This window comes from Adiantum capillus-veneris, chromosome 24 (assembly GCF_014529385.1).
Source record: "Adiantum capillus-veneris isolate H3 chromosome 24, ASM1452938v2, whole genome shotgun sequence".
Classification (NCBI taxonomy): domain Eukaryota; kingdom Viridiplantae; phylum Streptophyta; class Polypodiopsida; order Polypodiales; family Pteridaceae; genus Adiantum; species Adiantum capillus-veneris.
In genome coordinates, this window is record NC_140954.1 from 140934559 (window position 1) to 141078737 (window position 144179).

The following is a 144179-nucleotide window of genomic DNA, read 5'->3' on the forward strand; positions in this document are numbered from 1 at the left end:
TGTTAGTCCAGGGGGTGTTGAAAAAAGAGGCGGTGCTTGGGAGTGTCAAGATCTACATGTTTGTCAAGTGTGGTGTCCTTCAAAAAGCAAAGAAAGTGCTTCAGGAGCTTTCGATCTCGGAGGTCATCTCTTCGGAATGCACTGATTGTGGCGTTTGCCCAACTAAGGCAGATGCAATCACATATGCTTGAGGAGCTCCGTGTCCAGAATGACATCCCTTCAAACACATTGATTGTGGCATATGCACAAAAGGCGTAGGGCAAGGAAGCTAGGGGTTGTTTTCAGCGGATGCAAAATGAGGTTGTTTCTCATGATGCAAACATCTATGCTTGCAGCTTCAAGGCATGGGGGACCATGTAAGATGATGGAATGGGGAAAAGAATTCATGATGATATTATTTGTCAGGGGCTGCTGAAAAGGACGTCGTGCTTGAGAATGCCTTGGTCGACATGTACGCAAAATGTGGTGCTTAAAGGAGCTTTCTTTCCAGAATGTCTTCTCTTGGATTGCAGTCACTTGCCTAGGAGGGGTAGGCTAAGGAAGCTGTGGCTAATTTCAGTGAATGTGAAGCAAGGACATCCCTACGGATGCAATTACCTACACTTGAGAATCTCTATGCGTTGATTGTCGAGATATGCCCAAGAGCCATAGGGTGAGGAAGTTATGGGTTGTTTTCAGCAGATGTGAAGCGAGGGTGTCTCTCCATATGCAATCGCCTATGGTTGGATCTTGAAGGTATGTGGCCTTGATTGGGGGAAAAGAAATCACAATGAGATTGTTAGTCAGGGGCTGTTGAGAAAAAGAGGCGGTACCTGGGAATGCGGAGATTGACATGTATGTCAAGTGTGGTGTCCTTCACAAAGCAAAGAAAGTGCCTGGGAGCTTTCTACCTGGGAAATCATCTCTTGGGAATGCACTGATTGTTGCATTTGCCCCGCCCAATGCACAAAAGGGGTAGGGCAAGGAAGCTAGGGGTTGTTTTCAGTGGATGCAAAGCAAGGTTGTCTCTCCAAATGAAAACATATATGCTTGGAGCTTCAAAGACATGGGGGACTATGCAAGATGCTGACATGGCGAAAAGAATTCACAATGGTATGGTTGGTTAGGGCCAGTTGAAAGAGGACGTCGTGCTTCGGAATGCCTTGGTCGACATGTACGCAAAATGTGGTGCTTAAAGGAGCTTCCTATCTAGAATGTCTTCTCTTGGAGAGCTTCCTATCTAGGAGGTTGTCTACTGGAATGCACTAATTGCAAGATATGTCAACAAAGGCAGAACCAGGAAGATCTGGTTTGTTTGTAGCAGATGCACAGTGAGGGCATCTCTCCATATGCAATCACCTACGCTTGGATCTTGAAGGCACGTAACGCCATGATTAGTGAGGGGCTATTGAAAAAGATGTCGTTCTTGGGAATTGCTCGGTATTGTTGGTCAGGGGCATTCAAAAGAGGACGTCGTGCTTCGGAATGCCTTGGTCGACATGTATGCAAAATGTGGTGCTTTTTAGTAGCTTCCTCTCTAGAATGTCTTCTCTTGGAGAGCTTCCTATTTGGGAGGTTGCTATTCGAATGCACTGATTGCAAGATATGTCAACAAAGGCATGAGCAGGAAGATCTGGGTTCTTTGTAGAAGATGCAAAGTGAGGGCATCTCTCCATATGCAATGACCTATGCTTGGATCTTGAAGGCATGTGGTGCTGATTTGGGCAAAAGAATTCACAATGAGATTGTTAGTCCAGGGGGTGTTGAAAAAAGAGGCGGTGCTTGGGAGTGTCAAGATCTACATGTTTGTCAAGTGTGGTGTCCTTCAAAAAGCAAAGAAAGTGCTGCAGGAGCTTTCGATCTCGGAGGTCATCTCTTCGGAATGCACTGATTGTGGCGTTTGCCCAACTAAGGCAGATGCAATCACATATGCTTGAGGAGCTCCGTGTTCGGAATGACATCCCTTCAAACACATTGATTATGGCATATGCACAAAGGCGTAGGGCAAGGAAGCTAGGGGTTGTTTTCAGCGGATGCAAAGTGAGGTTGTTTCTCATGATGCAAACATCTATGCTTGCAGCTTCAAGGCATGGGGGACCATGCAAGATGTTGGAATGGGGAAAAGAATTCATGATGATATTGTTTGTCAGGGGCTGCTGAAAAGAGCGTCGTGCTTGAGAATGCCTTCGTCGACATGTACGCAAAATGTGGTGCTTAAAGGAGCTTCCTTTCCAGAATGTCTTCTCTTGGATTGCAGTCACTTGCCTAGGAGGGGTAGGCTGAGGAAGCTGTGGCTAATTTCAGTGAATGTGAAGTGAGGACATCCCTACGGATGCAATTACCTACACTAGAGTATCTCTATGCGTTGATTGTCGAGATATGCCCAAGAGCCATAGGGTGAGGAAGTTATGGGCTGTTTTCCACTTCAGAATGTCATCTCTTGGAGTAGTGCATCCATTGTGGCATATGCTGAGGAGGGGAAGGGTGACAAACCTGTGGGCTGTTTTCAACAAATGCGAAATGAGGGCATCTCTCCATATACAAATGAATACGCTTGAGGGGCTCCCTGTCTGGGGCGTCATCTCTTACAATGCATTTATTGCTGGATATGCCCAAGAGGGGCATGGAAAGGAACCTCTGGGCTATTTTCAGTGGGTGCAAAGCGAGGAGTGCTTGAGGAGCTTTCTATCTGGGAGGTCATCTCTTTGGAATGCACTGATTGTGGCATTTGCCCAACTGAGGCAGATGAAATCACGTATGCTTGAGGTACTCCATGTCCCAAATGCCATCCCTTCGAACACATTGATTGTGGAATATGCACAAAAGTGGTAGGGCGAGGAAGCTAGGGGTTGTTTTTAGCAGATCAAAGCGAGGTTGTTTCTCCATATGAAAACATCTATGCTTGCAGCTTCAAGGCATAGGGGACTATGCAAGATACTGACACGTCGTGCTTGAGAATGCCTTGGTCAACATGTACACAAGATGTGGTGCTTAAAGGAGCTTCCTATCTGGAATTTCTTCTCTTGGATTTCATTCATTTGCCTAGGAGGGGTACGGTGAGGAAGTTGTGGCTAATTTCAGTGAATGTGAAGCGAGGACATCCCTAGGATGCAATTACCTACACTTGAGAATCTCTATGCGTTGATTGTCGAGATATGCCCAAGAGCCATAGGGTGAGGAAGTTGTGGGTTGTTTTCAACAGATGTGAAGCGAGGGTTTCTTTCCACATGCAATCACCTATGCTTGCATCTTCAAGGCATATGGGACTATGCAAGATGCTGATACCGGAAAAGAATTCATGATGATATTGTTAGTCAGGACCTAAGAAGCTTCCTCTTCGGAATGTCATCTCTTGGAGTAGTGCATCCATTGTTGGAATATGCTGAGGAGGGGTAGGGTGACGAACCTGCAAAGAATTCATGATGATATTGTTAGTCGGGGGTTGTTGAAAAAAAATGTCTTGCTTGGGAATTCCTTGGTTGACTATGCAAGATGTTGATACCGGCAAGGAATTCATGATGATATTGTTAGTCAGGGATTGGCATGTATGCCGATTGTGGTGTACTTCAGAAGCACAAAAAGCGATTAGAGAGCTTCCTATCTAAAGGGTTGTCTAACAAGGGCACGACCAGGACGATCTGGGTTGTTTGTAGGAGATGCGAATTGAGGTTGTATCTCCAGATGCAAACACCTATGCTTGAAGCTTCAAGGCATGGGGGGATTATGCAAGATTCTGAAATGGGGAAAGGCATTCAAGATGATATTGTTAGTCAGGCGCTATTAAAAAAGGACGTCGTCTTGGGAATGCCTTGGTCAACATGTACACAAAATATGGTGCTTAAAGGAGCTTCCTGACTAGAGTTTCTTCCCTTGGATTGCATTCATTTGCCTAGGAGGGGTAGGGTGAGGAAGCTATGGCTAATTTCAACGAATGTGAAGCGATGACATCCCTACGGATGCAATTACCTGCACTTGAGGATCTCCATGCTTTGATTGTCGTGATATGTCCAAGAGCTGTAGGGTGAGGAAGATGTGGGTTGTTTTTAGTAGATGTGAAGCGAGGGTGTCTCTCCACATGCAATCACCTATGCTTGCATCTTCAAGGCATGTAGGACTATGCAAGATGTTGATACAGGCAAAGAATTCACGATGATATCGTTAGTCGAGGGTTGTTGAAAAAAAATGTCATGCTTGGGAATTCCTTGGTCGACATGTATGCAATATTTTGGTGCACCTAAGAAGCTTCCTCTGCGGAATGTCACCTCTTGGAGTAGTGCATTCATTGCGGCATACGGTGAGGAGGGGTAGGGTGACGAACCTGTGGAGTATTTTCAGCAGATGTGAAATGAGGGCATCTCTCTGTGTGCAATCACCTACGTTTGAGGGGTTCCCTTTCCGGAACATCATCTCTTACAATGCATTTGTTGCTGGATATGCCCAAGAGGGGCATGGACAGGAAGCTCTGGGCTATATTCAGTGGGTGCAAAGCGAGGGTGTCTCTCTAGATGCAATCATCAATGCTTGCATATCCCAAGGCATGTGAGCAAAAGGTCTATTGAAAAAGGACATCCAACTTGGGAATTCCTTTGTCGACATGTACGCAAAATGTGGTCTGCTTAAGGAGCTTCATGTCCAGATTGTTCTCTCTTGGAGTGCATTGATTACTACATATGCCTCCAGAGCTATTTTGAGTGGATGAGAAGGGAGGGTGTGCCTCCAGATGCAACCCTATCCAGAACATGTCTTTGAATGCATTGATTTTGGGGTATGCCCAAGAAGGGTAGGGCCAAGAAGATTTGGGTTGTTTGTAGCAGATGCAAAGCGAGGGCATCGTGCTTAGCACTGCCTTGGTTGACATGTATCCCAAATGTAGTGTACTTCATAGAGCACTAATTGCAAGATATGTCCAAGCTCTGTGGTATTTTTGGCAGATGCAATCACATTCTCTTGAATCTTAAAGGAAAACATGACAAGGTGAAGGGGGGGTCTATGACGAGACGTCTAAAGCTCGGGCTCTACAATGGGAGAAGGAAAGGCAAGGGTTAGGGTCACGAAGCTCCGGGCTATTTTTGAGCAGATGTAGAGAGAGGGCACAATCACGTACACTTGCACCTTGGAGGCATGTGGCATTACACATGAATTCACGATGATAATGTTAGACTCAGGTTCTTCAAAGAACAAGTCGTGCTTAGCACCACCTTGGTCCACATGTACCAATAAGTCTGGTGCACCACATAAAGCACAAAAAGTGCGCAAGGAGCCTCCTAACCAGGATGTCATCTCTTGGAATGCACTAATTGGGGGATATGTCCAGTTGGGCAGGGCCAAGAAGCTTTGTGCTATTTTCGACAGATATGAAGCGAGGGTGTCTCTCCAGATGCAATCACATTCGCTTGCATCTTGAAGGAAAGAAAATGGCATGGAGAAAGGGTGTCACAAGCAGCTTGATCCAGTCGTGTTCCCTGCAAGCCGGTACAGGCGGATAGCACGCGCAGAGAGAGAGAGAGAGAGAGACAGAGAGAGTCGAATGTAGTCGGCCATGCCGCCGCCAGAGGCGGCGCCGTTTTACTAGTGTAGCTAAAAATTGTTGGATTAGTTATTATAACACGAAAAGAAAAGGCTGTGTTCATTTCCACGCTCAAAGTGATGGCCCAAAACTACCCAATATCTTTTTTTTTTTTAACTACCCAATATCTTCCCTTAACTCTATGTCTTCTCAAGTTCGTCACATTTTGCTCCATGTATTGACACTTCGACACCTACAAAATCAGAAAATTAATGGTTCCAAATAAGAAAGTAGTGCTCTAAAGAAGTCTTCACCACAATAGGTTGAGGTTGCAGAGGCTATTATTGTTGCAATTTTGCCATCTCTTATTAAACAAAAGCTAGCCATGCAAACGAAGTTGATACTGGTGTTTGGTTTCAGAGGGAGGATCCCGAATAGATATGAGCCGATACAATGGATACAACGATCGCAAGTCCTTGGGCATGGGGGAGCAATTGAAAGTAAGCCAAGGGATTTTTCTTAGCTAGAGTCAAGGAGGTAGCCAACATTGCAAAGATCCTAGACAAATATCACCTTATATTCAATAGGACTACAGTCTGTGTTGTACCATGGGAGCCAGTGTTTGACTCAACGGAGTCCCTCGAGGGGATTCATTGTGTTTGGGTTGAGTTTGTGGGCTTGCCTGGGTGGATTTGGAACAATAGCAAGATGCTTGCCAGCCAGCTGAGCACCCCCTTGTTTATTCCTAACAAGAGGGGTCTAGGTAGGTCCTCTAATCGGGTTTGTATACCCAGAAACCACCAAAAAGCATGGTGATCAATGTTGGAGCTGGACTTATTACTAGGTCGCTCAATTTCGGAACTTACTTTGGGCCGTGCTTTGAGTGCAACAAATTTGGGCACTTCGCCAAGAATTGCCCCATGAGGATGAAAGCGAACTCCGAGCCCACATCTTAGGCCTCTAGTTTAGGGGAATTCAATCATGTCCCTGTCAAGGAAAAAACAATGGAAGAGGGTGAGAAACAAGTGAAGAGCTGCGAAGGGACAAGAATAGGGGAGGAAAAAGGGGCTATGATTTGGGACAAGGAAGTCACCAAATTGCAAGAGAAAACTGAAGAGGTGCAGATTTTCACACTACAAATCCCCAAATGCCCTCGAAAATAAAATGCATTTGTTTGTCAAGTATCGACACCTAAGCTTCTGAGAAGAACAACTGCATCAGCTGTGACAATTCCATGACTAAAGAGGGCCAAAAGAGTGATGTGGTGGCAAGAGAATCCATATCACGGGAGGCCAATGGACCTCTAAAAGAGATTGGATCCTCTACACCCCCCGCCCAAATAAAAGGGGTAAAAGGTGTCATCCTACTTCCCAATCCCTTTGAAGTGCTACAAGAAAAGAAATCGCTAGACCATAAAGTGCCTCCAAATTCTCCTGAGACCACAAAAATGGAGGTCGAGCAGGAGTCAGATGTTGAAGAGTTTGTTCCCCTCTCCCAACGATGGAAACCCTAGCTATCTAATCATGGAAGGTGAAAGGATTAAAGACCCGAAAGAAGCACGCCCTCTTCTGGGAGGCAGTTAGAAATGGTAAGGAAGTTAATTCTTGGGTCATCCAAAAACATCCTCTGGATGCTCGCAACAAATGAAAACAGGCATTGGGGAAGAAGTTGGTGTTCTATGGAGAGGGAGAGGACAAGTTCAGTGGTGTCCTCACTATTGTTGACAATGACTTGGAGCCCAAAATGGTCCTTAATCACCCCTTTGGGAGAATCCTAGGGGAGAGAGTCAGGTGGGCAGATCAACCTATCACCATAGTAAACATATATGGCCCCTGTAATGCCAAGGATATGGCCTGGGATGCACCTTAGGGACTTCCCTATTGAAGGAGAATGGTTGTTGATAGGTGATTTGAATATGGTGAGAAGAGCAAGGACAGAACAAGCTCTGGCAGTCTGTTGGCAACGTTCAAAAAAGTTAAATTGCTAGGTCTCTGTGAGAAATGGGCTATGATGGACATGTGGGAGGTGGTTCCATGGAACAACGCGCCAAACTTCACGTACACAAGACTTCAATATGCCCGCACGACTTCTCAACTTGAAGGTGCTACTTTTCTCACCAAGCTGACTAGATCCCGTCGCTACTCAAGATGAAGGTATTACAAATGAAGAGCATATTGTACCATATGCCTTTACATTTGAAACTCAAGAAATCCAATGGGCAGGGGCAAGACCCAGAGGGAGTAACAAGTTGCTTGTTACTAGGGCACACATGTTCAAAGACCCTCTGTTTAGAAGTCTTACCAAAAAAGCTTTGAGTAAACTCAATAAAGATATTAATCTTGAAAAGCCTAAATCTTGGGACCTCTTTGCTCGGAGGATACAGAAAGCGATCAAAAGCTTGGGCCCTCGGATGAGAAAGGCCCGAGAAGAGCATTGGAAGCACCGCAAAGAGGAGGTTGCTAGTCTAACTTCCAAAAAAGCTTTTGGGCTGGCCTTCGAAGAAGAGCACAAAAAATGGCTGGAAGTTAAAACCAACCTGGTTGAACAATAGCTTGAGGATGTCAAAAGGGCGAGGTTGATTTCTAGGGAGACCTTCCTCCAGCCAGAGGCCGCTAATCAAGCACACTTTTTTAGGGCCTTGAAAATCAAGAAGAGTCGAGGCTCCATACAATTGCTCGCAATGAGTATACTACACAAGACCAAGACGTAATGTCTAGAATGATGTTTGATCATTTGATCCAAATCATTGGCCAGCCAAAGACCCACTCTCAATAAGTGGATGAAGCCAGAGCGATCTTGCTCCAAAGTGTCGGAAAGTTCCCCAATCTGAAGCCAATTGTCTTGATATGGCCTTTTATGAAGATGAATGCTTGCTTGCATTGCAAGCTCTTGGGAACAAGAAATCCCCTAGCTGGGATGGTCTGACCACTAAATTCTTGAGGGAGTTCTGGGATGACATCAAGGTCCTAGTCACGTGTATGACTAACCTTGCTTTTGTCAAGGGGTTGTTGGATCCTAGTGTGAAAAGAGGCTTATCAAGCCTATCTTGAAACAGATATGTTGCTCACATCTTAAGCATTGGAATCACATTACCATGATGTATCCGGCATACAAAATCATTGCCACGGAAACCGATCTTAGACTTGCCCCCTCTTGGACAAAGTCATTTCCCCTCATCAGCACATTTTTATCAAACGAAGGTCAATATATGACAATAACAATGGTTGGCATTGAGTTCATGGCCTTCAAAAAACAGGAGTGCATTTTGCTTCAACTAGATTTGAACAAGGCCTACGATAGGATTATTTGGTCCTTCATTGAAGATATGAAAGCACTAGGCTTTGGGCCTCGCCTTTGTTGACTTATACACACTCTGGGTGTAGGCAGTCAATCTGAGCTCTTATTGAATGATAGAATTGTGGGATCCTCTAAAGCCAAAAGATCTATCAAACAAGGATGCCCCTTGGCCCCTCTTCTTTTTTCCATTGGATTGCATCATCTAATAACGATGTTCGAAGCTGCTACTACATGGGGGGAAATAAAAGGTTTAACTCTACTTGGGAATGACCACCTCTTGGCCAAGATGTTTACACATGACTCCCTCCTAATTTTGAAAGCCTGCCCGCGGGTTCTCACAAAGGCCCTAGAGATTGTGTAGACATGTGTTGTGGCTTTGAGGTCAAAGTGTAGTATTAAAAAGTCTAGACTGATTTCCTTGATGGAAAGTGACTCATATGACCCATAACTCTGGTAAGGGGAGATTGTGTCTAAAGGAAGGATTTTTTGACATTTGGGCGCCCCGTTGGGGATGGACATTACACAGAAGCAGAGGTTCTAGTGGGTCTTAGAGAAGATCCAGAGAAAGCTGAGAAGGTGGGAGTACGTGTTGCTTCCCTTCCAGAGTCGGGTCAAAGTGATCAACTCATTCATGCTTCCCTATATTGCCTTCACTAGCCCACTCCTCAAAATAGCCAAATGTAACTGGAAGGAGTTTTTGAAACTTGTTAAAAGATTTCTATGGAGAAACAACACTAAAGCCTTGTTGCCATTGCAATGGGCAAAGTGGGAAGGTGTCGCTAGACCATTGGTACAAGGTGGCCTCGGAATTCTCGACCTTGTTGTTCATGTTGAAGCCCTATGCGCCAAGTTTGTGGTCTCGATCGTAAAAATGGACCAGGCTTGGGCTATAATGACTAGGGATATGATAGACAAGAAAAAACTTGAAGCTAGTGAGTGGAAAGGTATCAAGGTGCAAGACAAACTACTAGCCCCGTGGTGGTCTAGCCTGAGGTTGGGGGCATCATTGGAGAGCTGGTGCGAAAGTTCAATAGAGCTACAAGGGTATTGGAATGAGGGGAATTAACCAGATACTTCCAAAACTCAATCTTGCAATGGTTCCCTTGGTTGTCTACTGTTGGTGTTATCATGAACCCTTATTGAAGGGAAACTGCAAGAAGGATTAACAATAAAGGACTCCAACGGTTGAGCCACTTCTAGGAAGAAATAGCAAGGGTTGAAAATTCTCTAACCAGGTGGCCCCCCAATTTCAACTCAATGGCACGAGAAAAGCTACTTGTTAATAGAGTTGTAGAAGTCCTGGACAATATTTTGATGTCAATCTGTGAATCTACTTTTGAGTGGAAAGCTTGGAAATGGCCTATGAGTAGCCAATTCTTCAAACCTCATACCAAGAGCATCTATGAGGCATCTACCAAGCGTTAATTCACAAAGATGATTGGTTTGGCCCTTTGAATAAGCAATGTAAGAAACAATGGTCGGAGGCTCAGGGTACACCTCACCCACCTTTTCATGGAATGCCCGACAATTAGAGGTCTAGTAGGAAAGGTGTGAAAATGGAAACAAAGAACATGGCAGATAGGGTTCTTCAAGAAGGATCTATGCCTTGGTGGGAAACAATTTCAAAGTTCTACGCTTTTAATTTGTACTCGAACTGTTAGATATTGTTTCTTCAGTAATATCTGGAATGCCAAGAAATTGTCGTGTCTTTGATAGAGACCTCTCTATGGCTAGCTTCTCAGAGATTGTAAAAGAAAGTTAGGAGTATATCTATGTAGTCGGTAAAAGGCAGGACTTGGATGATTGGCTTAGGGCGACCCTCGCCATCCGATCATGCCTTGTTGGATAAAGGATTGGACTTTGGGTAATAGTGCGCTTCTAGGTACTGTTAGCTATGTTGTCATGGAACCTTCTGTCCGTCGAGGCTCGGCTTGAATGTATAAATCTTGTCTCACTAATGTATAAACATGGTTCAAACATTATTAGGTATAATAAGATTAGGAAAAGCTAGAAAGATACCTTCCCATTTGTCAACCTTTCTACGAAATGCTCAAAATTTTATGTCCAAATCTTTTTCCTAGACATATTTTTATCTTTACAAATTATGTTCTACCTTTCAAAAAATCACAAAACATTGACCAATAGTTCGTAAGTTCCAAAATCCACACATGCTTTAGTCATCATTTGAAGCATATCAAGGTACGTTGGGCTCTCTCTCTCTCTCTCTCTCTCTCTCTCTCTCTCTCTCTCTAATTATGTGTAAATCAAGCTTTTAAGGGTACAACCGATGGCCATGAAACTTTGCAGGGGTGGTTATTGCATCTACATTCTACTCCTTTCCTTACAAAGTTTCATGAATATCTCTCACCGTCTCAACGATTAGGGATTGTTCAAACACCGATTTTTTACCATAGGCCCTTATCGAGTTCTATGGCAAAAAAATGGAGATTGTGGAGTTCCACACCAATGAGAAAATAACCTAAGGCTATAAAACATTGTAGAGGCAAGTAATGCACCCTACTCTTTGCCCTACAAAGTTTCATGGCCGTCTCTCACCGTCTCGATAGTTGGGGACTGCATAAGCGCTATATTTTTGCCATAGGATCGTTAACAAGTCCTATGGCAAAAAATTGGCAATTGTGTAGTGCCACATGGACGATGCGGTAATTGAAGGCCATGGAACTTTGCAGAGATAGGCAATGCACCCTATTATCCACACTTGCAAAGTTTCATGGTCTTCGTTAACCATCTCAACGGTTAGAGATTGCACAAACGGCAATTTTTTTACTATTGAGCTCTTAGTGAGCCCTATGGCAAAAAATTGGTGATTGTGCAATGTCACATCGATGAGATGGTAACTAAATGCCATGAAACTTTGTAGGGGCGGTAATGACAATAGATGAATGCTAAACTTGAATAACAACAAATGAATGTTAAACTTATAATTGAACCACAAATGAATGAGAGAAGGTACAACACCGTAATATACAAGATCCATGAACAAGAGTATACAAGAATCAAAATAAGTGAAGGAAAAAATAAAGTGGAATGATAAAGAAAACCAATGAGATCATCAACACTAGGACTCATCATCACAGTTGTCATCTCCAAAATGAGCACCAATGTCATTGACAAGATTTGTAGCTCCTACTCTACTTCACACTACCTCCATGATGCTCTCGTGATCATCCAGATGCAGATAATTTTTATAAAGCTATTATTTATAATCACCTATATAATGAGGCGACCATGCTTGTCATACTAACATTGAAGCAAAATTTTCAACTCTTCATGTAGGTTTTAACCATCTTTTGAATAGTGGGATGTCAAATTGTGAGTGAAGTTATGGAGCCCTAGAGCTTCCTTGATTCCTGCTACAATTATAACCACTCCAATTTTGATGCATAATGTAACTAAAAATTGTGGGAGTATGTCCCCACGATTTCATAAAATTGTCAAAAAGCGGAATCCTGTACAGATGCCTTTGTGAAGATTAAGGTGCAGCTTGCTCTTAGCTGCTCATGCATGGTCCACGTGTGCAGTTTAGCAGTCTTCTCTCTCTCTCTCTCTCTCTCTCTCTCTCTCTCTCTCTCTCTCTCTCTCTCTCTCTCTCTCTCTCTCTCTCTCTCTCTCTCTCACACACACACACACACACACACACACACACACACACACACACACACACAAAAGAAAAAATGGTCGATGCTCATCCTATAAGCGTGATTGTTATCATGCACAAAGAGCGACGGCAAATCCACAAAAAAATCCTTTGATCGGCTCTCTCTCTCTCTCTCTCTCTCTCTCTCTCTCTCTCTCTCTCTCTCTCTCTCTCTCTCTCTCTCTCTCTCTCTCTCTCTCTCTCTCTCTCTCTCTCCCTCCCTCCCCCGATGTACGCAACATATCCTCTAAGCGTCACTGATTGGGAGGGAAGAAGCAATATGCCTTTCTCTAGATCGAGTCTGCCTTTTCTCTCACCACCTTCCCCGGTCACCTACGGTCTCACCTGAAGCCCCGGAGGATGCTTGTTCTACCCATTTCTGCACACGTGCGCAGGGAAGAGATGGGGGTGGGCACTGTAGGGGTAGGGGTAGGGGAGGAGATGGGCGGGGAGGAGATGCAGAAGGCGGGCATAGGTAGGGCCTCGATAGGGCGGCGCTAAGGCAGCTGTAGGGGAGAGAGAATCTTGCATACTATTGATTTTATTTCAATGTACACCAGTTGTGGGAGTAGGTGTCCTCAATTTTTGTTTGAGGTGCTTCATTAAGCGGCATCTCACAAGATGCTTTTATCCCTTCTAGGTGAAACTAAGACGTTGTGGCACGTGGAGGAGAATGAGAGAGAGGCTCAAAGGGATGCCATCTGCGAGGTGGAAAGCAAAGAAATAGAGCAGAGAGTTTTTCATCTGCATCGAGAGTGCGACAAAGCAGGGCGCGCGCAATCACTGCTAAAGAAATGGGGCAAATTTGCATATTAGAGCATGGAGATCGTTGTCAGTGTTGCTACCTGCCACATAACTGCGCATGCAAAGTTTTGCCTTCTTAGCTCAGTTAGCAGAGCGACAAGAAGAGAGAGACATGGGCAGTTAGCAACTCTTTTAAGCCTTAAATCACTTCACTAATTACCTAGCTTGTGGGATAATTGGTGCTTAAATATGGCGTTAGGAAAGGCCATAGCTGCACCCTTGCTAATTCTCACACTCTTAATGTACCTCGTTATCCTTGGCATTGCTGGTTGGGCCTTCAATCGAATTCTTGACAATGGAAGTAAGTTCAATTGATCATTCTGTATACAAAAAAGGCACTTCAAAAATCACTTTCAAGCTACATTAATTATGCCATCTTTTGCTAGTTTTTTATAATTGCATAAGTAATCAATCGAATTGTCAAAATTCGAAGTAACAGGCACTTCCGCTTCCTCAACTCAATTTAATTACTCAGTAAATTTAAATGGATAACAGTCATTGGAAATTCATGAACTTGATGCATTTCCTCAGCTTAGGAAACATATAATGAGCTTCATTGCTAAGAAATTGAACCCATAAAAGATAAGGCTGCGTTCATTGCCATGCTCAATGTGATGGACCAAAACTACCCAGAATCTTTCCTTAACTCTATGTCTTCTCAAGTTCATCACATTTTGCTCCATTATTGGCATTTCAACACCTATAAAATGAGAAAATAAATGGTTCCAAATAAGAAAGTAGTGCAAATTTGCAAGAACATTACAAATGATAAAACATGGCCACATATTCATATGATATTCTACTGGCTCTCCCTACTACTACTGGCTCTATCTTTAAAATATTCAATATTAACTAAGATACCCCCTCCCCCCTCTTTTGCAACCCGATACCTTCCCGCCCCCTTCCCCTCTGGCCGTCGTCTGCTCTCCCTGCCTAGCAGTGGAATTCTCCCTCATCTTGCTGCATAAATTTGTGTTGCATCCTCTCACCGCCATGTTTTGTCCCTCGGAAGCTCTGCATCTCCTCGCCAAGCTCTGCATATCCTGCCTTTGCCTCCTAGCCCTATAGGTATGAACAAGGTCACCATGTGTATCTGCTAGGACACCTTCTCTTGCACCTCTGCACTTCCTTGCGGTCGTGAAACAAGCTGTGGCTCCATCTTCACCTCCTTGCGGCTCGCACCTTTGAGGCTCTCCCTATAGAAAGAGGGCAGGTATGAATTGCAATATCGTAATCGTACCCAATAAGCATGAGTCACCAACCAGCGCATGCAATTCCTGTTGCCCACCACTCGTTCAACAGAGCACCCTTTTCATACATCATTGTTTTTTTCCTTTTCTAAATCGTTTTCCTTTCCCCTGCCAAGATTCCGCTTCTTTTCTTTTTCAAAATGGGTAGCACCTACTCACATTTTTATATAGTTAGTTAATGATTCAATCTTCTTTCCTATCACGATCTGATGATTTAAGTCCAATGATTAGTGTTATGTTCAACTTTATTAGTTAGATCGGATGATAGAGGGAGATGAGGTGTTGGAGGAAGTCCCAAACCTCCAAATTCTCACTTTGTATGCAGTGGTGGTGGATGATCGTCACTTTTTGTTCGTTGAGGACATTGCCAAAACATTAGGACTTAGAGAAGAGGAGTCGCTCGCAGTACTTGCTATCTATACGGGCATGAAGGATCCCAGTGGTGGAAAGGAAGAGAAAGTCAAATTTCAAATTAAAATGACTTTGAAGACCAAGGTCTAGTAGCAAGTCTCTCTTTCCTCCGCAATGAAAACAAACAGAATTTGGTGCAAACAATAGAAAGTACACTTGTGGAAATCAAATCATGTGCCTCATTTTACAAAATCGTCTCAGAAAACGCTTTTCATCCACACAAACCACTAATCACGATGGGTAGAGATTATCGATCTAGCATCGATCTTACAAAGAAAAATCTTGAAGACAAGGATGAAGAAACTGAGGTAAACATATCTTAACCTGCTCGATTATGGATTGTTCCTTACAACAAGTGTTAAAGTCATTTAAAATTCTTTTCAGACGGCATACCGTGTTGATAAGTTTGCCAATGCGTACTGGAGGTTCACACAATGGGCCCATGGGTATGGATAGCTCGCTTTGGTACTACGTGAGCCACTTGGGGCCATCGGTTCTTCAAGTTGCTCACAGAGGGTTCTCCAAGAATGGTTCTACGGAGCTGCTCAAGTGCAAAGCATTAAGTGTCATACTTGCTAAAGATTCCCTCACCCTAAATGCTCACAAATGTATAATGGTGGATCGAGAAGCGGCATTGTATGCCTTTACAGGCAAGCACCCAAGTTCAGTCCTCTCCCACTTCGTCTTGAGCCTAGGTCAAGGGTTGACAAACCCAAAGGAAATTGTAAAATCCCTTGGCATCAAGTCAATCATTCGCCCCATACTAATCTGTGGTAAATCTAATCAACCATGATGCAATATCCAAATCAATACATAATAATTATTTTTGTTAACAATTCTTGTCAACATTATGTACTTGTTTTTTTCCTCATTCATATTGTCCAATAAATTCAATCTCCGCAACACATGCACAGAACCTCGAACATGCACCGACCCGTTGGCGAGGGACACATCTCGGTGATTTTTTTACAAAATTGGGCGATTGGGGGGGCGGGGGGGGGGGGGGGGGGGGTACGGGGCCAACGGGACCACCACGGTGCAGTGTGATTTTTCTTTGCGGTCTAACCCCGTTGAGCACCGTCATGCTCCGTGGTAGTCCTATTGACCCCGTATGCCCCCCTCATCGCTCGGTTTCGTAAAAAAATCACCGAGATGTGTCTCCTAGCCTACGGGTCGCTGCATGGCTTTTTTTGTGCCTTCCAACCCCGTCGCGCTCGTTATGTGCCGTAGTGGTCATTTTAAATTAACATCTTGAACAATTCAAATACTTAAAAAAAACAATGTACAAAATCAAGTTCAACAACTGCACTGAATGGTCGAAATTCGACATTTGATAATATATGAAAAGATTACAAATCTCATCAAGAGAGAGTACATGGGATAAACTATTTCTTATGAAGACATCCTTCATTTCGCAAATTGATTCCTATAGTTAAATCCGTATTTTCCAACGTTATGCACTTAGCATGCACCATACAGTAAACGCCATTCTGAAACAGCTGCACCAAAATATCTTTGGTAGCATCCTGTAGGGCCACTAAGGCTACGTGTTGTATGCGTGTATTGGAATCACTATATTCATCCATTATCTCGCTACCACCCGAGAGAAGGCCGCTTTGCTATGATGGACTCAGTGCTCTTCTGATATTTTTGAATCTCCCTCAAAGCAATTGTGTCTGGCTTCCATCTCCGCTTTTTCTGTGTTGTTGGCAATGGTGGAGGAGCCGCCTCCCTAGCCCATTGAGGAGGATCATTTTTGTAATTTTTCCCCCTCTCCTCGTGGGCATGTTGTTTTTCAGGCATCACCTTGTCCTTCTTCTGCTTTGTACATTGCTTGGCTCTTTGAGGTATTTTTGAAGGTCTAGAGCTCCCAGTCTTTGCTTCTTGAGTGTCTTGAGCTCTATCCTTTGCCGCCTTCCTCTCTGCCTCTGCTCATGCTTGTAAGTTTGCCAAGTGAGCTCTTTCGGCCTTGACTCTCTGCCATTCCTCTTGTTCCCTCTGTCTTCTTTGTTATTCTTGGATTCTTTTTGCTTCCTTCTTAGTTGCCTCTTTCTTTAACATCTCTTTCATTCTTTTCCTCCTCTTGGCCTCTCTTGCTTTAGAAATCGGGTCACCTGGTATTACTTTGATTACTCTTTGTTTGACTCACGGTCCAAATCTTCGCGGCGTGGTTTTCACGGTGGCTTGAACACCAGGTGTTGTGACAGAATACGAGGGCTCCGAGTTTTGAAGCGGACCTTGGTATTTTTCATTGGTTGCTCTTGTTTCTTGTGTGGCTCTATGTAGAGATGAAATTGGTGGGGGATTTAACAGAGGTGTGCGGTTGGCATGGTTTAGTGGTCCGAGATCACCAAAAATATGTCACATGGTGGTTTGATCATTAGGATTCGATGGTTGGGGAGATTGTTGGGTGTCTGGAGTGGGCTAACAATATGGATTTGAAGCCGTAGATTTTGCATGGGGTGCTAGCTGCAGATTTTCAGTGGTATGAGTGGCTGTGGTGGTATTGATGTGCATAGTAGTCTGCTCGTGTGAATCGTCCATGTGGAGCAAGATATAAGTGCGTGCTCGTTTGTGCTCGAGAGAATCTTCTAGAATGTGAAAACAAGAAATGTACTTGAAGTTGTGAGTTTTGACTTATATAGTTCTTAATTTTTTTTTAAGGATTAAAAACTCAATAATACTAATAAAAATTTTAAAAAACTCCAAAATGGACGAAACTTGACCCACGGAACCACTGATTGGGACGTCAACAAATCACGTGGCATTTCAATGTATGTTTACAATAAAAGTGGTTACTATTAGAAATTTATTGATTTTTCACCCAACGCCTGCCATTTCGTCGCCTTGTCTCCAACCATCTTCGAAATTGATATTTTTTACTCGAAGCATGATATGATTGCGATCGCCTCACGCTAATCACTTTCTCTATTCTGCGTTTCAAACTTCTTTGCACTTTAGTCTTCTTCATTTCTTTCCTCGCTAAAACTTTGTAGAACCAATGAACATTTCATGTAGGGCATTGCTCTTTTTCCTCCCACCTCCATGCCGTGTATTTTTAAAATACACTACTTTTGCTTGATAGTGTGAGCGTTCCATTCCTTGGCTTCTCCAGATTCCCAATTAACCGTATGTGTCGAGAAAAAGTGAGCTATGAGCAAAAGGAATGTGCTGAAAAAACAATAAACTTTAGTTCAAATACTGATGTTTTTTTATTGCAAAGACAAAGTATTTAACCCACCATGTAATGTGTTATGTGTGTCTCCCCTCAGGTATCCACCATTTGCGTTGTGAAACTATTGATTGCAAACTTTAAGATGGATATCTCAGCACAAGTTAGCTTTGCCTTTTTAAGAAAACAAAAAATATCATCTACAGACTGCTACGAGCACGCTTAACTTCCTAGGGCTGCTTCGTTACCTCCGTAGGTGGTAATGTCACACACCTTTCTCCACAATTGAAACTCATTGGGACTTTGTGAGTCAGAATAGTCTAAAAGCAAATGCCTAGCTTTACTACCACCATACATATTTTATTAGGATGATTCCTGTGTACTTCCAGATGGCTTCTTGTCCTTTGATAACTCAATTGCACACCCATGTAGACCAACACTTGATAGAATAGATTCGAGTTCTCTTATGCACTCTTCTCTTCTTTCTGTAGGCTCCATATTTCAAGCATAATTAATATGGAGCATAAGCAACTTGTCAAGAATTCATGGACGGGCATGAAGAGTGCACACATGCATATTTATCAAAGGAATCGGTAGAATAGAATCCCAATTTGGATCGTCCATGTCTCAATTAGGGGATACACTCTGGTTACAAATTAGGATACCTTAAAACCATTGTTGTAGTGCTTTACCCACTGTTTGTGTAGTGGGCACACCTTTCGCAGAGTTGACTACAACTTTTTACACCCTTACCCTTAATGCCCTTTGTCATTGCACCTTTCTTGCAGCCTAAAATACACTTGAGAGTTTTCAAGTCTCCTGCCAAATGTCACTCCACTTGGAACGTACCCAGACCTGAAACCTGCAATCGTTGTCCTTCTTGTTGTTGTCGAATGACATCAACGATTGGGGTGTGATTAAAATACCATTTGAGGGACTCATGTGTATTGTGTGGGAGATAAAAAGCTGCCAGCCACCAAATATTCTTCTCTGACTGAACACCTCAACATGTGTTTCCCTTCGGCTCTTTCATAAGAGTAACGCTTACCCTTTCTAGTCGTTGATCTTTGACAATCTGGCACTCATCAAGCTTATTCACAATTATAACTTCGATTTCTGGCTAGGAAAGTCAAAAAACTTTTCCTCCCCTCCTTTCATGAGTAGCTTAGCTCTCACATGTTCTTTTTCTGACCCCGAATCTTCTAAGGTAGCTGAGTGTTCTTCTAACTCATCTGTACCATCGTAGTAGAGGTCTGAAAGGACTTGTTGAGCTTTCATCAAGTCCTTGGGTTCCTCATTTTCATCTTCAATGTAACGGGTTGAAATCATTTGGATGGAAATTATGTCATAGCCGTTCTCATTGCAAAATTGAGTAGGCATTGACGTATTCACACATACATCCATTGTCGCTAAAATTTGAGTTCAGTCAAATGGCTCAAACAAATATTCTAGAAAGGGTTCAGGTACATAGGCTTCGTCTGTGAAATCCATTTCTAAGATACATTCTTCCCGTTTTAAGCTCCCATTTTTTGAAGCTCCACACATCCAAATAGGAGTGTCTTTGTTTAACCATGATGAAAGCTTAATTTCAGCCGAAGAGACTGAATCAACCTCTTGTATGGGCATTTTCATGACATCTATAGAAGTGTGATCTTTTAGATTAACCCTTGTTATAGATCCCACTTGCTTCAAGTACAGATAATTGTTTCCTTAATCTTGGATAAGTTGTACCTGTCGCATGAAAGGTCTTCCCAATATGATTTCGTAATTGAGTTTCTTCCCAAAGTCTACTATGGCAAAAGTGTGTTGATATTCAATCCCACATGAATTAACTATCACTTTTTCAAGCAGTCCTAAGGGTCTTTCAATGTGTCCATCAGCCAATTGCAATTTCATTCAAGTTTGTCTAATGGCTCGTTGTCCCTAGGATTCCCATATTGCTTTTGTGGCTATGGCTATGCCTGCCCCACTATCCAGTATTGCCATGGTTTCAATGTCATTATATTTCACTGGAAGGGTGGTGTTTCCTTCTTTCCCTTCGTAATATTCTCCAACTTTGTTCATTGGGACAGATTGAATCTCTTTGTTATCCATTTCATGTTAAAATCTTCCCAAAAAAAAATTTATTAGCCCCGTTATCCCCACCTTCTCAAGCATTTTCTGTAGATCATTCCATAAATATGGTTTGATTTTTAACATTTCTCCCAAAGTAAGAGTGCATTGGATGGGTGTAGACATGATTGAATGAATGTTCTCTACTTCTAGGGTCTGTTTCGCTCTTTTTACCTGAGTGGTCTTACACACTATGGATTCATCTTCATTATCTCCCAATTAAGGGAGTAATGTTTTCAAGGTCAATGATTTAGACATTCCTGAAGCTTCAGATCTGCAATCCCCATACAAGGATTGTACATCCATGTCCATATCAGGAGGTAGGTTGTCTAACCAAAATTCCTCTATAGGAGCTGACTTTAGAGTTAGGCTCCCATCATTGATCTCTCTGAGTTTTTCCCATATGTGTCCTGGCCAGTCTTCCTCTAGGAATGGAATTCCGTCTAAGGCATCTTCGTTGTCCGGCACTATAAGTTGTGGCTCTTTTGGTTCAAAGTGGGGTTCTATCACCACTTCGGATTTTTGTTGACTGTCTCTTACCACAAGCTCCTCAGGTTTTGCCATACTTCCAAGCTTGGGTTTTTGTTTTTCCAGTATTTCTTGCGTGATTCTTACCAAATTTTGATAAGTTTCAAACTTAGCTGCTTCCATGTCTGGAGAACGATAGTTTTTCCATTTGTTTTCCATGTTTTGGCATGCTTTAAGTCCTGCTTGGTAGGCTTCCAAGGCTGCATTAATAGGCTCAAAAATTTTATCAACTAGAATTGATCCTCCAGATTTCACGGTTGTTTCTTTGATTTCGCTTCCAGTTTCTTTCACCTTTTCCTGGAATAGCTGTTTTGCTTTCTCCTCGATTTCAGCTCGTTGTTTCTGTTTTCTCATCTCATACCTTTTGCTTCTGCTTCTTTTGGTCTTTTGAGAGGCAATTTTTGTATTCTTTGAATCATCAGAGGAGTTATGTTTCTTTTTCTTAGCTTGGGCTCTAGTGATTACCTTGATTGGAACAATCGGTTCACTCTCAGATGAGCTATTAGGTATCACTTAGACTACGTTTACTAATGTTTTACCCTTGTTTAAAGGATTTTTAGGACAATCTTCTGGTAAGTGTCCTCCCTTTTTGCAACATTGTATGCAATAAGCTTCAACTAGCTTGAGGTTCTTGTCAGGCTCTGGGCATTCGTTCTTCCAATGATCATCTACACCACAGTTATGATAGTTTTCCGTTCTTGGCTTAATCATGGGTCTTACCATAGGAGGTCTAACACCTTGATTATCTACATAATACATTGGTGCAAGCTCTGGTGGAGCATAAGTCACAGGTTCTTCCATTGGTGGTGGATGTGCATTATACCAATCTCCTTCTACCATGATTGTAGATGGACTAAGCTAAGCATAGGGTGTAATAGGCACTAGTGCTTGTTCATCTATAACTCCTTCTGAATGCATATACTTTACAGGCACTGCATTATGTCCTGGATATGGAGGTTGTTGACCCAACACGGGTTGATGTCTTTCCATACCCATCGGTGGTCTTTGAGCTGGTGCCATGTTAAGTTGGTATCTGTACATGGGTTATCCTTGTGGCCTCATGGACACATACTGAACATTCCCATCATACTTTGGTCGATAGTAGGACTCATTGGTCTCATGGTTGGTCCATTTATCCTCGATTGCACACCATTTCTACGGTCTAATTGGTTGTCCCTGTTGAGGTATCCCTTGTCCTGATCCCCTCATAGGTGCTTTTTGCATGTTATTCATCATGTCATTCATCCTTTTGAGCATGTCTTCTATGGCTGAAAGTGGTGCTGCAGCAGCTGTTCCCACTTGTGTTGGTTTATTGGATGTTGTTTTCTCATTTGGTTATCCTTAGGGACATCTTCTTCGTTGAAAATATCACAATTGTCTCCTAAGTCAATAGCATCCGACACGCACTCTTCTAGGGTTGTATGCTTCTTGCTATATAGTATAGCATGAAGTTCTTTGTTTAGCAGTCCCTCTAGAAACAATAATACTAGTCGTTCTTCTGCAAGTATCTTTAGCTCTGGGCATCTAACAATGTATTGTTTCATTCGAGTTGCACAATCCCTAACAGACTCACCTTGTTTCTATTTAAAGTTGTAGATTTGAGCTACAGTATTGTGTTTGATCCCCGTTTTGGAACAAACAGCTACAAATCCTTGAGCTAATGTGTTCAAGTCCATGATTGACCTTGGTGGAATGTTTTGGAACCATGTCAATGCTTTTTCCTTCTAATGTCATTCCAAACCCCTCGAATTGAGTATGGAAATCGAATATGCGTTCTGCTCTTAGCACTTGCTTAAAGCTTGCTAAGTGGTCGTATGGATCCCCTGATCCACTGTATTTTCTGACCCATTTCTGAAAATTAGATGGTTTGACGCGTCTATTTGGTTCAACTCTCTGTCTCCTCATAGTTGGTCATGTTCCGAGTCCTTCAAAACAGTCTGTTGGAATAGTGACTCATGGAGCCCTGGATTGGCCTTAGTGTCACCAGATTTTCTGCGTGATGAGGTATTTCTGGTTTCTTAACATTACTCTCAGAAGATCTCTCACGGTGTTCATCTCTTGAAATAGTTTCTGGTCCTTGGTCCAATATCCAATCCCTTATTGAATATCCTTGATATTTGGTTTGTTCCACCTCCTCAGGAGTTATCATAACAAAGTTGTTGTTATAACAATCCCCAAACACGTAGGCTAGTAAATCTGTTGATCCCTTTTCCTTGATCTTGAAGATATAGATGATCTTCATGGGCGTTAGTTACCCTCATTTGGCATGCGAAGTCCACAGAAGATCCTTAATGTTTCTATCCTCCCAACAATAGACTCCGATCCTAGGATTATCAGTACTAAGCATTTTCAAAGGCTTCAAATCAACTTGATCGTATCCCTCGAATTCTAACGTTGGTGTGGTCCTTCTTTTGCGGCCATATTTGGAATTATGGTATTTACTTCTAACCCCCATTTGTCTATCACGTCAGGATTTTTGACTTGTAAATATTGAGTTCTATTTCTATCTATGTACATTTTTCCTTGTTTATTTGCCCTGATTTCCTCTTCAAACTCAATATTATGGTCATCAATACGAAGAGTGTACTCTTCGTTAGGATCCATGTAAACCTGAGCTCCATGGCGATTAGTCTTATAAAAAGAGAGTATATGCTTTTAGCGCATTGTCATTCCGGTTTTCGAGTGAGTCGAATAAGAAGATATTTCGGACGTTGAATCAGAAAAAGTATCTGAGACTTCTTCAAGGATATTGTGCAAAGAATTGCCTTGATTCACACCTTCTTCGGGGGATATTCTAATGGAGGTTTCTCCAAATATGCCCCGATTTTCTAGTACACGACCAGATCTAAGGTTCATAAAGACTTGTGAAGCCCTGGATAGAGTACTTACCTTGGATTGACTTGTTGTCAATTTCTTCCACTTGACTGAATTGCACTTCTGTCAAGCTATTGATTCCTTGTCTGCAACCTGATTCTTGTACAATTTTGATCAAGTTAGCTATTCTTTTACAAAGACCGTGTAATTTTTGCTAGCTATTATAATTGGTCTATGTGTATTACTGCAAATCGAGCTAATTGAGTCAGCAGTTGAGATTTTCAGATTCAACTTTGCAAAAAAAAGGATTAATCTGCAACTTGGAAACTGAGTGAACATGTACCAATTTGAATCCGATTGAAGTTGAAATTGCCCGGTGGCTTTGTATTATGCTGGTCTAACACTGTACAAGTTCAAAAATCAAAATTGGTGGCTCTGTGTAGCAGTAGTAAATAACCACGATTATTTACTTTTGTCAGTTTCTTGTAATTTTTGGCTTGATTTGCCAAGTATACAACCTATTAAGCTCCTTGGACAAGTTTCAACAATTTTGGACAAAATCTATTCAAGTTTATCAATTGTTTCGTGTCCGCAGACTCTGATTTCAAGAATCTGGCTTAAGTCTCACTTTTGTGATCCAAATTTCACCAAAATTGATTTGTGGGGTCTACTTGATATGCTTGACCTTGTGGTATACTCATGTATGTAAGATGTCAATTTTTCAAGAAGATGTAAATAATCGCGATTTACTCTAGCTAAATTTTTACAAGTTTTTCTCCCAATCTTGACACAGATCTGTTAAGCACCTCAACTTGAGTCTTTAGCCAAGTTTCATCAAGTTTGGACAATTTTTGGTCAAATGGTCATCAATTTTCTATTCACAGACTAACTTTGAACATTTGGTCACAATTTTCAATTCAATGATCCAAATCAACAAATTTTGTTTGTGGGTTTATTACAACATGGTAAAACTAGTGGTATGCTAACTTGGTCAAAAATTTTGAAAAATGGGACAGATGTAAATAATCACGATTATTTACAACTGGCAAATTTTTGTATCTTTTTGGTCAACTGAGCATGTACACATGTCTATCACATCAATAAAAGCCCATGAATCAATTTTCATCAAGTTTGGACTATTTTTTTCCCAATTTACACTCAAGTTCTCGAAAGTCGGTAGAAACTTGAGTTTTTATCCAATTTTTTACTAATTTGGTGATCCAAATCCAATGTGCCTTTACAAAAGTTGTGTGTACACATGCAATGAGTCACTGGTATAAACCTTGATCAATTTTGAGCTGAAAGTAAATAATCACAATTATTTACTTCAGGCTTAAAATGAACCATTTTTTGCACTATTTTCATGGATAGTCTTTTCATGGGTTATTTTAAGCCTAGGAAACAAGTCAAAACTTAATTTGGCCTAAAATGTCAAGGAAAAATAAATAATCTCAGTTTTCGCAAACTCTTGAAAACCTCAAAGTGTCCTTGAGCTTACCCACTGGTTCATACAACTTCTAAGCAGTCGGATTGAGTGGTTTGGAGTCTTTTCGTGCTATCTCTAGCCGTAGACCTGCAACTTCAAATACAACTCACAATGATTCTTTCGGAGAGAGCAATGTTTTGAAATCCACCTCGGATCCTACTTACCCTACTCTTAGGTTCTCATGCAATGGGGTTGTGGAAAGTGTTCACAAACACTCATTTTCTTGTTTTTTTACGGTTTTTTGAGCGTTAATCTTAAGACTTGTCTCGTCTATCAATCATTCTCCAAATTCTAATCTAGTTCTACAATCGTACAATCCTAAAGGCACTCGACAAGTACAATTACTCCCAAGCTACCTCTACACAACAAAAGACGACAATCTTAAGCTATGCGGTTTCTAAAAGAAAGTTTATACTCTAGGAGATCCTAGAGGAAGTTAAAAGCTAACTTTACAAGATGCTCGTGCTTTTCCCTTGTTTAGGTCTCTTCGATCCCCGGCAGCAGTGCCAAATGTGGGACGTGTGTCTAACCTCACTATCCTATCTCACTGCAGTTTTAGCGAGAACCATGATTAAATTGTCAATCCATGGGATGAAGCTGACTCGACTAGTGCATAGAGGATACAAGAGGTTGTCAATCTCTCGGAAAAAAACAAACAACTCGGATCTAACTCAAGCTACACTCAAGTCACTGAAATCACCAAAAGCCAATCGCTCATCAGCAAACAAATCACATCCGTTACAGTATCAAATGACATCCAAACGTAACGAAACTTCTAGGACATGTTTATAAGACCTAAGCACATATGCTTATGTTCTCAAATCCCACTTTAGGTCAAGTGCCAAAATCGCAATTATTAACAGCAATGGATTTTCGACCTAGTCGTTTTCGATCCAAAATGCACCTAAATGCTTAGCAATGATGCCCCAATACTCCGCCTATGCTTAGTTTTTGATTTTGAAGTGTAAATTCCTACTTATGATGAAAGTAAGCCGTGGGTCGACGACGCGAAAAGCTACGAATTACTGTGATGTGTTTACAACAATGCGTAGAGCTCTTACTTGCGGTTGCAATGCAACAAACGCGACTGCAATGTGACAACCGCAGAGGGAGTAGGAAGCGCTAGAAGGAGAGAAGTGAGCGCCGTTAGCTCACGCTGTGTATTTCATTATCCAAAACTTACAAATAACTTACAAAAATTCGCTTTTATACCTTAACCAAGGTTTTTGGTGGTCAAAACTGATAATTTGGAAGCTCTAACTAAAGATAGGTAATGACAGGTTGATACAATCTGGAAGCTTGTAGCTTCTGATCATCAATTACAAGGTTTATCTGAAAAATAGGAGTCACAATATTTCCGAATTATCAAAATAATAAGTGTTTTTACAATAAGAGCTCCGAAAAATGGTATTTGAGTTAGCTTGTTGCTAACAGCTTCCTAGGTACTCTCTCGTCATGGTGGGGAGCTTGGAGAATCCCATGAGGACGAAGCTGCCGTTGCACTTCACTTTGGAGGGATGGATTGCCCATGGCTTGTTGAAGCTTAGAAACACGATAGTTAACAAGCATAGGGGCATCATTAGTAGCCTGCTCATTAGCAAAATCAAAGCTATCAACATTAATTTCACTCTCTTTATTATTGTCAGCCATTCTAACGACTTTTAGGTGTAAACTTGTTTAAGTGTACTATGGTACTTCAAGCCTTAGTTGCTACTCCTCTTTACCCCTTTAGAAAAAGCACTCAAAATACTGTACCCGTGGCTCAAATACCATTAATTGCAAGGAATAGAAGAGAGGGTCTTTCAACACCAAAACAACACTAGCTCCTGTCAAGCTTCTAATAGCTCAATAGTGGTTAAGCCGTAGGCAAGCCCCGTAGGACTCCACTATTAAGACCATAGCTCTCGACGGTGATGCCCCGTTATTTGCAGGAAGGCAGGCGCACTGCAAGGCTGAAAAATCCCTATTCTACTTACTCAATTGCAATTAATAATAACAACCATTTATAGCTAGCTTGAGGACCTCCTTTCTTGAGCAAGAATAGAGAAACCTTGTACTTTGATACCAATGTAACATTTAATGGCCTAGTAACTTGTGTGTAGCGGAAAATAGCATGAACATAGTGAACATTTCATTAGAACAAATTCCTAATGAGTATAACAAGAGTGCTTGGGTGGAGAGAGCAACAAAGAGCATTACACCTAGTTAGATAGGCATGAACAATACTTCAAAAGAGAGAGAAATTAAGCTATTGACGACAGTTGAGGACCGGATTTACATGGAGCCGGTTCCCCCTCCAAAAGGCTTTGTATTATAGGTTTTTGCCATCAAGGGAGAAATTTTACAATACAATTCTTTGTGTTCCTTCAAGAACTAGCTAGTGCAATGAAGATGGAAGCTTCAAGCACTAAGCAAACACTTATAAAACACAACATCAATTCCCTCATGGTCTCAGGCCCAAGACCTCTCACACCTTCGAAGATGGTGAGAGCTAGCGGGGTATGAGAGTAGATTGAGAGGAAGAAGGAATAGTCTTACGAGAAAGATGTACATCTCCTCACATAATCACTCATATTAGCATATCATAGCTTAGTAATTAGCATGGTAGAGGAGATGAGCATGCATTGAAGCTTGGCTCTTGGTTGGATTTGCATCACAAAGCCAAGAGTTGTTGGTGTAGGCCTCCCTTCTCACACGCTTGGAGTAGGTGATAAGCTTTCCATTAAAGCTTGAGAAGGAGAGAGGAAGAGAGAGTCTTCTTGCTTCACACATGAGCTAGTGTGAGTGTGTGTAGAATAATGCCTTGAGAAATTCAGCCCCCTCTCTCTCTTGGTCGACCCCTCATGCTATTTCCTCTTGTTGGCTTCCCATTGGGCACCTCCAGTCTTAGCCAATAGGATTTAAGAAGCATAAGTGATAGTCTTGTGACATGCGTCCCCCTTTCCTCTTTTGTGAGAGATTTAGGTAACTAATTAATGCAACTAAACTTTCATTGGACCCCTTTGTCTCCTGGTCAATAGGAATCAGGCAAGCCAATTAGGCTGTAGAATGCTCATTGGACCCCTTGGGAGACTGTCCAATAGTCTTCTAGAGAGCTTAATTCTTATTGGTTCTTTTATTAAGTGTTTTTAAATGAATTAAACTAGATTTACTCTAGCCTAATTCTCATTGGTCCACCTCCATGGCCATCCAATAGGATTTGAGTGCACCTTGTGGGCATCTGGGCTAGGGAGCTGACATGTGTCCCTCATTCCCTTTGTGTAAAGGACGCTTGTGAGTGTGTGTGTGTGTGTGTGTGTGTGTGTTTCTCTCTCATCCCCTACTTGCAAGGCTCGCCCCCTCCTTTGTAGGAATTTTGATGACTTTTTGGTACACACACAAAGCATCCAATTTCCCTAGTGTTTGACCTTTGGACACAACCTTTGAATTTTAGAACCTTAGCATTTTGGAAGTCTTAATGGGCTAAACCTTAGGGACTTTAAAGCCCATTGTTGCACATTGCTCTTTTGGAGACGGCCCCCCCTTTGGATCACTATTTTCCCTCCTTTGAATCCCTACTGTGGCCAGTCTGCCAGCTTAACCAATATTCTAGCTTTTTCTCCCTTGGCACTTCCCACATTAAATGATCAGTTTAACATGAGAAAATCATTTAGGAGAATTAGATATTAGTTATTATGACATCAAGCGACTTTATCAAGTCCTCCATGGTCTTCATCTCCAAAATGTTGAATGCCGCCATTGGCGCCAAGCAAAGTCGTATTGTTCCCAACACCTTTCGATCAAGGACGTTCCAAGCTTCATCTACCATTGTTGTGGGCTTCTTTGCACGGCCTCCCAAAGGCAAATAGAGAACCTTTTGGTAGAGATAATCTTCAATGTGCATCTTCCAATGTTGGTAGTTCTTGCTATTGAATTTCTCAATCTTGAATTTACGCTCTTTTGCCATCACTCCCACTCAATTCAAGGAGTACTCTCCTATATATGTATTAGCTACTAATAAACCTCATTTTGATACGACTTGTTAGTATTAATGAGTTACTAAGTAGCGATTAGAGTGGTGTACTTAATGAAAGAGATAAAGCATACACGAGAGAGAGAGAGAGAGAGAGAGAGAGAGAGAGAGAGAGAGAGATTTACGCGGTTCACCCAAGTGTGGGCTATGTCCACATGACAATAGCCACTCAATGACTTTATACTTCAAAATTGAAGCAGTCTCCTCATAATGGGGTCCTTACAAATGTGCGTTTCTAGAATACAAATTACAAGGGTAACCGAGTCTCCATACTTACTGCCCCCTCGGTTCCCCAACACACACACACACACAAACACACACACACACACACACACACACACACACACACACACACACGAAAAGAAAAGACCCCTTGGTGGTGGGATAAATGAGTGAGCTGCAAAGCGGACATTTAAAGCGAGTTTTGAGATTGAAGGCACAAAAAGGGGAGCGTAGATGCTCCTTTTGCTTGTGCCCCTTGCAGACGTTGAGCCTAGGATTTGTGGCTTTCTACACGTATGCTTCATCTTTTCACACGGGTGTTGAAAAAAGTAGGCATGTATCCCCCTCCCTACTAATTAAGGGCATGGGACAATGAATGAATTGAGGAACCCTGGCTCAAAAGCTGATTTTTGCAGGCGATCCGGACATGAGGTAAGAGCATGAGTCTCTCAAGGGGGAGCCGCTGGGCTCAAGACTAAGCGATGCATGCTCGTGGTGTCCCTCTACATTGTAGATCACAGAGCTTGGGTTCCTTAAATACCCCTTGGGATTTATTTAGTGTTCCCCTCATTCTTCCACATCACTATAACACACAATGTCCTAGGGGCATCAACGATATGAGATCAGTAAGTGACCTAGACCATCCAATCCTCCCCTACTTTACCACCCTCACATTGCACGGTGTTGAATTCGGACCTTGCAGTCCCCGGGGAAGCATGACTTATTATAATATTGAGTGTCACTTGTCTATGTGGGCATGAAAGGTTTATCCCCTATTTCACTCCCTAGAGTTTACTTGGCGATCCGACGGTGGAGATCAAGCTCGCGACAAGTCTCTAGATCAGATCCCCACGAGGGACGAGGCCTTCAAAAAGGCTTTATGATGGAGCGGTGCTTCAACTCACGAATAAGCACACGTGTGAGAAATATCCATACAAAAAGTGGGGCAGAAGATGACATGGCGCATACGTGGGGGGCTCGATTTCGAGCAGAGGAAATCTGTTTTTCTGATTTTCACAGCACACATACACGCCCAGCACCCGTGTGTGAGCGCGCGCGAGCCTACACTCACACTCCGCCTCTGTCTCTCTCCATCTCTGTGTGTTTTCCCACACACACGCGCGCGCGCGCACCCACACACACACCAAGTCAAAATTGGCGTGGCGGTCATGTGAAGAGAGAAGGCGCTTTCTCGATTGCCCAGGTTTCCTTCTGCCCTCGCATTTCCTTTTTTCTTCGATTTTTTCGGAAAGCTCTGCCTCATTTTTTACACTTATTGGCAATTTTATCAGATCCAATAGAAAAATGAGTATTAAGAAGTTTCTTTCTCCGTCTTTGTTTGATGGGTCTTTTCTGCTCTCACGAGCTTGTTATGGGTTTCCTTTCTTTCTTGTCCCTTTTTGCTTGTGGCGATTTTGGTGCTGAGCCCATGATTTCGTCGTGAATATGTTCTGTTCTTTTATCGCTCGTCTATTTTTAGCAGCTTCAGCTTTGCACATGGTAGCATAATGGAGTAGGTGGAGTTTGGAGCCGTTTCTGGTGCGCATATTCTCTGCCTTCCAGTTGTCATATTTAGTAGAAAGTTTGGATTTTCTGCTTTGCATTTCATTTTGTATTGAAATTAATTCTTTGTAAAACGATGAACTTTCTGCCGCACAATTCATGGATCCAAAACGAAAAGTGTTTTCTATAAAGGATTATGTGATGCAGTATAATTGTAGTGTTTTAAGAGAGACATTTGAGGTACGACCTTACTGGCTGAAAACTACTCTTAAACTTAAAGAGTTGCAGACACATGGGTTCTCTAAATCTACATGCTGATTTTACAAATGATGGGTGTAAGCAAATGTCAAGGTCGTTGAGTGGGATTATCATACTTCTTTGGGGTTATCTTTGGCTTGACTGTTCAGCTTTTTATTTCTGTTGATATCACATTGTTCAGAGAGATCCAATACCAAGCTCATGATGTTTAGGAGTGCTTGCAAGTCCCCTATAGCAAATCTAAAGCTGAATAAATCCAAATGGATCACATGAATGCAGATGGCAGATGTGCGATTGCAGTCAGTTCAATAAACTTTTATCTGCTACCAGGCTAGCATACTGAAGGATTTATCAGAAAGGCCTAGACCATGAAGGCTAAAGAAATATGGAATGGAGGCAAATGAGTTAGGATCGGAGGTTTTGAATATGTGTTTTGATGCATAAGTTTTTTTACACAAAGACCCTCAAACTTAAGTGAGAGGGCAAGTCTTTGATCAAAAGATGCATCTCTAAGATGTAGCGATATGTGATTTTACTTTTTTGCACAAGATAAGGATGTGTCTGACGGAAAGAGATCACTCTCTAGTGTTAATAATAGTTAAAGTGAATATATACTTTTGTATGATGAAGCGGTTTTATGAACACTCAAAAGATCACATATTGATCTGGTATTTGATAGTTCTCCATTGGACTATCTTATCTATTGAGTAAGATTGTGCAAAGACACTTTACATCACGCCTCTTATGGTTGATTTGCCGGGAGATGAAGAAAAGATAAGTCTTAGCACGGGAACAAAAGATATAAACGGAGATTTTCGGTGGGGAATATCCATAGACCGGAGTACAAATGTCAATTGTAGGTTGACACATGTATGAAAAGGATTGCTCATGTACTCCACGGACCCAACATATGTGAATCACCTGAAGCATTACCCACTTGACGAGATTCACTCTAAATGGCGAGAGGCCCTCGATTTTCCTCTCAAGTCAGTAATGAAGTAGAAAAAAAAGCCGAGTGCAGAAAAGTGGAAAATGTACTCGCAGAAAGAGTTTGACAAAGCTCTTGCAAAGAAGACAAACCAATTGATGAAAAACTTTAGAGCACTCTTGGAAGAAGAGGAAATCAGTGGATTCCACTGGTTATTTGGGTCGGAAATCGACTTTCGAGGTGGTGAGTAGATCCAAGAACCGTGTTTGTTCTGAGGATGACTCAAATTTTTCTTCGTCTCAGAGAGTTCCGTCAGTTTGTCTTTGTCTAGTTTCATTGAGGATGAGAAAAAGTGGAATCAACGAAGGAAAAGCAAGACAAGGAGATTTAAGGAAAAGTCTAGAAAGCACAGAAAGCAATCTAGCATGTCAGAGGAGGAGATCTTGTTCTCTTCTGGCTTCAGAGTCCAGAGTCCTCCAAACACTGAGAAAAAGAACAAGAAGATCGAGGATGGGGGTCAAGCAATCTGGAAACCCATCAAGTCCTCATGCAGCAGAACGCTCCAGGGTACGAAGGGTGGCGTCTTACTTCGCACAAACATGGTGGTCTACTCTGTTGTCGCACAGAGAAGCACCTAAGGTAAAATTCAAGAGAGTTTTCACTTCTGCTTGGTTAATGGAAGAATATGAAGAAGATATCATCATTGGTCTTGGGATATCTATTTGCTAGTATCCTTGTTTCAAAGGATCGTGTCACAAAGTGATGACATGGCTACCGAGAGCAGAAACCCTAATTTCTGCCAGAAACCCTAAAACCTGCAAACCCTAATTTCTGCCAGAAACCCTAAAACCTGCAAACCCTAATTTCTGCCAGAAACCCTAATCTGCAGAAACCCTAACCCTAACCCTAACTGCTGGCTGAAACCCTAATTCGGGCGGCAGAAATGCCATGTGGCAGCAGTACGGATTTCCGGGTTTTGCGGAGGATTTTGCGCTGATTTTCAGCCTTCCAGCGACGCAATTTAGCTGCTTTTGCTCTACGCACTTTGTGTGTGTGAGAGAGAGAGAGAATAGCTTTCCTTTATTTTATTAAAAGTCAACAGAAAGAGAGAGAAAGTGAGTTGCTTTTGATTTGGAAGCTTTTGGGGCTCTGCTTTTGGCAACCCTTGTAAACAAATAAATAAGTGGAGAGGGTTCTCATTCTGTAGAGCATCTGGACGCAGAGTCTGAGAGTGAAACCCTAACCGCTCTCTTGTACTTTGAACACTGATTAATACATAAAGAAATACCGAAAGGGGCGCCGATCTTTGGGGCCAATATCTCTAGGCACGGAACTTCGCCGGGCCAATGCAAATCTATCGTGATCTGTGAATTGTTTTGAAGTGGTTATTTGGTGCTGTTGTGATTGATTCTTGACTTGGAGTGTCCAAGTCTGTTACAGTGGTATCAGAGCAAGGCCAATTTCTCTTTTACGAGAAATCCGATCCCAAATTTTTTTCAGCGGCACCTATGGCTTCACGCAAGGATCAATTGACTCCCTCTGCATTCGGAGATGCGGGCAGGGATCACAACGAAGATTCCGGTAGAGAGTATGGCCCGCCTCGGCCTACTCAGCGGAGCAAAGAGAGATGAAGCGTCGTCAATTGATCGGCGATGCAACAAAGATGATGCTCAGTTTTGCAAAGGATCCGAAGTTTGCAAAATATATGAGCGAGATTTCTTTTCAGGAAGTGCATGCGCAATGGTAGAAAACCACCACATCACCCCCGAAACCCGCTCTCAAGAAACCTTCTGATCACAAACAATATTCAGAGAAGGAAGTAGAAGAGGTGGTTGATGCACGGATTGCTCAGCTGTTTGACACGCAAAAGAAAGCCAAAAAGCACGGCAAAAAGCAGAAGAAAGGCACTGACTTCCTAGGATATTTGGGTCGTCAGTCGACATTTGACAAAGCAAAGAAACAGAAGAAGCGTGTTTGCTTTGAAGGAGTACCCAGTTCTTCTTCTTCTTCTTCTGATAGTTCTTCTAGCTCCTCAGATTCTAGCGAAGAAGACAAAAAAGGCAAAAAGCGAAGCAAGAAACAACGCTTCGGAAAGGGCAAGAAAAAGGCAAAGAAGTCTAAATCTCGCCCAGTGAGTGACAGTTCTACAGAGGACTCGTCTACAGACAGTTCAGACTCTAATGATGGAAACTTTTATGCGAATAAGAAGAATTTTTATAAAGCCAACCAGTATGACTTTCTGGAAGATAAAAGCAAGAAAGTCCGAGAGTTTAAGGAAGGTGGACTGTCGATCAAATTTGACACTTTTTTAGGATACAAAGATGCTTTGAAGGCTTTGTCTTTTATACAGCAGTTTGACATTACTTTCGCGGGAGGAGGCTACTCAGAGCACTCTAAGATTCGAAGAGCTACCTCTTATGGGGAATGCTCGAACGTGGTGGTCCACGCTTCTTTTAAACAAGACTGCGCCAGTTAAATGGCTGAAATTTAAGAAGCTTTTTATTTCTTCTTGGTTGACGCAAGCATATGAACGCGATATACGAGCTGCTTGGAACCATCTTCGGATGACCAAGAGGGATACAGTGGATGCTTATTGCGAGAGATTCTGGAGCTCTTTTCTACCCGCCTCTTCATTCAAGAAGATCTCGTTCAGAGAACAGATTGAGCGGTTTACCTTGGGTCTACCTACAGAGATCCGAGATCACCGCTTGGAATAGAAGTCAGCTTCTATTCAGGAGTTGATCAGTCATGCGAAACGGGGCTTTGCTATTCACTCTGGCAGTCTGACCTACCCCACCGATGAGGTCATGACACAACGAGTTGAACAGACTTCAACGAATGGAAGTAGAAAGAGAAAGAGCAACCCAGAAAAGAAGGATGCATGACCCAAGCTTACTCCTGAGGAGAGAGCTCGCTTCATCAGGGAGGGGAAGTGCTTTAGATGCGGGGAACATGGACATATCTCCGCGAAGTGCCCTAACAAGGCACCGAATGAACAAGATGACGAAAGGCCAGAAAGTTCAAAAGCAGCTGAGAGACGTGGCAGAAAAGGCAGATAAAAAAGCAGAACTAGTACCACATGGCGTGGGACATGTATCGAATCAAATGAATGAAAGTACAGGCAGCCAAGGCCAACTTCTTTTCACTTGAAATTGCCGACTCGATTTGGAATTACGTCCGACAGATTGACGCCACAGGCGGAGGTAGTTCGACTGGCACTTGGATACGGGATGTTGCCATTACACCGAGTATTGGCAGACTTCGTTTGCAATGACAAGGGTGTTCAGGGCACGCGAGTGACGTTCTACTCGGAATCCCTTGGTACCATAAGAACTACGCCGTGGTTGACTACCGGGCCGAGAAAGCGACTTTGACAAATGAAGGGCTCAGAGATTGTACTTGATGAACTTCAGTTTCTTTACTCATTCTTTTGGGAGAGAACTGAACGATGGATAAACGTCGAATATGTTTTGAACTGAATAAAAGAACGCGAAGATTTTTCTCCACACTCATGCCGATTTCTTTTTAGAGGGCCTGAAGATCATACCATTGATCTGATACCTGGAAGCACGCCACCGAACCGGCCACCTTACCGTGTGAGCCGAGCACTGAATGAAGAGATTATGAACCAAGTGAAAGACCTCTTGAAAAAGGGTCTTGTCCAGCCTAGTACTTCACCGTATTGCTCTCCAGTGTTGTTGGTTTTGAAGAAAGACGGATCCTAGAGAATGTGCATCGATTTTAGAGCTCTCAACAAATCACCATCAAGAACAGATTTCCGATTCCTAGGATCGATGGTATAATCGACAGATTACAGGGATCCTCGTGCTTTAGCAAGATTGATCTGAAGAGTGGATATCATCAGATCAGAATCGCGCGGGGAGACGTCTACAAGACAACTTTCCGGACGACTTTTGGGTTATTTGAGTTTTTGGTGATGCCTTTTGGCTTAACCAATGCTCCTGCGACATTTAACCGGATGATGGACATGATTTTTTCGAGAGTACAGGCTATTTGTTGGCACTTTCTTTGACGATATCATTGTTTTCTTCAAGAATGAGACAGAACACAGAGATCATCTGCTTCAGGTCTTTCAGGCATTATGAGATCACAAGTTAGTGATTAATGCAAAGAAAAGTGATTTTTTCCTACCAGAGACACTTTTTGGGACACATTGTCTCAGCAGCAGGAGTGCAAATGGATCCGGCCAAGATAGAGACTATACGTGATTGGCCCGATTTGAAGAATGTCCATGAAGTTAGAAGCTTCTTGGGACTGTGTTCGTACTACAGGCGGTTCATTCGAAAGTTTGCAGAGTTTGCTTCCCCTTTGCATATCTTGACACAGAAAGGAGTCCCTTTCTCGTGGGGATCCACAGAGGTAACTGCCTTTCAGACATTGAAAGAGAAATTGACTACAGGACTAGTTTTGACTTTGCTGGACTTGCAGAAGTCATTTGAAGTATATTGTGATGCTTGTGGTCGTAGTTCTTAATGCAAGAAGGCCATGTCATTGCTTACGAAAGCCGATTGTTCTCAAGGCCGGAGATGACAGCACAGATTTATGAGAAAGAGCTTTTGGCGGTTATCCATGCTCTTACTCAGTTAAGTGGCGGCATTACCTACTCGGAGCGGATTTTACTGTCTTTACAAACCATCAGAGTTTGCGCTACTTGTCACAGAAGCAGCTTTCGGAAAAGCGGATGCACTGGGCGAACATCTTGTCACAGTTTCACTTCCAGATTGTCCATGTGCAAGGACAAAAGAATGTGTTGGCAGATGCTTCAGGTCGGAAGCCGTTGGTTCTGGCTATTTCCGCGATACATCATAGGAGCTTCGAGGATTTGGTCGACCAGTATGCCACAAATACAGATTTTGCAGACGTTTTCACACGGATACGAGATGGGGAGACAGTAGCAGGATACTCTATTCGGGAAGGCTACTTGATGAGAAAAACCATGTTGTGCGTTACACAGCCGTTGAGGGAAAAGGTTATGACTGAATGCCACTGTCCACCCTTTACGGGTCACCGCAGCATTGGCACCACCATGAAAGGGGTAGAGAGATACTTTTGGCCGAGACTCAAAAAGGATGTGGAAGAGTTTGTGTGCAGTTGCTTAGTATGCCAGAAGGTCAAGTTTGACAGGCATAAAGCACAGGGATTGTTACAGCCTTTACCCATACCCACCCGCCCCTGGGAAGCAAACAGTCAAGCCGGATCACTTAGCGAGACTGTTTGTGGCCCAGATCTTCAGATTACATGGCATGCCTCAGACGATTGTCTTTGACAGAGACCTTAGATTTACGAGTTTGTTTTGGAAGGCAATTTAGGAAAACATTGGTACACAGTTGCAGTTCTCGTCATCGTTCCACCCGCAGATTGATGGGCAATTTGAGATTGCAAATTCAGTGGTTCTAGATTTATTGAAGTCTTATATCTCGGATCAGAAGACTCAATGGGAAAAGTACCTACCTTTGGTGGAATTTGCTTACAATAACACGATACACTCTTCGACGGGGAAGGCGCCATTTGAGATTGTTGAAGGCACTGCGAAGGTTCCACCCTTCCTAAGCACGAAAGATAAGATTTTTGAAGCGGATGAATATACGCGAGACTTAGATACGGCTTTTGCCAAGGTTCGCGAGACTTTGCAGAAGTCTCAAGAACGACAGAAAAAGGTAGCGGATCCCCATCGTCGCGACTTGAAATTGAAGGAGGATGATTGGGTGCTTTTACGTTTTGAGAAGGCACGTCCGAGAAAGAAAAAGGGAAAGGAGAGGCTTTTTCCAAAGCTTAGTATGCGATACTACGGACCTTTCAAGATCACTGAAAAGATAAATGATGTCTCCTTCTGACTGAAATTGCCAGATACTTGGAGGATTCACAATGCATTTCATGCGAGTCTCTTGAAACCTTTTAAGGGTGATGTACCTGATGATGGGGAGCTTGATGAGCAACCCGAAGTGGAAGAAAACGAGGAGATCCTTGTTCCTGAACAGATTTTGGCACATAAGGATACGAAGAAAGGTAAAGTCCGAAGGCGGTTCTTGGTTAAATTCAAGAACTATCTTGCATTGGATGCGAAGTGGATGGAGGAGGAGGACCTAGCAGATACTCCTCAGATTGTGAAACTTTACCTCGATGCTTTTGGTTTAGCATAGTCTACTCCAAATGGAACCCAGAATTCAACTTGGCCGGAGATCTGGTGCAGTGGGATGCACAAGAGGGGAGTCACTCCGCTCCTTTGTCAACAAATGCCTCGATTTTGGTACTAAAGTCACTGATGTCTCTTTGAGCTTCAGGGATACTGAGAGCTGAGAGTATTCTGCTGGATGACTTTATGAAATGGAATTCTTGATTATGATATTGCTTTGTTCTTGACTTCTTTTGAGTGCAGGAACTGATAGACGAAATGACTGCAGCATTTTGGTCTGATTGATCTGGAATAGACATGGTTGCAATAGGGGTTAGTCAATCGAACATCGATGAGGTCCCGATTGGATCTAGATGCGATTGCTAGCTACATCGCCGATAAATCATGGTCTAAGATCCGAATGAACGTTGAATGTCATGTGATGTCATGTGATGTGATTGTCGATTGGTACATGTGCTAGATGTGTGTTCCTAGTACGTAGGTACTAACAGTCAGTGTTTGCTAAGACAGTTTATGGCTTCTGTCTGTTTTGCAGGCGTAATCGAGGGCGATTACAATGCTTTCAAGAGGGGGGTATGTCACAAAGTGATGACGTGGCTACCGAGAGCAAAAACCCTAATTTCTGCCAGAAACCTTAAAACTTGCAAACCCTAATTTCTGCCAGAAACCCTAATCTGCAGAAACCCTAATTCTGGAAACCCTAACCCTAACTGCTGGCTGAAACCCTAATTTGGGCGGCAAAAATGCCATGTGGCAGCAATACGGATTTCTGGGTTTTGCGGAGGATTTTGCGCTGATTTTCAGCCTTCCAACGATGCAATTTGGCTGCTTTTGCTCTGCGCACTTTGTGTGTGTGAGAGAGAGAATAGCTTTTCTTTATTTTATTAAAAGACAACAGAAAGAGAGAGAAACTGAGTTGCTTTTGAGTTGGAAGCTTTTGGGGCTCTGCTTTTGGCAACCCTTGTAAACAAATAAATAAGCGGAGAGGGTTCTCACTCTGCAGAGCATCTGGACGCAGAGTTTGAGAGTGAAACCCTACCCGCTCTCTTGCACTTTGAACATTGATTAATACATAAAGAAATACCGAAAGGGGCGCCAGTCTTTGGGGCCAATATCTCTAGGCATGGAACTCCGCCGGGCCAATGCAAATCTATTGTGATCTGTGAATTGTTTTGAAGTGGTTATTTGGTGCTTGCTGCTGTCTAGTGATTTTCAGCGTGCTCGTACGCTTCCGACAGGGTCCGGAGCGGTGCAGAGGGTGTAGGGAGGGGTGGTGAATCACTGTCACTGCCCCATATGGGCTGAAAACAGAGAAAACAGCAAGGGGTAATGGCTGAAATCTGTAGATTTGAAGAGGAACTTTACCGGCAAGGCACCGGATGCCAAGGCCGGGTAGGTGGTGGCAAGATCCGGGGTCTAGAAGCTGAGCGCTGCCCTCCTGCTGCAAAAACGCAGGTCAATTTGCAGCCCACTTTTGCTTCTGCTTAAAAAACAAAGGCTTGATGGGTACCCTAGGTCCCCAACAACTTGTGGAAGGTGTCAACGACACAAAGTGACCAATAAAAAATGGGTTGAAAACCCAAAAACGCAGATGAAGGTCAAAAACGCAAATGGATTTGGAGGGGTTTTCGCGACAAAGATGTCCAGAAATGGTAGCGCTAGTAGGGAAATCAACAGATCTGATGTTTCTTGCAAAAAACGCCAAGTTGAGGTGAGGTCCTCCGCGGGAGAAATGGCTCTTGTATTTGCGCTTGCCTGGCTGATGTAAAAACGCTGGCAGATCTGGCTCCAGTTGCAAAAACGATGGCTGATCCAGCCCTTGGGAGAAGAACCTGATGCGATGTAGCGCCTCAGAATAGGCAGAGTCTGAAGCTGCTGATACCATGTCCTTGCGACTGATACCATGTGAGAGTGAGCAGCGGAAAGAGTGAGCCATCGCGTCGAAAACACTGGAGAGAGAATGTGTATCAAGAGCATCATTTGCAAAGCACTTTTGTTTTCTCTCCCTCCAGCGTTTTCGGCGCGCGTGGCTCACACTCTTTCCGCTGCTCACTCTCACAGACACATGCTCAGTCTCCCAAGGTTGGACAGACACAGCAACACCATGTCGTCGAAGCTTCTATGGTGAATCGCGGAAATAGCCAGGACCAACGGCTTCTGGGACAAAGCATCTGCAACCAAGTTCTTCTGTCCCTGTACATGGACAATGTGGAAGTGAAACTGTGACAAGATATTAGCCCAATGCATCTGCTTTTCCGAAAGCTGCTTCTGTGACGAAAACTTTGATGATCAGTGAAGACCGTAAAATCGGCTCCTAGTAGATAATGTCGCCACTGAGTAAGAGCATGGATAACCGCCAAAAGCTCTTTCTCATAAATCTGTGCTGTCAATTCCGACCTTGAAAACAATCGGCTCTCATAGGCAATGACATGGCCTTCTTGCATTAAGACCGCACCCAGACTACGACCACAAGCATCACAATATACTTTTGAATGACTTTTGTAAATCCGGCAAAGTCAAAACTGGTCTTGTAGTCAATTTCTCTTTCAAAGTCTGAAAGGCAATCACCTCTGTGGGTCCCCACGAGAAAAGGACTCCTTTCTGTGTCAAGATATGCAAAGGGGAAGTAACCTCTGCAAACTTTCTAATGAACCGCCGGTGGTAAGAACATAAGCCCAAGAAGCTTCTAACTTCAAGGACATTCTTCAAATCGGGCCAATCACTTATAGTCTCAATCTTGGCCGGGTCCATCTGTACTCCTGCTTTTGAGACAATGTGTCCCAAAAAGTGTATCTTTGGTAAGAAAAATTCACTCTTCTTGGCATTGATCACCAACTTGTGATCTCACAATGCCTGAAAGACCTGTAGCAGATGTTGTCTTTGTTCTGCCTCATCCTTGGAGAAGACTATAATGTCATCAAAGAAAGTGCCAACAAAAGATCTGTACTCTCTAAAAATCTTGTCCATCATTCGGTTAAAAGTCGCTAAAGCATTGGTAAGGCCAAAAGACATCACCAAAAATTCATATAAACCGAAGCTCGTCCGAAAAGCTGTCTTGTAGACATCTCCCAGCGCGATTCGGATCTGATGATATCCGCTTTTCAAATCAATCTTGCTGAAACAAGAAGATCCCTGTAATCTGTCAAGAATATCATCGATCCTCGGAATCGGAAATCTGTTCTTGATGGTGATTTTATTGAGAGCTCTATAATCAATGCACATTCTCCAAGATCCGTCTTTCTTCAAAACCAACAATATCAGAGAGCAGTAGGGTGAAGTAATGTGCTAGATAAGACCCTTTTCCAAGAGGTCTTTCACTTGGTTCATAATCTCTTCATTCTGGGCTCGACTCACTCGGTAAGTGGCTAACTCGGTAAGATGGCCGATTCGGTGGTGTGCTTCGAGGTATCAGTATGATCCTCAGGACGAGATGGTGGCAACTCGCCTGCCTGGCCCTTAGAAAAGCAATCGGCATGAGTCTGGAGAAAATCTTGGTGTTCTTTATCAAGGTCAAAACATATTCGACCTGCGATCGTCATTAATTCTCTCCAGAAATTCGAGTAAAGAAATTGAATTTCATCAAGTACAATCTCTTTGCCCTTTATTTGTCATAGTCGCTTTCCCAGCCCGATAGTCGACCACGGTGTTGTTCTTGTGGTACCAAGGGATTTCTCGGAGGACATCACAACCTTCCTAAGGGCATTACGTAGAAGTCCTCGTGCCCTAAATACCCTGACATTGCAAATGAAGTTTGGCAATGATTAGTCTAATGGCAACATCCCGCGTCTAGGTGCCACTAGAACTGTCTCCGCTTGTGGCCTCAACCTGTTGCACGTAATTCCAAGTCCCAGCCGCCAATTCAAGTGAAAAGAAGTTGGCCTTGGCTCCTCCATCAGAGAATAAATGAGGGCTTCCTGATCTTTCACTTTGCCCCAAGGGTGGCAAGGTTTTGTACTTTCGTTCATCTGATTCGGTTCGGGCCCCACGCAATGTGGTACCAGTTCTCCTTTCATCCGCCCTTTCTGCCACGTTCCTCTGTTGCTCTAGAACTCTTTGGTCTGTCTTCAGTTTGTTCTTGCTGTGCCTTTTTGGGGCATTTTGCGGAGATGTGTCCAAATTCCCCGCAGCCAAAACGGTAAGTCAAATTTCCTGAATGTATCGCAAAACCCCATTTTGCATGACCCATCAATTCTTGAATAGAAATCAACTTTTGTTCCAAGCAGTAGTCTCGGATCTCTGTAGGGAGTCCGCAGCAAAACCGCTCAATCTGTTCCTTAAAAAGACCTTCGTAAACGGAGACGTTGGTAGAAAAGAGTTCCAAAGTCTCTCGCAATAAGCGTCCAAAGAATCTCCCTTGGTCATTCGAAGATGATTCCAAGCGGTTCGTATATCTCGTTCGTACTCACGAGTTAGCCAAGAAGAAAATAAAGAGCCTTTCGAATTTCAACCATGCAACTGGAGCTTCCTTCCTCAGAAGAAGAGTGGACCACCATGTCCGAGCATCTCGGAACCTAGAAAAGGATTCAAATTAATCGATTGTCCACCTTCTTTAAATTCTTTTGTTTTCTTGCTCTCGTCTTCGAGGAAGTCATATTGGTTGGCTTTGTAGAAGTGCGTCTTTTCAAGAGTGCTTGTCCATGTCTTTTTGCGAGTACAGGTTCAACTTTTCTGCACTCGTCTTTCTTTTCGGCTTTCCTCCCTACCCGAGAGGAGAAGCAATGGCCATACGCCATGTCGAGTAAATCTTATCAATTGGGTAATTCTTCATGTGTTTAGCTAACCTGGGATCCCTAGAGTACCTAATCAATCTGTTCACACATATGCCAATCTGCAGTTGACGTTTGTGCTCCTTTTTGGCAGAGATGACACCTCTCAATGGGAAGGCAAAGAAAAGTTGAAAATTCGGTGTGGAACTGAAGAAAAGAATGAAGATTTGGACAGATTCTTGGCGGAAAATTTTGCCAGAATGGCGTACAAACATCAACTGCAGGTTGACACATATGTGAAAAGATTGATCACTCCATAGACGCGAGACTTGTCCACCTTTTACAGGTCACCGCGGCAGCAGCACCACTTTGAAAGGTGTGGAGCGTTATTTCTTTTGGCCGAGACTCAAGAAGGATGTGGACGACTTTGTTTGCAGTTGTTTAGTATGCCAGAAGCTCAAGTTTGATAGGCCTAAGGCACATGGATTACACCCATTTCCACCCGCCCCTGGGAAACTATTGAAATGGATTTTATCTTTGATCTCCTGAAGACACTGAGTGGGCATGATGGCCTTTGGACGGTCATCAACAGATTCAGTAAGCTGGTCTACTGCTCTGCAGTAAAGAAGACAGTAAAGCCAGATCCTTTGGCAAAACTGTTCGAATATATGGCATGTCTGAGTCCATTGTTTCGGACAAAGATCCCCGGTCTACTAGTTGTTTTGGATGGCAATCTGGGAGAACATGGGCATGTGGTTGCAGTTCTCGTCCTCATTCCATCCACAGGCAGATGGGCAGTTTGAAATAGCCAATTCAATGGTTTTGAATTTGTTGAAGTCTTCTTCTTCGGATCAAAAGACTAAATGAGAAAAGTATTTGCCCTTGGTGGAGTTTGCCTACACCGACACACGGGGAAGGTTCCATTTGAATTGTTCAAGGGTGCTAAGAAGCTTCTTCAATTTCTAAGTACCTAAGACAAGATTCTTTTGAAGAACATTTTTGAAACAATGTAATGTTCTAGTTGCTAATCCTTCATTAATTACTTAAACTCATGATTAAGACTTAAGAAACTTGAACTGTCCTCAGAAACAAGACTTGTAAGACTTTGTGTTGATTGATTGAATGTGTGATACAAGGGCTCCTTATATAGAAGACGAAGAGAGACAAATGAAAAGACACGTCTCGTGGTGAAGAGACATGACTTTAGATGTAAAGACACATCCTTTCCGTGAAGAGTTGCAACCATTGGGCAAAGAGTCGCAACCGTAGAGCGAAGGGGTGTGCTTAGTTGTCGAAGGAGTGTGGCTTTTGGCGAAGAGGCACGTCTTTTGGGCAAAGGGGTGTAGTGAACATCCAAGCATAGGGGTCCTATCTTGGCATGGCACTTCGCGTATCTACAACTAAGAGTGTATGTAATACTGCAACATAGTCACAATCGCGACATTTCCTCCCATTGAAAATAAGAGCCCGTGTCAAAGAAATGACTTCTGATGTTGATAGAACTCTGGAAAAGCATTGAATCTTCGAAAATCTTCAATCTTTGAGTTATGGGAAACTTTTGTCTTGAACCTTTGCTTCTTGCGAAACCTTTTTGCTTTGACTGCTAAATCCCATGTAATTGCATTATTCAAAGGTATTACAACATAGTCACAATCGTGACATTTCCTCCCATTTAAAATAAGAGCCCGTGTCAAAGAAATGACTTCTGATGTTGATAGAACTCTGGAAAAGCATTGAATCTTCGAAAAGCTTCAATCTTTGAGTTATCGGAAACCTTTGTCTTGAACCTTTGCTTCTTGCGAAACCTTTTTGCTTTGACAACTTAATCCCATGTAATTGCATTATTCAAAGACTTTTTAGAGGAATCTGGCATAATCAGGTTGATTGCATCAAGAGATTGATCTTCAAAATTCTTCATGTGATATAAGACTTCTGGTTCAAAATCTTCCAATAACTGCGAAACATTTGGTGAAGAGGAAATCTTCTCAAGACATCTTCAGATGGGATAAGTTCAGATGCTTCTTTTAGTGCTAGGCTTCATTATGGCCGAGTCTGCCCTTGATCTCCGGAGTCATGACAAAAACTCAGTACGCTGAACTTTGTGTTGATGTATGCTCAGGAGGTGTATTTTTCCTGTTGCCTTCCGTAAATAAGTACTAGATATTTTTATTTATTTTTATTTTTACTTGTTTCCCCGGGACCCTTGAAAAGGTGCAATTGGACATTGCATGGCCAGTGTGAAACGGCTGCGGCCGAATAGGTTTCTCACATTGGGAGTCTGGGTCGGTCAGTCTGGGACTGGTCGGGCCAGTTAGCACTGAATTCTGATGAGTATGGAAGCCTGTGTGCGCCAAATGAAGTCTGGGCCACTCGGAAAGTCACTTATAACTTTATAAGTCAATGGTCCAATTCAAACAGCTTTTTGCGCCTGCATGGTTGACAAACACTTTTGAAGTGGATGTGATGACAGAATGGCACGAGTTGAATGCCAAACAGTGTGCGAATCTGGAAGAGTACAATAAACAGTTTTGGGCCGCACTGTTGCGAGTCACCTCTTACAGGTTTGTGCCATTGTCAGAACAGATTGAGAAGTACTGTTGCGGATTGCCCAAGAAAATCAGGGACTACTGCACAAAGACTACTGTCATGAATATGTTTCAGTTGATAGAGAATGCAAGAGTGGCCAACAATCTGTCGAAGGGAGATTCCGATGGATTTAATAGCCACAAGAAAGGGTCCCAAGGAAAACAGTTTTTAGCCAAGGGCAATGTTGCAGCAAAGCCTTCTGAGCCTCCCACCAAGAAGCCCTCCACTGAAGAAGGTGATACGTCCAAGAAGCAATCTAAGTCTTCTTCGGGACGAGGACAAGGACAAAAGAGGCATTTTTCTGGCAAAACTTTTGAAGAACGGAAAGCTCTTAGGGAGGCCAAGAAATGCTACATTTGTGAACAGGAAGGACATTTTGCGAATGAATGCCCACAGAAGAAGTCACAGGATAAGGATGACAAGTCAGACCATAAAGGGAAGAAGCCAAAGCCAAGTGCAGGACTTGTTTCAGATTTGGCTGGTCTGGATGCGGAAGAATTTCATATTATGCCACTTGAGGGTTGTGATGTGTTACTGGGTATCCCATGGTGTTACAGGTTGCATGCTATGGTGGATACTTACAACAAAAAAATTACCCTTGTACATAGAGGAAAGACTCATGTCCTTGATGTAAAGCTTAAAGGCGAGTCTGTTCCAGTTGTTTCTGCTTCTGCTATTTCATCTGTAATAAAGAATCATCTTTTTGCGTACTTGATCTTTGCAAAAGAAGTACCTCAAGTTGTATCTAATTTATCTACCTTAGATAAAGACAGGTCAACTTTTTTGAGTGGTTTAAATGATTGTTTTTCGGACTCTTTGCCAGGGGAGTTACCTCCTGAGAGACCTGAGGATCATACTATAGATCTTGTGCCAGGTTCTAGTCCACCGAATAGACCACCATACAGGGTTAGTGCAGCCCAACAGAAAGAGATTATGAGTCAGGTCAACGAGCTTTTAGAGAAGGGGCTGATTCAGCCCAGTTCATCCCCTTTTTGTTCGCCTGTACTCTTAGTGCAGAAGAAGGATGGTTCATGGCGCATGTGCATTGACTATCGCGCCTTGAATAAGAATACTATCAAGAACAGGTTCCCCATACCGAGGATAGATGACATTCTTGATCGGCTTGAGGGAGCGTCATTGTTTACAAGGATAGACCTAAAGAGTGGGTATCATCAGATACGCATTAGGCCAGAAGATGTCCATAAGACTGCGTTCAAGACAACATTTGGTCTCTATGAGTTTCTTGTTATGCCATTTTGTCTCACAAATGCTCCTGCCACGTTTAATAGAATGATGGACATAATTTTTAGACCACATAGAAACTTCGTGGGTACCTTCTTTGATGACATGATTGTCTATTCGAAGTCCGAAGAGGAGCATAGGGATCACTTGACTGCAGTTTTCAATGAGTTACGTAAGAACAGGCTACTCATTAATGCGAAGAAGAGTGAATTCTTTTTGCAAGAGATTCATTTCCTTGGGCACATTGTTTCAAAGGATGGGGTACGCATGGATCCTGCTAAAGTGGAAGCAATTAGGTCATGGCCAGACTTGAAGTCCGTACATGACATTCGAAGCTTTCTAGGCTTATGTTCCTACTACAGGAGGTTCATTCGAAATTTTGCTGAGATTGCTTCTCGACTCCATGCACTACAAGGAAAAGGAGTTACTTTCAAGTGGACAGTCAAGGAAATTTTAGCGTTCAAACACTTGAAAGAGAAGCTGACTTCAGATCCGGTAATCATTTTGCCAGATCTTTCGAAACCTTTTGTGGTTCAGTGTGATGCGTGTGGCCATAGTCTTGGTGCAGTTCTAATGCAGAATGGCCGAGTAGTCGCATATGAGAGCAGAATTCTTTTGAAGACTGAAAGGAACTTGCAAGTCTATGAGAAAGAATTGCTGGCAGTAATTCATGCTCTCACTAGTTGGAAACACTATCTGCTAGGGGCTGATTTTGTTGTCCAAACGGATCATCAAACCTTGCGATATTTTCTCACACAGACGAAGTTGTCTGAGAAGCACATGCGATGGGCAAACATCTTGTCAATGTTCCATTTTCAGATTGTGCATGTGCAAGGGAAAAAGAACGTGGTGGCTGATGCGTTGTCACGAAAGCCCCAAATTTCAGCAGTGTCAATTCCGTACCATTGTGAACTAGACGAAATGAAGACACAATATGCTGAAGATTCAGATTTTGCAAGGATCTATGACCAGCTTGTTGATGGGCAACATCATGAGCACTATATGCTTAAGAATGACTTTCTCATGATGCATGGAAAGTTATGCGTTACTAAACAGTTACGGCCAAAGATTTTGATGGAAAGTCATGCTCCACCTTATGCTGGGCATCATGGAATTGATGCGACAATGAAAGGGGTTGAGGCATTCTTCTATTGGCCAGCTTTGCGTCAAGATGTTGACACATTTGTAAGATCATGCTTAGTATGCCAAATTTGACAAATTTGACAGACAAAAGCAACCGGGATTGTTGCAGCCATTGCCGATCCCAGATAGGCCATGGGAAAGCATAGCAATGGACTTTATCTTTGATCTTCCAAGGACGCAAACATGCAATGATGGGATTTGGACTATCATTTGTAGATTCAGTAAGCAGGTCCATTTCATTCATGTGAGGAAGAAGATAAAGCCAGAACACATGGTCAAGATATTCATGAGCAATATCTTTAAATATCACGGGATGCCTTAGTCAATTGTCAGTGACAGGGATCCACGTATGACGAGTCTTTTCTGGAAGGCATTGTTTGAGAACATGGGCACTACACTAAAGTTCTCTTCTTCGTTTCATCCGCAAACTGATGGACAGTCAGAAGAGGCAAATTCTACTGTCCTGGACCTGCTCAAATGTTATGTGTCAGAGCACAAGGCAACTTGGGAACACCATCTTCCATTGGTTGAATATGCTTACAATAACACTGTGCATACGTCAACAGGTAAGGCACCATTTGAGATAGTGGAAGGAGGAAAGAAAGTCCCGCCCATTTTGCAGACTAAGGACAAGATTTTTGAGGCAGACAAGTATGTGCAAGATATGGATGAAACATACAGGAAGATAAAGATTGCTCTTGAGAAGACTCAGGCTAAGCAAAAGAAAGCTGCTGATCGTCACCGTCGTGAACTTGTATTTTCACTTGGTGATTGGGTGCTTTTGCGCTTTGAAAAGGCCAGGTTAAGGAAAAGGAAAGGCAAGGAACGCATGTTTCCTAAGCTCAGTATGCGATATTATGGTCCTTTTCAGATTTCAGAAAAGATCAGCGATGTAGCTTACAGGTTAAAGCTACCAGAAGGCTGGAAAATACATAATGCTTTTCATGCCAACCTTCTAAGACCCTTTGTTGGTAATGTGCCAGAGAATATGCTTGATGAGAAACAACCCGAAGTGGAAGAATTGGATGAAATCCTTGTTCTTGAACAGATATTGGCACATAAAGAAAGAAAGGTTAGAGGAAAGGTTGCAAGACGCTATTTGGTGAAGTTCAAGAACTATCCATCATTGGATGCCAAATGGATGGAAGAGTCTGAATTGCTTGATTCATCTCAGCTATTGCAATTGTATCTTGAAGCCTTTCAGATGGAACCCACAGTGACTTGATGTAGACTTTTTGGAGCAAGGCAAGAGCATGGTTCATGATGCTCAAGAGAGTAGTTAAGCAATTGTATCTACTCTTTCCATACAGAATTTAGCCAGAGAAGTTTGTGCTTCAGAGTACACTAGAAGGCTTCTATGCTTGATATATGTGTCGTAGCCAGGTTGGTGGGATTGTTTAATCGTCCAACACTACATTTCCGGAAGCATGTATATCTTGGATTCCCATCATAGAATATGTGTGATATCAACAGATACCGCATGTATTATTGGCATGCAAGCGAGGTTGCTTGCAGTATTTCAAGGGTGGGGTGTGTCACCAAGAGGTGTATTTTTCCTGTTGCCTTCTGTAAATAAGTACTAGATATTTTTTTTTATTTTTTATTTTTACTTGTTTCCCCGGGACCCTTGAAAAGGTGCAAGTGGACATTGCATGGCCAGTGTGAAACGGCTGTGGCCAAATAGGTTTCTCACATCGGGAGTCTGGGTTGGTCAGTCTGGGACTGGTCGGGCCAATTAGCACTGAATTCTGATGAGTATGGAAGCCTATGTGCGCCAAATGAAGTCTGTGCCACTCGGAAAGTCACTTATAACTTTATAAGTCAGTGGGAACTAGAGAATTAACTCAAAAGGGGCAAACTGGACACATGGCGGCTCCAGGCAGTTTTGCCACTTCCAGCATGAAGAGGGGGCGCCCAATTTGAGAGAGGAGGCTGAATTTTACTCTAAGGAGCTACAGTGTGTGTGTGAGTAGTGGGTGCAGGTCTACAGCTTTAATGGAAAGCTTGCCTTCTCCTCTGTCTCATGTAACGCGATGATTTGCTCTCGTGTATCTCTCTCTCCCCTTTGGCACATATGGTAATGCCGCACTAGTTGGGCTACTCAGATGAACATGTACAGTTCTGGGGGTTTATGCGCCTTTGCCAAGGCAAGAGCCTTTTGAACAGGAACCGGATTAGCTAATTGCTAATCCCCCACAGGTACGCACAGTTCCATCGCGAAAGATTGCGAGTTCGGAGAGTTTTCTCGCGTGAAAACTCGTCCAATTCACAGGGGAACTGTCCCATCATGTGCGGGAGCCCTTGGGACACGCGTAGGTGTGTTCGCTCCAATAAAAACGATCCGAAACAGCGAATTACAGCCTGCTGTGTTTTTCTGCAGGTTTAGGGTTTCGCACCTAATCTGCAAGGGAACATTGGGGGAGCCTCGTGAGAGTCTTGGGATGCGTTTACAGGCTTTTGGGCACCCGGCAGTGAAAAACAGGGAATTATAGCCCACTGAATTTCTGTGACAGCTCACCGGAAAGCTTCCAGATAGCGAGGGAATCTGTCCTAGACAGGTGCTTTTGACCTACAGGGGTTTTTGCGCCGTTATGTTGCCAAAATCAGGTCGAAAACCTGCGTTTTCAGCCCTCGCCAGGTTTGGACAGCTTTGTGAAAGCTTGTGCGAAGTGGTTGGATCGTCTACCTTAATTTGAATAAAGAAATACCGAAAGGGGCGCCAGTCTTTGGGGCCTATAGGGTGTCGGTCTCGTGTGCGCAGTGACATTCTAGTCGCTGGACGCAACTGTGTTCTCTTCCCTTCTCAGTGCTCTGTGTAAAGTTAACAGGTAATTGAAATAGTACCGCCCTCTACGTTGTACAGGCCGGTTACAGTGTGCGTGTGGTGTGTGTTGTGTTGGGGAGCATATGTTAGTACCTAGTCCTACACCCACTATTGGGCACTGATGACGTTAGTGGGGATGTCGTGGTATTTAGTCAATACTATGCATGATGGGGCTGATGGTTATATTGTCTTGTGGGTGACTACCATGGGTCTATACCTTGCACTTTCCTTCAAGGGTGAATCTGGGCTTATCCTAGATTCATCTAGGTATATAAGTTCAACTTTAGTAATCACTGGAGAGGATTTTGGCTTGAGAGTGTAATCATCATCCAATAATGAATCCCAACATTCTTCAGACTCATCTTCAGAAACTGCCATTTCATGACTTGCAATTGGCATATCATCATCCAACAAAGAATCAAAGAAAGCATAGTTGTCTTCAGACTCGGAATGTGCAACCATGCCCTTATCTTTGTTTGGTAACGAAGTATCACTTGGAAAAACTTCTTCATCAATAATAATTTCTACATCTGCATCGGAAATCATATTCGCTTCATAATCCACTGTATCATGCTGTTTGACTAGTACACGAGAGGCTTAAATCACTCCGTGTAAAATTAGTTCTCGTCCATCTTTGAACAAGTTGACAGTATGTCCTCCTAATTGCAGGATCATACTGGAATAACCAATGCTGACCAAGAATCATGTCGTAATAAGATAAAGGCATGACTTCGAAATCCAATTGATCTGCATAATTTTGAATACCGAATTGCAATTGTCGAACTGTCTGATCACAAGTTAAAATTGATCCATCTGCTAATTCCATATCATATAAGTGAGATGTCTTCTGAGTTGGTAAGCCAAGCTGTCGAACTATTTGAGTACTGACGAAATTATTCGAGCATCCGCTGTCCACCAAAATGTCGATGGAGCGACCATTGATAGTTCCAACAAGGCTCAAAACTTGCTTTGAGAGAGGCTCCAAAATTAAAGAATTGCCTTGAGCATGCTTCATAAGAATAGTCATATCCTCTGAGACACGAATCGTATTGACCACAGATTATCCTTTATCCTTAGCAGAATCAAGTTGTTCAGAATTCCATGATGTTTTTGCGTTGGAATTTCTTTTCAGATTAGACGGATTTGGTCTCTTTGGACATTGGTACCATGATACCATCTATGGTCACCACCGCAAATTGTACATAAACCATCCTTCTTTGAAGTGAAAGATGCATTTGAGGAAGAGCCTTGCTGAGTATTGGAACGCCGATCTTGAGAAAAATCACGTCCTTTACCACGATCAAGTGGAGAAACATTTGAAGAAGATCTGCTTTGAGATTGTCGATCTTGAGAATAGAACCTTGAAGTTGAATAAGGTGCTGTGGCTTGCTGTCTGAACTGAGATTGATGTTGCTGACTTGGCTTTTGCCGTCTCTGCGATCGTGCTGTGGCTTGCTGTCTGAACTGAGATTGATGTTGCTGACTTGGCTTTTGCCGTCTCTGCGATTGTGCTGTGAAAAACGAGCGCTATTTGAAGATCTGTCACCAGGGAGAAAATTCCGTGTAGGGCGTCGATTATCGCCAAGACACTCCACATAGGCAATTGCAACATCCAAGGTGGTAGGGTTGTATTTGTGCACATCGTCTTTCAGATTGGGTTCGAGTCCGTTGATAAAGCTCTGAAGTTTATCAGAGGGACTAAGGGTCTCTATCTCCAAAGTTAGCCTTTGGAACTCTGTGATGTACGCGGCCAAGGAACCTGTCTGGCTCAGGCGGCGAAGGGAGGACCGAGCATGAAAATCCGCATTGGCAGGTTCGAACGCCTTGCGAATAGCACACCGGAATTTATCCCAAGAAGGTGTGTGTTTTACCATCAGCATCCCGTCGTTGCCACCAAAGAAATGCTGTGTCCTTAAGCAGAGAACTAGCAAGTGCAACTTTTTAACTCTCAACTAAGTCTGTGTTTGATAAGTAGACCTCCATTTTGAATAGCCATTGGTCCAGCACGCGCTTGTTGCGGCGACCATTATACGGTTCCGGCAGTTTAACATCAAGCTTCTTCTTCTGTGCAGCATTAAAAATTTTGTAAAGTAATTAAGTTCGCGGTTTTCTACCTCTTCAGTTGGATCTGGTTCGTTTGGTTCGTCCATTGAAGCTTCAGAAGAAGGTGTGGAAGATGCTCCATGTGTAGTCTTAGAAGGAGCAGGACGACTTCGAGAAGTGTTTTGCGTCTGCATCTGATCCAAGCGAGTGAAGTGATGCGAGACTTGTGGAAAGTGTGACCATCTGCTCCTTGATAAGAGTAAGGGCGTCGTCAGATTGACCAACTCCGTCTTGAGAATTCGGCATGGTTACGCCTCAAAGGGAACTCTCGAATAGATGCAGGTTCTGGTTCTGGGACGGGTGCTCCGAGTGAAAACTCTGTTCCGAACGGGTTCCAGCTCTGGGGTCTGTTAATAATCTAGAATAAACTACCACTTCGGGAGCAAAGTTTTTTTTTGACAAGAGAACAGTGTTCGGAATTCATCGCCGGCTATGATGGCAAAAAGGCTCGCGCGCGCAAAGTGCACACAAGGCCAACATGGGAGAGTGGAAGAGAGGGTGAAGTCGGCAATAAACGAATGCGTGGATTCATGTTGATCTGGTGGGTTTTCTCTTTGTTTTTTTTCAAGTTAGTTTATTTGGGGGTTTATATGATCAAGTGAGTGAGTTCACATGGGCTTTTAAAAAATTGGGTAAATTTTGGGGTAGGCCAGCCAAGTTCGGCCGCGCACCTAATTAGATCCAGCGGACAAAACTTAAAGGTAAGTTTCTAAGGCTAAATTTTCAGCCAGTGTAAAAATACTCTGTAGTGTAAGTTTTCAGCCAACCTAAAAATTTATCCAGCACTGTTTCAGCCCATGGCAGCATTTCAACTAAGTGGTGCGTCGCTTCAGAAGAAAAGGGGGGCAGGCTGCCTGCTGTGAGCGTGTTTGCGTGAAGGGGTGCGAGAGCAGAGGTGCAATTCAACAATCAGCCCAGCGTTTCAGAATTCAGCCCAGTGTATGTATGAAATTCAGCCCACAAAGTGGTGCGCAAAGGGGTACGTCTCCTTGGGGAAAGGGTGCGAGCATGGGCGCAGGTGTGGCTGCCTGCCGGGTCCGTGCCCTTTCACATGAAGGGGTGTGAGAGCGGAATTACCACCCAAGGGTTGGGACACGTGAAGAGTCACCAGCATAAATTCACCGGGTATGCGATACACACGCATCTGTGGTCTCTCTTTTATTCATAACATTGGAAAAAAATTCAAGTTACCTCATGCTCATAGTTGTGTGTATACCACTTTTCTTCTGCTTCCATGCAACACCGGAAGAGGGGGGGAGAGTGTAGCGGCGAGGGTGAGAGGCTCACAACCTTTGGGTCCCAGGATTTTTTTTTGCTCTGATAGCACTGTAAGGATTCTAGTTGCTAATCCTTCATTAATTACTTAAAACTCATGATTAAGACTTAAGAAACTTGAATTGTACTCAGAAACAAGACTCAGAAGACTCTGTGTTGATTGATTGAATGTGTGATACAAGGGCTCCTTATATAGGAGACGAAGAGACACAAATGAAAAGACATGTCTCCTGGTGAAGAGACATGACTTAAGACGTAAAGACACATCCTTTCGGCGAAGAGTTGCACCATTGGGCAAAGAGTCGCAATCATAGAGCAAAGGGGTGTGACCAGTCGTCAAAGGAGTGTGGCTTTTGGCGAAGAGGTACGTCTTTTGGGCGAAGGGGTGTGACCATCCAAGCGTAGGGGTCCTCCTTGGCATGGCACTTCGCGTATCTGCAACTAGGAGTATGTAATACTGCAACAGTCACAATCGTGACAAACAAAGTCTAGAAGGCATGGAAGGCTATCTAGCCGTTTAAAGGAGAAGCGGTCGTCCTCTTTTGACAATGACCTGATCAACAAGAAAACCAAGGAGTTCAAGGAAGGGAGTCAGGCCATGACACCCATTGCGCCCTAGAGTTTGTGCAACAGTTTAACGTCACCTTCTTTGGAGAGCGGTTCTCAAAACATTCCAAGGAGCGAAAAGCAGCATCTTCCTCTGTTATTACACAGAGAAACACATGCGACGTGGTTAAAATTCTTTTCTTTTCACGTCAACTTGGATAAGATGAATATGCAAGAGATATCATCATGCCTTGGCATCACTTGAACATGACTGAGAAAGATACATTGGATGACTACTGCCAAAGGTTTTGGGATACTTGTCGCAGATTCTTTTGAAAGACCAAATTGAGCGGTTTTGCTATGATTTGCTAAAGAGATTCAAGACTATGTGTCACAAGACGAGCACCACGTGCCAATAGAAAAGAACAGACTGAAACAGACTTTTAGCACTTCAATAACAACTGAATTGAGAGAGAAAGACAACATGCGACACGGAGTGGCAGAATCCCACCCCAAAGAGTATTGGCCCCAAACCTTGGCGCCCCTTTCAGTGTTTCTTTATATTGCATCAACATAGTACAAGCTGGTACTCGAGACTTTGCACCTTCTCCAAGAAGCATGCCAGAGAATGAGCCCTAACTTCATATTTAAAGGCCCTTGGCCTAAAAAGCAATTACAGTGAAAAGCCTTCAAACTTAAAAGCATCCGGTCCAAAAGCAAAGCCAAAAAGGTGCCAACGTAAATCACGGAAATCCGTACAGCTTGCCACGTCATCAACCAACGCAATTTTTAGAAATCTCCCTGCTGCCCTTAGGGTTAGGGTTAGGGTTTTTGCTCTCGAGTAGCCACATCATCACTTTGTGATAGTTTAAGCCCCTCGGCCACATCTATAAGTTGGCTCCATTCTTTAGGCTTTGACACGTTAGTAGTTTGTTACATCTCCCCTTCTTGAAAGAGAGTAATCGTCCGCGATTACAGCATATTTGCAAAACAACTCAAGTTAGCTCAAAAATTTCCAAGGGACATTCCGAGGGACAATCAGTTTGCTCTTTTTATTAAGGAGTTAGCTTCTCCTTTCTGCTCTTTTGATCAAGAAGTTAGCTTCTCCTCTTGGCTGTTTTGATCAAGGAGTTAGCTTCTCCTTTCTGCTCTTTTGATCAAGGAGTTAGCTTCTCCTTTCGGCTGTTTGAATCAAGGAGTTAGCTTCTCCTTTCTGCTCTTTTGATCAAGGAGTTAGCTTCTCCTTTTGTCCAGATCGGAACTCTTGATATTCCGGCGTAGTAAAATTAGCCATCACACCCAGACCTTACTGATCTTCCATGGGTGTCTTGATGCACTAAAATTACATACTCAGGCAATCTCATCCAATTAGGAATATTCAGTAATTGACACATCACAATGCAACACAAATGCTCACATATGCATGTTACAAGACACAACAAACAGCGCCGCTGAGCACTCCCTCGAGACAAACGGTCTGCGGTATGAAGCTACTCAACAACTACCTCGTCACTCCCCTCGCAAATAACCTAAAAAGGTCTAGGCCATGAGCTCAGAGGACTGTACAACCAAACGGTCCCCAGACCGCAGTTTGCGTCGCTTGGAGGTTCAAGCATACAACCAAACGCTCCCCAGGCATCGGCCTGCATTGTTCGGAGGTTTTCTAGCATACAACGGAACGCTCCCCAGGCATCGGCATGGTCGTTTCGAGGTTTTCAAACATACAACGAAACGCTCCCCAGGCATCGGCCTGCGTCGTTCCGAGGTTCAAACAATACCAAAACAATATTTCTCACTTCTCCACCCGGGAGTAAATCACCAATCATTGAAGCCAGTATCAAACCAGAGTCAAACAATTCAAATCTGCACCAAAACAGGTTCAAAATAGATACCATCCATTTCAAACAAATTCCAAATAGGATCACCAAACAAGATCAAACAAAACTCAAACTTAAAAAGCAATCTTGACATCAATCAAGCTCGAAAAGTCGATTGACTTTCCATCTTGAAACTTGCACCAAAAATTAGGGTTAGGTTCCTTCCATGAGGTCGTAGCTGAACACAGCATGGTCCATCAGCTCTTGGATAGACAGTGTTTCTTTGGCGGCGATGGTAGTCCCAAGACATAGCAATCACACCGAACCTCCAAGGTTATCTGCTTGTGAAGAGACATCTACTGAGAGATGTCGAGAAATTTCAAGTTATAATTTGCTAGGGTTTCCATGGCAAGCATTTCAGGATACCCCACTTTGCCAGAAGTTGCACTCCGAAGAAAGATGTCAGAAACCATTAAACTTCGGACAAATTTTTTTTTTGTCTTGAAAGCTTGCCAAGTACTTGGAGTGTGCGGCTTGGTAGCTATAGACATCAACATCTGCATGGCACTGCTTTTGAGAAAAACAGTGACTCAAAACAAATATCGGATCCTTCTTTGCAAGTGATCTTAATGGCTTATGCCCTGTAAGACATGAGCGGTGAAGACAGGAGCGCGCTTGATGTGCGATGAAGTAAGGGTGGGAGTGGCTAATAAATCCGAATTGGAGGGCGAAGATACCTCAAATAAATTTCCGATGGCTCTGTTTGCTCTTTTGTAGGACCGGTATGCTTTCAGAAAAGCACACGCCTAATGCTCTGATACCACTGTCACAAGACGGGTACCACGTGCCAATAGAAAAGAACAGACTAAAACAAACTTTTAGCACTTCAATAACAACTGAATTGAGAGAGAAAGACGACATGTGACATGGAGTGGCGGAATTCCACCCCAGAGAGTATTGGCCCCAAACCTTGGCGCCCCTTTCGGTATTTCTTTTATATTGCATCAACACAGTACAACCGGGAATCGAGATTGTGCACCTTCTCCAGGAAGCATGCCAGAGAATGAGCCCTAATTTCATATTTAAAGGCCCTTGGCCTATAAAGCAATTACAGTGAAAAGCCTTCCAACTTAAAAGCATCTGGTCCAAAAGCAAAGCCAAAAAGCTGCCAGCATAAATCACGGAAATCCGTACAGCCTGCCACGTCATTGGCCAGTGCAATTTTTGGAAATCTCCCTACTGTCCTTAGGGTTAGGGTTAGGGTTTCCAAAATTAGGCTTTCAGCAGTTAGAGTTTTTGGTAGAAATTAGGGTGTCATGTGACACATCCAACCCTATGTGTCCGTGGATAAGCTACAGCACGACAAGGGTTCAGTCAGTCCAGTCAGTCTAGATTTAGAAGTGATCTGACACTTTTGTGAGTCTGTTCGCAGACCGTGCATGCCCGGTCACTTAGTGTAGATGCATATCCTCTGGTTGCACACAGCATGATCATAAGCATTCCCATCAGAATCCATCAGAATGAGTGAGGGGAATTTTCCAGTGCATTTAGCCTATTTTCTCTATTTTTGACATTTTTCACTTATTATTTTTAAGTGACTTTTGTTGGAAAGTAGGTAGGGCAAATTGAGTAAGTTTGTATATAAGCAAACCTAGACTAGCACTATTTGGCAGAAGAGGCAATAGGAGCCAAGCTCAGCAGGCAACTTCTCAGCAAGACCAAGCCTTGGTGGATTCCTTCCAAGCAGCAGATTCCCCCCTCATCCCAGCGTTTTTGGAAAGCAAGCCTCAACCTTGGCGTTTTTGCATCAACAGTCATCGCCATACCTCCCGGCCACGAGCGCTTGCATCAGCATCATCATCCATCGTCGGAAAGCAGACAAGCTAGCGTTTTTGAAAACCAGCAGCTTAGCGTTTTTGGTTTTCCCTAGCGTTTGCAAATTCCAGCCTTTACAGTCCTTCAGCTCGGCGATTTTCAGCATTAGAAGACCATCAAGATCAGCCCAAAGAAGTAGCAGATTCAGCCCTGATAGACCATCAGTTTTCAGCTCTAGACCTGCAGATTTTCAGCGTCAAAGACCCACAGAAACAGTCCCCCAAATCAGCGTTTTTGGACTAGTCGCAGATTTCAGCCCATAGCGTTTTTGGACAGCAGTAGATACTAGAAAGATTGCAGATTTCAGCCCTTAGGTCGGTCTCGTCCTCACCGTCGTCATCGCCGACATAGCCTAGACTTGCATCAATCACATACATACCGTTTGTACCAGATTGTGCAATCATAAGTAGACCACTCTCGCCGACGAGAGTGGGGCCTTCGGAGGAGGGTTTTTACAACGTCTCTGGTGCCGTATCTCTCTTCTCTCTCTATCTCTCAGTCTCATACACTTGCACGCACAGTGTCCGCTCACTTTGTTTGTGATCATTGCACTCTCTCGTTAAGAACGGAAGGCTCTACCTTCCATAAGAACAAAAGGAACCTTGAGCACAGTTCGGAGCACTCATCTTGAGCAAAGCGCAAACATTCATTCTGTTGCACCTAACATTGGTATCAGAGCTTTGGCAGTGTTCTGTATCACTCAAGGAAAGAACCACAAGAAATTTTTGCGGTTGCACGAACCCAAGTTCACTTGGGCGTGTCGATTCCTAATCGTGTTTTTAAAGAGTGACAGGAAACCCAAGAAAGAAGGGCTTGTCCAGCCTCTCCTTGTGCCTCTTTTCACTCATTGAGAGCGGACCGTGCACTTAGCGGCCGGCCAATCGACTTGAGGTGGGAAAAAGAAACCTTGGTGTGAACGCAAGGCTGCCAAGGGGTGCGCCCGCGGAAAAGAGTAGAACTCGGGTGAAGAGATGATCCTTCTCTAACACAGATTGCAAGCGAAAGAAGAACCTCAAGACCCCGCAAGAACCCAAGTTCCTCGTGAACTTAAGAACCCAAGACCCCAAGAACCCACGAGAACCCACGACTTCAGTAGATGGTCATCACTCGAAGCGAAACGGATACTTCGCTTGGAAGTGATGAGCATGTGAGAGGCGAAGAAGAATTTTTCCCACCAGGAGGTTTTTTCGACCCTCCTCCTTCCCCATCTACGTGAAGGATTACGCTGTGAGCGGGATGGAAACACACAGAACGCCTCTATAACAACCCGACACACACTCTTGGAAAGATACACACACACACTATGGGGCACCACTCGGCTTACACAATCCACCTGGCCGAGACAGGGAACACACCGATGGAGTGAGAGGAGAGAGACTGTCTGTTTACCCACTCCACAGAGAGAGAGAGAGACACACACACACACCCAAAAAACTCAGCTCAAAAGAGGAGAATTTCTGATGTTTAGATATAATAGAGCTTGGGCCAACACCAATGGGGCAAATAGCTCACACAATATGGGTAAAATATGCCAGATACAATCACAAATTGGAGAAGAAGCTTCATTCATAGGAGAAACTTACACAGCCAAAACAGCAGAAAAACAATGAGGAATTTGGCAAAATGGATAGCGCCATCGCATCCGGAACGGCCCAAAACCCCAGTCTACAATGTCAAAGTGCTCAAATTCGACATCGGATAAGCAGCTTAGGGCCAAAACAGGCTCCAAAAACCCCAAAAACACAGTTGCGGCTGTTCCTCCTCTCTTCTCCACGTTTTTTCTGGTCTTCTCTCTTGTTTTTCAGTTCCCACACTTAGCTTTATTACTTGGGCACCCTTGGCCTTTTAGATGACCTCAAACGGACCCCGAACAGGCCAAAAACTGACCTCGCAGTGCATAGTTGTCACCTTTTTGCATCATCCGCACACTTGGCACTCAGCTTTTTCCAATAATGCATCTCGCCACCACATGAAGTGGCCCCAAAATATGGTCCTCGTGATGACCTTTCTGCATAATTATCACAAGAAAACATCCACGTCGTGTCTTTACTTATCCACGCGCAAGTATTGACCCCATTCGACGTCCTGACGCCACTAGATGTCATCTGACGCATCTGCTTACCTCATGTCGTCGGCCCGCGGATAGCTTCCTCGAGAAGTTTTACGCGCTACCAACTCCTCATTATTGTAGAAAAAACACATTGGTACTGGTAATAGTGAAAAACGATGCACTATGTACACCCTGTCCTACCTGTACACATGTGGGCCCCACGTAACCACCTGGCTCTGGAAAATGGGCAATCCTTTATTTTATGCACCATGCATGTGTATGTACATATGCGCAATCCCTTGCTCCAAAAAACTCCTGACATAATTTGCCCATCCCCTAGCCTGCTAGATCATTCATGATCAGCAGCAGCATAAAGCGATATGAGACTCTCCGCATCACAAGTCTCCTCATCCCTCACAGACATTACTTACTCCACAGACAGCTCATCTTGTTCCACCATCATTAATCTAGCATGATACAATTTAAGACGCAATCCATTTACCCTTGACTTATGTAAAATCCCATCTAGGTTAGCCAACTGATATGTGCCATTCGGAAAACACTCCACTACCTTGAAAGGGCCTTCCCACTTAATTTGAAACTTCTTTTGGAAGGTGTTGTCCAGCTTACTGTTGTAGCGCAAAACCAAGTCATGCTTCTTGATACCCTTACTTTTGACCTTTTCATTTATCTTTGCCAAAGCCCTATCCTGCATCTGTCCATAATGCTCCAATGCACTCATCCTATCCAGCTGAACCTCTTGTAACTGTAAGAGCCTCTCTTTGAATGCATCACTAGGCGGCCCAAGCAACTTCTCTAGCATCTTTACTGCAGGCAACTCTACCTCCACAGGCAATAGTGCTTCCTTTCCATACACCAAATGAAATGGAGTGAACCTTGTACCTGTCTTCACTGAAGTACGGTAAGCCCATAATACACTAGGTAATTCCAAATCCCAATTCTTTCCTTGGTGCTCTGTCACTTTCGAAAGAATTTGCACCAACTCACCATTGAATCTTTCATTTAAGCCATTACACTGCGGGTAATAAGGAGTGGTATGCTGATGCCTAATCTTCATCTTTGCACATAAAAAGTCTAGCAGTTTAGCTCTAAATCCTGGCCCCTTATCTGAAAGTAGCTCCAATGGCACCCCAAACTTGCAACATATTTCATCATACATAAATTTTGCGCTTTAACACAACTACCAATAAAAGGTTCCAATACCCAATTTGCTCTCTTGATAGAAAGATGGTCCATTTGAATGAATGAAGGGAACTAGATGATAGCTCGTCACAGGATACTGGAGAATCACAGGGCTTTGACGAACTAAGGGAATCAGTTGCAAGTTCATCAAAGGATTCCAAAGAAAGAGGAATCAAATGACAATGCGTCTTAGGATTACAATGATTGACTCTGACGTGCCAATGGACAGGGGAAGCGAAAGATGCTACCCACAGGTCCAGGGCACAAGGAAAGAAAGGAAAAAGGGAATCAGTTGGTAGATCAGAACATTCCCTAGCCCAAGGATAAGATTTTTAAAGCCGACCAATACACGAGCGACTTGGACATTGCTTTTGCCAAGGTCCAGGAGGCTTTAGAGAAATCTCAAGAACAACATAAGAAGGCAGCAGATCGACATCGTCACGGTTTGAAATTAAAGGAAGACGATTGTGTGCTCTTATGTTTTGAGAAGGCATGCCTAAGAAAGCAAAAGGGAAAGGAGCGGCTTTTTTTTCCAAAGCTTAGCATGAGGTATTATCGTCCTTTCCAAATTAAAGAAAAGATAAATGATGTCTCCTTTAGACTCAAGCTGCCGGATACTTGGAAGATTCACAATGCATTCCATGTGAGTCTCTTGAAAATTTTTAAAGGTGATGTGCTAGTTGATGGGGAGCTTGATGAGCAACCCGAAGTGGGGGAAAGCGAGGAGATACTCATTCCAGAACAGATTTTGGCACACAAGGAAAGAAAGATGAAAGGTAAAGTCATTAGGCGGTTCTTGGTTAAATTCAAGAACTATCCCGCATTGGATGTGAAGTAGATGGAGGAGGACCTAGCAGATACTCCTTAGATTTTGGATCTTTACCTAGAAGCATTTGGTTTAGCATAGTCTACTCTGATAGAACCCCGAATTCAGCAAAGGTGAATCTAGTGTAGCGGGTTTGCACAAGAGGGGCATCATTCCGCTCCTTTGTCAACGAATTACCCCAATATTGAATAAAGTCATTGATGTCCTCTTCGGGTTTCAGGGATACTAATGGTTTGACCAGTATTCTGCTGTATGGCTTGATGACACGGAATTCTCGAAAAAGAATATGATTGATTTGTACTTGACTTGTTTGAGTGCAGGAACTGAAAGACGAAATGACTGCAGCAATACGGTCTCATAAATCTCCAGAGACATGATCGCAATAAGGATTAGTTAATCATGGATCAGTGAGGTTCGGAATGGATCTAGATGCAATTACTAAATACGTTGCTGATGCTCATGGTCTGAGATTTGGAATGAATTCTTCTATGATGTCGAGTGATGTCCAGTGATGTGACTGTCAATCTGTACAAGTGCTAGATGTGTTGTGTCTAGTGCGTCGATACTAACAGTTAGTGTCTTCTAAGACAATTTATGGCCTCTGTCTGTTTTGCAGGCGTAATCGAGGGCGATTACAATTCTTTCAAGAGGGATGAATGTCACAAACTGATGACGTGGCAGTGCCCAATACAGATTGCTGACGTGGTAGTTGACGACAGACAATACGGATTTTCGCGTTTTGGCGCTGACAGCTGTTGAAGTAGCAGGCTGTACGGAAATCCCGCTTTTTGCGTTGGCTGATTTTACTGGCAGGTTTTGAGCCAGTTGCTTTTGAGAGATTATTGCTTTTGAGTTTGAATCTTTTGGGGCTCTGCTTTTAGCATCCCTTGTAATGTTTATAAGTGACCCAAGGGGACTCACTCTGCAGAGCATGTGGACGCAGAGTCTGAGAGCGAGCACCTGCGGGCAGTTGTACTTTGCTCAAAGATTTAATATAAAAAGAAATACCGAAAGGGGCGCCAATCTCTGGGGCCAATACCTTTGGGCACGGAACTCCACTGGGCCGTGTCGTTTCTCTCTCTCTCTCTCTCTCTCCATTAAAATTCAATGATGTGTTGCTATTGTTTTCTCGCTTGGAGTATCCAAGCTGGTTACAGGGAGCGCCTATGTATGACTTTGAGGATTTCGGATGTGTAGCAGCTTGCTGGCGTTGTATGGCCCTTAGATAGCCTCACTTTCTCTCGGTGTGACCGCAGAGCAAGGGCGTGAATCTATCTAGGATTGGTCGTTTCTATGCCAGTGATCACATTTATGACCTGGGTGGTTTAGTATGAATTTTGGCAGGGACTACTTTTTTTGATAATGTGCTAGTGATTCTTACTGTGTCAAATAAACAAAAGGAGTGGAAGTGTCATGTTGAACATTACTGAGAGGATTTTGCTGGATACACAGCTCAGAGAGTAGGGTGTAGCGCTTTGGACAGCGGGTATGGATGCACAGGGAGACCTTGCTGCTAGAGCAGGACTAGGGAGGAGGGGAAGTGGCTCCGACAAGGCATTGCTTCCTTACATAGGATGCAAGAGCGTCACCCAAGTAGCCCTTGGATGGAGAAACAGATGAAGTAGGCTCGGTAGAAGCTGATCAACACAGAGGAACGATGCCATGACTTTGTCTTTGATCATTAGGCATCTCAGTGGACTCAGGTGGGTCACAAAGTTACTCGTGAATTCTTTGAGATTGTGGGCACGCACACTGTTAAGAGTTTAGATTCCTGTCCAATGGTAGCTCGAGTATCTCCTAGAAGCAGATTGGGGAGTGAGGTCTCTTTTGTGGGTGTGCCCGGCCGTATTCGAGGTAGATGTACCTTTTCTCGACGATGCTTTCCACGGTGCTGCCCACCTGGTAGGCGGGCATGAGGCAGGATCCCCGTTCCTAGGGTTACTTGGGGGTCAGAGTCTAGTGTTCTGCAATTCTGCTACTAAATATGTGTCCCATGTCACTTTTAGTGAGTTTACATATTTATTAGCATTTTTAGGCCATTTATCAGGATCTTGGGGTTTCTGAGTAGGTAGGGCAATTCTGGCGATTCCTTATATATGGCCCCCCCCCCCCCTCTATTACTTTTTGGCATGTTGTTCAATGCAAATTTCTAGTGTTTTGGGCACGCACACTCTCTCTAGCGTTTTCCTCTTGCTAGCGCTTCCTGTCTGTGTGGCCTTTTTCTCTCCCTCTCTCTCTCTCTCTCTCTCTCTCTCTCTCTCTCTCTCTCGTGTTTTTGCACAGCGATCTCTCTTCCTCTCTCTAGCGCTCCCTCTCCTTGCCGTGTAGATAGCCAGGGTGTGCTCTCAAATCGGATTGGTAATCTGTGCGAGTTTTTGGTGGGGTTTTTGAGTAGGTACGGCAATTCTAGCAATTCCACATATATGCAACCCCCCGCCCCTCCTCCCTTTGTACTTTTTGGCATGTTGTTCAGTGCAAAGTTCTAGTGTTTTGGGCACTCACACTCTCTCTAGCGTTTTCCTCTTGCTAGCGTTTCTTGTGTGTGAGGCCTCTCTCTCTAGCGTTTTTCATCACCATCTCTCTCTCTCTCTCTCTCTCTCTCTCTCTCTCTCTCTCTCTCTCTCTCTCTCTCTCTCAGTGCAACCGTTTTTTGACCTAGTAGACAGCAGTCCACTCTTTTGATCATAACTTCTTCATCCGAACTCCGATTTGGGTGATCTATAGCCTCAATCGAAGAGCACAAAGTCCTCTACGCATTGATGTAAAGACATAAATTTTCAGAGTTATGGAAGGCGTTTCTGTAGCAGCATTTCCGAAGTGAACAGGTTCAACAAAATTGATTCTCATCTCCTATTTTACATACAATGTCTTCCGGCACTCGCAAGGGTTCTTCTTCTTCAACAAGGTCCACAACCATTGTGGAAAATGATCCAAAATCTCCTAAGTGTGGAGATAGCAACACAACCACCCAACCAACGACATCGGAAACCATGATCATGGCGTACTTGGTATCATTGCAAGAGACCGTAAACAAACAAGGCGAAGACTTACGAGCACTTGCAATGGAGAATGGCACACTAAGGATACTTGTGGTTGAGAATGAGAATCTCAAGAGGAGACTTGAGATGCAAACAACACGTTTGATGCAACTTGAAGAGGAAGTCAAGGAATGTAAACGCTCTTTTGTGGACTTGAATGCTTTGAAGGAGCGGATGAGCAAAGTAGAGCATGACCATGTATTGAAAGAGGAGAAATTTGACACTATGAGCCGGGATGTATGCGACATGAAAAATGTATGCACAAACAAGTCTTGGGCTGATGTATGTGGTAGAAATGTGGTTTCTAATTCCTCACTCATACAAGCTATGGTTCAAACAAAGAATGTTGAGAATGTGGATGTGGAGGAGTTGAAGGAACGGGAGCGACGTTCCAAGAACATTGTTATTCGTGGAATTCTCGAAGAGAAGTTAGAGACACCTCCTTCTCTTGCCATTGTTATTGAAGATTTCTTCAAAACCCACTTTGGCATGTCCGGAGTTATGGTCTATGGAGCACATAGAGTGGGGAAGCAAGGAGCTCCTCGCTCGGGAGAACGGCCAATTGTATGCACCATGCCGGATGAGACCAAGCGAAAGATTATCCTTGATAATAGTTGGATCTATTTGAGGGATACAAAATGTTTTGTATGTGAAGATCGCACTATTAAGCAACAAAATATGCGTCGTAAGGCATATGAGGAAAAGAATAATAAAAACAAGGAGATCTCTCATGAAGAAAATGTGTCCAAGGAGGAGGCAAGTCTCTCAAGCAAATAGGGATGCGTGACCTATGAGACCGAGTTACAATTGAAAATATGCTTTTGGAATTGTAATGGATACCCATGGAATGCGGGGGTTGGCATTGATGAACTAACAAGCAAAGCCGATATTGTACTTCTTGTTGAAACTTGGGAGCATGATACACAAAGGATCAATGGCTTGGAGGATTACAATGTACATTCATTGATGTGGTCAAAGAATCTCAAGCAACGAAGAGGACAAGGAGGGTTAGCATGTATGGTTAAGAAAGGATTGGAAGATTTTGTATCAATTGTGAAAGATGACAAGTACAAACGTTATGTATGGCTGAAAATTATACACCAAAAAGAGCACCCATTTTTGTAGCCGGTTGCTACATTCCTCATCATGATTCTCCCTTTTATGCTTGCATGGATAGAGATCAACCATTTTCTGATTTGGAAGAGGACATTGCTTATTTCAAAGGTGAAGGTGATGTTATTGTATTTGGGGATATGAATGCTCGCACAAAAACATTGCAACATGATACTCAACAATTTGATATGCCATACATTTCAAGGGAGTTGGAGGAAGTTCACTTGTATGATCGTATTTCAATGGATGAGAAAGAGCCGGATCACTATGGGAAGTTACTTTTACACATGTGTAATAGCACGGGTATGCTCATTGCCAATGGTGTATCTTTGTGGAGTGGAACCAATGGATTTACATGTAGGAGACATAATGGGGATAGTGTGATTGACTATATGCTACTCTCTGAAGCCATCATGTATCGCATAAAGAGTTTTATGTTTGGTCAATGGACCCCGGAATCCGACCATCGCACCTTATGTATTGACCTTTCATGTGGAGAAGCAACTAAGCATGATAATCTCAGCCAAAGGAAAGAGAAGTTATCACTATGTATGGATTTCAAACGGGCACCAATGTACATTGAAATGGTTGAGCAAAAATTATGGATGACAGAGCTTCAATGTGATGCACCATTGGAAACTAAATGGGAAGCTTTCAAGAAAACTATTTGTTCTTGTGCGGAAGAATTCTTTGCAATAAAGCATCTCCATGGTATCAACAAAGATAGATCACGCAAAAGGTGGTTTGATAAAGAATGTCAAGATGCTCGAAAGTCCTTGATAAAGCTTGATGCAACTATGGACAAAGACAACTATCAAAGTCATTTGCATACATACAAGGCATTGATTCAAAAGAAGAGAAGAAGATGGGAAGTAAAGCAACAAGAATTTCAAGTCCAAGAAAAGGTACATGCATGTGGAAGATTTTGGAGAAACTTGAGAGGCAAGCGGGTTGAGAATTTTGGTAACTTGACTCTAGTGGATATGTACACACATTGTAGGCAATTATATGAGCAAGAAAATACTGAAAAAATGCCATTTTATGGTTCACTCCCATGTATGCCATCTTTTTTTACTATTGAGGATGTATGCGGTGGGCTTGAAAAGTTGGCCACTCGCAAAGCGGGAGATCTTCAAGGTATCAAGCCAGAGATGATCAAATGGACTGGAGATTTTACCCATGAGTGGATGTGTGATATGTTCAACCTTGCACTTCAACATGGTATGCCTTATGATTGGAGTACTAATTGGGTTAAGCCTTTGCATAAAGGAGGGGATGTAAAGAATGTAAGCAACTACCGGACTATAATGATTGGGTCTCTTATGGCAAAGTTGTTTGGGTGCATAATGGAGATGAAATTGAGTGATTGGGCTGAAGAGAATGACAAGCGTGCAAAGGGACAAGCGGGTTTTCGTCGATGCCATAGCACCATTGATCATCTTGTCACTCTTCGTGTTCTCATGGAGGAAAGTCGGTTGAAAGGCAAGCGATTGTATTGTTGTTTTGTGGACTTTAAGAAAGTCTTTGATATGATTCCACGTAACAATTTGTGGAGAAGGATGGAAGAACTCCAAGTGCCAAGTGAGTTTATGCTTGCGGTTTCTCGAATCTATGAGAAGGTGATTTGTCAATTGCGCATGGAAAGAGAAATTTCAGAAATTTTTGTAAGCACTATTGGGGTTAAACAAGGATGTCCATTGTCACCAACTCTCTTTGGTCTATGCATCGATCAATTGGAACAAATGGTACTTGACTTTATGCAAGAAGAAGGCATTGAAGAGGTCACTATTTGCAATGCGGTAATCATGCTTTTGTTGTATGCGGATGATGTAGTGCTTCTAGCACACACTTAAGAAGATGCACAAAAGCTTATGGTTGTCCTTGAGAACTTTTGCTTGCATAGTGGGCTGATTGTAAATGAATCCAAAACGAAGGTTATGCTTGTGAAAACCAATCATAAGGAAAAGCCATGCATTGTGTACAACAACGAGACACTTGAAGTTGTTGAGAGCTTTAAGTACCTTGGCCTTGAGGTTCCATCCAATCACAAGTGGCATGAATGTGCTATGCGTCGTTTGGAAGCGGGAAAGAGAGCATATTATGCATTTGAGAACATGTGCAATGCGGGAAACATCAAGTGTTGGGTTCTCAAGAAGTATCTTTTTGATGCATTGGTGACACCGGTTCTTCTTTATGGAGTTGAAGTGTGGGGCGGGAGCATCTCAAAGTCTACTTGGAAAGAGTTTGAGAATGTCCAAAAGAGTTTTCTTACAAACTTTCTTCAAGTTAAAACATAAACACCATATATGCTCCTACTTCTTGAGTCGGGATCTCTTCCAATTGAGGTTATGGGCATGGAAAGGGTTGTGGAGTACATGATAAAGATGCGTCAAAACCCCTCACATCGACTTCCTACAATTGCATGGGAAGCAAGCAAAAAAGTTCAAAAGACGCATAAAAGCAAGATCTTGAGCACGGGATGAATGCAAGACATAAAGAAGTGGTTTGGGAGATGGGATGCATTACACTTGCTACATGATGCTTCAATTGACTCTCAAGTGAATGAAGCTTTTCTACAACGCCAATGTATTACGGCTTGGGAGAAATCCGGTGGGTCATGCTTCATACATCACACCACCTATATTGCCCCCAACTACAAAACCATGTTCTTCGCTGAGAGAGGAAACCGTACTCACACTTACATGCTTGAGCCTATTCCCTTGTCCGCGATACGCACTATCGCAGCAATTCGGCTTAGCTCCCATTTCCTTCGATGCGAGATAGGGAGTTGGGGCAATGGAGAAGAGTCAAATCGATTGTGCACATTATGCTCACTGCAAGTTCGAGAGTCTGAGTACCACACACTACTAGAGTGCTCAGCTTTTGATCACATCCGAACTTGCTTCTCTCACATTTTCAGCCATAACTTAGACCTACACACTTTCCTCTCCCAGCCAAAGTGTGGGCTCTCCATTGCGACTCTTATCACTACAATTTTGGAGCTTCGAGAGTCACTTATCAGCCATACACATACTACATCACATGTAACTTTGGTCCCATAGGTCATATTTGACCTCCGAGGACGATAATAAAATCTATCTATCTATCTATCTATCTATCTGGAAAGTAGTGGTTCTGGAAAAGCGCTCATCATGACGGTGTGAGACCTATGGGGCGACGCTCCGAATAGCGGCGTGGAATTGTAATGGATCATATAGGCTAGATGTAGGTGCCTTTGAAGACAGCTTTAGGGATAGAGACATAGTTTTCTACTCAGAGACACACCAGATACCAGGACAGCTTATGCCGCATGTGAAGGGTTATTTATGGGAAACAGCTGGTCGACCAGACAAGAGATCTCTACGAGGTAGGCGGGGTTCAGGAGGAGGAGCAATCTTATTCAAAGAGGAGCTGAAACCACTACTACAGATTATCAGGAAAGATGAGCAAGCAAGGTATATGTGGGTGAGAATGAGAGCTGAGACAAGTAGATTTCTATATATCGCTATATTCTACTTCCCTCCATGTACATCAGTCTACTCCTCACCTAAAGGACAGTCCCCTTTCTCCATATTGAATAATGACATACGGGAGTTCTCTAGAGATGGAGACATTGTTCTCTTAGGAGACTTTAATGCCAGAACGGCCAACTCTCAAGCAGTATTCTATGATACTTCTGAGGAAATGCTCAGAGAAGTGGATTTATCACAGAGGGGGCTTACTAGAAACTCACAAGATAAAGAACACACTGAATATGGGAGACATCTCATGGAGATGGCAACTATACATGGTTTGGCCATACTTAATGGTCTATAGAATTTCCCTTTATATGGGGGATTCACATGCTTCCCGCACAGGCATGGGGCAAGTACAATGGATTATGTCATGACTTCACCAAGCTTTATTTCTAATATCGAGGACTTTAAGGTGGGACCCAGACCGGTTGGGATTGCAGTGGATCATGCTCTCTTGACCTTATCAATCTCCTTGCAATACAATGCCTCTCAAGTACAAAGGAAGAAGACACACACAAGATATACTTTCACGCCAGAGACTGATTCAGTCTATGTGGAAAAGATCTATAATAGGCTGTGGGCAGCCGAGCCAGTATATACAGTAGAGGAGATTACTTCTCAGTTAACAGAGATACGACATGGAGCAGCACAAGAGGCATACCCACATACTCAACCTGATCAGAAGAGAGGATCTGGGAACATGCCTCAAAACAGTTGGTATGACGAGGAATGCAGAGAGACGAGAACCCAGGTCCAGAAAGAGCTTACACTTGGGATCATCACATATAAGCAGTCTCGGATTGCTCTTCGGCATATAGTACGTCGCAAGAAAAGGGCATTTTTAGTACTTGTGTGAAGGATTACCTGAATCTTGGAAATTGTCTACTATCGTACCTATTTTCAAGTCAGGGGATCCTATGATACCCGGGAACTACCGTACCATTATGGTAGGTCACACATTGACCTGACTGTACGCATCCATTCTTGAACAAAAATTGAGTAGATGGGCAGAGAATGAGGGCATAAGGGCAACAGGACAAGCTGGATTCAGGAGGGGTTATTCCACTTTAGATCATATTCTTACGCTTAGAGCCATTATTGAGGAAGGAAGAGCAAGCGGGAGAAGGATGTATTGTTGCTTTGTGGATTTTCGAAAGCTTTTGATACAGTACCAAGGGCCAGATTGATGCGCAGGATGCAAGAGTTAGGGGTCCCCAAAGAGATTATTTGGGGGATCATGGCCTTATACGGGTCAGTAACTGGTTATGTACGTACTCCTGAAGGGGATTCTGACATTGTACATTCCACCGTTGGAGTAAAGCAGGGATGCCCACTGTCCCCTACATTATTTGGTATGTACATAGATGAGGTATCAGATTACATTGATAGAGAGGGTGACAGAGGTGCTCAACTTGTAGGGTCATGGATCCCTTTATTGTTGTATGCAGATGATATTGTATTGATAGCAGAATCACCAGATGGAATGCAAAGGCAGCTAGATGCATTACATAAATTCGCGGAGGACAGTGGACTGTCGGTAAACTTGGGTAAAACCAAAGTTATGGTGTTTAACACCACACCGCAGTGGGTTAGGAGATCGGCACCTACATTTGCATATGGCCAGGATACAGTAGAGTACACAGATGCATACACATAGCTTGGTGTGGTATTTGCAGGACCGAAGTTTACTCTTAAGAAAGCAGCGGATGGTAGATTGTCCAGAGCCTCTGCGGCCTTGGGAGGGTTGGAGAGGATGTGTTCACAAGTGCAGTTTCAGGAACCACGAACAAAACTTTGGCTCTTTGATACTGTGGTGGCTTCGGCTATGCTTTATGGGGTCCAGATTTGGGGACCATGTGCGGATCACGATAATTGGAAGTCAATGGAGAGACCTTTGGTATCTATGATTTCCCGAATGATTAGAGGCAAGGCCTCCGTACCACACGCGATTACCCGAGCGGAACTAACTGCCCCTCCGATAGAAATTGAAGCTCTTACCAGATCAGTGTCCTTTATACATGGTTTGTGGGATACAAATAATTGCCGATATACTAGACTGGCCCTCGAATCCTCTCGACAATTAGCAATGAAAGGGGATACATCATGTTGGTATGCACAACTGTCCTCGTGGTTTCAGAGACACGGGTTCAGTATGGAAAGATTACCCCCCTTCCAATACTCTCTTGAGGCTCCATCACTGGCAATTACACGAATGGAGATTAATAAAATCATCTGTCAGGATCTTATACAGTTGGATACTAAGAGGACATGGGTAGACCCTACACAAGAATTGGGCACGAAGATGGCCGACTACAAAGAAAACTACTTACAACTATCTGAAGATGGATTTGTGATTCGCCCGAGCTACATGGATACCCACCTATCTCATGGTTTGAGATGTGCTATTGGTCAGATTCGTACATCCTCACACCAGCTGGAAATTGAATTTGGCAAATTTAGGGGAATCCCACTTGAGAGCAGAATTTGCAAGTTATGCGGAATGGAGCCGGAGACAGAATTACACTACATATGCCATTGCACCGTATACTATGAGATGCGTGGGCGTTTCCATTGCCTATTTAAAGAAGGCTTTGGACCTCTAGATAGAGTCATGCAATACCAAGATCAAAGATGCTTAGGCTTGTACCTACTGGAACTACATCGGCACAGGGTTAATCTAATGAGAAGACAAAGAGCACTACAGCCTCAGAGGCAGATCACAGATTTCTTTGGATCGAGAGAAGCAGGAGTGGAAGGAGAAGCAAGAGGCCAGCAGCCAGCACAAAGGAGTACCCACATTCATACCAAAGGCACCCTCATTGACAGGGCGATTGAGCTTAGGAAATCGAGACGACCACGACCGAGATGCAGAAGCACACTTCATCGGAGGAGACTACAACAAAGGATTAGAAGCATTCTAGCCAGACACCCAGAATGCTCCTAAGAAGTTTATTTAATACTTTGTATTTAGTTTTTCACATTCACATTTATTTTCACACTTTCACACTTTTCACACTTAGTACTTTAGTACTAAGGTACCCAGACATTGTAACAGATTCACCACTTTTGTATCAGTTTGGTCTCATAGGTCATTCTGGCCTTTTGAAGACGTTAATAGAACATTTCATTTCATCTCTCTCTCTCTCTCTCTCTCTCTCTCTCTCTCTCTCTCTCTCTCTCTCTCGCGCGTGCGCGCATTTTTGCATAGTGATCTCTCTTCCTCTCTCGAGCTCTCCCTCTCCTTGCCGTGTCGACAGCCAGAGTTTTTGGTGCTGAATTTCCGCGACGAAAAGAGACGGTTTGCTGTTTTTTTTTGTGTTTTTTCACTCACTTGGGACTGATTGTGGCTGTAGTGGGCAGATTTGAAGATTTCCTTTCTTTTGCCTTAACCTAGCCTGGTCACATACCCAAGTTCTCTCACACGATGGAGAGGAGTGATTATTATGACATCAATTCGGTCCATGATGAAGAAGTACAACGTGAGGTTGCTACCAGTGGTGGTGGTGATCCACCCGTCAACGAGGAGTGGGGAGATTAGTCTCAGTTCTACTCCGGCGTAGGTGATCAACTAATAGGAAGGCCATTTTGAAGAATGAGAAGAGCAAAGAGATTGTACTTGATGTAAAACTGAAAGACGAATCCGTCCCATTTGATGAAATCTAGTCTTTAAAGGTCAATATGTCTGACCTCGAAAAGGAACAACAAGAATTTCTGCAAGCTCAGACTAACTGTTTTCCTGAAGGCTTACTAGGAGAGATACCTCCTGAACGATCATAACGATTGATTTGATTCCCAATAGTACACCACCGAACCGACCATCTTACGGACCTAGCCGAGGCCAACATGAAGAAATAATGAACCAGAACAGATTTCCCCATTCCGAGGATCAATGATATACTCGACAGACTTCAAGGTTCTACTTGCCGAATTTATCCGAAGAAGTGGTTATCATCCTCCGATCCGAATTGCTCTTAGAGACGTCTACAAGACGGCTTTCAGGACGACGTTTGAGGATTTTCAGAGAGACTCTTATTGTTTGTGGGCATTTTCTTCAACGACATCATCGTCTTCTCCAAAAATGAAGAAGGACCCAGACATCACGTGTTGCAGGTTTTCCAGACATTGCGGCAACATAAACTGGTTGTAAATGCGAAAAAGAGCGAGTTTTTCTTGCGAGAGAGACACATTCTGGAGACTTATCGTCTTAGCAGAAGGGGTAAAGATAAACTTGGCCAAAATTGAGACTATTCGTGATTGGCCTTATTTGAAGAGTGTTCATGAGGTTGGAAGCTTCCTTGGCCTGTGCTTTTATTATTGGCGGTTCATTTGCAGAGATAGCTTCTCCTTTGCATGTGTTAGGGGTTCCTTTTACTTGGGGACCGTCATAGATTGCAACCTTTCAGACCCTCAAGGAACAGTTGACGACGGGTTCAGTTTTGGCCTTGCCAGACTTGCAAAAGCCATTGGATGTTTACTCTGATGCTTGTGGTCGCAGTCTAGGAGTATTCTTGATGCGAGAAGGCCATTGCTTACGAGAGCAGGATGTTTTCAGGTCCTGAAATGGCTGCACAGATTTACAAGAAAGAGTTGTTGGCAGTTACCAATGCTCTTACACATGGCGACACTTTCTGTTCGGAGTTGACTTACCGTCTTTATAGACTATTAGAGTTTATGCTACTCGTCGTAGAAACAACTTTCGGAAAAGCAGAAGGGCCCTTGGTTCTGGCTATTTCCGCGATACATCATCGAAGCTTCGAGGATATGGTAGATTAGTACGCCACAGATCCAGATTTTGCAGATATCTTTCATCGGATATAGAGTGGAGAGGCAGTTGCAAGCTAATCCATACGGGATGGCTATTTGATGTGGAAAACGATGTGTGTTACACAGCCTTTGAGGGAAAAGGTTTTAACAGAGTGCCACTTGTCCACCTTTTTCCAGTGCTTGTTGCATAGATACCACCTTGAAGGGTGTTGAGCGTTACTTTTACTAGCCAAGGCTCAAAAAGGATGTGTACGACTTTGTTTGCAGTTGCTTAGTATGCCAAAAGGTCAAGTTTGACAAGCATAAGACACCAGGACTTCTACAACCTTTACCCATACCCTCCCACCCCTGGGAAAGCATTGCGATGGATTTGATTTTTGATTTTCCCAAGACCCAAAGTGGGCAAGCAGTCCCACTTCATTCCGGTAAAGAAGACCGTCAAGCCTGATCATTTGGCGACACTGTTTGTTTTTCCAGATTTTTTGGTTACATGGCATGTCTGAGTCCATTGTTTTGGACAAAGATCTTTGGTTTACTAGTTTTTTTGGAGGGAAATATGGGAGAACATTGGCACGCGGTTGTAGTTCTCGTCCTTGTTCCACTTGCAGGCAAATGGGCAATTTGAGATAGCCAATTCAATGGTTTTGGATTTGTTGAAGTCTTATATTTTGGATTAGAAGACTTAATGGGAAAGTATTTGCCCTTGGTAGAGTTTGCCTACAACAACACACAGAAAAGGCACCATTTGAAGTATTCGAGGGTGCTAAGAAGGTTCCTCAACTTCTAAGCACCAAAGACAAGATTTTCTTTTGAAGCAGGTTTTTTTGAGAAAGCCTAGAAGGCATGGAAGTCCATCTAGTAGTTCAGAGGAGGAGAGCTCATCCTCTTTTCACAGTGACCAGATCAACAAGAAAACCAAGGAGTTCAAGGAAGGGAGTCAGGCTGTCAGGATCGAGACGTTTTCAGGCTACCAGGACACCCATTGAGCCCTTGAGTTTGTACAACAGTCTGACGTCGCCTTCTCTGGAGGACGGTTCACAGAACACTTCAGGGTGTGAAAGGGGGCATCTTACTTGAAAGGAATTGTTCAGACATGGTGGTCTACTCTGTTGTTACGCAGAGAAGAACCTGCGACATGATTAAAATTCAAGACGATTTTCACGTCACTTTTGATATCAGATGAATATGCAAGAGATGTCATTCACTACTTGGCATCACTTGAAAATGATTGAGAAAGATACATTGGATGACTACTGCCAGAGGTTTTGGGATACTTATTTGCCAGTGTCTTTGTTTTGGAAGATTACTTTGAAGAACTAGATTGAGCGGTTTTGTTGTGGTTTGCTAAAAGAGATTCGACACTATTATTTAAACCAAAAGTTTGACTCTATTCAGAGACTTATGCAACATGCTAAGGAACGATATGGAACGCATGTCGGCTCATTTACTTATCCTATGGACATAATAATATCCACCTTAGCACATCCGAAGGTTCCGACGAACTAAGGGATCTGAATGCAAGTTCATCAAAGGATTTCGGAGAAAGGGGATCAGATAATAGTACGTCTTACGGTTCCGATGATGGAGACTGACGTGTCAATGGACAAGGGAAGCTAAAGAAGCTACCCACAGGTCCTAGGGCACAAAGAAAGAAAGGAAAAAGGTAATTAGCCGGTAGATCAGAGAATTCCCCAGACCGAAGATAAGATTTTTGAAGCAGATCAATATGATCTAGATGTGGATATTGATTTTGCCAAGGTGCACGAGGCTCTTGAGAAGTCTCAAGCACGGCATAAGAAGGCAGCGGACAAGATTAGACGCGACTTGCAACTGAAGGAAGAAGATCGGGTGCTCTTATGGTTTCAGAAGGCATGCCTAAGAAAATGAAAGGGAAAGGAGCGGCTTTTTCTAAAGCTAAGAATGCGGGACAATGGCCCTTTCCAGATTCAAGAGAAGATAAATGATGTATCCTTCAAACTGAAGTTGCGAGATACTTAGAAGATTCGCAATGCTTCTCATGTGGCTCTATTGAAATCTTTCAAGAGTGATATGCTAGTCGACAGGGAGCCTGAGGAGCAACCTGAAGTGGAAGAGAGCGAGGAGATACTCGTTTTGGAGAAAGGTAAGTGAACGACGGTTCTTAGTCAAGAACTATCTTGCATTGAATGCGAAGTGGATGGAGGAGGAGGACCTAGCAAATACTCCTCAGATATTGGAACTTTACCTTGAGGTTTTTTGGTCTAGCTTCGACTATACCGAGAGATCCCGTGGATCAGCAGGGTTGAATCTGGTGCAGATGGGACTGCACAAGTGGGGATTCACTCCACTCCTTTGTCACAGATTATCCAGATGGAATAAAGTCACCGATTTTCCTTTGGATTTCAAGGATACTGATGGGCTGATAGTATTCTGCTGGATGACTTTATGAAAGAAGTACTTCGACATGGGAATTCTCGAAAATGAATTTGATTTTTGTACTCACTCATGTGATTGTGTTTGAGTGCAGGTTTGAAAGATGAAATGCCTGCAGCATTTCAGTCTTGAGATTATATGGACATGATTGCAATAAGGATTGGTTAATCCGACATCGGTGAGGTATGGTGTGGATCTAGATGCGATGCGATTGCTAAACACGTTGTCAAGAATCATGGTCCTAGATCTCAATGGATTCTATGTGATTTGATTTGAATGTGATTTGATGTTCAATGACTGTCGTCTTTGTGCCAGTGCTAGATTAGTGTCGTCTAGTGCATCGGTACTTAGAGTCAGTGTCTACTGAACTGGTTTATGGCTTATGTGTGTTTTGTGCAGGCGTAATCGAGGGCGATTACATTTCTTTCAAGAGGGGGTAGAAAGGTTGTACCATTTTCCTCTTTTTATTAGCGCGCACACATCCACACACACCCGAGGAGAAGAGAGAGAGAGAGAGAGAGAGAGAGAGAGAGAGAGAGGTTGCATGGTATTTTGTACAGATATTTAAAGCATGGAGGACGCTGCAAAAATTGATCTGGAGCAGAATTGTAGCTCATTAGCTTTAGGCTTGGGGTCAAAGCCTGCAGAGACGATTGTGCCTATAGCTGGAAATTCCAATACTCTCAAACAACCTGACAGTCATTCATTGCATAACTCTTTGATGAGAGTTGTGGAAGTGCATACTGGTGAACCTGAATCTATAAAAATGCTTCCTGAAACTGATAAGAAACAGGTAATGCCTTTAGCAATCTCTCTTTCTACTGGTGTACAGGAGCCCAATGTGGCAATGGGGTTAAAAGGAACTGCTGCTTCACGATCTGTCTCCGCAGAAGGCGCCATGTCAGGTAAAATGTTGCCGCACAGCCTCACTTCTACTTTGGAAGGGGGCTGTGCTGAATCTGCCTCTTTGAATGTGGCTGCGTCCATGGATGCATTGCCTCTTAAAGGTAGCTCTCGATTGGAAGATACTAGAGCAATGCAACCTGTGGCTTCAGCAGGTGCTCATAGGGGCGAGCTACCTTCAAGTGCGAGCATGGTATCAGATGGAAGTCATGTCTTGCAGCTTGCTTCTTCAGCACCTGTAGTGCCCCACACCAAGTCAGAAACAGAGAATGGGCTCTTCAGTTCTGATGGAGGGGTAGCTCTAAAAAGGGAGAAAGTAAAGAAACGGCCAAGGCAACTGTTACAAGATGCACGTACTCGTGATTTGAATAAATCTGGTGAGAAACAGCCAGTTATCCGTTGGAAGGATGTTTGGGTTGCTCAGCTGATTCACATCAGAGGCAGAATGCACTCGACTTTTACAAGCCCTCAGAGGCAGAGAGTAGATCTATGGCAGATTGTCAAACATGAAATGACAAATAGCTGCCATGGTTTTGACAAGGATTCTGAAGCTTGTAGAAAAAAGTGGATACGAGTTTACAAGGAGTACAAGGACGATCGGTATCTTTCTAATGATGAGAAAACACAAAAATGCAGGTTTTATGATTTGGTGGATTTTTATATGGGGGACCGGGTGAATAGTTTACGTAACATACCTATACACCCAGAATTCCTACCCATGTGTCCAGATGCCATGCATGCTGCAAAAGATTTGATGGTACCACCCCCGCTGCCATCCAATGACGTTGATGTCAAGGCTATCGATGGGGGGGCAATGGTACCACAAGCGAGTTCAGATACACCTCTCATCAAACAAGTCTCCGTTTCAATCTCAAAGAAACCTCCTCTTGCCAAGAAACCTCGAGTTATCGAAAAGCCACTTTCCCTAGAGAAACCGCAGCCACCTCCTGTACTCGAGGCTCCAGTTGTTGAGGCGACATCAAAGAAGCCATACATTAAAAGTTCTGTACAAACCATGCTGTCTGAACTGGTAAATATAGGGAAAGAAATGCTGCAGACAACCAGGGAGTTTGAGAAAGAAAAGCTGGCTGTTCTGCATTCAATCAAAGATACGCTTGGAAAGATAGCCAAAAAGATTTAAGGCGGCTCTGCGCACAACAAACGTCACAAAACAGATATCCATGCCATTTTATGTAGCATTTACACAACCAGTTTTCTGTCATATAGCTTCTGAACCTACAGCATCTCTCCAGGTCACCGTTCACTTGTATCTTAAGAAGTGGCTGCTTGAAAGAGGGTTCTTTAATATTCTCTCTGGTTAGTTAATTTATAACAGGTCTGACAATGATACACAGTGATGGTAGGTTTAGTTAAAGAGTTTCTAACTTTTACGTCCAAAGGTATTGTTGCCGGCTTTAGCCAATAATGTGGCCAGCTCCTTTGGCCCTCAACAAGATGTACTACTGTTAATCACTGACATAATTTAAATGCCGGGTTTGTTGAATTGTGGCTGCATGGATATTGATTCCTGCAGAGCAAGGCAGGAACCTAATAAGGCTGACATGTTTATCCTGAAAGAAAAAACACAACTTATGTAAGTACACAGCTATTTCGTGTTGAGTATGCTTCTTTCGGTAAAGATTTTATTATCTCGTTCCTTTTTTTTTTGGTGAACACTAGCAGCATTTTATCGCATCTGCAGCCCAAGATGTGCGGCATCTTTTGTAGGGTCTAGTTTATTTCTTTGTACAAAGCTGAAGTGGTGGAAAGCAAGTGACTCAAAAGGATCTTGATGATGATATCCTTTATAAGGATGGATTATCACTTCCATTGGGTTTTGGGGTAAGAAGTTCGAATTTACTGTTGTCATGAAAGGGTTGAAGCTGACTCTGTTTGGTAAATGTATTTTCTGCCAGTGACTGGTCATTGTGGTTGTTGACTGAACCTACCGTGAGAGCACACATTTGTACAAGATTACCTTTAGTTCTGCGTATCTCTTAAAATTCTACCCAATTTTTCATCGAGAAGCTAATGGTTTTCTCATGCCCATGACTGTGCGTGTATGAGAAAGGACCTCGTTTCCTAATGATCCTCAATGGAGAGATTTATATTTTTGCTATGCATGCCCGTATCAATTTTTACCCATGCGTATTGGAAGATCAAGGGTGTTCTACGAAAGCACGTCCGAATTGGGAACTCAATGCTGGTGCTAGCTGCACGATGCCCCCAAGTGACGTATGCATTTGAAGGCGCGTTGGGGCAAGCAAAAGGCAAAGAGGATGCCAATTTAGTGGTAAGGACGGATGTGCAAGTGCGACTTTGGTACCCACAAACACATATGATAGGTGGGGTGGTGGTCAACTCACTTGACCTAGGCATCACCTACCAAGCCACCATTGGCAACCATTCAGATGAAGTGCATTGCTTGTGAAATAAAAAGACCCTCCAGACGTCGCAAAGGAATGTGTGAGATTGGTCCGAGCCATTGCCCGAGTACATAGACGAACGGGCAGCTTGAACCAATCGATTACTGCCTCTAATCTAAATGTATGCTCAAAGAAGAAGTTATATTTGTGGATCCCTCGAGTGTAGCTTCCCTCTGTGGTCCTCTACTTAAATATGAACTCAAAACAGCGAAAAGCTGCGTTGAAATGACCAGTGTAATCAAAAGTCGAAAGTCAATTTTAACTTCAGAAAAATATAACCAATGAGCTGTGTTAACTAGTTACATTGCAAGAGTCTAAGGAAGCCCCTCAAACATCTGTCCTCACTTGGTGCTGCAAGATGAGTGGCCACTTGGCAGCATTACTTGCATAAATGCAGTTTGACACAGATGGAAACAAGCAATCAGATCCGCATCCATGCATCTAGAATATGTCCACCGTGTTTGAGAATGTGCTTGATCTCTATCCCAGCCCTGCCCAATCACTAGGAGTGCATTCAAGTTGCTGTCAATCCTCTGAATCTTGTAACCATCCACTCCATGTATAGATGGTTGTCTGTCCACGTCACGCTTGTAATAGGACGCATGACAGAACAAAAGAAAGCGTCACCTATCAACTCCTGGACAAGATGCATTATTGAGGGAAGAAAGAGCAGCACTTCCGCACCAACCGATGCTATGGAGAACAGATGAGCATACTGTTTGTGGCCATCCTCAAGATGTTTGAGTATTGGCCTGTATAGGACGTTGATGGTGAATTGAAAAGACTTTCAAGCAGCAAGCGGCCACAGAAATGAGGACACAAGAGAAGTCGAAAATCCAAGGCATGATCAAGGAGCACAAATTGATACAGAAGATGGAGGAGAAATCTCAAGCAGACATACCTTAAGAAGATGGTGACTAGGAGAAGCTCAAATGGTGGCAAGAGTTTTGACTCTACACCAACTGAGGAAGTGAAACTGGATGATCCACCAAATGGATGTAGATTTCCAATCTTTAGATTGCGTGTAGGTTTAGAAATGTTTGAAGAACTCAATAAGAAAAGAAAGCTTAGAATCGTATTGTGGTATTTATGAAGCCAATTTAGATATCAATAAGTTTCCATCACAAATCAAGGGAATGGACCCAATACTGACAAATTTTGCTTGCAATGCTTGTGGTTCACCAATTAGATTTTCTTTAACTTGCTCAAGAGAAGGCCATAACATTGGAAAGGATTTGGTATCCATGGACTCACATCAAATACATACTTGAGCTTAAGAAACGCCAAAATCTTTAGCAAGTGCTTCAATTAGTTCCTTTTAACGAAGTGGGTGTACTTTGAAAATGAGGATGAAAATATCACCTTGGGATTCTAGAATATATTGATTGAACTCCATTGCAATTGTTATAGTGGACTCAGGGTGGCAAATTGCAACTAAGAGCATATTAGAAGGATGGAGAACGCCCGCTATCTAATGATGTTTGGGAAATGGCTCTAGAAGATTTAGAAAGGATCTTTGGTCTTTGCTAGAGGACATAAGTGTGGAACTCTTTATCTATTACACATATCTATAGATCATGATAATGTTTTGAACACAATCAAGCAGTTGAGTACCTCTTTGTGGCATAGCTGCTTGGAGCCAAAAATAGAATGAAAACTATATCTCCTTTGGGTTATGTGCTAGTCTTCTATGTTATAGAGTTTGAACTATATTAACACTATGTTTATGGAAAGCATGTTAGATTAGCTGACCATAAGATTGAGAAGCTATAATAGTGCATTTGGGTGTGTGGGCATATACCTACCAAGTCACTAGGTGAGAGAAGGTTTAAACTATAACTAGTGCATTGGGGTTTCTGTGGGCATATGCCTACCAAGTCACTAGGTGTAGAGAAGCGCGTTTCCTAATCACCAATGGTGTAGGATTAGGCTATGGAGGATGGAGCCTTAGCTTAACCATGGTGTTAGGGTTAGGGCTAGATAGATGGAGATTAGGGTTAGGCTATGCGTAGACACACTTGACACCATCAACTAATAGAAGACCACACCAAATTTGCTAGTTTACAGCCTTCACACAACACACACCGCTCTCTCTTTCTCTCCCACACAGGTCAGGGAAGGCACACACATCTCCAACACCAACACCATATGCTTAGAATAGAGCAAAGACGAGAAGGGGGGAGGAAACGTTATCAGGAAGAGAATGGGTCTAGGAGGGCCTCTTTATTTGGAAATTTAGGAAAGTCAAACCTTTAGTATTAAGAAAGTAATCAAAGGACAATTTTTGAATTCAAACAGGCTAAACGACTAGTTTATTTGAATTCAAAGCTCCCCAAAAAATGGAAATTAAAATCTAGCGGGCAAAACCATATCATGTATCATATCTATGGAAAGAGTTGAATGCGTAATAGCAGATCTATGATCTCCGCTCAAATCGGAGATCATATGCGGGAGTTATGGAATGCCAAAAATCATAAAATTTTCCACCTCCTTTTGGGGGAAAAAGTGCATCCTTTGACCGCTCTTACACATCCCTTACACACCCATCATTCTTGCACACATGGCGTACACCTATTCGTCAAAATGTTAAGCACCTCTAGAAGCTCGTGGCAAATAAAGAGGCCCTCCTACACCCCGTCCTCTTCCTAATGAATCGGCTATGATTTGCATCAATTTTGGCCAAAACATCATACACAATCCACCATCAAAACCGCTGCCACAATCGGCTCAGCGTGACACCATTGAGTACAAAGAATTGGGGCAATTTTCGGTTTCACCGTGCGGCTCTCCTCGCTAAGAGCGGCCAAAAAAACCTGTTGTGGTGCCTTTGTTGGTGCCAAAGCAATCCAAAAACTCCATCGTACTTAGAGCTCCTCTTCAAGCTCGCCAGAAAACGCTGCAGAGAGCTCCCCTCCGATGCTCTCCCCTCTTCCAAAACGAGGTCCCCCCCAATAGCAAAAGATACTCGAACTTCTTTTTTCTATTTTTGACTAGCTCTTGCATGAGAAGGCCCTTCTATATTTGTCTTTTTTTGAGCCCCACTCCTGCATGTGAAGCACCTTCTTATGCCCAAGGGATCAGTCCACGGCGTCTTGACTGTCCCTGTGGGACTCCTCTCTCTACTAAAAGAAGTTGGGCCATTGAAGGCATGCAAGAACCCCTCGAACGGATAGCCACGTCACCACCTGAGAGCACTGATGGCCGTTGGCCGCACATACACAGACACCAGGATGAGCCACCCGCGGGCCAAACACACCACCATTGCAACGCTAAGAAGAGCCATGAGCTGCCCACCATCGCTTGGAGCTCACAAGAGCTCTCTCTCAACTCGATGCTCTAAATGAGGGTGTTAATGCAGCTTATATGCCACGCCACATCTTTCCAAACTTGCCATGTGGGATTTTCTTATGGCCACGTGGCAGTCGCTCGTTGAAAGGGCTCCAATGGCCTCCAAGGGCACCTCCCAAAATCACTTAAAAAACTTTCTACCTGTCCGTCTCAGGTCTGCAATGCACTTCAACTTTGGCTAGCCATATCTTGCACATCTCCATTTGACAAGACAAGCTCTACATTCCCAAGCCAAAAACCAGCACTTTGGAAATCCCTCACGTGTGATCCCATTTGGACCACTCTAGAGCCCTTTTGGCCTAAAAAGCCCACATAAAGAATACATCTCCGCTGCCACTTGCTTGCCCAAGCTCTCCATACCTACTTTAGCATCTTGCCATGCATTTGCAAACATACACACCCCTGTCTGTGCCCTCTGCTAGGCGACACACTTTGGATGCACCATCATTGCCCAACTCCCTTGTTGAACATTCATGTTCAACCAAAAAATTGCTTTATTCTCCTACCAATTGCAAAAATTGGCAAACACTATCAAAAAACCAAAAACACTACCATATGTACAAGGCCCCACTCCTGCCTGCTATCAAACCTGAAGTGGGTTTCCCCACCCCCTACATCACATAGTCTCCGCCTGGATCAAAAAACTAGCACTGATTCCCTCCATCCATCTGTAGCCGCTTCCAAAAGTGCTTCACCCAGGCGCGTAACCATCCATGCACACAAAATTCCCATAGCACTTTAGCACTTCTCCGAGCATGAACCTACCTCATCAACTTACCTAGATCTGCAAGCATATCATCTGCTAACCCTCCCTCTCAACCATGTAAAGCGAACTCCTCTCAAGGGAATCCCGTATTCGAGGGATAACATACTGCACTGCTGCACTTACAAGCATATGCCTCAACCATGAGATGCATACCTCTTTAGAGAGCTTGGACACACTAAGAATCTCCGCCATCTGTCCTAGAACACATATGCTGCATCGGACTCTCCACCATCCCTGAATCTCTACTCTTCTCTTTGTTAGCAATGTCTTTGATGTCAGCATCATCAAGTCCTTCATCATTGATTGGCCCTTCAAGATTGGCCAACTCAACCTTCCTATCCGCTTCGGCTGCCTGCACTTCAATCTTCTCTTCTACTGCTACATCATGCTTTGCCAAAGTAGAGAGAAACTCCCCCCACACTGCATCACCTTGGTCCTCATTCGTAGGCAACCCTCATCCCTTTTGGCAAGATTCTCCATCATCTCTATCAGCATGCCCTCATCAGTGGGTGTAGACTCCTCTGCTTGATCCTCATCAAACACACCAGATTGCATCGCTCCCCGCTCTTCACACATATCCACCGTATCTCCATGCACATGCAAAAGATAGAACTCTTCATACTTGGATTGGGTTGACTTTGATAACCCTTTCTTGGCTTGTTGCTTCTTCATTATCTTCTTGGTCCGGCCACTTGCCAACTCCACAGCCTCGACATACGTCACATGCCCATCCGTCTCAACTTCATCTCTAACCTCCTCGTGCAGGCAATAAAAAAAATTGCTCAATTTTAGAAAATCAACATTTTGGGTAGCAATTACCTTCATCAGCTGTCTCCAAGGGCTTTTGAATTCCCATACAAACGTCGAAAAATTACTGTCTAGACTTTGCTTTAGACTATCCAGTTTTCTCTTCACCTCATTCATCTGCACCACAAGCACATACTAGCGTCAAAAAGCCTTTTCAAAAGATTCACAATTCATCTTTCCCTCTATCCATAATCCATCAAACCACTCCTTTGTATTTTCACAAACTAACAGCAAAAACATCGGTTCGGCACTTTCTTCTTTTGTCAACCTATTTTCCAGCACAACCAGACCGTAGTCTTTCAGCCAGGTCTCCGCATCTTCAACCCCAATGAAAATAGGAAAACCCATCCAAGCCATCTTTTGCACCACCTGCTCTTCAAAATCCACACCTCATTTGCTCCAAATCCATGACCACTTTCAAATCGGAGCAATTAGATAGCATACTCCGTGGGGGCACCAGAAGATGGAAAGGGGAACACACTCCGAACCCAAACAATCTCTCTCTCTATAGCCCAATATAATTACTACACCCCAATCCACTAGAGTTCACCTTCAAAACTCACACAATCCACATACAGACCACCCTCTGCACACACACACACACACACACACACACACACACACACACACACACACACACACACACACACTTGACACCATCAACTGATAGTAGACCACACCAAATTTTCCAATTTACAACCTTCACACAACACACACCTTTATCTCTTTCTCTCTCACACACTCACACAGGCCCAGGGAGGCACACACATCTCCAACACCGACACCATATGCTTGGAACAAAGCAAAGACAAGAAGGTGGAAAAGGGAGAAAAAACGACATCCAAATCGGCTATGAGTTGCAGCAATTATGGCCAAAACATCATTTACAATCCACCATCAAAATCGTTGCTACAATCGGCTTGGCATGACACCATTGAGCACAAAGAATTGGGGCAAATTTCCGGTTTCACCGCCGTGCGGATCTTCTCCTCGTTGACAGTGGCTAAAAAAACCTGTTGATACCTTCGTTGGCGCCAAAGAAATCCAAGAACTACATCCTACTTAGAGCTCCTCCTCAAGCTCGCCAAAAAATGATGCAGAGAGCTCCCCTCCGAGCTCTCCTCTCCTCCAAAACAAGGTCTCCCTTCCCCCCCCAATAGCAAAAGATGGGTCCCTAAGGGCATATATGTGTCCTCCAATTTAGTGGAACTCCTTTTTTCTATTTTTGGCATGGCTCTTGAGAAGGCCCTTCCATATTTGACTTTACTCGAGCCCCACTTGTGCATGTAAAGCTCCTTATGCCCAAGGGAACAGCCATGGCACCGTGACTGTCCTGTGGGACTCCTCTCTCTAGTAAACATTAAGAAGTGAATGGTGTATAGGAGGGCCTCTTTATTTGGCAGTTTAAGGGAATGCTTAAAGCTTAAGTCAAGTTTGACCAAGCCTAAAAGAGAGGGCAAAAAGGCCTATGTTAAGATTTAAAAAAAAACCATTTTCATATTTTGTATTTGAAAATAGTCTATTTAATAACCCAAAAGAGAGATGGGTAAATGAATTTTAAAATGTCTTTTTTCCACCCCTCTTTACTCTCTAATATTTCAAACACTCTCTCTCACTTAGATCTCATTAAAGGAGGCACTCCTCAGTCCATCGCCAGAAAAGCAGATTTCCCACATTCTCATTGCATTCTCTCTCTAAAACGTGAGCCAACTCTCTCTCTCTCTCTCTCTCTCTCTCCTCCCCATTTCTCTCTTGTCACTTTCCCCTCCCAATCATTAAGGGAACATTCTTTGCTGCCTACTTTTGACAAAGTGCAGATCCTCCAAGGTTGCAGATCTGCTTTCTCTCCCACTCTCTCTTCCTTTATTGTCTCTCTCTCTCTCTCTCTCTCTCTCTCTCTCTCTCTCTCTCCCCCCCCCCCTCATTCTTCTCTTACTCTAGCTCCAGCTGAGAGCATGGAAACCTCCATTACCTCTGTGTGCAACAACATTTCTCTCTCTACACTCATGATCAACAGTTTGAATTCAAAGGAGATTGAGTTGCACTTCCTCTCTTTATTCCCTCCACAACATAATCATTTTCTCCTATCTCGGAGTACTCTCCACTTCTTTCCTCCATAGCCAACTTCACCTGCTTGTAGCAGTCATCGTTACACATTCTCTCTCTAATTTTCTTGATTAGCCAACATAAATGTCATTCAATCCCCTATCACTACAAGACATTACAATGTAATAGGCAGGGATGCCTGTTACGAGACTATGCTCACCAAGATGTAGACACAGAAAGTCAATAGAGGAGAGAGAAAGACAGGAAGACATCAGACTCCATTAATGCTTATTCTTAGAATTCCTGATGATGCGTACAAGGAGGACTCCTCCCTTATATAAAATAAAGGCACCCTTTGATATCCAATTGTGATCCGTCGAGATGCCCTTTGGTTACACCCTTTGAGATCCCTTCTACTAAGAATGCATTCCCACATGAAGGTACGAAGGCACTCCCAACACTTCCAATTTACAATGCGGTCATGTGCGGTACATTCCGGTTGGCACGCATGGAGGACCTGAACCCATTAAGTGTGAGAGCATGACCTAATATATTCTTATAGGTTTTAAAATATACATGGATTTGGATTATTCATAAATATAATATATGGATATGATACAAAAAACTAGGTTAAAAATATAGAATAATGTGAGTTGTATATAAATATAAAATAGAAAAAATGGATATATTAAAATATAGGGAATCAAATGAGGGGACCCTCATTTGTTTTATGGATTTAGGACTATTTACAAGAAGTAAGGAAAAAGGAATGACTAAGAGAAGGCAGTTTTGTGATTTTTTCTTGGAGTGGATTCACACCAAGATTTGGAGAAACTTGCATGAAAACATTTATTTATATAATAAAGAGTATGCACATTGGTAAGAAAAAATATGGTAATGTGAGTATAACATACTTAGGCATATTTAATTATTTAAATAAATACCAAAATAACTATAATAAAAAATCCCTATATTTAAGCGCTATATACAATGAAATATTTACACACAAATGGGCCATACATTAATTTTATTTTTTATTTATTTTTATTTTTTTGGCTCAACTAGCCCAATGACTAGCTAGTTGAGGGTTTTAAGAAGATATGGGAAAATTTTCCTAACTCACACACGCCTATGTACAATGAAAGGGTGAGGATAGCCACTGTTTTTGAGTGATTGTGAGTGTCTTTTGGACCTTCTCCTTCACTTCACCAGACTTAAGTACTTAGACTTCGACTCTTTTGCTCACCTATACCAGCATGAGCGACACAACGTAAATATGCTCAACTCTTCCAGCTTGAGCAGTACCTAGAATAGCTAAGACGCTTAGACCACAGAGAATATTACTTGAAGCTTTGGGACTAACACCTCACTCATTTTGTGGCTTAGCTACTTGACTCTAACTTGTATGACTTGTCGGTTGCATGTTGACACTGCTTTGTGACAAGTTCTTCGGCTGTTGTAGTGGCTGCTGAGACATACTTCGTGAAGTTTCCTTGTTTTCCTGTACCTTCTTCTCTTTATAGTGCTCAGGCCTCTCGTCAGTCTTTTCTTCATGTGGATTATGGATTTTTTTATTTTTTCTTAATAATAAACAAAGAAAATCTTAAAACAACTCAACAAAAGAAAAATCATTCAAATAGAAATCTAAATGCTATGTACACTATACACATGTCCCTAGGGGCTCATATATGGATTTTGTCCCCATACTCCTCTGTAACACTACTATGATGGCATATACTTTAAATTTCGTCAAAACATTATCACAATAAAATGCAAAAATTCAATGCACCTCATAAAACATTGCCCTCTAATAGTCATAATGTTAGGTTCGCATTCAGAATGCTTCCCCCCTTCCTATTTGGAGTCATCCTTTACGATAGGGTATCGCAAAGGGTATGTGTTGTGCGTGGGCAATTAAAAGTTGTGCCTATGCAGGCCTTGTAATGTAGCCCTATTATGCATACACAGTCAATGCGTGGAAAAGATTTATGTTGTGCAAGATGTGGGTATAAGCAATTTGCTTATTGGCATTTGTTGGCGAAGGTTTCTATTCTAAGCAATGTAATGGTCTTTGAAGCTCCTGTATCGTTGCTTGATTGAAGCGACTTGCTCTTCTAAGTGTACTGTAATCGTAGAAAGAATTGTAAGAATTCAAGCGGCGATGCATTGACAACAGTTTTATTTTTCATTTTGGGACCCATTTCTTTGCGATTATTGGCTGTTTTGTTGCTGACCCTTGTTTGGGAACCCATACTTGCCCGTGCTTCGTTTGTGTTTGAAGAGACTTCTTTGGGATCCACCTTTTTGTTGTGTGAGTCGACAGTGGTCTTTGCTTCAACCCTTGTACGCTTGGTTGGGGACGGGATTTAAGCTTTGAAAGTTGATACTATGGTTGTTTTGGAATCCAAATGAATTCCTGATTTTTTTTGTGCTTGAATCAACTTCTTTGGAGCCCAAACCTGAGTTGTGAAAGCTTGCAATTTTGTGATATTCTTACCCGTTCGTGCACGCTTTCCTTGTTTTTGTTTTGGTGTTGGATCTTGTGATTTGTCATTAGAGATCTTTGTCTTCTTGATCCATATTTGTTTTTGGCCGATCTGGCTTTTTGGTATCCAGATTTTTTGAGCTTTTTGGCTTTGACTTGTTGTCCTGTTCTTTTGACCTGTCATGGTGGCTGCTGAAGGGGTTGGTGATAGTGATGGCCTGAGTTGATGATAGGGGATGTCGTAAGATTCATCACTATCGCTACTATCCTCAGCAAGGTTGACTTCTTGTACTTTCCCTTGATTTTTTGGCTGGTAGTGGAAAGTTACTGTCTGTTTGCTCATGGGTGGTAGTTTCTTGGAGGACTTGTTTAGCCCATTGATTAGAGCATTGTTAGCTCGTTGCTCTGGTCGTATTCCTCCTAGCTGAGTCTTTGCATCCTTATTAGGACCCATGTATGAGGATGCTTGTGGTGGCTGTGTTTTCACCGATGACTTTGGAATCCACTTTTGATGCACTTTATTCATGTAGCGATGACATTGATTCTTGGGTCGTTGATCTTCTTGAAGCTCGAAGTGTGCTACAGAGTCATAGAACTCGTCGTCTTATTCATCTTTTGATTCTCCACATTTATTTGTTTGCTCCTTATGTCGAGAGCTTGTTGATGTCTGGTTCTCTTCGTTTTCCTGGATTACACTCACTGCAAAATAAGGAACGACATCATAGCCATTTTCATCACAATCAATGGTTACAAAATGATGGGTGTGAGCAAAAATGTGGGTGTGATCCTCTGCTGGCTCAACACTTCCTCTGCTGGCTCAACACTCCCCCCCTCCGCGTTCATGTCGTCCTTGACATGACTTTTAGGCTTGGTCAATAGAGTCCTGTCGTCTTGAGCATCTGCAAACGTGATTCGTAGCGTAGGTTGCCGATGGTCAAGGTTGGGCCGAATATTTTGCTTTCGTGAGTGAAAAAGCCGGTGTAGAAAGCTTCTTCGAATGTTTGCATGTGGAAGCTAGGCAAAAACATAATTCTTTGGTATAAGAGATGTAACACCTTTGGTGAATTGTTGTGGGATCATCCTCCACGGCGCACACGTCCAGAGAAGCCAAGATGTGTTCCCATCCAAAAGGCTCTAACTCTTCTTCAGGAAATGGTTCTGGGATATAGTCCCTATGCGCTATAACCCGTTCTAGGATACATTCCTCATGTTTCAAGCTACCACATTGTGAAGCTCCACACATCCACAGTTCTTTAGGCTTACCTAACCAAGCTGGAAGTTTTGATCCTGCAACTGTGGCGGAATCAAACTCCTCAACCGGTGTTCTCGTCACATGCCTATAGCTATGGTCCCTCAAGTTTATCTTTGTTATGGTTTCCATATGTCTCAGGTATATATGGTCATAACTCCAATCTTGGACCATTTTCAATTGTCGCATGAATGGTCTTCCCAGAATGATGTCATAGTTGTTCTTCTTGCCAAATTCAACAACACCAAAAGTGTGTTCATATTCAATGTTACAAGAAGTAACAAGTACTTTTTCTAGCAGTCCTAGAGGCTTTTCCTTGTGTCCATCAGCAAGCTGCAGGGTCATTCGTGTGGATATCAAGGCAGGTTTTCCCCATTTTTTTCAAACCTCTTTGGTTGCAATGGCCACACCAGCTCCACTGTCAAGGATTGCCATGGTTTTTACACCATTGAATTCCACAGGAAGGGTGGTGTTTCCATCTTCTCCCTCGTAATACTTGCCTACCTTGTTTAATGGCACTGGCCTAGTATTTAGTTGAGGCATTTCAAGCTCTTTGATGCCTTCCTCGATTTGAGTTATTGGGGTTTTTACACCAAATTTCTCTAGACATTTACCCACATTAGCCCACATGTTTGGTCTTATTCTGAGCAACTTGGCTAACATTATTGTACAGGTGACTGGGGTAGATAGAATATCTACTAGCCCCTTTGAATCGATGGCCTTGTTGGGAGACAGTCTTTGTGATGGGACTGCAACCACATCTGACTTGGTCTCGTACTCTCCCATGTAGGACGGTAGTGTTCTTAACGAATGGGGTTGACTATCCATAGATTGTACAGATCCTTTGTCTCCCCAATACGATCGCACGTCTAGGTTCATTTGAGATCTAGTCTTTGAGGTTTGGTATGTGCTCATGACTAGAATATGTCTCTTTTAGTTCCTGGTTTGGTGGGATTACTTGTGTAGGCATGACACGGATCACATCCTCAGGTTTTGTAACTGGTGGTTCTAGTAAAGCTTGGGCTGTTTGAATCATTTTCTTGCACATTTCAAACCTTTGCTTTTCTAGTTCCGCATAGGGATATGTCATCCACTTGTGTTCTTGGGTTTGATTGTTTTTGAGCCTCACATCATAGGCTTTCAAGAGGGCATCTAATGTCTCATTAACCTTCTCTGCCAACACAAATCCTCCTGAACTAGCACTTCTCGGTTTCTCATCCGTGGATGGTTCTTCTAGAGGTTTAACCATCTATGTAAGAGAAGGTGCCTCCTTTTCCTCATGTTGTTTTATCTTCTCCTGAGCTTCGGTAAGCTTCTCAGCTAGGGATTTTTGCTCTCGTTCCCTGCGTGCTTTCATCCTAGTCTTTCTAGCTTTCCAACTATTTCGTTTCCTCTTGGTTTTCTGACTAGGTGCGTCTGTCTTTGGTCCATCATCTGTCTTTGGACTCGTGTCACTTTCCGTGTTCTTTGTCTCTGGATTCTCATCGGCTTTCTTTTGAGCTTGTGCTCTCGTAACCACTTGAACTGGTACAACATTTTCATTTTCTGAGCTACTAGGGAGCTCAACAATCCCTGATACATTTGTCGTGATTTTCCTGATTTGGTTTGGTTTTTTCGGGCAATCGGGGATCAAGTGAGTGATGCCACACTCAAGACAATAGGCATTTACTTCAGTGATCTCCGTATGAGGACATTGTTTGAACAAGTGGTTGTCACGACTTTTGTGACAATCTATCTCTGGTTGAGGAGATTCTTTTAGCATTTCCTCTTGGCTATAAGCAAGCTTTGACCTAGATAAGTCGTTATTTGCAACGAATCGCAATGTCCTTTCGTCCATTTCATACCTTCTTTCTTTTGACTGAAACCCAGGAGATGGAGGTTGTACCGGCCTCACCACTCCATGTGTTTCTCTCACATTCTGTTGCTCCGAAGGGTAGTACTCACTTTGACTGCTATACCACATTGTAGCGGTTACTGGAGTTGGTTTATTTGATGCTTCCATCATTGGCATGTATCTCATGTCTACCTGCATTCTAGCACATGGCAGCAGCGGAGGTTGTTGTCCTAAGACAAGCTGTGGCCTTAAAACTCCTACTGGTCCTGATGCATTCCCCGTAATGTATCTAGGTGGAGTAGGTGCTTCTGGAATAGGTTGTACATACCTCTCCCTAGAATTTTCCATGCTATAACAGAACTCTTCCCCCGTATGGTTCGTCCATTTTCTCTCAATTTCACACCACTTCGGCTCTCCCGAATCAAACCTTACAAGAGGAATCAACCTATTGACCAAGTCGTCGATAAGCTTTTCTTGATCAATAGGTGCCGTTGGCTTGGCAATGGACTCACTTATCTGTGAAACGCTGTGTTGAGAGGATGTGTCATCTCCTTGAATCTTTAAGTCCTTTTCTTTGTATGCCTCACATTTATCCACTAGATAAAGAGCTTCTTTGATCAACTCGTTTAGCGTCATCCTCCTTATCATATGCAGATCATTTTGAAGGCCCTCATCTCTCATTCCCTGGATAAAGATCAGCATCAGTCGTGCTTGCGTAGGTGATTTCGCTCTCGGACAGAGCTTAACATATCTCTTGAGCCGTAATGATGCTTTGTGTACTGATTTATTCTCTTTCTGTTTGAATCTATGGATTTGCGAGACTGTGTTGTGAGCAATGCCTTTTGGCGAGACAATAAACTCCTCAAACAGCTCATCTAGGGTCTCAAAATCCCATTTTTCCACCGAGTCGAACCATGTAGCTGCATCATCTTCTAGAGTCAATCCAAATCCCACAAACTGTGTCGCAAAATCTGAAACTTCCTCTGCTCTAATCACTCTTCTAAAAGACATTGCGTGATCTCTCGGATCTTTATCTCCGGAGTATTTTCTGTTTACCCATTTCTGGACTTGGGATGGTCTAACTCTTTGATTATCTACAAGTCTAACCAGAGACTCTCCCAATCCTTCTCTCGTTATCGCTCTTGAAGGGAATCCTGGTGGATCTCTTCTTGGAACTCATATATGAATTCTCGTGTTTGGTGGAGGCATTTATGGTCCTTCATTGACCAAATATCCACCTCTTTCTAGTATAGTTTGTGGATTTGTGATTTCTACAACTCTGTATTCTCGTCCATACTTGTCGACAACTATAGATCTCCATTGACAGTCGACTCCGTATGCGTAGACATATAAGAGCTTGTAATCCGTTATCTCTTCTAGGTATGGATCTGAGCACCTATAAAGATTGACCTCGTTGTCGTCAATGTATCTATATAGTCCTTCACTCTCATGACCAATCATCCAAACTCTTCAACAAGATGGATCTTTATCAATTGCAAGTTTGGAAGATCCATTGTGGGAAGATATTCCTCTATCGTCGGGATCTCCAAGCTTGTGTAAGCTGCGTTTGAATCTAGGGTAGGCATGATTTCTGGGCTTAAGAGCCTTTTCTTGGTTCAAGTAGACTTAGTCCACTATGTTCAAGTGCTTTGGTTAGGGAAAAGTCGAAACTATGTCCAAAACCGCAACCGTTTCGTCACAATTCTCGCAAATTGTCGCTTTCAGACACCCCTGACTTCCGGATGCATTTTGAGGCCTTAAACGATGTTTTTTTCAAATTTGAACTTAACGATTTCCGTCGGCATGCATTTAGTTCAAGTTTTTCTCTAAGATATGTAGAGCCGCTCTTAGGCTATGTTTTGATATAAAAACTTTTCCGATCCGATACCGTTTGTGAAAGTTATGGCCAAAATAGTGAAATGCAGTTTAAACTGGTCAAAATGAGTTCAAATTCAAATTTAAAAGAAGATTTGGGATCTCTGTGACACTGTGAACACTCCTGTATGGTCAAAGTATGGTTGGACCCTAAAACTGGCCTAGAGACATCCTACGCGTAGGATGTCTATATGCTCAGAATTTAACAAAATTTGGACTAGAGACTCCCCTTAAGTCCAACAACACAATGGTATGCTCAGAATTTCATTTGGACCTAAAAATGGCCTTGAGACATCCTACGCGTAGGATGTCTTTTTGCTCAGAATGACTTGAAATTTTCACCCCAGCTTCTCCTTGATGTGCTGATCACAGTGGTGTGCTCATAGGTTGGTTTGGAGTCCTAAATCAAGCTGGAGACATCCTACGCGTAGGATGTCTAACTGCTCAGATTTTGTCCAAATTTGATCCCAAGATTCTCCTAGTGTTAGCAACCCAATGGTATGCTCAAAATTGAATTTGGATGCCAATAGGTCAAGATTTAGGCTGCAAGAGCTTCTAGTGCACTCCAAGAGTAGGATGTCTGACAATTCTTGTCTTTGCTTGGTAAATAGGCCAAACAAGGTCCAAATTCACTTTTGAAAAAAAGTTTTGGAATCCTTAAGACACTTAGAACCTCCCTATATGACCAAAGTAGAATTCTGACCACTTTATGACCCTGGAGACATCCTACGTGTTAAGTATGGAGCCTGATTTACCCTTGTAATTTTCTGTGGTAAAAGCGCACATTTGTAAGGCCCCCATTATGAGGAGAAGCAATCGTGCGTGAAGGAAAATCACTCACCGGAAACCAAAATTTTCACGGACAAGAATCAGGGGCAACTTTAAAGGCCTCGGGAGCAGAGGCCCCCAAGACTTTTTTTTCGCCAGAATATTATGGCCGGACGGCGGCCGAAAAGTGGTCGGAAAACAACCGGTCGGTTGGCCGATGGCCGGTAGTCAATGGCCGATGGCCGGTGGTCGGAAGTCAATGGCCGGTGGCCGGTGGTCGGAAGTCAATGGCCGGTGGCCGATGGCCGAATTCAATGGCTGGTGGCCGAATTCAAAAGCGGACTTGTCTTCTCAAGGGCGGCCACACATGGGCGGATTGGAGGGTCCGATTTGGACTTATTCGCACAAGGGCGGCTACACATGGTTGTCTCTCATAAGAGAGGGCAGCCCTTTTGGCCTATAAAAGGAGGCCATTTCTACACACATTTCATAGTGTGAAGTTGATGCAACATTTGAGTGTGAGGTGGTGAGAGTGAAGCAAAGCGGGAGCTCCATTAAGGGTATAATCCCTTTGTAAACTACTTCTTGTTTTGAAGTACTAAAGCCATTGAGTGGCTGCTTTCCCGTGGACGTAGCCCACATTGGGTGAACCACGTATATCATGTGTACTCTCTCTCTCTCTCTCTCTACTCTATAATCTCATGTATATAAATCTGTCTCTCTCCATTAAGTAATCTACTCAATTATCTATTTAGCTACGTCTTATTTCCTAACAACTGGTATCAGAGCAAGGTTTGCTCGTAGCTAAATTATCTCAAGGAAAGGATTCCTTGAATTGAGTGGGAGTTATGGTGGAGGAAGGGAAGCTCAAGATTGAGAAGTTCAACGGCAAAAACTACCAACATTGGAAGATGCAGATTGAAGACTATCTCTACCAGAAGGACCTCTATTTGCCACTAGGCGGTCTTGCGAAGAATCCCGCAACAATGGCAGATGAAGCATGGATTGTTCTTGATCGAAAGGCACTGGGAATAATCCGGTTAAGCTTGGCGTCAACGGTGGCCTTCAATGTTTCAGAGATGAAGACCACGGAGGACTTGATGAAGTCACTTGACGACTTCTACGAGAAACCATTGGCATCCAATAAGGTATTTCTTATGAAGCGCTTGTTCAATCTAAAGATGGCAGAGAATGGTTCAGTTGCAGAACACCTAAATGACTTTAACACAAACATAAGTCAACTTCGATCGGTGAAAATCAATTTCAATGACAAAGTGCGAGCTTTCCTTATACTATCATCTCTACCGGATAGTTGGGACAGCCTTGTGATGGCTGTAAGTAATTCTATCTCTGGCACAAATACTCTTAAGTTTGATGATGTTGTGGGTGTTCTCCTAAGCGAGGAAATGCGAAGGAGAAGCACAGGAGAATCATCAAGTGCTGCACTATCAGTGGAAACAAGAGGAAGGCTTAAGGAGAGGTTCAAAAACCAAAAGGGTCGTGATAGCTCAAGGTGGAGCAAGTCACGCACAAAGTCAGTTCTTGAATGTTGGAACTGCGGCAAGAAGGGCCACGTCAAGAAGGATTGCTGGTCCAAGAAGAAGAAGGAGACAGTGTCTCAAGACAACAAGCCAACATCGGAGGCCAATGTGGCAGGTAAAGTAGAGCAAGATGCTCTAATTCTCTCATTAGACAATGTGTCTAATTCCTGGAAAGTAGATTCCGGGGCTTCATTCCATGCGACACCACGCAAGCAACATTTCCAAGACTACACCAAAGGTAATTTTGGGTATGTATACTTGGGAGATGATGAAGCTTGTGAGATTGTCGGCAAAGGTACAGTTTCTGTCAAAACTGCTAACGAAAATGAATGGAAGCTTAAAGATGTTAGGCATGTTCCTTCTCTTCGCAAAAATTTGATCTCTACAGGAAAATTGGACGATGAAGGTCACAACATTGCATTCGGAAACAAACAGTGGAATATCTCAAAGGGATCTTTGGTGGTTGCCAAGGGTGAAAAAGTCGGTACACTTTACTTGTGTACTGTTAGCACACAACCTTCAGCTTGTGCATCAACTACAGAAGTTGACAGTGCGGTGTGGCACTATGGACTTGGGCATATGAGTGCCAAAGAAATTCAAATCCTTCAAACAAAGAAGCTTCTACCAGGTTTGAAAGAAGTGGACTTAGAGTTCTGTGAAGATTGTGTTTATGGTAAACAAAAGAGGGTAAAATTTCAAAAATCAGGAAATGAAAGAAAAAAAAAAAACTTGAGTTGGTTCATTCTGATGTTTGGGGTCCTCCAAGTACACCATCACTTGGTGGCTCATTGTACTATGTAACATTCATAGACGATGCGACTAGAAAAACATGGGTTTATGTCATGAAGAATAAATCCGATGTATTTTCCATATTTCAAAGGTGGAAAGCCTTTGTGGAGAACGAAATAGGTACCAAGGTTAAATGCCTCAGATCCGACAATGGAGGCGAATATTGCAGCCAAGCTTTTGAAAGCTTTTGTGCTAGCAATGGCATTCGGAGGCAAAGGACAACCCCAAGGACACCTCAACAAAATGGGATTTCGGAAAGGATGAACAGGACAATCATGGAACGAGCACGAAGCATGTGGCTACATGCAAGCCTACCACTTGAGCTTTGGGCGGAAGCTGTAAGTACGTCTGTGTACTTAATCAATCGGTCACCCTCAACGGCATTGGATGGGGGAGTTTCGGAAGAGGCATGGACAGGTAAACCGGTGAATTATGCATTTCTCAAAGTGTTTGGGTGTGAGGCTTTCATGCACATAGATAGAAGCCTAAGATCTAAGTTAGATGCAAAGTCCAAAAAGTGTTTCTTCATTGGCTATGGAGAAGGAGACCTTGGGTATCGCCTATGGAATCCTGAAGATGGTAAAATCTTAAGGAGTAGGGATGTAATTTTTAACGAACAAAATATGTACAAAGATTACTTGGAAAGAAAACAAACAAAAGAAACAGGTGATGAGTACATGGAGCTTGAGGACGGTGAAGACTCAAGGACTGCAAATGGTGACAATGTGCAACAACGTCAACCAAATGAGGAGCCTCAACCTATTCCCCGAAGATCTACAAGAGCAAGTAGACCTCCAGAAAGGTTTGTTCCTTTCTTCAACCATCTCTTGATCTCAGATTGTGGAGAGCCGGAATCATATGAAGAAGCTATGCAACATGAATCCAAAGAAGAATGGACGAAGAGCATGCAAGTGGAGATGGACTCACTACATCGCAACCAAACATGGGAGTTGGTTGAGTTTCCTAAAGGTAAGCGGGCACTTCAAAACAAATGGGTGTACAAGCTAAAGGAAGAAGAAGGTGGGAAGAAAAGGTACAAGTCTAGGCTTGTGGTAAAAGGTTTTTCTCAAAAGAAAGGTATTGACTTCAATGAAATATTTTCTCCTTTTGTAAAAATGAACTCAATTAAGCTTGTCTTAAGCCTTGTGGTTGCTCATGATCTAAATCTCGAGCAAATGGATGTAAATACAGCATTCCCTCACGGTGACTTAGAGGAGGAAATCTACATGCTTCAACCAAAGGGGTATGAAGTAAAAGGTAAGGAGAAAATGGTTTGCAGATTAAAGAAGAGATTGTATGGTTTAAAGCAAGCATCAAGACAATGGTACTTGAAGTTTGATCGATGGATGTTGGATCATGGATTCACAAGATGCAACTCGGATCACTGCGTCTACACGGAGAATTTGGGAGATGGGAAATTCATCATCCTAATGTTGTATGTTGATGAAATGTTGATTACAAGTGCTAACATGCAGGACATCAAAGACCTAAAAGAGGAGCTGTCCAAATCTTTTTCAATGAAAGATTTAGGTGCTGCAAAGAGGATACTTGGTATGAAAATATCAAGGGACAGGACGAAGAAGACAATAAAGCTATCTCAAGAAGATTACATCAAGAAGGTACTAGAAAGGTTTGCAATGCAAAATGCAAAACCAGTTTCTACACCTTTGGCTGGTCATTTTAAACTAACGAAGGATATGTGTCCAAAGACACAAGAGGAGATAGCCTATATGTCTAAAGTTCCATATGCTGCAGCGGTAGGTTCTCTAATGTATGCTATGGTCTGGACAAGGCCAGACATTGCACATGCAGTGGGAGTTGTGAGTAGGTTCATGGACAACCCAGGTAAAGAGCATTGGCAAGCTGTGAAGTGGATACTTGGGTATCTAAAAGGGACAACAACAAATGCTTTGTATTTTGGAGGAACTGATATTTTTCTAGAAGGGTATGCTAATGCAGATATGGCAGGTGACAAAGATACTCGAAGGAGCACTACTGGCTATGTGTTCACGGTTGGAGGCACAGCAGTAAGCTGGGCTTCAAAGCTGCAGAAAGTGGTTTCACTTTCTACCACGGAAGCAGAGTATGTAGCAATGACGGAGGCAAGCAAAGAAACTCTGCGGCTTCACAGATTCTTAGAAGAGCTTGGATTCAAACAAGACAATTGTGTCTTGTACAGTGATAGCCAAAGCGCTATCCATCTTGCGAAGAACTCATCCTTTCATTCAAGGACAAAGCACATTGAGGTGAGATATCACTTCATACGCACTCTTTTGGAAGAGAGACAACTAAAGCTAGGAAAGGTGCATACAAGTGAAAATCCTACAGACATGTTTACAAAGGTGGTCAACAAGGAGAAGTTGAGCTTTTGCTCATCTTCAATCGGCATTCAAGGATAAGAAGCCAGAATGGAAAGCAGTCACAGGTTTGGTTTGGAGATCAATCTCCAAGTGGGAGATTGTTAAGTATGGAGCCTGATTTACCCTTGTAATTTTCTGTGGTAAAAGCGCACATTTGTAAGGCCCCCATTATGAGGAGAAGCCATCGTGCGTGAAGGAAAATCACTCACCGAAAACCAAAATTTTCACGGACAAGAATCAGGGGCAACTTTAAAGGCATCGGGGGCGGAGGCCCCCAAGACTTTTTTTCGCCGGAATATTCTTTTTCGCCGGAATATTATGGTCGGACGGCGGCGGGAAAGTGGTCGGAAAACAACTGGTCGGTTGGCCGGTGGCCGGTAGTCAATGGCCAATGGCCGGTGGTCGGAAGTCAATGGCCGGTGGCCGGTGGTCGGAAGTCAATGGCCGATGGCCGATGGCCGAATTCAATGGCCGGTGGCCGAATTCAAAAGCGGACTTGTCTTCTCAAGGGCGGCCACACATGGGCGGATTGGAGGGTCCGATTTGGACTTATTCGCACAAGGGCGACTACACATGGCTGTCTCTCATAAGAGAGGGCAGCCCTTTTGGCCTATAAAAGGAGGCCATTTCTACACACATTTCATAGTGTGAAGTTGATGCAACAAGGTGAGTGTGAGGTGGTGAGAGTGAAGCAAAGCGGGAGCTCCATTAAGGGTATAATCCCTTTGTAAACTACTTCTTGTTTTGAAGTACTAAAGCCATTGAGTGGCTGCTTTCCCGTGGACGTAGCCCACATTGGGTGAACCACGTATATCATGTGTACTCTCTCTCTCTCTCTCTACTCTATAATCTCGTGTATATAAATCTGTCTCTCTCCATTAAGTAATCTACTCAATTATCTATTTAGCTACGTCTTATTTCCTAACACTACGTGTAGGATGTCTTTTTGCTCTATTTCAGCTCAAACTTGCACTGTAGCTTCCCCTTGATGTGCTAAACTCACAGATCTTTTTACTTTTTGATTCTGACACCTATAGGTTGGTCAAATGATCAAGAATCTGTTCCACAAGCCTGATGTCTATTCTGCTGAATTCCCAAGTCAAATCAACTCCAAATTGGACCAAAATTGACTAGGAGGCTTGCCTAAGGCTATACAACACCCTGCTATGTCCACAGTTTGAATTTGGCCTCTAAATCATGCCTTAGACATCCTACGCGTAGGATGTCTAACTGCTCAAAATTGCCCCAAATTTGAACCACAAACTCTCCTTAAGGTGCTGATCACTGTGGTATGCTCAGAATTTTGTTTAGAGTCCAAAATCACACAGAAGACATCCTACGCGTAGGATGTCTTTTTGGCCTGTTTGACCCCAGACTTGTCCCACAGCTTCCCCTTGATGTCAGTAACCCAGTGGTATGCTTAGATTTTGTTTTGGATGTCAAAAGTCCCAAATTTTAGCTGGTCTTGCCTTTTTCATTCAAAAGTGATAAAGTCCGCTCAATCTTCCCTTTCACTGACCCAAATGAGATGAATTTTATCACATGCACTCAATACAACATTTAGAACATGCCTATGGAGTCATCCTATGGTTTGGTCTCAAAAATTATGCCTTGGCACGATTTGGGTAGGATGTCTGGCACTTCTCGTCTTTTGGCTTTGATCTGTCAAAATTTGGTCAAATTTCTACTTTCCAGGTGAAAATAGGGTAAAACCTACCTTCTAAACACACTGGTAACCTCAGATTTTCAAAAAAGTGCCCAGATCACCCTGTAGACATCCTACGCGTAGGATGTCTACTGCTGATTTTCTGAGACTGAAGTGTCTCTGATGCTTCCTTATGCTCTCAACAAGTGCAAGTATGCTTCACAATTGCAAAAACATGCAAAAATCACTCAATTTAAGCCTTTTCTGAAATTTTACGTTTTCTAACTCCACCTTTTGGCTTTTGGTCAACAAAAATAGGAAAAAACACCCAAGTCAATATGTTACTAGGGTAAAACCTACCCTATGAACCCACTCGTGTAGTCAAAATTTTTGAATTTGGTCTCCAAAACCCCCTTGAGACATCCTACGCGTAGGATGTCTATGTTTACAGAATTACATGTTTTCTTCACAGAACCCTTGCAAATGCTCTTTTATATGCACAACATCAGTCAGTCATACAAAAATATCCACAAAAGCTTGTTTAATACATTTTTACCCTCAAAAGCATACTTTTCCGTGATTTCAAATGCAATCAAGCACTTAAGCAAATAATTCAATGCTGAATAGCTCTAGATTAGAATCGGATCACTTACCTAAAGCTACTCCTACAAATCATATGGGGTTTTGCATCTATGAGTAGAAAAACGCTTCACTGCCACACACGGACTAGTAAACGCTTTTATCACCTCACAAATAACTTGACCACCAACAACTACTCTAATCCACAGATCCTAACTAAACCTATCTAGTCGCAGACCCTCGGCAAGACACACGCTTCTTGGCTATCCACTTGATCGCGGAATATCCTCTTCCGGATCCACTTAAGAAAAACGCTTTCTTTAGCCGAAACTAAATCAAGCAACCATCACACGAGTGTTAGTAGGAAACCTACTTAGGTCCTTGTGTCCCCGGCAGCGGCGCCAATGTTGAACGGGGCGACTCACACACCCATGAAGTGCATGCAAACACTACCTAGATCAACATAATGTCAATCGATGACACAGATGACACGATAGGCACACGGAAGAAATCTCTCTAGCTTGTCAGGCTGAGACCATCCTACACATACAACACTAAGGAAGGCCAACTAAACCACAATCAAGAACCTCACTGCTCTCAACTACACCACCTAGCCACATACACACATGTAGAAGGTAACTCACCAAATCATGCCAGATTCGTACGAAACCTAAGGAACACCATCCCCTCACTAGGATACACTTGTCCCTAAGATTCTACACTCAAAACCCTCACTCTAAACCCATCTACAGAAAACGCGTAGGATGACAGAGCCGAATTTTGAAAGTGCCTGAAACTAAAATTTATGAGTACCTATGCGTAGCTTATGTCGCCACGAGTATATAGACTACTAGCACGCAGAAAACAGACATCGTTTGATACACTTACGGCCACAAATTTCTCGTAGATGCGTCGGCATGTGCGCTTTCATCTCGCGTGGAATGCTTGGCGTTGTCGCGTAGCTCTCCTTGAGCCTACAACAATGGTGTAGTCGGATCTCCAATGTGTTGAGTGAGCCGGGCGTAGCGAGAGGATAAAGCTCACGCTCACTCTCTTTCTCTCTCACACACAGTAGACGGCATCACTAAATCTTGATTATGATAAAAGTCTCCTTTACAAAATGACCTAGGTACCTTATATACTAAGGCTACCTTAGGTTTAACCAAAAATGGGTTTGAAAGGGTCAAATGGCTTTGTATTTACAATCTGGAAGTGCCATTGCACCCCAGGTTCTGAAACTAGAATAACTACTCATTACAAATGACGTTTATAGCCATAATCCGTAGCATTTCATAACTCGCAAAAGATAAGACTTTGGTACAAAATTTGAGTTATGTTGTTTTGTTGACCCAGCGGTCAACACTTGCTCACAATTGCGTGGGAAAACTAAATTGTTATACCTCCCTATGTGATGCACACTAGAGTCCACCATGTAGAGGCCATTCTCATGCCGTCTAGACACATTTGTAAACCACTTGCACTCAAAGATGAAGGTATGAAAGGTTCTAAAATCAACCTTTAGTATCCTTTCAATAGTTCCACAGTACCTGGCTTCATCACCATTTGTGTCAAAGTTGCCCATGATTCCACAGTCCATGGTGGTTCTACGCTCGTCAATGTGGCGTGTAGAAAAGTGACAACCCTTTGGCCACATAGAGTTAAAGGAAAGACACTACAAAATAGGAAAATATCTTTTATCAATTACAAAGATAAAATCAAGAAAAAACTATACGATATGGTTTAGGTATATGAGTACTCTACCTTTGATACGCAGCCTCGTGCATACTCCCATTCTTTGTCAGGTGATGTCTTCTCCACACGCTTTTGCTTCGGTGATTCTCTCATGAATACACTCCACACTAACGAGATCTGGAAAACATGCAAGGTGTATAGGCATTGGGGGTACCCTCGTTCCTCCGTGTACTTGTTTCCATGCTTATCTCTCTTGCAAACACCTTGCCTTTTCCATTGTCCATAAGTCCATCCACTTGGTCATAACCTTTGCATTGAGGATACATAAATTATTTATCACTCGGGATAGATCTATATCCATGTTAAATAATTTTCCTTTGCACACTATTGCAGCCATTTGACTTAGCTCCCATTCCCTTGGATGCGTCAAATGGCATCCCTTACTTTCTTGTCCCGGCATATGTACATACTCACTGGCAGAATGAACTACAATGTAAATTACAGGAAGGGAAAGTGAGAGAAAGTCATACACACAAATCATATGTGTCCTGAAAAACAAACAATAGAGACAATAGAGAAAGGGACATTACCTGAAGCATCTTGTGCCAATCATGGGACTTCAACCCATACAATTGAATGCTTCCACCTAGGCTTCTCTTTTGTGAAAGCTCCCTTTAGCAACCTCATGTATCCTTTTGGTGTGCAAATTGACACAATGGTACCCTTCAATTGGTCCAATTACTATTTGGCTAGCATTTGTGGTGCTTTAGGAAGCACAATCTTCCCATTGGGGGCACGGCGTGGAGTAGCAGAGGCGGGAGACGTTTCAAGACCCTCAAATCCTCCCTCGTCCCCAACAAGTCCTTCTTACCAATAATGTGGTCCCACATGGTGTGGGCTACATTCTTGAATATGTGCATGGGATCCAAGAGGTGTTGTATTTTTAAGTCCTTTCAATATGGAAGCCATAAAAATATGGAATACCTTGATATAACTTTTGGTGGGGTACTCAAAGATGGATTGTTGTTGTAGTGCTCTTCCCAAATAGTTGCCCAATTTTTCATCGCATGAGCTTTAGAATCTTCCCATTTGTTGCAGCCTTGTGCTTTCTATGCCCTTGGGGTAAGAAATGATGTTTGTTTGGATATATTACCTTCCGCAAGGAACCCAACCTCTTTGTCGCCAATGATGGCCGACAAGTAGGACATGCATTGTGGCCTGATGTGGACAACCCTGCATACATTTCATATCGTTGGAGAGGGGGAATGGGGGAACACGAGCGGCACAAACAAAAGGGCCTCTCTATAGCTCAAGGTATTCAAAACACCCCTATCCTCTTAGAAAACACCTTCAAACACACAACTCACACTAGCAGACCACCACCTGCTCAATTGCCACTGTTCACACACTCTACAGAACCACCACACAACGCACAACTGTTGCGAGGGACTGTCTCCACCCTTACACACACTCACAGCCACTCAATATCACTCTCTCACTCAAACACCATCAGTCCGGGGGGGGCACACACTTCCACACAGGCGGCACGGAGGAGAACCATGAAAGCAGGAGAAAGAGAAGGGGGGAAGGGGAAACAACAACGAGACGAGGCAACAACGACTTGATTGCACTCCACAAAACACTTATACGGACTCACACTGCCATCACCATGGCCATTTACACAAGAGAGATACAAAGGGCTTTGACATGCACACTCCTCTGTCTAAAAGCTCCACTTTGCAGGCTTCAAAACGGCCACCAAAAGCCAAGAAAAAAGCCCCTCATTTGATCAATTTTTGACTTTTATAGGGTGGGGAGTTCAATTTGGGAAATTGCACTTTAATTGGTCCATATGGCACCCATTTTTGGTATCTTTTGGGAAGGGGGGCACCGCCTTGCTCCATCTGCTCTCTTCTTCTCTTTTGCACTTGGGGGGGAAGGGGGGGGGGGGGCATTAGCGATGTCGCTATTGCCCCTTGGCTCTTCTATTTTTTTATTTTTTATCTTTCAATTTTGACCCCCTTGGACTAACTTAATTTTGTACTGCCTTGATTTGTTCGGCCTTCCACTGGCCCTCTACCTTGCCCATTTGGCCCGGACGGCCTTTGCTCGGTCCACATGGAGGTCCTCGGACTCTCCCTTTATCTCTCTCTATGCTTGATATCTGCGGGACCCCTCCCCTTGCCTAACCAATAGCGATATCGCTATTGGGTGGGGGGGTTCCGCACAAAATCTTTGGGGCCCTAAGGCTACGGGCTCAACCCCTTAACCGGGCGGCCTCAACACGTCATCATCCGGCTCCACCAGACCTCCACGCACGGGCACGCCACTGCGCCACCCCGCCTCGCCTCCAAAACCCACCGCGGATAGCCACCAGCCGCCTACAAAGCGCCAACGACGCTCGGGCCATAGCCTGCAAGGAGAGAGCTCCTCTCTTGTCCCCCTTTGGTTACCTAATGGGGCCTCAAGGGCCAACCCAAATAGCCCGAACTTCGGATGCCTCTTTGTGCATGTGGGGTATATTGCTGCCACGTGACAGGTCCCCGGCTTTCCTCCCTCCAATGGCCTCCAAGGCCCCTTTATTTTTTAAAAAAAAAACTCACCACTTCCATTTAACAAGAACCCTTCTCTGCCTCCCTTCCTTCGAACTCTATAATCTGCTCCTTGGTCGGAACTCTGTACTGCTAAGCCATGCCGAAACTTTACCGTGTCGGTCCAGTGCCATCCAAACCTGCCCGCACTTTGACTTCTCTGAGTTCGCTATCCAAGGTGACCAAAAACTTGGAAAATCATATGCACACCTTTTACTGCCCACGGCTCCCAACTTAATCTTTCTATATCTGGCCGACCAAGCATCCGATTGACGTGCCATTGATTGGTGCTAACTCCACATGGTACATACTATCACCGAGAACCTTGGTGAGGCTGAAAAGACGTCAGATGGCACACCCTTCCAATGCAACCACCCGGGCCCCATAAAATCTTCAACTAATCATATCTTGCTAACCAGAGCTCCGTTTTGCGATCGAAAAGACAGGCATGCTCTGCAACTTGAGCTCTACACATGTATGCACTGACATCAGCCCGGGCCACCCGTCCCCAGTTGCCCTGTCTGTCGGGGATCTGCTACACACTTCAACTTTAAATCGCAATATCTTGAGCAGCGGGGCTCCGTTTGACGAGCCGTCTGGATCGGCTTCTAGAGTACACTAAGCACCACATTCTAGCACATAAAACCCACATCTCGGGCAAAGTAGGCCACCACCATGCTTGGCTCTTTGCAACACACCTTTGGCCTAAAAAACCACTTCGAGCATACACCTCCGCTATCCTTGGGCTGCCTAGGATTTTGGTACCTGCCCTAGCCTTCTGCGCTGCACCCAACCGCTGCCCTTGCTTGGCATATACCATCTTTTAGCTTGGAACAACTTTGGTTGCACCATCGTTAGAGAGAAGCTTCAAAGCAAAGGGAGAGAAATAGAGAGAGAAGAAAAAGTGAGATACCAAAAATATCTCTAAGCTGAGGATATTTGTGCATAGTCCACATAAGGATTCCCCTCACAATGACTTCTCTCCCCCCCTTTGCAAGTGAAACATCCACAACAGGGATGCCTCTCTATACCTCCTCCAACTCCTCGATGAGGGTCTTGAGGTTGACATCAATATATTCCACTTTTTACTTCTGTGGCACAAGCAAGGAAAGAAGTATACTGCCCTTCTTGGTTGTCTCCCATGGTGGAATATTGTAGTTGACAATCACGACAAGCCAAGTGCTCCATGAAGTAGACTTAGTGCCAAAGGGGTTGACACCATCACTTGCCAACCCAAGCCTCAAGTTTCGAGGCTCCAACCCAAAATCTGGCCATTGAGTTTTGATGTGCCTCCATGTAGGTGAATCTTCAGGGACATGCATCATTCCATCATTTGAGTGGTGGTTGGAGTGCCACATGAGAAGCCCCACGATAGAACTGCTTTTAAACATCTGTTGAATGCAAGGGATTAATGGAAAATGTCTCAATACCTTGCGGTGTAGGTGCACCCCGCTCACTCTGATCTTGTAGCGTGCTTCTCCACACACGGGACATGAGGTAGCATGTGCGTGCTTATTGCGGTATAATATGCAATCGTTGACACACACATGGATGCACTAATACTCCATGCCAAGTGCACTGACATACAATCTAGCTCGTTGGTGATCCAGAGGCATGTGGTGATCTTTTGGCAATATTTTTTTCATCGAACTACAATAAACAAGCATATTAATAAATGGCAAGGAGGCACCATGACAGCGAGAGAGATGTATAAAAAGCCATATAACAAACTTACCCAAGGAGTGCATCGACACTTGCATTGATCCAACCAAATTTTGCTTGCAAGTTGATGACTTCCAATGATGCTCAGAGCACCGAGTACTATGCACCATTGTAAAGAGGTGTTTGGGCACTCGTCAGCAATGTGTTCGCTATTGTCGATACTCCTCGAGTGCATGGCTGACAATCCTCCTCGCATATGTTGTATTCGTGAGTCAATAACTCATCACACATGTCAACATGTGCTCATTCTCTACCTCAAAGTGCTCTTGAGATGCTAGAGGAGGAGCTATCAAAGTAGAGCTAGTGGGAGGGTCACCATACACCATGCCTAATTCATCCAATAGCTCTGGCTCTGTTGTTTGGCCTTATGCATTGGTGCACCACCACTAAACACAGACCAATGGGGAACCTCCTCAAGCAAGGGGTGAGTGGTGCTCTCATCTCTCCAAGCGTTTTTTTGAGGATACCAAAGCCCTTTGTTCTCCACGTGCTCCAAAGAGATGCGCCTCAAGCAAGGGATTGTCCTTTTTCACTTGGCACAAGGACAAAGGAGTTTTTTCTTCAGCCTCGATCACGTTCAGGGCCATTTAGAGGGCCACGATCATCCCAGTCGTCCTACACACGCGCGAAAGAGAGATTATAATTCAAAGAAATTATATTTATCCATACGTGTCCTAAAAAATAAAGAATCAATTAGAGAAAATAGTGTCTATTACTTATTTCAATAAAAAGAGAGAAATGACTAAAAATACAGAGAGAATACAATGCAATGAGTGCTACAAATTTTTTAAATAAAGTGCAATCAATAGTTATACTAAATGGATTAATTTTCAATCACAAATGTTATAAAAGGATTAAATAATTCATATAAAAAATCTAAAAGTGCTACAAATAAACATATGCTAATTATTTATGTACATGTTAGTATAAAATATTCAATAGGAAAAATTTTAAAACAGAAAAAATCATAAAGAACATCAAAGTGCTCTGTATGAAATTATGTCTATCTAAGGGGTGGTTTGTACCCCCCCCCCCCCCCCCCCCCCCCCAAACCCCCTCCCCCCTCTGCTACCTCAGATACGGTTGTATCCATTTGAAATGACATTACGCGATAATAGGCATGGTAATACATGCGGTAATAGGCGCGGTAATATTTGTGGTAATCATTGGTGCTTAGTTAAGTAGATAAATCTTCTCGCGTGTCGTTGTGAACTACTTTGCTTTCTTTGCAAATGGATAATTGAGTAGCTTTGTTTTCAAATGGATGTAAGAGTAGGTTTGTTTGCAAATGGATTGTGATTAGAATAGAGAACAAAATAGAATAAAGTAAATAAAAGAGGAAATAGCTTGTTGAATGAAAGAGGGGGAGTAGAGAAAGAAATAGAGTTTAAAAAATGAAAGAGATAGAGAGAAGGGAGAGAGAGATAGATAGATAGATAGATTTTATTATCGTCCTCGAAGGTCAAATATGACCTATGGGACCAAAGTTACATGTGATGTAGTATGTGTGTGTGTGTGTGTGAGAGAGAGAGAGAGAGATATATATATATATATATATATATATATATATATATATATATATATATATATATATATAGAGAGAGAGAGAGAGAGAGAGAGAGAGAGAGAGAGAGAGAGAGAGAGAGAGAGATTTGTTGGGAGAGAAAGTGAGGGATAGAGGGAAAGAGAGGGAGAGGGAGAGAGATAGATAGAGATAGAGATAGAGAGGGAAAGAGAGGGAGATAGATAGATATATTTATTATCATCCTCAGAGGTCAAATATGACCTATGGGACCAAAGTTACATGTGATCTAGTATGTGTATGGCGATGAGTGACTCTTGATTCTCCAATGATGAGAGTTGCAATGGAGAGCCCACAATGTGACTGGGAGAGGAAAGTGTGTAGGTCTAAGTCATGGCTGAAGATGTGAGCGAGATGTGACCAAAAGTTGATCACTCTAGTAGTGTGTAGTACTCACACTCTCGAGCTTGCAGTGAGCATAATATGCATAATCAATTTGACTCTTCTCCATTGCCCCAACGCCCTGTCTTGCATCCAAGGGAATGGGAGCTAAGTCAAATGGCTACGATAGTGTGTATTACCGACAAGGGGATATGCTCAAGCATGTAAGTGCGAGTACGGTTACCTCTTTCAACAAAGAACATGGCTTTGTAGTTGGGAACAATATGGGTGGTGTAATCTAAGAAGCATGACCCACTGGATTACTCACAAGCCGTAATACATTGGCATTGTAGAAAAGCTTCATTCACTTGGGAGTCAAATGAAGCATCGTGTAGCAAGTGTCATGCATCCCATCTCCCAAACCATTTCTTTATGTCTTGAATCCATTTTGTGCTCAAGATCTTGCTTTTATGCGTCTTTTAAACTTTTTTGCTTGCTTCCTATGAAATTTTAGGAAGTCGATGTGAGGCGTTTTAACACATCTTTATCATGTACTCCACAAACCTTTCCATGCCCATAACCTCAATTAGAAGAGATCCCGGCTCAAGAAGTAGGATCATATATGGTGTTTGCATCTTAACTTGGAGAAAGTTTGTAAGAAAACGCTTTTGGACATTCTCAAACTCTTTCCAAGTAGATTTTGAGATTCTCCCGCCCCACACTTCCATTCCATAAACCAATGCATCAAAAAGGTACTTCTTGAGAACCCAACACTTGATGTTTCGTGCATTACAATTGTTCTAACATGAATAATATGCTATCTTTCCCGCTTCCAAATGACGCATAACACATTCATGTGACTTGTGATTGGAGGGAACCTCAAGGCCAATGTTCTTAAAGCTCTCAACACCTTCAAGTGTCTCATTGTTGTACACAATGTATGGCTTCTCCTTATGGTTGGTTTTCACAAGCATAACCTTTGTTTTAAATTCATTCACAATCAGCCCACTATGCAAGAAAAATTTCTCAAGGACAACCATAAGCTTTTGTGCATCTTCTAAAGTGTGTGCTAGAAGCACTACAGCATCCACATACAACAAAAGCATGATTACCGCATTAAAAATAGTGACCACTTCAATGCCTTCTTCTTGCATAAAGTCAAATACCATTTGTTCCAATCGATGCATAGACCAAAGAGAGTTGGTGACAACGGACATCCTTGTTTAACCCCAATAGTGCTTACAAAAATTTCTGAAATTTCTCTTCCCATGCGCAATTTATAAATCACCTTCTCATAGATTCGAGAAACTGCAAGCATAAATTCATTTGGCACTTGTAGTTCTTCCATCCTTCTCCACAAATTGCTATGTGGAATCATATCAAAGGCTTTCTTAAAGTCCACAAAACAACAATACAATCTCTTGCATTTCAACCAACTTTCCTCCATGAGAACACGAAGAGTAACAAGATGATCAATGGTGCTATGGCACCGACAAAAATCCGCTTGTCCTTTTGTGCACTTGTCATTCTCTTCAGCCCAATCACTCAATTTCATCTCCATTATGCATCCAAACATCTTTTTCATAAGAGACCCAATCATTATAGTCCAATAATTGTTTATATTCTTTACATCCCCTTCTTTATGCAAAGGCTTAACCCAATTATTACTCCAATCATAAGGCATACCATATTGAAGTGCAAGGTTGAACATATCACACATCCACTCATGGGTAAAATCTCTCGTCCATTTAATCATCTCCGACTTGATACCTTGAAGATCCCCCGCTTTGCAAGTGGCCAACTTTTCAAGCCCTCTGCATACATCCTCAATAGTAAAAAAAGAGGGCATACATGGGAGTGAGCCATAAAATGACATTTTTTCAAAATTTGGTTGCTCATATAGTTGCCTACAATTATATGAGGCAATTGTGTACATATCCACAAGACTCAAGTCACCAAAATTCTCATGTTTCTCAAAATTCTTCCACATGCATGTGCTATTTCTTGGGCTTGAAAAAGTTGTTTCTTTACTTCCTAGCTTCTTGTCTTCTTTTGAATCAATGCCTTGTATGTATGCAAATGACTTTGATAGTTGTCTTTGTCCATAGTTGCATCAAGATTTATCACAAGGACTTTTGAGCATCTTGACATTCTTTATCAAACCACCTTTTGCATAATTTATCTTTGCTGATACCATGGAGATTCTTTATGGAAAAGCATTCTTCGTCACAAGAACAAATAACTTTCTTGAAAGATTCCCATTTAGTTTCCAATGGTGCGTCATATTGAAGCTTTGCCATCCATAACTTCTGCTCAACCATTTCAATGTACATTGGTGCCCGTTTAAAATCCATACAGAGTGATACCTTCTCTTTCCTTTGGCTGAGATTATCATGCTTAGTTGCTTCTCCACATATACATAAGGTCCGATGGTCTAATTCTAGGGTCCATTGGCCAAAACTCTTTATGCAATGGAGGAACACCTGCGACCTTCCTCGTGGCAGGCAGGTTTTATCCCACATGCAATACCGGAAGCAAGGGAGTTGTGATTTATGAGATGGGCCATCAACCCCCATTAGTATACAAGAGGGCTTTGGAGAGCTTGTGATCCTTTGGCTATGGCGCTGGCAAGCCGGCGCTGCAGGCGCACCGTGGGCTCTGCACAGAGCGTAGGCGGCGGACTTTTGGCCGGTGGGGCGGCGCGCCCACGTGGGGGGTGAAGTGGTTGCAGCCAGAGTGGTCGATGATGTGGTGGCCTGGAAGTGGTTGATCCTGCGGCCCTTGGGGCCCCAAAGTTTTGAGAAAAAGAGGGAGGGCAATAGTGACCTCGCTATTGCCTCCCCCCCTCTTGGAAGAAGGTGGTCCCACAGCAGTGAGAGGGGGCCAGTTTGGAGCACGAGAATGGGCTCAAAAGGTCTGGCCAAGAGGCCAATCCCGCCAGAGGGTTAGGGAAGAGCAAATGGAAGAGAGAGAAGGTGTTCAAAGGGTTAATTCAAAGGGACCGGATAATGCAAGGCAAGTCGGACGGCCAAATTTGAGGCTAAAGGAGTTAAGAGGTTTGTACCATGCAGATACCAAAAGAATCAAGTGTGCCAAGTGGTGGCAATGCAAGGAAATTCTAAATGAAGCTACAAGTGAAGTGCACGAGATGAAAGCTCACCCATCAGTTCTTTTTTAAACCTCCTAGAGACACCCCTATAAAAGAATGTAAACGTGAAAATTTGAGGGCTTTTTTGCCTGAGGGTGTGATTGAAAGTTGCAGGCGTGTGTAGTACAAAGCTTTCCATTGAAGCTACATCACCCTTTGCAAAAGTTGACACAACAAGTAGAATTTGCATGGTCCGATGAGCTTGAAGAGTACTTTTTTTTTTTGTTTCTCCCCATTCCCCTCCTTTTCTCTCGCTCTTTGTGTATTGGCCAGTGCTTGCATGGGATTTGCCTGCAGCTTGAAGGGTGTTACCAAGAGGGCAGAATCGGGGTGTTTTGTGAGTCGGAAAGAGTGAGTTGAGCAGGGTGGGTGCATTTGTGCTACAAGGTGTTTTTGCAAGGTATGAGATAGTCGTTCTGTGTGCTAAAGTGGAGTTGTTAGTGAAAATTAGCCAATTTGAAGGAGTTATTTGAGAGGTTAGGGGTGCTGTGGAATCCTTGGGCTATAGAGAGGTAGACATTTGGTGTGCTGGGTGTGTTCCCTATTCTCCCTCTCCACCGTGTAGAGAGTGCATTGCAATGTGTATGTTTGCTCAGAACATATGTGGTCGATATGTGGAATTGACTAGAGTGCATGCAAATCTCGTATTGTGTAGATTTGATTGCTTTCTTAGTGATTGTTTTTCTAATATATATTGAAAAGAAGAAAATTATTTTTAAAATTGAACTTCTAGTTCTTATGTCGTTAGTATTAAATTGAAATAAATGGAGCAAAATGTCGGCACAAGTGATATGAAGAAGGAAAAGAATAAAAAAGACCAGTGCAAACATGGGTTTTGAATCTCAAATCAGAAAACTTATTTCCCAAATTATTCTGCTTGATAGACAGACTTAGTATTGGAGTATAACTTGGCCTAAACAAGTTGAAGGTTTAGCCAAACAATTTCTACAGAATCCTTACAAAGTTGTCATTGGTTCATAAGCTCTGAAAGCCAATCATTCAATTCTTTAGATTGTAGAAGTTGTTTTTGAGGATGAAAAATACTCAAAATTGTTTTTGAGTATGAAAAATTATTGTTTTTGAGGATGAAAAATACTCAAAATTGACAGTGAAGTAAATGATGGATGGAAGTAAAGTGATCATATTTATGGAAACAAAAAGAGGCTGTGATCAAGTTACTACACAACTTGAAATGGATGAATTTGCAGCTTTATCTATCCGTGATGATAAGAGTCAAGCTGAGCCAGATTGGCTTCTTTCTGAATTTAGATCTAGCAATATCCTTATAATGACAACAATAGATGTTTCAGCTCGGGGTTTGGATGTGAAGGACATAAAGCACAAGAAAGAAAAACAACAACAAAGACTTCACCGACATCGACCAGGAGGTTATGTCAGGGACGAAATGAATTCGAAGGGGAGGAGTGTTGACCCATGGGTCAACAACACGACATAACTCAATTTCCATACCAAAGTCTTATTTTTTGAGAGTTATGAGATTGATGCAGATTATGGTTAAAAACATCATGTATAATGAGTAGTTATTCTAGTTCTAGAAGCCAGGGTGCAATGGAAATTCTAGATTGTAAATACAAAGCTATTTGACCCCTTGAACAATATTTTGATTTAACCTATGGTAGCCTTAGTATATAAGGTACCTAGGTCATTTTGTAAAGAGAACTTAATCATAATCAAAGTTTTAAGCTGTCATTGACCGTGTGTGTGTGTGTGTGTGTGTGTGTGTGTTTGAGAGAGAGAGAGAGAGAGAGAGAGAGAGAGAGAGAGAGAGAGAGAGAGAGAGAGAGAGAGAGAGAGAGAGCTTGATCTTAACACTACTTCCTACTCGCTCATCGCATTGGAGATTCAACTACACCATCATGACTGGCTCGGAGAGAGCTACACAACAATGCCAAGCATTTCTCACGAACCAAAGCACAAGTGCTAACACATCTACAAGCTATTTGTGGTTGTAAGTGTATCAAACAATGTCTATTTTCTGCGTTCAAGTAGTCATTATAATCATGGCGACACCAGGTAGCTCCAGCAACAAAGGTAGTCATTGATCTCTCTCTCTCTCTCTCACTCACACACACACACACACACACACTTTCTCTCTCTCTCTCTCTCTCTCTCTCTCTCTCTCTCTCTCTCTCTCTCTCTCTTTGTGTGTGTGTGTGTGTGTGTGTGTGTGTGTGTGTGTGTGTGGCTCAACAGAAAACACCCAGCGGGCCCAATTAGGGCCCTCTATATATTAAGTTACAGCCCATTGAGCTTTAGCGTTTTCCCGATGGGCCTGCAAGGAAAATGAAAAAGCTCCATGGGCCCTTAGGGAAAACGCAAAAGCTCGACGGGATTTTTGTGGGTTTCTAGGTCGGTGTAAACCGGCATTTTTGTGATCATGTTAGTTGTGATTATGTAAATATGTCAACAAGACCTTGTGATCACAGAAATTTTTGGTAATTACGTAAATATTAAATCCTTGGCTACCCCTCCTTGTCCTCTTTGTTACTTGAGATTCTTTGACCACGTCAATGAATGTACATTGTAATATTCCAAGCCACTAATCCTTTGTGTATCATGCTCTCAAGTTTCATCAAGAAGTACAACATCGGCTTTGCTTGTTCGTTCATCAATGCCAACCCCCGCATTCCATGGGTATCCAATACAATTCCAAAAGCATATTTTCAATTGTAACGCGGCCTCATGGGTCGCACATCCCTGTTTGCTAAGGGACTTGCCTCCTTGTTCGGCTCATTTTTTTCTTGAGGGATCTCCTTGTTTTCTTATTCTTTTCCTCATATGCCTTGCGATGCATATTTTGTTGCTTAAGTGCGATCTTCACATACAAAACATTTTGTATTTCTCAAATAGATCCATCTATTATCAAGGATAATCTTTTGTTTGCTCTCATCCGGCATGGTGCATACAATTGGCCGTTCTCCCAAGCGAGGAGCTCCTTGCTTACCCACTCTTATATGTGCTCCATAGACCATAACTCTGGACATGCTAAAGTGGGTTTTGAATAAATCTTCGATAACAATGGCAAGAGAAGGAGGTGTCTCTAACTTCTATTTGGGAATTCCACAAATAACAATGTTCTTGGAATATCACTCCCGTTCTTTCAACTCCTCCACATCCATATCCTCAACACTCTTTTTTTGAGCCATAGCTTGCATAAGTGAGGAATTAGGAACCACATTGTTACCACATACACCAGCCAAAGACTTGTTTGTGCATACATTTTTCATGCTGCATACATCCTGGCTCATGGTGCCAAATTTCTCCTCAAACAATACATGGTCATGCTCTACTTTGCTCATGCTCTCCTTCAAAGCATTCAAGTCCACAAGAGAGTGTTTGCATTCCTTGACTTCCTCTTCAAGTTGCATCAAACATGTTTTTTGCATCTCAAGTTTCCTCTTGATATTCTCATTCTCAGTCACAAGTACCCTTAGTGTGCCATTCTCCATTGCAAGTGCCCGTAAGTCTTTGCCTTGTTTGTTTACGGTCTCTTGATACGATACCAAGTATGCCATGATCATGGTTTCCGATATCGTTGGTTGAGTGGTTGTGTTGCCATCGCCACACTAAGGAGATTTTGGATCATTTTCCACAATGGTTGTGTACCTTGTTGAATAAGAATAACCCTTGTGAGTGCCGAAATACATTGTATGTAAAATAAGAGATGAGAGTCAACTGTCTTTAGCATGTTCCCTTCAAAAATGCTGCTACAGAAACGCCTTCCATAACTCTGATTTTTTTGCTTAACATCAATGCATAGAGGGCGTTGTGCTCTTCGATTGAGGATATAGATCAACCAAATCGGAGTTCTCCAGATATGAAGAAGTTATGATCAAAAGAGTGACTTGTTTACTAGGTCAAAAAGCGGCTGCACGAGAGAGAGAGAGAGAGAGAGAGAGAGAGAGAGAGAGAGAGAGAGAGAGAGAGAGAGGTAGAGATAGAGAAAGAGAGAGAGATTGAGATAAACAGAGTGAGTGTGTGTGTGTGTGTGTGTGTGTGTGTGTGAGAGAGAGAGAGAGAGAGAGAGAGAGAGAGAGAGAGAGAGAGAGAGATAGTTCTATTATCGTCCTCGGAGGTCAAATATGACCTATGGGACCAAATGAACATGTCATGTGGTGTGAGTGGAGGTCATAAGTGACTCTCGATGCTCAAAAATGGCTGAAATGAGCATCGCAATAGAGAGTCCACATCGTGGTTGGGAGAGGAAGGTATGTAGGGAGAGCTCATGGCTAAATATATGGGGAAAAGAGGACCTAATGTGGTCAAAAGCTGAGCACTCAAGTAGTGTGTGGTACTCACTCTCTCGCAGTTGACGGGGACATAAGGTGCAAAGCCGATGTGATTCCTCGCCAGTGCCCCAATGTCCTGTCTCACAGCATAGAGAATGGGAGCTAAGATGAATGGAGGCAATGGTGTGGATTGCACTCAATGGGATGGGCTCAAGGATGTAGGGATGGGTTCCGCTACCGCATTTAGAGAAGAAGAGAGATTTGTAGTTTGGGGCAATGTGTGTGCTGTAATGGGTGAAGCGAGAACCTTCGAATTTCTCCCAAGCCATGATACATTGGCGTTGTAAGCAGGCCTCATTAACTTGGGAGTCGATCGATGCATCCTTGACCAAGTGACATGCATCCCATCTTCCAAACCATTTCTTGATGTCATCCACCCCGAACTTAGTATTTTGCTCTTGCATGTCTTTTGGACCTTTTGACTTGCTTCATATGCGATTCTAGGAAGTTGATACAAAGGGCTACGTTGTGTCTTAAGCATGTACTTCACAACACTTTGTATGTCCAAGACCTCAATGGGAAGTGATCCGGACTCAAGAAGTAAGAGCATGTAGGGTGTTTGTGTCTTGACTTGGAGAAAGTTGGTGAGAAAACGCTTTTGGATATTCTCAAACTCTTTCCAAGTAGACTTCCCGATGCTACCACCCCACACCTCCACTCCATAAAGAAGCACCGGTGTCACCAATGTGTCAAAGAGGTACTTTTTGAGATCCCAACACTTGATCTCTCCAGCATTGCACATGTTCTCAAATGCATAATAAGCCCTCTTTCCGGCTTCCAAGAGAGGCATTGTGCAATCCTTCCATCTATGATTGGATGGAACCTCAAGGCCAAGGTACTGGAAGCTATCTACCACTTCAAGTTGCTCATTGTTGTATACAATGCATGGATTTTCATCATGAGGGTCTTTACAAGCATAACCTTGGTTTTGGATCCATTCACGATCAGCCTGCTATGTAGGAAAAAGCGTTCCAAGACACTTATAAGCTTTTGTGCATCTTCTAAGGTATGTGCCAAGAGCACTACATCATCGGCATAAAGCAAAAGCATGATCACCGCATTTCCAATCTTAACCTCTTCTATGCCTTCTTGTTGCATAGAGAGAGAGAGAGAGAGAGAGAGAGAGAGAGAGAGAGAGAGAGAGAGAGAGAGAGAGAGAGAGAGAGAGAGAGAGATAGATAGATAGATTTTATTATCGTCCTCGGAGGTCAAATATGACCTATGGGACCAAAGTTACATGTGATGTAGTATGTGTATGGCTGATGAGTGACTCTCGATGCTCCAAAATTGTAGTGATGAGAGTCTCAATGGAGAGCCCACACTTTGGCTGGGAGAGGAAAGTGTGTAGGTCTAAGTTATGGCTGAAAATGTGAGAGAAGCAATTTCGTATGTGATCAAAAGCTGAGCACTCTAGTAGTGTGTGGTACTCAGACTCTCGAACTTGCAGTGAGCATAATGTGCATAATCGATTTGACTCTTCTCCATTGCCCCAACGCCCTATCTCGCATCGAAGGAAATGGGAGCTAAGCCGAATTGCTGCGATAGTGCGTATCGCAGACAAGGGAATAGGCTCAAGCATGTAAGTGTGAGTACTGTTTCCTCTCTCAGCGAAGAACATGGTTTTGTAGTTGGGGGCAATATAGGTGGTGTAATGTATGAAGCGTGACCCACCGGATTTCTATCAAGCCGTAATACATTGGCGTTGTAGAAAAGCTTCATTCACTTGAGAGTCAATTGAAGCATCATGTAGCAAGTGTAATGCATCCCATCTCCCAAACCACTTCTTTATGTCTTGCATCCATCCCGTGCTCAAGATCTTGCTTTTATGCGTCTTTTGAACTTTTTTGCTTGCTTCTCATGCAATTGTAGGAAGTCGATGTGAGGGGTTTTGACGCATCTTTATCATGTACTCCACAACCCTTTCCATGCCCATAACCTCAATTGGAAGAGATCCCGACTCAAGAAGTAGGAGCATATATGGTGTTTGTGTCTTAACTTGGAGAAATTTTGTAAGAAAACGCTTTTGGACATTCTCAAACTCTTTCCAAGTAGACTTTGAGATGCTCCCGCCCCACACTTCAACTCCATAAAGAAGAACCGGTGTCACCAATGCATCAAAAAGATACTTCTTGAGAACCCAACACTTGATGTTTCCCGCATTGCACATGTTCTCAAATGCATAATATGCTCTCTTTCCCGCTTCCAAACGACGCATAGCACATTCATGCCACTTGTGATTGGATGGAACCTCAAGGCCAAGGTACTTAAAGCTCTCAACAACTTCAAGTGTCTCGTTGTTGTACACAATGCATGGATTCTCCTTATGGTTGGTTTTCACAAGCATAACCTTTGTTTTGGATTCATTTACAATCAGCCCACTATGCAAGCAAAAGTTCTCAAGGACAACCATAAGCTTTTGTGCATCTTCTAAAGTGTGTGCTAGAAGCACTACATCATCCGCATACAACAAAAGCATGATTACCGCATTGCAAATAGTGACCTCTTCAATGCCTTCTTCTTGCATAAAGTCAAGTACCATTTGTTCCAATTGATCGATGCATAGACCAAAGAGAGTTGGTGACAATGGACATCCTTGTTTAAACCCAATAGTGCTTACAAAAATTTCTGAAATTTCTCTTCCCATGCGCAATTGACAAATCACCTTCTCATAGATTCGAGAAACCGCAAGCATAAACTCACTTGGCACTTGGAGTTCTTCCATCGTTCTCCACAAATTGTTACGTGGAATCATATCAAAGGCTTTCTTAAAGTCCACAAAACATCAATACAATCGTTTGCCTTTCAACCGACTTTCCTCCATGAGAACACGAAGAGTGACAAGATGATCAATGGTGCTATGGCATCGACGAAAACCCGCTTGTCCCTTTGCACGCTTGTCATTCTCTTCAGCCCAATCACTCAATTTCATCTCCATTATGCACCCAAACAACTTTGCCATAAGAGACCCAATCATTATAGTCCGGTAGTTGCTTACATTCTTTACATCCCCTTCTTTATGCAAAGGCTTAACCCAATTAGTACTCCAATCATAAGGCATACCATGTTGAAGTGCAAGGTTGAACATATCACACATCCACTCATGGGTAAAATCTCCTGTCTATTTGATCATCTCCGGCTTGATACCTTGAAGATCTCCCGCTTTGCGAGTGGCCAACTTTTCAAGCCCACCGCATACATCCTCAATAGTAAAAAAGACGGCATACATGGGAGTGAACCATAAAATGGCATTTTTTAGTATTTTCTTGCTCATATAATTGCCTACAATGTGTGTACATATCCACTAGACTCAAGTTACCAAAATTCTCAACCCGCTTGCCTCTCAAGTTTCTCCAAAATCTTCCACATGCATGTGCCTTTTCTTGGACTTGAAATTCTTGTTGCTTTACTTCCCATCTTCTTCTCTTCTTTTGAATCAATGCCTTGTATGTATGCAAATGACTTTGATAGTTGTCTTTGTCCATAGTTGCATCAAGCTTTATCAAGGACTTTCGAGCATCTTGACATTCTTTATCAAACCACCTTTTGCGTAATCTATCTTTGTTGATACCATGGAGATGCTTTATGGCAAAGCACTCTTCCGCACAAGAACAAATAGCTTTCTTGAAAGCTTCCCATTTAGTTTCCAATGGTGCATCACATTGAAGCTTTGTCATCCATAATTTCTTCTCAACCATTTCAATGTACATTTGTGCCCGTTTGAAATCCATACATAGTGATAACTTCTCTTTCCTTTGGCTGAGATTATCATGCTTAGTTGCTTCTCCACATGAAAGGTCAATACATAAGGTGCGATGGTCGGATTCCGGGGTCCATTGACCAAACATAAAACTCTTTATGCGATACATGATGGCTTCAGAGAGTAGCATATAGTCAATCACACTATCCCCATTATGTCTCCTACATGTAAATCCATTGGTTCCACTCCACAAAGATACACCATTGGCAATGAGCATACCCGTGCTATTACACATGTGTAAAAGTAACTTTCCATAGTGATCCGGCTCTTTCTCATCCATTGAAGTACGATCATACAAGTGAACTTCCTCCAACTCCCTTGAAATGTATGGCATATCAAATTGTTGAGTATCATGTTGCAATGTTTTTGTGCGAGCATTCATATCCCCAAATACAATAACATCACCTTCACCTTTGAAATAAGCAATGTCCTCCTTCAAATAAGAAAATGGTTGATCTCTATCCATGCAAGCATAAAAGGGAGAATCATGATGAGGAATGTAGCAACCGGCTACAAAAATGGGTGCTCTTTTTGGTGTCATAATTTTCAGCCATACATAACGTTTGTACTTGTCATCTTTCACAATTGATACAAAATCTTCCAATCCTTTCTTAACCATACATGCTAACCCTCCTTGTCCTCTTCGTTGCTTGAGATTCTTTGACCACATCAATGAATGTCCATTGTAATCCTCCAAGCCGTTAATCCTTTGTGTGTCATGCTCCCAAGTTCCAACAAGAAGTACAACATTGGCTTTGCTTGTTAGTTCATCAATGCCAACCCCCGCATTCCATGGGCATCCATTACAATTCCAAAAGCATATTTTCAATTGTAACTCGGTCTCATAGGTCATGCATCCCTATTTGCTTGAGAGACTTGCCTCCTCCTTGGGCACATTTTCTTCATGAGATATCTCCTTGTTTTTATTATTCTTTTCCTCATATGCTTTGCGACGCATATTTTGTTGCTTAATAGTGCGATCTTCACATACAAAACATTTTGTATCCCTCAAATAGATCCAACTATTCTCAAGGATAATCTTTCGCTTGGTCTCATCTGGCATGGTGCATACAATTGGCCGTTCTCCTGAGCGAGGAGCTCCTTGCTTCCCCACTCTATGTGCTCCATAGACCATAACTCCGGACATGCCAAAGTGGGTTTTGAAGAAATCTTCAATAAAAATGGCAAGAGAAGGAGGTGTCTCTAACTTCTCTTCGGGAATTCCACGAATAACAATGTTCTTGGAACGTCGCTCCTGTTCCTTCAACTCCTCCACATCCACATTCTCAACATTCTTTGTTTGAACCATAGCTTGCATGAATGAGGAATTAGAAACCACATTGCTACCACATACATCAGCCAAGACTTGTTTGTGCATACATTTTTCATGTCGCATACATCCCAGCTCATAGTGTCAAATTTCTCCTCTTTCAATACATGGTCATGCTCTAGTTTGCTCATCCGCTCCTTCAAAGCATTCAAGTCCACAAGAGAGCGTTTACATTCCTTGACTTCCTCTTCAAGGCGCATCAAACGTGTTGTTTGCATCTCAAGTGTCCTCTTGAGATTCTCATTCTCAACCACAAGTACCCTTAGTGTGCCATTCTCCATTGCAAGTGCTCGTAAGTCTTCGCCTTGTTTGTTTATGGTCTCTTGCAATGATACCAAGTACGCCATGATCATGGTTTCCGATGTCGTTGGTTGGGTGGTTGTGTTGCTATCTCCACACTTAGAAGATTTTGGATCATTTTCCACAATGGTTGTGGACCCTGTTGAAGAAGAAGAACCCTTGCGAGTGCCGGAAGACATTGTATGTAAAATAGGAGATGAGAATCAATTTTGTTGAACCTGTTCACTTCAAAAATGCTGCTACAGAAACGCCTTCCATAACTCTGAAAATTTCTGTCTTTACATCAATGCGTAGAGGACTTCGATTGAGGCTATAGATCAGCCAAATCGGAGTTCGGATGAAGAAGTTATGATCAAAAGAGTGGACAGCTGTCTACTAGGTCAAAAAATGGCTATGTTTTTTTAGAGAGAGAGAGAGAGAGAGAGAGAGAGAGAGAGAGAGAGAGAGAGAGAGAGAGAGAGAGAGAGAGAGAGAGAGAGAGAGAGAGAGAGAGAGAGAGAGAGAGAGAGAGAGAGAGAGAGAGAGCAAAATGGGCTTTTAGTGCAAAGTGTACCTATAATCCTGCTATCCATGATGCATGCATGCCAATTGATGTAGATTCACATGTGTGGTATTTTGGCAGTGGTGCTACAAAGCACATTACCGCACATCATGATTTGTTCACCTCTATTAAGTTTGTCCCTCATGAGAAATCGGTTACTTGTGCCAACAATGCCTCTTATCTGGTTCAGGGAGTTGGAAAGATTGTGCTTACTTCTGCTACAAATGGTAGTTCTTTCACACTTGTCGATGCACTTTATGTACCTGGGATCAAGAAGAATCTTTTGTCTGTATCTACACTTGCTAGATTTGGTCTTGTAGTCAAATTTGTGGATGACAGATGTACAATACATGATCTCCGTTTTGGTTATGAAATTATTGCATCTGGCATTTTATGCTCTGGGCTGTATAAGCTCACTTTGTATGACAAGTGTGGGCAAATTTTTGCAAATGCAGTTTTTGATTCAAAGGATAGTTCAGATGCAAAACTTTGGCATGCACATTTCATCTGAATTCTGCCAGTTTGCTGGATTTGTAAAATCTGATATGGTTGCTTCTTTGCCACCTCTTGAAGCACCTGTCAAACACGTTTGTGAAGGTTTTATTTTGGGTAAGACGCAACATTCTAAGTTTCCAAAGGATGTTCAGTTAGGTCCATGTCATAAAAACTAATATCTAATTCTTCCAAATGATTTTCTCTTGTTAAACTGATCATTAAATATGGGGAGGTACCAGGGAAGTAAAAGCTAGAATATTGGTAAGGCTGCCAGACTGATTTTAGCAGGGATCCAAAGGAGAGAAAATAAGGATCCAAAGGGGGATAGTCTACAAAAGAGCAATGTGAATCAATAGAGCTTAGAAGACCTAAGGTTCAGCTCCATTAAGACTTCATAGGCTAAGGTTCCAAAATTTAATTAAAAAGTCCAATGGCCAAGAGTGGGGAATTTTGGATGGTTATGGGAAGACTAAAAAGTCTTTCCACATCCCTAGGAAGGAGGGGGCGAGCTCTAAAGGTAGGGGAAGAGACAGAAATAAAACCCACACACACACACACACTCTCTCTCTCTCCCAAGCTCTCCCTTTACACAAAGGGAATAATGGACACATGGAAGGCTCCTAGCCCAGATGCCCCCAATCTCCCCTCAAATCCTATTGGATGGCCATAAAGGTGGACCAATGAGAATTAGGCTAGAGTGAAATTAGTCTAATCAATTTAGAAATTCTTGATAAAAGAACCAATATAAATTAAGATCCCTAGAAGAATATTGGATAGTCTACCAAGGGGTCCAATGAGCATCTAGCAGCCCAATGGCTTGCTTGATTCCTATTGGACAGAAGACTAAAAGGTCCAATGAGAGTTTAAATAAATTATTTTAATTAGCTAAAGCTCTCACAAAAGGGGAATGGGGGACACTTGTCACAAGATTATCAACTATGCTTCTTAATTGCTATTGGCTAAGCTCTGCAGGAGCCAATGGGAAGCCAGCAAGAGCAAATGGGAAGAGGGGTCGACCAAGAAGAGAGGGAGTTGGCATTTTTTGGCTAACTAGTTTTGCTACACTTCTACACACCCACCCACCCACACACCCACACACACACAACTCATATGTTGAGCAAGAACTTCATCTCCTTCTCCAAGCATTGAGAAGTAGAGGCCTACACCAACAACTCTTGGCTATGGAATGCAAATCCAACCAAGAGCCAAGCTTGAATGGCATGCTCATCTCCTCTACCATGGTAATAACTAAGCTAAGCTATTCTATAAGAGTGATTATGTGAGATGAATACTTCCTTCTTGAATGTAATATCTTCTTCTTCTTCATCTTTCCTCATTCCCTGCTAGCTCTCATCATCTTTGAAGGTATGTGAGGTCTTGGGACTGAGGCTAGGACACTAGGAGTGTTTTTCAAGCATAATTTGGTGCATGAAGCTTCCATTTCATTGCACCAACAAGTTTTGTCAAGGAACAAAAAGATTGTATTGAACAAAAGTCTCCCTTGATGGGAGAAGCTATAATACAAAAACCTTTTGGCGGGGGGACCAACTCCATGTAGATCCGATCTTCAAATGTTGTCAATTGTTCCATTTTTCTCTCTTTTCAAGTATTGTCTATGCCAAACTAGCTAGGTGTAGTTGTTGTGTTTCTTTCTCCAACCAGCAAGTACTCTTTCTATGCTCATTAGGGACTTGTTCTTAATGAAATGCTCAATATTTTATCATTTGTCGCTACACACGAGTTAGAAGTGCATTAAATGTTACATTGGTATTGATAGCCGTTTTTTGGCTTTCCATAGTGGCCATAGTAAGCTACCTCACCCTATCAAATCACTCAAACACTATGGCTATCCCTACCATTTCACTATATATAGGCGTGTGTGAGTTAGGGAACTTTCCCCATATTTTCTTTAAAACCCTCAGCTAGCTAGTCACTGGGCTAGTTGAGCCAAAAAAAATATAAAAAATAAAAATTATAAGTATATTATGGCCCATTTGTGTGTAAATATTTCATTGTATATAGGGCCTAAATAAAAGGATTTTTCATAATTTTTGTGGTATTTATTTAAATATTTCTACCTATGGTGTGTTATTTATGCTATGTACATTGACTCACCATTACCATATTTTTTCTTATCATTTTGCATACTCTTTATTCCATATAAAAATAATTTCATGCAAGCTTCTCTTATTTTTGGTGTAACTCCATCCCAACAAAAATCCAAAAAAACTAGTTCTATTTATGTGTATATTTTTTTCACTATTGTGATTTTTTCCTTCCTACATATATTCTCTATTACTCTCATAAATTAGACCACCAAAGATATTCATCTTTTTATGGTAGACTTATAATGAGAGAGATTTATTTTGACCCCTTTATATTTTTCCACCTATATTATTTATATTTGACATGTACATATTTTATAGACCCCTCAATATTTGATTTTCTTAGTTGTACTATTCACTTATATCATAATCTCAACAATATCTTCAATTATAGACCTACCAAATAAGGTCAAGGGTAGGTGGCATGCATACATGCACTATGGAGGGCTCACTCTTGGAGGTATTCAAAAGAATCATCCAAAGAAGGACCCCACAAGGACCTTGTGCAATGGAAAAAAACGGTCGGTTTTGTTGAATTTTTAAAGTTCACTTGCTCTCCGAATTTGAAAAGGTGATACAAACAAAAGTTGTAGCTCGTGGGCTAAACTTTTGCCTCAAAGTTTTTCATATTTTTTTGAGCTACGAGCTGTGAGCTATGATTTTATTAGTGGACCCCAGTTTTCCCATGCTATGCAGCCACACTCTCTCTTCCACTTTATCACTTTCCTCTTTCACACACACTTCTCCACTCATCATCCCCACCTCTCTCACCACTCCTCTCTGCACCCTACTCACCTTCTCTTCAACCTTGAAGAATAAGAGAAACCATGGTGAATTCATACCTCCCACACACAATTCCATTCCAAAATTGATCACTTAGTCTCATTTTTCCTCCTCCAAATTACCCATATCTATAAAAAAAACCACAAAATTCAGCCTCTTCTCTTAAAAGACAGCATCATGGTGGTTGATTACTTAGCTTCAATTACCTTGTCTCTCAAGGAAGGTCAAGAGTGGAGAAAAAATGTACCGTCAAAGCTAGTGGACCGTCAACAAGCGTCAAAATTGGCCCTACTCAAGACACTTGGAGCATCAACCTTGTAAGAAATCCACCTTTTCTTACCTCTTAAAATTTTTTCTTCCTTATTTGTATCCTACATGGATACTCCCATTGTAAATATCCAATTCCATTTGTAAATTAATACTAACTCTACTAACACTAACCCACTATGAAAAGTCTTATCACCTCCATTTCTCTCCTCTCTCTTTCCCCACCAACTTCTTGATAATTCCAAGCAAAAGAAATTAGATAAATTGCTGAAAATCTAACCCAACCATGGTTAGAGGAGTAACCCTAGCCTTCAAAATTGCTATAAAAGGAGGGTGTAGCTAGCACAAAAAGGGGGAGCCATAAGCAAGAGCACTATGCTATAGCTTGAGAAGCCAAGCTCAACCTCTTGAGAAGGAGCTCTTGAGTGGAATCTCATTGGCATTAGGCATATGTATCTGTTGTATTAGGGTGATTAGCAAGGGAACTCTATGCCATTGTAAGAGAGAGAGTGATCATTCAATTGAGAGTAGGAAATCTATCATTTCTCCTACTAGTGTAAGCCCAACATTTGCTGAATCAAGGAGGGTGGATTTGGACTAAGCTTGGATACTTTGTCTCCCTTCCAACGTGAAGTAATGGACAACAATGATGCATAAGTGTCTTGGTGTTTTTTGTTAAGTTCTTGATAGCTTGTCTCTTGTGTTGTCATCAATCTAGCCATAAATCCCACATACTGTAAGAGGGCGACAAGGTGGAGAGGACTCCCCTGGCCTTAAGACAGTGATTGGGGTGGCTTTTCTTGTGATGTGTTGTGGAGAAATTTACGCAAGCTATGTTGAACAAATACTAATCTCACTTTGATTTGTCATGACAGATTTGTAAGAAGGTATTAGTGCAACAAGCACCCCCTTCCCCCCTCTCTCCCTTTCTTACATATATATATATTTATGTTTGCTTGATCATTAACGATACACTTCAAAGCAGCCCGAGCACCATCTCTCTCTCTCTCTCTCTCTCTCTCTCTCTCGTGTTTTAGTGTGTGAGAGTGTTCCATTGGTGTTAGGGTTAGTGTAAATTCCTTGCTTGTTTGTGGGTTGTTCTAACGATTCTCCTCTTTTGCGTCCTAGTTCGCTCTTAAACTAAGTGGTGCCCCTTGTGTAGTTGGGATTTGGCTGTGTGTTTGTTGTTTTGGTTTGTGTTGTGTTGTGCCCCAGCCCCATTGAGCAGCACGGGAGCCTTGAAGGGTGTCTAGAGGTTGCTCTTCTTGTTGCCCGCCCCGGACCGCCTCAAATTGGTGCCCCCACGGAGGACGGCTTGTGTATTTTTGTGTAGAATCAACCTTTAGCATAGTCAAGTAGTTTGCATGAATAACGAAAATTTGTATGATCCCTTCATTCCCATTGCAAGGCAAAAGGTACACATAATTGTTAGTACTAAGTTGCAATTTCAACGTGTCATTCGTAGAATTTTAGGTCCTCTTAGGTTGGCCGAGATAAACGCTTCAGTAAATCCTTTTATTTTGCCTCTCATTAGGTACGACCTTAGTTTGGACGTCTATATTTTTGTTTTGTTTTAAGCATTAGGTCATGCATAGACCATGGATAATGGCCCAGGAATAGAGGTTTTCCCCTTCCATTTCACTACACACATTAGAATAAACATTGCAATTAGTAGGAAAATCCATTTTCAACAACGTATGGTGTTCATGTTTGGTGCCCAAAGAGTAGGAGAAATTCTCGCATCACCAAACCCTGTCATCCTACCTCTTATTGATTATCATAGGTCGTTTGATGTGAATATCTTTATTTTGTTGTAGAATAGATTGCAAGCTAGAAAACATTATTGTGTAAATCTTTTAAAGAAAGAAAAAAACAAAAACGCGTCACTTTGAAATCAATTCAATGGAGAGCCAACGCCAAATGTCTGGATATCCTCTTTTCTTTGGAGAGCCTGGAGAGGATGCAGAATTATTTCTAGCGAATTTCAAGATGTCTTGCCGTATCAAGAGGATAGTAACTGATCAAGAACGTGTAGAAATGTTTGAGGTGGTCCTTAGGAAATATGCTAGTACTTGGTTTGACTCTTTGCCTGAGGAAGTTAAGGGGAATTACACAGAAGTTTTGAATCGTTTTAAGAGATAATTCTTTGATCCCCAAAACACTCAAAAACTATGGCAAGACATTGTTTCTCATAAGCAAAAAGACTTAGATGACTACTACTTGTACAAGCAAGAGTTTCTACGTCTTTGGGCTCTATGGATACGAAATGTTGCTAACCCTGGTGATGGTGCATAATTTTTAAAGAAGGAGAGGTTCATAGCGGGACTCTTTCCTGACCTTAAGGTAAAAGTTGAGGCGGGTGCACCTACTACTTTTGATGCAGCTGAAACTAGGGCTGCTGAGAAATATAGGAAACTCAAGTGCTTAAGGGGAGAGGTTCCAATAGAAGGTCTTAGACCCAAAGGTAAGTCACAAGCATCAACATCGAGGGAGCTTCCTGAGGTAACGGCGGAAGTAATTGAGAAGTTAAACGAATCTTTAAGCAGCCTGTCAATTCCCCTTGCACAAGCTGTAGGTCCAAAGGGACAAGCAAAGAAGTCTGAAGAACGAGATCCACGACCTAGGAGAGTCTTGCAATGTTGGAATTGCGGAGAGTCTGGACATGGGATGTATAATTGTCCTTGGCCCCGTGGGGAGCCAGGGAGACCTAACTTGAATTACCCAGTGATGAATGCAAGTGAAGGAACTTGTCAACAACCAAGGCTTCTACAAAGACCAAATGGACCAAGACCACCTCCACAAGGGGTAGAAGGAGTTCCACCTTTGCCAGATCCAAATGTGCATGTGGTAGAGGTGACAAACTCAAATGAGGTTGACATGGAAGCAAATGGCATTAAGCGTGGCCGAGGGAAAGGTAAAGAGAAAGAAGGAGTCACATCACAGAGTGACCATGGACAAGGCAAAAAGGCAAAGGAGACCAAGGAAACCAAGAGGACTCGACGTCGTATCAACCTCCAAGACTTCCCTCTTGGACATGGTATGGCTCCGTACAACTTGTTGGAAGACATGAGAGGTAAGGGTCCTGATATCTCATGGCCTCAGTTTCTTGCATTATGCCCACAAGTTAGGAGGGATTTAACAAAGGTAGTTAGCACTAGGAGAAAGGTAAAAGATAGTTTTCCTGTTGTAAAAATTGCACATGCTGAAATGAACGAGGATATTACACCTGTGCTAGATTGTTACATAAAAGGAAAATTGGTTAGGAAAGGTCTAGTGGATGGGGGTGCACAAATTTGCATTATGACAGAAGGGCTCATGCAAAGACTAGGCATGCACATCCATGAGACACCTGAAATCAAAGTGAAAATGGCAAACAATAGCAAGGCTAGGTGCGTAGGCATTTGTAAAAATGTTTTTGTAGAGGCCTTTGGCATTAAGAAAGCGGTGGATTTTTATGTTATGTCGACCAAGGGAAGTGGTTATCCATTCATCCTAGGAAGACCATGGCTAATGAAAATGCGAGCTTTGCAGGATTGGGAGAGTGGGAAATTAATTTGCAGGAATGACAATCATAAGAAGGTTGTCTTTGACATGAAGGAGCAACGCCAAGAGGAGCTCCATGAAGAATCATCTCGAAGTGAGACGGAAGAAGATTGGACTGAAAACACTTCAGAAGAAGAAAGTAGCGGCAGCATTACTGAAGAGGAGTCCTCCATTGAAGTCATGGGGGTAAGGTTTAAGCCAAACAACCAGGAGACCTCTTCTCGAGGTTTGGAAGAGGTAGGTTCCCAAGAGAACCAAAAGGTGGAAGATGAAGGATTGTAGAAGGTATGTTGTCTACAACACTTACAAAGAATGAAAGAGAGGAGTTCAAATGTGTGCTAAGGAAATTTCCGAAGCTTTTTGCTAAAGACTACACCGATGTGCGTGGAGTAGATGTTGTTCAACACAAGATTGAGTTGAAGCCAGAGGCCACACCTAAGGCTCAAAAGCTACGAAGGCTAGGAGTCATTAAGGAGCAGGCTCTACTCAAGGAGGTAAGAAAGCTTCTAGCAGCAGGTTTCATTTATCCAGTGGAGAATTCAAAGTGGGTCTCTCCCGTTGTTGTCACTCCTAAGAAAAACGGCAAGTGGAGGGTGTGTGTGGATTATCGTCCACTTAATGAGGCAACAAAAAGAGATCACTTTCCCCTCCCATTTCAGGATGAGATACTAAATGAAGTAGCTGGTCATGAGAAGTACACTGTGTGTGATGGCTACTCAGGTTACTTTCAAATAGGTATCGCATTGGAGGATCAATTGAAAACAACCTTTATCACTCCTTGGGGTTGTTATGCTTTTAGAGTCATGCCATTTGGCCTGACAAATGCTCCTGCAACTTTCCAACGCTTCATGAACATGGTGTTTCAAGCATTCTTTGGAAAGTCCATTAGGGTTTTTATTGATGATTTTTGCATTTATAGCTCAAAATCATTGCATCTACAAAGGGTAGAAGAAGGTTTAAAGAAGCTCTATGACATGGGAGGTCAACTCAACCCCGACAAGTGTCACATAGCTGAGGATGAAGTGATCTTGCTTGGTCACAAGGTTTTCTATAAAAGCATTGAGGTGGATCCTTCAAAGGCAAAGGCTCTTATTGAGCTCCCCTCACCCAAGAATCTCAAAGAGGTCATATCATTCATTCAAAAAGTGAAGTATATGTCACGCTTTATTCACTTAGCTTCGGAGTTGCTACATCCTTTGCAAAAGTTGACACAACAAGTAGAATTTGCATGGTCTGATGAGCTTGAAGAGTATTTTTGTAACATTAAAGTCATTTTGTCAGAGCTACCAACACTCATGCCTCCTTGTTGGGAGTACACATTCTTTGTTAGCTCTAGTGTTGGAAGGGAAACAATTGGTGCTGTGTTGCTACAACAAGATCCCCACAGTACAAGGATGCGACCCATCTACTTTGCTAGTAGGGTCATGAATGCTTTGGAGAGAGACTACACAGAAGCAGAACTCATGATGCTTTCTCTCATGTTTGCGGTGAGAAAGTTTAGATCCTACCTGCTACCAAAACCTTTTGTAATTCTCACTGCAGAGAATTTGTTCCCTTGGGTGTCATCTCAAATGAATCTTAGTACTAGGATCTCAAAGTGGATTATGGAGTTGCAAGAGTTTCAATACTCCTTCAAGGTAGAAGATAGTGTGCGTGCACAATTGGCAGGGATTCTCACTTATAGGGTGCATGAAAAGGAGATTAAGGTGCCTGAAGTAAAGACCCTACCATTACCACCACCAAAAAGTATTCCTAATGCTTTTACCTTGTTCTTTGATGGAGCTTTTCGTCGAGCCACAGGAAAAGCAGGGGGAGGGCTAGTGTTGCTCAACCCAAGTGGAGAGGTGGTCATGAAAGAGAAGTTCAATCTACCAAGTTCAGCTAGCAACAATGAAGCAGAATACGACACACTAATTCATGGTTTGAAGATGTGTATTGGCCAAGGGATACAACGCCTCATGGTAAAGGGAGATGCACTTCTCATTGTTAAACAGATTTTAGGTATTTGGGCATGCAAGAATGAAAGCTTACGGACAAAATTTCATGCCATTCGTAGATTGTTTAATCAATTTGAAGAAGTGCAACTATATCATATTCCTAGGAAACAGAATGAAGATGCCGATTTACTTGCACAGCAAGTAGTTACATGTGTTGAGAAAGAAGTGCAGGTCATCATGGTGGCAGCAACTGTCAAGCAACCGAGATACCAAGGATTGGAGTCATTGACTCCCATCATTAGCTACATTTTGGAGGGCGAGTTTCCACAAGACTTCACGAAGGCTCAGAAGAGGAGACTCATGAAGAAGGCAAGCGCATATCTCTTCCTAGAAGGCTGCCTCTATCAAAGAGGGAGGGATCAAGTATGCAGAAGAGTACCAACTATTGAGGAAATTCCAGCCATTCTAAAAGGTTTGCATGAAGAAGCATGTGGTGGTCATTTTGCCCAAGAATTAACTGTGAAGAAGATTTTGCTTGCGGGGTATGTTTGGCCAAGTCTGCATGTGGATGTCCAACATTGGTGTAAAAGTTGTCACAATTGTCAGGTAAATGGGAATAGAAGATTGGTTTATGGTCCAAGGCAAATCGTGCTTGCAAATGGACCGTTTGAAAAGTGGGGCATTGATGCTATGGGTCCTCTGCCTAGGACAAAAAATGGTAAACTCTACATTCTAGTGACTGTAGACTATATGACTAGGTGGGTGGAAGCACAAAGTGTGGCAAAGGTAAATGAGAGGACAGTGAGCAAATTCGTCTACACTCACATTTATTGTAGATTTGGCACACCTTTGGAGATTGTTTCTGATAATGGTCCAGGGTTTACAAAAGGGATTGCTCACAGAAGTCTGTGAAGAACTTCACATTCTACATCGTCACAGTACACCCTACTATCCCCAATCAAATGGTTTGGTAGAAAAAGCTAATGGTGTCATTGCAGGCATCATTAGAAAGATGGTGAAAAACAAGACAAAGTTGTGGGATGACTTCTTGGATGGTGCCTTGTGGGCGTATCGAACCACATATAGGGAAGCCACGAAGTTCACACCATTTCACTTGGTCTATGGTCAAGAGGCTTTACAGCCAATTGAACTAAACATTCCAACAATGCGACTTCATGGCAAATCAGCACAAGATGATCAAGAATCATGGATGGATCGACTTCTTACCTTAGCTGAGCTTGAGTGGAAAAGAGAAGCAGCATACGAGTGCTATAAGAGGAAAGCCACACAGACAAAGGAGAAGCTTGACAAGAAACTGAAGGACAAAGGCATCAAGGAAGGAGAGCTTGTGCTAAGGTATAACAATCGACTTGACAATCGTTTTGATGCCAAGTTTGAAACTAGATGGCAAGGGCCATACATAGTCAAGAAGGCTTTCAATTCTAGTTACTATCAGCTTATGGACTTGAATGGTAAAGAGCACTCCAGGAAGGTAAACGGGTATCGCTTGAAGCCCTATTTGAGTCGCCTTCTACCAAAGGATCTACCAAAGATCTGTCCAAAGGCCGCTGTCTCATGTAAGTATTGTTACATGAAGCATGAGTGTAACTCCAGCCAAAATTCTGAGGGGCCAAACAATGAAAATCTCGTCAAGGACTCTGAAGCACTCTCTTTGGAAAAGATGCTCTATGATGGTACATGAATATACCATCATCCTGGGGGAGGGCTAATGATAGCCATTTTTTGGCTTTCCATAGTGGCCATAGTAAGCTACCTCACCCTATCAAATCACTCAAACACTATGGCTATCCCTACCATTTCACTATATATAGGCGTGTGTGAGTTAGGGAACTTTCCCCATATTTTCTTTAAAACCCTCAGCTAGCTAGTCACTGGGCTAGTTGAGCCAAAAAAAATATAAAAAATAAAAATTATAAGTATATTATGGCCCATTTGTGTGTAAATATTTCATTGTATATAGGGCCTAAATAAAAGGATTTTTCATAATTTTTGTGGTATTTATTTAAATATTTCTACCCATGGTGTGTTATTTATGCTATGTACATTGACTCACCATTACCATATTTTTTCTTATCATTTTGCATACTCTTTATTCCATATAAAAATAATTTCATGCAAGCTTCTCTTATTTTTGGTGTAACTCCATCCCAACAAAAATCCAAAAAAACTAGTTCTATTTATGTGTATATTTTTTTCACTATTGTGATTTTTTCCTTCCTACATATATTCTCTATTACTCTCATAAATTAGACCACCAAAGATATTCATCTTTTTATGGTAGACTTATAATGAGAGAGATTTATTTTGACCCCTTTATATTTTTCCACCTATATTATTTATATTTGACATGTACATATTTTTTAGACCCCTCAATATTTGATTTTCTTAGTTGTACTATTCACTTATATCATAATCTCAACAATATCTTCAATTATAGACCTACCAAATAAGGTCAAGGGTAGGTGGCATGCATACATGCACTATGGAGGGCTCACTCTTGGAGGTATTCAAAAGAATCATCCAAAGAAGGACCCCACAAGGACCTTGTGCAGTGGAAAAAAACGGTCGGTTTTGTTGAATTTTTAAAGTTCACTTGCTCTCCGAATTTGAAAAGGTGATACAAACAAAAGTTGTAGCTCGTGGGCTAAACTTTTGCCTCAAATTTTTTCATATTTTTTTGAGCTACGAGTTGTGAGCTATGATTTTATTAGTGGACCCCAGTTTTCCCATGCTATGCAGCCACACTCTCTCTTCCACTTTATCACTTTCCTCTTTCACACACACTTCTCCACTCATCATGCCCACCTCTCTCACCACTCCTCTCTGCACCCTACTCACCTTCTCCTCAACTTTGAAGAATAAGAGAAACCATGGTGAATTCATACCTCCCACACACAATTCCATTCCAAAAGTGATCACCTAGTCTCATTTTTCCTCCTCCAAATTACCCATATGTATCAAAAAAACCACAAAATTCAGCCTCTTCTCTTAAAAGACAGCATCATGGTGGTTGATTACTCAGCTTCAATTACCTTGTCTCTCAAGGAAGGTCAAGAGTGGAGAAAAAATGTACCGTCAAAGCTAGTGGACCGTCAACAAGCGTCAAAATTGGCCCTACTCAAGACACTTGGAGCATCAACCTTGTAAGAAATCCACCTTTTCTTACCTCTTAAGAGTTTTTCTTCCTTATTTGTATCCTACATGGATACTCCCATTGTAAATATCCAATTCCATTTGTAAATTAATACTAACTCTACTAACACTAACCCACTATGAAAAGTCCTATCACCTCCATTTCTCTCCTCTCTCTTTCCCCACCAACTTCTTGATAATTCCAAGAAAAAGAAATTAGATAAATTGCTGAAAATCTAACCCAACCATGGTTAGAGGAGTAACCCTAGCCTTCAAAATTGCTATAAAAGGAGGGTGTAGCTAGCACAAAAAGGGGGAGCCATAAGCAAGAGCACTATGCTATAGCTTGAGAAGCCAAGCTCAACCTCTTGAGAAGGAGCTCTTGAGTGGAATCTCATTGGCATTAGGCATATGTATGTGTTTTATTAGGGGTGATTAGCAAGGGAACTCTATGCCATTGTAAGAGAGAGAGTGATCATTCAATTGAGAGTAGGAAATCTATCATTTCTCCTACTAGTGTAAGCCCAACATTTGCTGAATCAAGGAGGGTGGATTTGGACTAAGCTTGGATACTTTGTCTCCCTTCCAACGTGAAGTAATGGACAATAATGATGCGTAAGTGTCTTGGTGTTTTTTGTTAAGTTCTTGATAGCTTGTCTCTGGTGTTGTCATCAATCTAGTCATAAATCCCACATACTGTAAGAGGGCGACAAGGTGGAGAGGACTCCCCTGGCCTTAAGACAGTGATTGGGGTGGCTTTTCTTGTGATGTGTTGTGGAGAAATTTACGCAAGCTATGTTGAACAAATACTAATCTCACTTTGATTTGTCATGACAGATTTGTAAGAAGGTATTAGTGCAACAAGCACCCCCTTCCCCCCTCTCTCCCTTTCTTACATATATATATTTATGTTTGCTTGATCATTAACGATACACTTCAAAGCAGCCCGAGCACCATCTCTCTCTCTCTCTCTCTCTCTCTCTCTCTCTCTCTCTCTCGTGTTTTAGTGTGTGAGAGTGTTCCATTGGTGTTAGGGTTAGTGTAAATTCCTTGCTTGTTTGTGGGTTGTTCTAACGATTCTCCTCTTTTGCGTCCTAGTTCGCTCTTAAACTAGGTGGTGCCCCTTGTGTAGTTGGGATTTGGCTGTGGGTTTGTTGTTTTGGTTTGCGTTGTGTTGTGCCCCAGCCCCATTGAGCAGCACGGGAGCCTTGAAGGGTGTCTAGCGGTTGCTCTTCTTGTTGCCCGCCCCGGACCGCCTCAGTATCAAAGCTATTGGTTTCTCTTTTCTTGTTCAAGAAGAGAGGTCCTCAAGCTTGCTACAAATGGTTGATGTTATTAATTGCAAAAGAGTAATTAGAATAGGAATTTCTCATCCTTGAAGCATGCCTTCTTTATGCAGTTAACGGGGATATTGTCGAGAGCGATGGTCTTAATAATGGAGTCCTATGGGGCTTGCCTATGGCTTGACCATTCTTGAGCTATTAGAAGCTTGACAATAACCGGTACTGTCTCAGCTCTACAAAACCCTCTCTTTTATTCAATTAATAATATTTGAGCCACGGGTATAGATGCTTGAATGCTTATCTTTGAAGGTAAACTTGGAGTAGCAACTAGGACTTAAAGTGCCAAGGTACAAGTAAAAATTTACATCTAAAATTTGCTAGTATGGCTACAAGGGTAAAGAGATTGAAATGAATGTTGATAGATTTGATTTCTCTAATGATAGAGCAACTAATGATGCCCCTATGATTGTAAACTATCTTGTTTCTAGGCTTCAACAAGCCCTGGGCAATCCATCCCTCCAAGGTGAAGTGCTACAACAATTGTGCACCCATGGTATTCTCCAAACTCCCCATCAAGAAGAGAGAGTACCTAGGAAAGCTCCTGGTGAGACTTTCAAAAGAGGACTCTCTCCGATAAGGAGAGAAGAGGAGGATCCACCGAAAGAAGGAGAAAGAAGCCAGTCTCCCACCACCTTGGTGGAGATGGATCCATAAGGACAGCGGGCAAAATGCTCTCCAACACCCCCTAAACGAAGAAGACCATCGCATACTCCTCTTCACCATAATTCAAAGAGGGAAGAGAGGTCAAAACAAGAGAATAAAAATACAAGAAAGAGGTCACCCACTTCTCCATATTCCTCATGCTCTTCCTCTTTTTTGAATAATGTAATGGTGCAAAAAAGAGGAGGAACAACTACAAGGGAAGAAGAAGGCGAGAAGGAGGTTACCCTCTTCTCCATCCTCATCATCCTCTTCCTCTTCTAAAGAAAGTGATGGTGCAGCTCTCAAACCGCCCAAGAGAAGAGGCCATAGAAAATCCTATGCTGCTTGGAAAAGGTCATCCAAGCTCAAAAAAATGGAAGAGGGAGGAAAGAACATCTCTTTTCTTACATACGATGGCACCTTTCATGCTATGGACAAAGTCTTGGCCTTTTATCCAACAATTCGATGTGGCGTTTGGAGATGAGGGTTTCACAAAGTCCTCTAAGCTATGCCATGTAGCTATGCATTTTCAAAAGTTCGCTAGGCAATGGTGGTCTAGCCTACGAGAAAACGATGAAGCTCCACAAACATGGAAAAATTTAAGAGCTTGCATCATGAAGCAGTTTTTGGCTAGCGATGCCAAAGACAAAGTACTCACCGAATGGTGAAGCTTGAATCTCTCTCCCTATAAATCTATTCACAAGCATCTGGACAAGTTTTGGGATTTACAGCTCAAAGCCACTATCTACAAAAGGATGGATTTTGGAGGACAAAAACAACAATTTTATACTGGTTTATATGAGGATATGGTGGAGTATGTTAATTCCCAAAGGCCTCGCACCATATCTGTGGTCATACACCATACCATGGTGGCTTCAAGAATGAACTTCCAACAAGGGGCTAAGAGAAATCTTAAGCCCATGGAAAACAAGGACCTAGTGAGCCTAAGGGGAAGGACAATGTCCAAAAGTCTCCCAAAGGCAACTCCAAAACACCAAAGCCAAGGAGAAGGGAGGTTATAAAGGCAAAAATAAACTCTTTCCATAAGAGCTAGAGTGTTATAAAAAAGATAACCATTCCTACAAGTGCAGGGAGCAAGGGCATACCTATCATGCTTGCCCCCACAAGAATACACGTAATGAGCCCCCTAGAGCTTCCATAGTCGAAGTTCAAGAAGCGGATGCTCATCACAAAGGATCTCCTCTATGTCATGCTTGGGGAAAGGTAAGAGAACATGATGCTTTCAATATCTTTGGCCATGGTTCTACTCACAATTTCATATCCATGGAGTTAGACACCAAGCTAGGAATCCAAGCCTATTAGATGAGAGATGTCCTACCTACCGATGGTGCTTTCCAGGGACAAGAAATCCTAGTCACTCCCTTAATTGGGAAACTGAGGCTCCATGTCCAAATCTTTGTGGACAAGAAGGATTTCTTCATCTCTCCTCTCAAGCATGAGGATGTCATCCTAGGGGCACCATGGTTTTACCAATGTTAAACTCTCTGAAAGGCAAATCTACTTTAGGTACAGGGAAAATATATGTACATAGATGCTAAGGAGTCAGGTACCACCATACCCATTGTACATAAGTAAGCTTTCAATAAGTCAATAAAGAGATTTATTTCCATGTACATGAGTTTTGTTAAAGACTCTCATGTTTTAGCAAAAGGAGATACAGGGAATAAAAAGGAATAAAAGTTATCCACTTTCCTAAATGGATTCCAAGATGTATTTATTGACGACATCCCTTGTGAGCTACCTCCCAAACAAGGGGATGACAACCATGCAATTGAGCTTCTTCCAAGAGCTCACCGTCTAATAAACCTCCTTATCAAGTTATTCAAGCTCAACAAGGGGAGATTACTTGGCAAGTGCATGAGTTGGTTGAGAAAGGCATGGTTAGGCCTAGCTCATCACCATTTTGTTCGCCAATTTTATTAGTGCAAAAGAAAGATGGCACGTATCGTATATGAGACGGAACTCTTCGTAGTTCTACATGCTCTAGACTCGTGGAAACACTATTTATTGGGGACTCCTTTCATTCTGCAAACGGATCACCAAATCCTTACATATTTCATGACACAAGCTCTCTGAAAAACAAATGATGTGGGCAAATTTCCTTTTGCAATTCCATTTAAAATATTGCTCACATTGCTGGCAAACATAATCAAGTAGCCAATGCATTAGGAAGAGGATGGGTTCGAAGAGGGCCTCTATATTTTCCATGACCTTATGTAGATAATTAACATTTTGGTGAATAGGTGTACGCCATGTGTGCAAGAATGGTGGGTGTGTAAGAGATTTCTAAGAGTGGTCAAAGGATGCACTTCCCCCCCCCCCCAAAAAAAAAAGAAAAAAGGAGGTGGGAAATTTTATCCTTTTCGGCCTTCAAGAACTTCCACATATGATCTCCGATTTGAGTGGTGATCATAGATCTCTAATGTACGCATTGAGATCTTTCCATAGATATGCTACATGATATGGTTTTACCCGCTAGATTTTAAACTCCATTTTGGGGGGGAAATTTGAATTCGAATAAACTGGCTATTTTGCCTATTCGAATTCAAAAGTTGGCCTTTGATTACTTTCTTAATACTAAAGGTTTGACTTCCTTAAACTGCCAAATAAAGAGGACCTCCTAGACCCCATTCTCTTCCTAATGGAACTCTAAAAATGACCGAGAGTGAATGCGGTATCCATAGCAACTCACAATGATCTATCTTTTATGATAGATGAGTATGCTATCGATACCGATTTTAAAGATGTGATTTTAGACCTTGCACTAGGGAAGAAGGAAGAACCATTTACCTTACATGATGGTTATCTTTTCTATGTGCTGCTAACTCACTACGTGATAAAGTAATGTATGAATCTCATGATCCTTCTTATGCGGGGCATAGAGGGATTCAATCTACCCTAACAGGGATAGAAACATACTTCTATATGCGTGCCCTGAAAGCAAACATACAAGAGTATGTTTCAAAATTGACCATGGAAGAGAATATCCATGGATTTTATCTTTGGATTGCCCAAGTCTATCCATGGAAATACAGGAATACGGACGATAGTGGACATGTTTACAAACAAGCGCATTTCATACCTGTCAAAAATACTATTAAGGACCATCAAATGCAAACACTCTTTATATCACAAATCTTCAAGTACCACAGCTTGCCAACATGCTTACGACAGCTAAGGCTCTCAAGTACCAAATGGTCTAGTCATCCATTCTGGAATGGTGTCGTAAGGTAAAATAGGGATCCTCTACTTGCTAGCAAACAGAATAATGACTAGGATTTATCTTCTTTATCTCATAGTCGAGGATGACTATGATTTCAAGAGAGAGAAAAACAAATATCTAATCCTCCCAAATGATTTTATCATGTTAAACTGATCATTTAATATGGGGAGGTACCAGGGGAGTAAAAGCTAGAATATTTGTAAGGTTGCAACAAAGATCCAAAGGAGGGAAAATAGGGATCCAAAGAGGGACAATCTGCAAAAGAGCAATGTGCATCAATAGAGCTTAAAATAAATAAGGTTCAGCTCCATTAAGACTTCCATAGGCTAAGGTTCCAAAATTTAATTAAAAAGTCCAATGGCCAAAAGTGGGGAATATGGATGGTTATGGGAGGACTAAAAAGTCTTCCCACATCCCTAGCAAGGAGGGGGTGAGCCCTAAAGGTAGGGGAATAGACAAACACACACACACACACCCTTTGATATTTGCAAGCATGGCCATCCACACCTACTCTACTCAGGTTCCTCCACTTGTGGCAGATCCACACCTATAGCGAACACTCTCTTTTTGAGACCAGTTTCTCCATTCAACAAAGGGATTGTTTGGCTACTTCATTGCACAGCAGCTTGCGAGCTACATCTTTCTCCACAGTCCATGCCATGGGGGAGTAAGGGAGAGATTCCTTACATCCAGAGCCTCGTTTGACACTCCATTCCACTCTTGCTTTTCCCAAGCACTGTTGACTCACTTCTTGTCATGGTGCTCGTCGACGCTCGTCTCAGGGCAGCGAGCGCCGAGGGAGACAAAGCGGCAAGGGATCTTGTGGCTTCGCTTGTTTTGGTAGTTGGGGGGGGGGGGTGAGACAGAGTCCCCCATTTCAGAGCATGCCACCCAAGACACAGAGGACAAGGATGCTAACGCACCTTGTTATCATATACATGTGGTAGTGATGTCTGTGAACACACTAGGACCGTTGAGGAATGTTTTCCCTCTTTAGGAGGTTTTTTCCCCCGTGCATTGAATATACGCCCATCTCTCTAGGGCTATCCATTTTTTTCCCATTGCACACGAAGTAATACACTCTCTCTTATGTGCCTTGAGCTTCCTTCATCTTCTTCAAGCTCTGTGTGTTTTCCAGCAACCCTAATTCCAACAATTGGTATCAGAGTAGGTTGCATCCTCTCGGGTTTAGTCGACAACACCTCCAGCACACGCATGCTCACTTTCTCCGATTTTAGCAAGATTTGGCAAGCTTTCGTAGGTGGACAAAAATTTCAGGTAAGCTCGTAGAGCTTAGTCTGCTCCAATTTCTGCTTTGGGCTCATTTTGGCCTCCGTTTGCACTCCAGGCAGGACTACAGATGCTATTTTGTCATTTTGTGCAAATATTTTGTAGTGCCTTTTTTTGCATAACAGGTCCCTTACAGTCTTCTATGGTTTTTTCTATATAGCAGGTGTTGTTCCCACTTTGTTTCTCCTCGTTTTGGGTAGTTTTCACATCAGGTGCAACATTTACCATGGCTGACAACAACACAAATGTGTTCAAGATGTTTGCTTTTGAGGATAGATTGGATGGGGATAATTACCCTCTGTGGGCTTACATGATGAAGCATGTTCTTGTGCCAAAGGGCATGTGAAATATTGTGTAGGGCATTGATGTACGTCCTGGTTCTGAGGATGTAGGCGATGTTGAGGATGTTGCAGGTCTTGCTGCAAGGATTGCTGCTGTTAGAGTTGTTTTGCCTACGGTAACAAGCTTGTTGGGATGTAAAGGATGTGTAGGCTCATGTGTTGATTGTGTTGTCTATGAAGTGCACCATTACTCCTCACATTCATTCAACGAAATCTACAAAACAGACTTGGGATATTTTGGTTGGTCTTTATGCACGCCGCAATGAGGCAAAAATCGCATTACTGCATAAATAGATGGAGTCGAAGATTATGCATGAGGAAGATGATATGGACACTTTCCTTGCTGGTGTTAAGGATATCAATGAGCAATTTATTTCTGCAGGTGAAATCATTTTGGACAGTTCCCTTGTGCAGACCGCTCTTGATGCCTTGCCAGAGTCTTACCAGACTTTGTTAGTACTTGGAGAGTTATGTCCTAAGGAAATCGTGAAATTGTCAAGTTGATACATTGTGCACATTGGCTTCCAGCTCTTCCACATCTCCACACCTCCCTCTCTTTCTCTCTCTCACACACAAGGGGCCTGGGGGACGCACACGCTCACACACACCGGCACCACACACCCTGGAGACGAGCAAAGAAGAAAGGGGGGAAGGGGGGAAAGACGACGCCAAAATTGACCATGATAGCTTCTCCTTCAAAGAAAAAAACCATGTACAAGATCTGTACAGTTTGCTCTAGGACACACCATGGCCATCACTGTTTCACACAGAGGGGCACAAACCTCCCTCCAAACTCCACTACATCGGCACACAGCTTGACAGAAAATCGAACATTGGCTTCGCTCTCACAGTAGCTCCGCATCTTGGTAGTCCTCGCTAGCCGCCTTCTTCGCAAGTCGCTCGACCTTTTTGACCCGCTTCACAGACGACGCTCTTCTGCGTCGGCTTCGATCACCAAGCACACAAATATTTCCTTTCTCCTCCAAATCTCTTCCTCCTTCCCCCCAAGCCCAAAGGAAAAAAAAACCCTCGTGTCAAAAACGCTGCCTTCACTTTCCTTCGCCCCAACTTTCTAAAGAAGTCCCACCTAGCAATAGCATCGGGCGCTATTGCTCCTTAACTCTCCTTCAAAACCTTTTTTTGCTCTTGAATTCCCTTCTCTTTCTTTTTTCCAACTCTATCCACCCTT

General features: G+C 42.7%; 1 protein-coding gene and 1 pseudogene across 8 annotated transcripts; both read left to right on the forward strand.

The window, feature by feature from the left end:
• The first annotated feature begins 2445 nt into the window (after nt 1–2445).
• On the forward strand, nt 2446–5427 carry LOC147427263 (pentatricopeptide repeat-containing protein At4g33990-like; annotated as a pseudogene).
• Nucleotides 5428–30215: 24788 nt separating this feature from the next.
• On the forward strand, nt 30216–79697 carry LOC147427264 (uncharacterized). 8 transcript variants are annotated; one of them, XM_086499062.1, is made up of 5 exons: nt 30216–30455; nt 30732–30790; nt 77227–77315; nt 77532–77576; nt 77693–79697. In XM_086499062.1, the coding sequence occupies exon 5, from the start codon at nt 77704–77706 to the stop codon at nt 79174–79176; it is 1473 nt and encodes a 490-aa protein (XP_086355188.1). In that variant the 5' UTR covers nt 30216–30455; nt 30732–30790; nt 77227–77315; nt 77532–77576; nt 77693–77703; the 3' UTR covers nt 79177–79697. The 8 variants fall into 8 exon arrangements, with proteins under 8 accessions (XP_086355188.1, XP_086355186.1, XP_086355190.1 ...); XM_086499060.1 differs by having other exon boundaries at nt 30735–30790; XM_086499064.1 differs by lacking the exon at nt 77227–77315.
• The last annotated feature ends 64482 nt before the right edge of the window (nt 79698–144179 follow it).

Excerpts from the sequence above, each read along its gene's own strand:
- LOC147427264 (XM_086499062.1), top strand. The coding sequence starts at position 77,704 with ATGGAGGACGCTGCAAAAATTGATCTGGAGCAGAATTGTAGCTCATTA.